Below are 144179 nucleotides of genomic sequence, written 5' to 3' on the forward strand. Positions count from 1 at the left end.
TACTGTAGAAAAACATGTAATAAGCAGAATGGAAAATGGAGGTCTCCACACAGTAAACAGGCACAGAGTGCTCGCTGGTTTTTATGACAGACGTAATACACACTGATGAAAAGAACAGAAAATAGATGTTAAAGTGTTAATTATTATCTCTGAGTAGTGGGACCAGGATAGACACTTTTGTCCCATTTTTCAGACTTATTATATTAAATACACATTATTTTTCATCTGAAAAAAGCATTTTTAGATGTCTAGTACCACACATTGAAAAAATTACACTAGTACTTACAGAAATAACTAGGAGACACGGCAGCAGCGTCACACAGTGTAGAATGGGCGATCCTGATTAACATCGTGCAGTTACATAAGGACCCACAAAGTGAGAGCACCTGCTGTCATAGGGCGTAGCCCCCTTCTATTTGTCAGTTGTGTCTTCAGGGCTGAGGCAGTTCTGAGCACAGCCAGTGTCAGTGCTGGTGTCTGGATGGATGCCACTGGAGGTGAGGGCACCTGCAAGCCGAGAGGAAGAACAGAAATCATCCTCTGCTTTTTCTGTCTTGTTACTTTGTTACTTTTGAAGAGAGGTGTAAATAAGATAAACTAAATCTTCCCTACTAAAATTTCAGTAATGAAACCGTTTTTAAAGTGTTCACAACTTATATTCTGCCTATAACTGTCTTTTCAACAAAGCATCATATTTCTTAAATGTTAATTAACTCAGTTAATTAACTACCTGTTGAAACCTATTAAAGAACATGAAATGCACTATGTAAAATCACCACGCCTGCAGTGACTGGCACAGCTGTCTTGATAGCAGTGCAGTCAGCCCCCACCATCCCGTGGCCCTGAGCTCCTGATGCTGCTAAGAGAGCACGCTGCCACCTCAGATGGAGAGAAACGGTGAAAGCGTTTTCTGAAATCTACAGCACTGACAAAACATAACTGACATATCCCAGGCTCCTTTGAGGCTGTCATTTTCTGTTTCTGGCCTACACCCGTCAATGAGCAGAACCACCCCATTCCCGAGCCATGGGACTCACGTGGGAAGCAGTTTTGGAGAAATTTCCAGGTATAGAATGTAACCAACTATACATAGAACTCTGAAAAAAGAAAAGATGCAATACTCTGATTTTGGAAGAAACTCAACATATTCTCCTAAGCCTTAGTAGCTGGAAAGGCTGGGCATCTCCTAAGCCACTTATTTATTTCACAGCCAGTGAGCATCTCCCACAAACCCTGTTTCCCTGTGTCTGCTGGGAGCCTCAGGCACACTGTTGCTGTCGATCTTAGAAGTCACAGGGCTGAGGCGCGTGTCTCACGCATGCAACTCTCACACAGGCTCGCCTCCTAGCCTCACTGTCTGAACTTGGCCCCATTTTCTCACCTGTTAATTTGGTATCTGTTCTTCTGTAAGCTTCCTGAAATGCTTTTTGGAACAAGTCAGAAGAATCAGTGGGTAGAGTAATGGACAGATGGACAGGTGAGAGTTGGGGAGACAGAGTGACTCCAAGAAAAGGGGAACAAAGAAAATTTCCTATGCAGAACCCTCTTCTAGTCAGGGAAGAAAACCACCACGGAGAAGTGTGAAGAGGCAGGTGGCTTAGGACTGTTTCCTGGATTCCATGAAAAGTCACACCAAGAGATGAGAGGGTAGAACTATAAATAATAAAAGAAAAAAGCATGCATGCTTGAAAAATATATCTACAATATGTACTTTCTAAAGAATAGATTCAAATCAGCACGGCCCAATAACACAATCCTTGGGTATTTACAGAAGTGAGAATCCCATCTCCAAACCACAAGGCATCCCTTCGGAGCACTAAGAGTCTACACGGGACGGTCATAAAGCTGTCACCGCAAAAGCGATGCTATCCTGCCCTTACGAGGAATGAGCAGCTGTGCTCGGGCTGCCGACGCGCGCCATTTACACCCCACAGCACCTCTACGGGAGAGGGCCGCCTAGCGAGCCCCATCTCTGCAGGACAGAAAACAAGTCCGGGAGAGGCTAAGCCGACCTAACAGTTCTCCATCTCACAGGACTGGTCACTCCAGAGCAGGACTCGAACTCGGACCCACGTTTGTAACCGCAGTACTACCGTGATTTGTGTGCTTTTTGTGTGTATAATACATTTGTTTCCGGCATGAAAGGATATTTAACAAATGTTCGGTTGTCTTGTCTATCTCATTAGCTCACAATCTTTATATTTTTGAATTGTACTCTTTTCCCCTGGAGAAAGGAACGGAAAGAGCGGGGGTCAGAATGAGATGGGGCTCCATTCTTTATCTGTTACCTCATCTCATCCAGTCCCCAACCAGGGAGAAGGAGCAAATGTTCTCTTCATCTTTAAAGAGAGAGCTCCACTGATGGTGACTTACTCAACTCCAAAACCAAGTCTGGGAGAAGGGCACAGACAGCAACCAGAGAAGTATCACCCGTAGGAAGGAGAAAAGAGCTCAGGGGAGGGCTCAGGGGGTCAGCCTGATTTAATTTCAATGGATAATATAATACCACAGACTAAAAATACATGCAGTGAATTTGCTATTTCTTGACATCTAGCAAGTTTTCATAGCCCGCATGAAACATTATCGTGAACTAGTTAAAGGAAGAGTACACACTCAGGGAAAATCAATGCCACAGGCAGGCTGAAACCCAGGCTGGAGGAAAGGAAGAGAAAAGGCATAGTTAAGAAGAGGGGAATGTCTGGGAAAAAGACATCATCACAAGGACTCTCCAGCATCATCCAGCTATCATATAATCATTCATTCAAGAGAGAGTTACTTAGGTCCTATTTTGTGCAAGATTTTACACAGGGCAAAGCAAGAGTGCAGCGTCCATGGTGGCAGCAAGTGGCGGGGCTATAATACAATTCTGATCCTGGTACCTTGCACACTTGTACTCAGTATAAAGGCAAAAAAATAAGGTAAAATAATACTATGTAAACTCTACGCATTGTTGAAAAAAATTAAAGAAGACCTAAATACCTGTACAGACACACCACGCACATTCCTGGATCACATGACAACGCTCTTGGGATGGCAGTGCTCCCCAGAGCGATCTGTATACTCAACGTGGTCTCGATCACAATCCCAGCGGGCTCCTCTGCAGTAACTGACTAGCTGCTGCTACTATTCATATGGGAATTCGAGGGACTCAGTAACCAAAACGTACTTGAAAAAAAGAAAAAAATGAGAGGACTTGTAATTCTCAATTTCAAACCTTACAACTGTATCTCCAGGTGAGATTAGAGGCCATTTTTAAGTTATTACTGGGTTTATCCTTATTTTCAAAATTTTCTACAATGAATATACCTGTTAGAATAAGAAAAATAAAAAGTAAGGTATCTTGTAAAACATGCACAGTGATTCATTCATTGGGAAAAAAATTATTTTAACTATAAAGAGGTAAATATCTAGTGAAAAAGGACTACTTAAAAACAAGTGTGCATTTACAATTTTCATAAATTGAAAACTGAAAAGCACAAAAACATCAAGTTTCTAGGGAGACTAGTGAAACATATTAATAGTTATTTTCAAAAATTCTAATTGAACAATGAAAACTCAAGAAAGGGAAAATTGTGATTGACACCCAAGGGCAAACACATGGAGAGCAAACGCCTAGAAATCACAGTTCCTTTAAATCTGCTTCTAACTCAATAGGAGAGGAAATTCCTCACTTAGGGGACAGTGGAATCCCATACATAAGACAGGATACACAGTACAAACTGCAGTAGTATCGGGAGTGAATTTCTTAGAATTCTAATGTTACAACATTGCTGAAAAACTATAAAAACACTGACAGACAGATTAAAACACACAGTCATATATATTATATAGAAACATATGAAGTCTGCTCCCATGTTGCATAGAAATACAAACATATTTGTTCATTTATAGGCACTGATTACTTTATCCCAGATAGAATATTTCAACTAAAATAAAAAATCAATAATACACTCCTCTTGTCAAATCTACTTGATAAGTTACTCTGCTATGTAACCATAATGTGTTTAAGATAGATCTAAAATTAGTGAAAAATCTTTGTATGGTTTCTTGAATTGTTCTCAAAATTCCAAGCTTAATTTTAAAATAGATCTGAGCAGTATTTCTATATTATCTTTTCCCTTGTGAAATGAACAACACAGTCTGTTGTCAAAATTCTGTCCTTACAATGATTCACGAGCACCGTTTCCTAACAAAACTGCTGAACAGCAAGGCACTATCCAGACACTGTGACCAAATAAATGAAACACAAGGAAGACAGTGACCCTATCCTGGAGGGCTTATAATCTGTGTCAACAGCGGGTTTTTATTTGATTGGTTTGATTGGGTAGCAAAATAAAATCAATCAAGTACTTTCTGCTTTTAGCATTCTGTAAGTCATGACTGTTTTTAGTGTCATGAGAAGGAAAGAATTAAGCATGACTTGATTAGGTCAACTAGCAACATTCATCACTGGAGAGTGAGTAATAAAGAAGTTAACTGATAGAAATGCTTCTGCCTACATGAGACCTAAAATAAATCTACACTGATATCCGAAAGGAAAATGAGGAGATGAGGTCCCCAATGAGAAAGCAAACTAACAAGGAATCAAAAAAGGAAAGACGTTTTCATTAACGATTCCAGGCAGTAGTGGAGCATGGTGGTGAGGATCACAGATGTTTGGGACAAACATGAGTGTCTGAACTCCCACAGCACTGGGTAGCTGTGAAACTGATATTTCAGAGAAATTTTCTGCATCTCAGTCTTCTATCCATACACTGGGGACAACAACCGCACCCATCTCCTAGAACGGTCCTACGAATTAAGTTATTTTATATATAAAATTTTAAATAAAATACCTCAGATTTTAAATAATACCACAAAAGCACAAGGAACAAAGAAAACAGAGATAAATTGGAGTTCATCAAAATTTAAAACTTTGCTTCAAAGGGCACTATCCAGAAAGTGGAAAAACAACACACAGGAGAAATTTTTTTCAAATCATTTATCTGATAAGGAATTTGTATCTATAAAAAAAAAAAGGACCTCCTACAACTCAACAATAAAAAGGCAACTCAATTAAAAGTTGAATAAAGTATCTGAAATGGTATTTTTCAAGGAAAATATACAAATGGCCAATAAGCACAAAGAAACGATGTTCAATATCTTTAGCTGTAAGGGAAATCAAGTCAAAATCACTAGGAGAAACCGCTTCACACTCACAACAATAGGTTATAATAAAAAAAAAGGGTAAAAAGCACTAATAAGGACACAGAGGAAGCGGAGCACGCAGCCCTTGCTGGTGAGGACGTAACACAGCGTGGCCACTTTGGAAAACAGCCTGGCAGGTCCTCAGAGAGTTGAACATTTGGTTTCTGAAATACCCAGCAACTCTGCTGTCTGGGCACAGACGTAAGAGAACTGAAAACAAATGTCCACATAAAAACTCCTACAGGAATATTCATGGCGACACTACTCATCACAGCCAAAAAGCAGAAACAACCCAATTGCCTATCACCTGATGAATGGGTAAACAGTGGGGCCCAGCCATACAGTGGAATATTATTCAGCAATAGCAAAGCATAGAGTACTGACCCAGGCCACAACGTGGACAAACTTTGATAACGTTACTCAGTGTGAAATAAGTCAGTCACAATAGACGGTTCCACTTACATGAAGTGACTCGATTTAAATGAAATGTCCAGCACAGGCAAATCCACAGAGAGAGAAGAGTGGCTCCTTGGGGCTGGGGGAGGATGGGGAAGATGGGAATGACTGCTTATGCATACGGGGCTTCCTCTTGGGGGAATGAAAATATTCTAAGATTAAATGGGATGCACAATTCTGGGCATAGAGTAAAAACGACTGTATATTTAAATGGGTGAATTGTATTAAAACTGGTAAGAAAAAAAGGACCTCGGGCCAGTACCTTCCCTAGTAAATGCAAATTGCTAACTTTTATTAGAGGAAGAAGAAACTGCCCTCAGCATGAAAGTAGGAGATCAGCAAATGTGAGTTAACCGAAATTGGACATGAGCATTTCACTTGAAACAGTTGCTGAGTGTACACGAAATATTCAGAAATAGGAAAATCTGTTTCACATCAGGAAGAAGCATTCTGCTTCAAATGCAGATCAAGGATTCGGCAAGCCCAGCTGCTACAAATGACCAGAGAAGAAACCTGGTTCTTAAAACAAGCACCAGAGCCAACAAGGAAATGGTAGTGAGGAAAGCAGGCGGCCGACTATCTGGAACAGTTTGCTACAAATAATTTCTCCACTGAAAATTTAAAAATAAAATGAAAGTGATAAAATGCTCTGTTGACCTCACGTGAATGGGCTTCCTTCGGTGCTCGACTGTTCTGTAACCCCGATTGAGAGACTCAGGAGAATCAGCATGTCTCCTGGGAGTCCGCAAAGGACTGCCCACCAGCACGCTGACCACCATCACATCTGCCAGGGTTGAATTGCAGAGAAGAGACCAACTTCTTAAAGGCACAGGAAATGTTGACAAGGGAAGAAAAAGCTGCAGTCAGTCCTGGGACAGAGGCCCTCTGAGCAGAGGCCAGAAGGCTGCAGGTGAACTGCAGTGGCCGTGGGACAGGAAGGGACCATGGGGAGCATATCTCAATTCTCTCCTCTCTCTCCATCGGGTAGGAGAGATAAACCTGCATCCTTCTCACCTGGAACTGTGGGTTGGCTGGCAGAAGTCTTACCGACATGGAATGATTATTCAAGTCTCTGTGGAAAAAGTCAATAAATCGAGAGGGAGTAGGGAGCCAACTCCACGAGCCTCTCAATTGCACCCTTATTTATTGTGTATAATCAAAGGAAAAATTCATTAACAGTTGTGTGATAGTAATAGGAACTTCGGGAAAGACAGTATGAAGCAGAGATTGTAGAATACACAATGAGTACAAAGGATTAGTGTATCTTTAGGGAAGTCATGGGGTGAGGGGAGCAAGATACATTTTCAGACATGTGAATTACAAAGCAGACCACCAGACCAGCCAGGTCCTTGTTCTGTGGATCATAGACTATCTAACAGCACACAAGCTCAGCGTTTATAGCTGAGGGCCTCGGTCCTTGCTTTGCAACCAGCAGAGTGCTATCTAAAAGCTCAACTATGCAAGCAAAGCATTGTCTCTGCTTTTTAAGGCAAGGAGACTGGAGTGAGGATGTACAGGCACTTGCTTGCAAAGCAGTTTTTAAGCATATATTTTTCTTCTTAAAGTTCACAGGAGGCTGGTGTGTGTTACAATTTGTTAAACCAATCATGGGGTCCCACATGGAACCATTATGGAGGACACCCTAGGATGACAAATCCTGCCTCTGGGTCTTTTCCTGCCATCTTCAGCCACTCTAGCAGGGTCTAGGCACATCCGTGAATAACGATCCTACAGAACTACCCACACTCTTAACTCCTGGTGCTTGAAACTTAATTTTAGCTCTACACAACTTACCGTAGAAAAGTTTCAGAAATAAAAGATATAATATTCCTTTTATATCTCATCATATTACTGATTTTTCTGATTGCTCTAAGTTGCTTCTACTTGGTAAAGCACATAATTCTGCAGGTGAATTCAGTAATTTCCATTGGGCATATCTAGCCATTTTGGGCTCTCTAACTTCTATTGGTCAAATACCGATACACTTAATTGATTTCTTTGTTTATCAATTTCAGCCGGGAGGAGAGGGAGTGTCACTCTTTTCCTCAGCCCACCCTCAACCCTTTTCTCATCAACTCAGGCCTCCTGAAAACAAAACAAAGGATTTGTTTCCCTTCTACTCTTTCCACAAAACCAACAGGAAACATCAGCCTGGAGAAAGAATTCAACACAAATGTTAAAACAAAAATCTATAAACCTGGAGCAACTCCATCTCCGAATCATGATACACAATGACATGAGAGTAAGTGTGTCAGGCACAAAGCAGGTGTGAGCCTGACCACCTCATTTCTATTCTTCAAAGGAAGGAAGGTTTTCATATTTTTTATTATCATACTTTGTCATTGTTTCTGATTATGCCAAAAAATAGTTTATGAAAGAATTATGCACTGCAATAACAGATTACTATTGTATCAATTATAGAAGGCATTCAGAGGGGATAGGAAAAGCCACCTCTGTAAAAAATGCAAAATTTCTTCCCCTGTTAAGAACACGTATACAAAATGCAACAGAGAATTCAAATTCTTGTGGAGAGGAGCAAAAGCCACAGAACCAAAGCAAAGTCAATAGAATGAGTTAATTCAGAATTCACTGGACAAACATGCTCAATGCATTCAAATAATTTTAAAGGCACACTGCAAACCATTCACTTAATGATCTGCAGGCTAGAGGAAGCATTTCCCGCTTTAACAGACAACAGAAATCAATAGGGTGCCCCAACAAACAAGGACCAAATAACAATCAGGTTTTTAACAGCTCTGATAAATCAGCATGTTCTAAAGATCAAAATCCAGAAATTTTAAACATTCATTCACACCACAATGAAACAAGCACTTAAAAAAAAAAAACAAAGGAACTAAGCACATAGATCATGTGCATAGATCAATGAGGACTTCATGTACCGCTGGAAGAACACGCTATAGCCTTTTACTTGAAAAATAAAACTACTTTTAATGATAACTGCTAAAACACATTTCATCATTCATGTTGCCTTGAAAAATCTGAGGCACTTGTATCTGATCAGAAATGCAATTCTGGGTAATAGTAGGTTACAATTCAGTGCCAGTTTGCTTTAGAAGAAAAGAGAAAAAAAAGCTACTGTTTCTCATATCCTGCACAAAGTGTGAAGTGCCTCCCTGCCTCTTTCTCCTCCCGTTTTCTGAGCTCATGCTCCCCAACCCTTCTGAAACAAGTATGAGAAACTCTTATTCCCACAAATATGCAAAATGACAAAAGAATATCAATTTATTTGTGTAAATATATGCCTATACCTTGAACTGTAGGAGAAAGGTATCAGAAGTCCATATGAAACTTATTTCTAGATTCCTGAAATCACACACACAAACGTTCACTCAGACACAGACACATACCCCCTGGATTACTGGGCACTTCACAAGTTTAGGAATTCCAACTTCTACAAGATAACTTTGTAGTTAGTTTAAAATACAAATCTGTCAGCTTTTGAAAGCCTTGATCATCTGCTAAACCATCCAAATATCAAAGAGATCCAGTTAGCTTTCTCTGTAGAATGTAATTTCACTTGATGGCAAAACAGACCCTAAGAAGTACTGGATCAAAGATTCGTGTTTATCACTACCTATGATCGTTTTTAAGCACATTAACAGATTCAGAAATGTATGTCTCAACAACATTTATTCTTATTGAAAAAGCATACGTGTTCAACTCTCTATACAGTGACTAGGTCCCATGATGGTGTTTAAGAGCTATTTTGTGTATTGAAATATTTATTTTCAAGTGCAGACAAGGAGGGTGTGTATTACTCAGTTGTAGAGCACCTGCTTAGCATGAACAATGTCCTGGATTCAGTCCCCAGTACCTCCAAAAAAATAAATAAAAATAAGTGCATATTTAAAAATAAGAATAAAGTTATATAAAAAAAGCAGACTAAAAAGCACTGCAATCTATGTGCTACAATTATACTAAAAAAAAAGTGTTTCTTTCAAATATTGACTATATGCCAATCACAGAGACAATCACAAATCACACCTGAACCATCACGTGTGATTCTCAACAACCCTAAGTAGACACGGATGAGAAACCCGGCACTGAGGATGAGGAGACGGAGCTCGGAAGATCCGGGGACTCTGACCGTCCTGCTCCCCGTGACACCACGTCAACCCAGGGCAAGCTCTGACAGACATGCTCTGAGGGGACACCCAGCTGCATGGAACCTTGGGGCATTGGGGAGTCCCAGAAAACACTAAAAATTGTTCAGTGAAAAACCAGCTCAAATATATTACACTTTGCCACATCCTTTAAAAAGGGAAAATGACTGAGACCTTTTTGATACCTCCGTGTCCTTTCTGCCATCATCAATTATTTGCCCTCTCAGGGTGACCAGTGATGAACTGGACCCCATATGAAATGCACTCAGATGGAAGAGCTTTTAAAGTTATTTTAAGAAGTTTGTAAGACCCTGTCAATGCCTCACACAGGTGGTCATCCATCACTTCTCACCTGAAATCACTCCTTTTCTGCTTTTTAAAATCCCTTCATCTAATCCAGGCTTTTCAACAGCAAAGAAGCACCTCAACCACAGACACTGGACAGCTTTTCACCAAACGGGCTCGAACAGCCCATTGGACTACCTGGAAACCCTTTTCTTCTATTAAAACCACTTCCAGGTACTTCATCATTTTCTGATTGGTGGACTTGGCCTCTGACTGGCCTACTCAGAGAGCTCCCAGCCTCACATGCGGGGGTGGGAGAGGACCCTGCTGTTGGGGGAAATCAGTGAGGAAGGCGGACATACTCCCGCCAGGTCTGCAAGGGTAGAAGTGCCACAACGTGCTCAGAAATTATACCGTCATCACCCCTGGGCTCCTATGGACTTGTTTCACATTAACCAAACTCATGACACACTGATGAAAGAAAACCAGAAACTTAACTTATTAATGTAACAGAAGACGTGAAACTATGAACCAGACTGAAATATCAGAGTTCAACCATGAGTACATTTTCTCAATGGCCTAATCACAGGGAGGCAGTCACATGGCAAGCATGGACAGAAACAGAGCAGGAAGGGTTTCTAGATTAACTCAATGGGCTAAATTTCTGTTATAAGAACTGATCTACTGCCTGGAAAACAAATAACGCCAATCACGATGCACTCTCTGTGGACAGTGGCCAAGACATGACTATGAGCATCTGTGTAACTCTCCTTTCCCTGTCCTTTCTGGGCTAACATATGCACAGAGGTACAAAGATTCAGGGATGCAGATAACTCTAAACACCCAAAGCCCATCTCTGGGAGCCTCAAACCAGTAAGCCAGGGTTTAAATACCAGCTCTGCCACTTACTATTTCTGTGATTTTGGCCAACTTACCCTCTGTGTGCCTCAATTTCCACACTGTGAAACTGGGATAACAATCAAACCTTCCTTACTCGCTTGTTGAGAAGATTGAAGGATTCATTTCTGTAAAACTCTCAGAAAAGAATATAGCACATTTTGGGTGTTCAACAAATGTCAACTTAATATCAAAGTGATTTACAAGTCTCCCTTCTAATCATCTTATGTGTTTCCTGGCTAGTCTAAGTCCCAAAGAAAATCCTTATTTCTCCTTTTATAAACTCTTGGGGAGGACCCTTCTCTTCCATCCCACCACCTGTTTAAACCGAGGGAGGGAATGCCTCCTAACCACTCCTCTGGGCCATGGAGAGTGCTTCTCCATTCACACCCCTGGCCCCTGGCCAACAGCTAGCCCTCCTCACACTAACAGAGTGAGGTGTGAGTCCAGGGAGACAAGCAGGGCATTTGAAACCCTTCCTTTCTCTCCAGTGTTGATCACCATTGGGAAGCACTTGGGATGCTCGGCTCCATGGCAGGACAGCCTTGTGCATGAACGGGCAGGTCCTCTCAAGAGAAGGCTCGCTGTGTCACAGAGCTACATGGGACAGGGTGAGTCTCTAATTCTGGGACACAGTATCATGACACGCATTTTCCCACAGCCCTGAAGTTCATGGAGAACGTGGCTTCATCAGTAACAAATAAGACATTTATCGCCTGCCTACTCTTTTGTGTCATCTCTCAGTTGGCTGCTGGAGACAACATGTGTATAAGTATTGGATCCCTTTAAGCCCCAAAATATATGAAGTAACAAAGAATTCTGTGGCTTAACGTTGGTTCAGGGCGACAGTGTAACAGTTCTGACTCTGCTGATGCTTAATTATGGGTATAGGAACTAAGGAACCTCCTCAAATATCTTTCAGCATAAAACCAGCTTTTCTTATTTTCCTGTTTCTTAGTAATTGCCAAAGACTCTCAAATGATGGCTTCACACAAAAAAGCAGCTAAAGTTTATGAGCCCTCTTGACATACCCACTGTGGTAAACACTTTACATAATTTCTAATTCTCACAATTCTACAAAGCAGATATGAATGTCCCCATCTCACAGACGAGGGAAAAACTCAGAGCAAACTGACTCAGGCTCACGTGGCTCAGTGGCAGCACGTGCACGCAAACCCAACTCAAAAATCTACACCCCTTCGTATATGTACCAAACCTCCTACCACCAATTAACACACAGCGGCGGAGTCAATACTCAGGAACTCAATACACTTTTCAGCTTTAAGGTGCTCCAGAGGCCGCTTCTAGCTGTTTTATAAAATCCCGGCTCACTGACTTCTAACACTGGAAGAAAAGACCGATTTTGCCATTGTTTGCACAGCAAGTCTGAAATGTTCACAGCGAGATGACAGAATAAGTCTAAGACATAAGCAGAATAATTTTTCCAGGTAGACAGACATAATGGACATTGTGCTATTCTGAAGCACTAAGCAACGGAATCAAAACAAAATAACATTTGTTAAGCCTTCTTTTGCAAAAGGAATATTAAGACTGTTAGAAGGTGCAACAGCGCCACCTATGGCTAAAATGACCTTCCAGGTTGCCGGGAAAGATGCAACACAAAAATTGCCTGTAGGATCAGAAAAGAGAATCAGATAACTAAAAGCTTATGTAGCACATACTGCACTTTGCTTCGGGGGAAGGGAAGGGTATTCAGTATTTAATCTGATATTGCTAATACTCCTGAATATAAACAAAAGACATAGGTTCATGGAAACTCATCTTAGAAGAGGAAAGAATCCAGTCCAGCCACTTCATTTTACAGGAGGGGAAACTGAGACATGGGTTCTGTCCTGCAATCGGCAGCAAAGCTCTCCCAGGCCTCATGTCTTGCACTGTAGCATAAACCAACAGATCTGTACTAGGCCTATATTCATAACAGTCACGTTTATATTTTTCCAACAGTAGGTTATCTAAGTATCTTGCAAAATAATTCTCAAAGAGCCAGGATATCATACAAGATTGATGAAATACAAAAATATTTATTTACATAATAAAACAGCATGAGCTTTATTCTATTAAAAAAGTGACTTGTTAAATCAATGTTTTGATATTTTAAACCTGTTAAGAGTGCAGGAAAAAAAATCAAAATTTTGCTTAATCACAAAAGAGAGAAGCTTATTCCCTGAAAATGATCAATGTGGATTTTACTAAACTTAATGAATCTGGTCAGAATCCCACGAATTTAAATGTCTGTGTGGATGGTTACACGGCAACATGAATTCTGAGTTGTAACAATAAATATTCTGTGTAAGTAATATTCAAGGTCGTCTGATTAAGGCAATTTAACTAGTCCCTGTCTCACTAGTATGATACAGATTTCATTAAAACTTCATACTACACTAAAAAAAAAAAATGAATCCTTGTTACTTTAAACCATATTCAAATATATCATATATATAAATATTATAAATATTAAATATGCATCAGAAATAAGCGACACTTTTTAGTATTCAGAGTTGATACTTCTAAAATATCTGTCATTCTGACAGCACATTTTTATTAAGCACCTCTTGGGTTCTTTGTATACAAGGCGTCTAACTCTCACAGTCAGACAAGTTAAACGATATTACTCAAATTTCACAAATGAGGAAATGTACTTAAGCCATGAAAACAACTTACATATTCACCATCAGGAAAGAAAAGAGTAAAGATTTTACTTATAATATTCACTGACAATCTTTTCTTCCATATTAAGACTACATAAAACCAATTCAGTCTTTGTAAGTATTTCTGTCAATAAGGGCCACTAGAGAAAAACAAGTAACATCATTAACAGTGGTCGGACTTTCAAAGCCCACTTCTCTTTGGCACTATAATTGCTTTTAATGTTTTGTTTTTTGTGCTAACAGACCACTAAATTAAAAAAATTAACTTTTTAAGTAATTACCTGAGAATTAAACATTTGTGAAAATGTACAATTTTAATTTGACACTCTGTCTCACATTCTCACTGGTGTCTCTCCTTTGAAGGCCTCATAAGGCTGAGATCACTAAAATCGGCCATTTATGGAGTCACAGCAGTTCGGGTAACCACTCAACGGGAGGCTGATTAGAGGAGCAATTAAGAATGCATCCTGTGCAGCCTGGGTTCCAGCACCGAGCTAGCCACCGCCAGCTGCGTGTGATTTGGGACAAGCTGCTCCATCTCTCAATCCCTCAGCTGCAAAAAAGGAGACACTGATACCTACCCTCAAACACCTGCTATGAAGTAAAACATGAGGAAAGCATTTTAGTGTTAGGTAGGTGTCCACTCAGAGCGAGTTTGGTCATTATGATGATGAGGATGGCTGTTAATAAATTAAGCTAGACCAAAAGGGAGAAATCACCTTAAAGGAGAAACATTTTAATTCAATCAGCATTTCCTTTTGGATGGATTGCAGAATGTTCTATTGATGTTTTTAATAAACCAAGTTTTGTCCATTAATTATAGATTTACAGGTTCATGGACAAGTCTCCAGAAAAAGAATTAGAGGCCTCTAACCTCTGAATACTAAGAAAGTAAATTAAAAAAAAATCATTTGGGAGATTATACCTCATTTGGGAGAGTATGTGCTTAGCATGCATGAGGCCCTCAGTTCAGTCCCCATAAACTCCATTTAAAAACTTTCTTTTTTAAGAAATGGAGAATTAAAGCAAAAAGATGGAGGAATACAGAATTTTTTAGAGACTCATCTCAGATTTAAGACGGGGAGAAAACATCCATTTCTCAGAGGAAATCTTCAGAACTATGTAAACAGGATCTGAGATGTCTAGTCTTCTAACATTATTCATGAATTCATATTACCAAGTCTTAAAACTACCTGATAACCCACAGAGGTGATACTGATCGTAACACCTGCCAACACGGATCGAGCTCCCGCTAGGACTGCTCTGTTCTGACATCTCTGCTCCTGAGGCCTGACCAGGCTGAGAGCACTAAATTCGGTCATTCATGAGCATCTCATGTAAGTCCTCCATGTGTGCTTCTAACTCTCCCCTCACCAGCCCCTCTGAGGGAAGCACTGTTATCATCATCCCCACCCGCAGATAAGGCCACTGAGGCACAGAGTCTAAACCCTTTCCAGGTCACATTGGCATTAAAGGACGTCTGTATTTCTGCTGTTTTGCTTTTGACAAAGTAATCTGAGATATCAATTCAAGGGAGACTGTTAAATAGTCAAGTCTGTCAGGTCTTCACCTCAAAGAGCAGATACTATAAATTCCTGATGTAGGATGAGGCTGCCGCCACAAACTGACTCAGCTTGAAATTAATATCCAAGATGAAGCAGCGGATTCACGTAAATATTCACGACTGTCAACTCCGCTCTCGGGTCTGGGCCCTTCACTGCCTGAACGGGGGTGAAATCCCCACCCGTGTCAGGGAAGGACGCGCAGCTCTTCCGGGACTCACCCAGGATTCACGGGCTGTTTCCCCCCACAGGCTGTCCTCAATGATTAAAAAGCTCTCAAGATTTTTACACCATGCAAAACTAAAAGACATTTCTGCAGATGGAGCACTTTCTCAGGCTTAAACCTTTTTTGCCTACACTCAGCAAGGGGCAAAAAAAAAAGAAACATGACTCTACAAAGTCTCTGACCCTCACCACTCACGGGAGTAGAACGGCCACAGCAGCAGATGAGTCTTCTCATTGCACGATGAGAACAAAATAAAGCCGCCCCAACCACAGGCACTCCCAGAGACAGAGCTCAGCAGTCTTCTGCACACTCACAGTTGTGCAGCCCTCACCACCATCTATTTCCTGAACACTTCATCACCCCAGAAGAAACCCCCTGTCACTATCAGTCATTCCCTAATCCCCCTCCACCCAGCCCCTTTCAACCATCACCTGCTCTCTGCCTCTGCATGTGCCTTTTCTGGGCATTTCAGATCACTGAAATCAACAATATGTGGCCGTTTGTGTCTGCTTCCTTTCACTTAAAATGCTGTTTTCAAGGCTTGTCCATTTTGAAGTGGTATCAGCATCTCTCTCTCTCTTTTTTTTTTTTTTTTTGAAAACGTTAAAGTTTATTAGAAGGTAGTAAGTACTATCAAAAAGAGTACGGTGGAGCATAAGTGATTGGGTTTCAAAGGGAAAAGTGCGGGTTGAACAGTCAGGGAGGAGTTCCCAGAACAGGTGGCCTTTTTCATTTTCCTCTTTATTTGTTTTTTCTTTTTTATTCACTCTTACATGTGAATAATGTTCCACTACATGGAGATACTACATTCTGTTCTTCCATTCAGCAGCTATTTATGAATGAAGTCCAGTAGAATGAGTGTAAGAAGTGACTACCATGGATGGCATTTAAGCAAAGGGCAAGACGTGCTTTCAAAAAACAAGCCAACAAACAGAGGCACAAGGAAATTCAGTGCGTTTCTGAGCAAAGAGCATGCTTGCTTCGGCAGGACTACCGTGCAGGGCTGGGGCGGATACTGGCAAGTATCACGGTGAAGGAGTCACCTGATAAGACTCCCCACTGCAAGCAGCTCAGCCAATTCTCCCTCACACTGTATTGTTAGAGCCATGTTTCTAGGTTACTCTTATTTCAAGTAATAGTAATTTAACTACACATCTGATCATCTGCCTCAGACCACATTACCTAGAAGCCACAGAAAATCATTCACTGACCGGAGCAGCTCCAGGACATAACGGTGATGGATCAGGGAGTCCAGCAGCATTCCAGCCTGCAGGCACAAACCCCACATGTGCCCTGGTGATGTCTGGAAAATAAAATGGATGGAAATATCTCATTGCTGGTACACGACATCTGCCCTCAAATTACCCCAAAATCATGCTGGCAAAGCACTACTCAAACTTTTCACTCCAAAAAAAAAAAAAAATGCTAAGAAGGCAAATTTAGGCCCTTCCATTAAAAGCCAGCAACCATCACTGCCAGTATCTGAGCTGGAATTCTCCTGACTTCAAAAACCACCGCGCAGTTACATTTCAAAAGTGAAAGTCATATATGTATTCCACGTAGATGATATTACAGTAAGATTTTTCTTTTCAAAATTTCCAGTTGCAACATTAGCACAAGAAAGTTTATGTTTCAGCTTTAAAAAAATCAATTATCCTCCACTTTCTTAATTTTGAACATATTATTATTTTATAAAGGGAGCTATGCTGCATATTATAAACCAACTGTTTGGTTTCTGCAAATAAGACCTTTATGACCTCACTATTTCAGAGCAAACTTTAATGATGTTTTGAGAGGTGGGGCCTGGGGCGCTCACAAACAGCTCTTTAAATACTGACAAGTATGTGCTCTTAAGTAATGCAAAGGCTCTAACTCCACACTAGCTCAGAAAGCAAAGAAACTGCACCAAAGACTTACTTTAACATTTTAATATATTCCTATTGTTTTGAATATTAAAGTTCTTAAAAGATATGATTTTTTTTGAGAAAGCCAACAGCTGTATTAAATTTCCTCTCACCAAGAAAGCAATCTTTATCAAGAATAAAAACCCCTATAGAAATCGAAATGACGGGACGTTTCTAGCTAAGTGAACATGCAGATCTGAACACAAACCTAAATCCTATCAGATCTCACTCGAACGAGCTCAACAAAGTCCTGGGCTACCCTGGAACTTAGCTCTTCTTTTCCAAAAGTTGGCTGAGCTAAGATCATCACACAAGGCAGGGAAGGAGAGAAGAGGAAAGTCCACCTGGCAGCCTCCATCTGTTTTCTTCCAGCCAAAAGTCGCCTCTAGGGTCGCCCTGCTAACAAGCCCTCCCCATAAGGAAATCCGGCATCCACACTGCCCCTGCCGTCCCCAAGCAGTCCCGACGCCTCTCTCCCAGCCTGTGAATGTTCTTCTAATGACACCCCCTGTTGGTGGCACCCTTCCCCTCTTCCCTGCTACACACACACACACACAGAGCCACAGCAGTCTTCCCAAATCACAAATTTGATTACATCACCCCCACTTCAAACCCTTCAGAGGCTCCCTGGTGGAATTCTAGCCCCACCCCAGACACTGCTTGCCCAGCCTCACCTCAGTACACAGGTCCCCAGTGACCTCAGGGGCCCCCTGACTTGCTCCTACTTCCCACTTGTCTCCAGGCTCATTTTGACTGTTTCCCAAGGAAGCCTTCCCTCCTTCCAACTACCACAATTTGTTCCTCTATTCCTAGAACATTCTAGGCTAAGTCAACTTCTGACAATGCTAAGCTCACAAGAAGCAAATACATTTTGCTTACTAATGTGGCTCCACCCTCTCTCCCCTAGACACACAGAAGTGCACGTGTTATGAATAAATGATTGACGGGGTGGGTCTCAAAGAGACAGATATACCTACTCTCACACGTCCCGACCCTTGTGTCTGTGGAATATCAGAAGAAAAACCAGAATTACCTTTCCTGAGGGTCACTTTCTGATGACACCCTTCACTGACTACTGTGTCAGTTCTAGTAAAACCCAAGCTCTTCCAAAGCCCTCCATCCCGGACTCTCTCCAGTGTCCTCACCAGCAGGGGCACCTTCCACCCTGGACCACACAGGGCACTCTCCCCGTTTCCCCAAGCCAAAAGCCTCCAGGCATCTGCCCGGGCTGCACCTGCCACCTGAGCCACATTCTTGACTACTTCTCCTGGCTGACACTCTGTCCTCACAAATGAATGTAGAGTCCATTTCTTCCAGGAAGTCCTCTCTGATAATGTCCTTTAGGTCTTGGTTGGGCTTCATCTATAGCAGCAGTACATGGTGACCAACTGGGTGTTTGCCCGCTCCTTTGAGACCACGAACTCTTGGGGGCCACGTGGGAAGGAGTGAGAGATTACAAGAGGGGTGCGGGAAGCAAAAAGCAAAAATCACAGCCCAAGTCCCAAATTCAAGGATACTTTCTCAGGAAAAATATAAACAATTTCACACGTGTGCAATTTGGCTACTGTTTTTGTGGCTTGTGGACAGCAAGAACTTGGTGTTCTAGTCCAAAACCCAGATTACATGCAAAGAAATGTATATATTCATATCCAAAGGAAACCAGAGCTGCTCAACAACAGTTTGCAGTTAGAATTGAAAGGAACTTTGATAAAGGCAATCTCTCTCTCTCTCTTCCTTCTTTTCTGGCATCATATAATTTTAGAAGTATTTGCGTGACCAAGAGATGGCTACAGCCCGTGATTCTTCACTGGAGTGTTTGGGGCTGAGGAAGATCAGATTACATTCACTGCGTAAATGCAATCACACCAACACACTGATAGGTGCCGTGGTGGTGGATATGATGTTCCAAAACAGGCAACACTATTCTGTAAGAGAACTCTAAATAGAAAGTAAGAAATGCAATGTTCTGTAGTCAATTTCATTTGCTATATGGGTCATTAATTGATAGTATATCTTGTCTAATGAAACCCAAAAATAAATTGTCAACGTCGATTTTCTTCATCTGACCATTTTATGCTAACTTTGGATATTAAACCCTCACTCCATAAGTAAAACTCAGGCCTACACTGCAGCACAGTTACATCCCGTGGAAGAAAGCCGATCAAGGGAGAACTGGAGAGTTTCCCTTCAGAAGCTGCTAAGTCTGGTTTTGCACCTGTACGTGATTTGCAACCACGTCATCGAGAATGGAGAATACCTAACAACTGTGGGGCGAAAAGCACTGCGGTGCTTCAGAAAAATCAAAGAACGCTGAGCTTTGTGAAACAGTCCTGAGGCACTTAAATCGTACTTTTTCTGAAAGGCTCCAAAACTGACCCAATTCATCATTCCAGGTTCAACAGGGAGGTACCGGAATTAGTAGAGAAAACATGCCCTTGAAGTCTGACAAGGCCTTGCTTGAATTCTGCTGCAGCATTTACTAGCCACTAAACGGACCAATTCCTTAACCCTCTGAGAAGGCTTCCCGATCTGCAAAAGGGGGCTGCCACCGCCCACCTGGGAGGCATGGATGTGAATTCAACACGCAAGTAGGGCGGCCGACTGGTACCTGACACGGGGCCTGGCTAGTTTCCCTCCACTGCCCTTCTCCCCCTTTAAACTTGCACTGTTCCCTCGGTAAGGATCAAGACCACGGAACAGAATGCCCGATTTTTCTGTGTATCCCCGGATACATGACTTACCCTTAGGAGGCCAGAAAAACTGCTTCCTCCCCAGTCACTATCAACGTTCTTAAGATTCTGGGTATTTTTAACTCTATTTTCCAGGGAGACTATTCCAGAACTTTCCAAGCACCATTCTCCAGGTTGGCTCCCCTCCCAGCACCCATCCTTTCTCACTTCAGATACTCTGTATGATTGCCTTCTGTTCATGGGAAAGCGAGTCCGGTAGGGTGGGGACTCCCAAGGACTCCCCCCTCCCTCACAGGTGAGTGTGACTACCTTCTGCCCACTCCTCACTCCAACTCCAGCTTCTAAGAAGTCTACCCTCCAGGACCCTGCAGACTCTGCATCTTCCCAAGACACACACGTGGCCACGACCCTCCCTTCAGATTTCTTCCTGGCTGGCCCTGCACACCCCCCGGCCCCTTAAAGATAAATGGCATTAGGCTGAAAATCGCAAATGCCGCTGACTGACACACCAAAGCTGCATGGTCTGGGCTTTCCTCCAACCCAGGCAGGGCCCTGCCCCCCCTCAGCCTCAGTCTGCAGCTCTCGAGATGATCTAATTCACATGCAAGGCTATGAACACCAGCTAAGAATGACGACTCCCAACGTGTATCTATAGTCCGGCTCCTTCACCTGAGCCACAATCTCATAGACACGAGTGCCTCTTTGAAGTCCTAACTTGGATGACAAATGGCATCTTAAAAATGCCTCATGTTCACCATTTACTCTGGAATTCGATTCCTGGCAGGTACCTCCCAGACTCCCCATTTTAGTAACAGCCCCAGCACCCAACTATGTGTTTGAGGTCACATTCAATTTCCAATGTTCCCTCCCCTAATCCCTGGCCTGGAATCAGTCCTATTATTTCCGTCGCTAAGCCCATCTCAAATGTGGTTCTACAGGGACCATGGCCGTAACCCCCCAAGTTCACAGCATGGTACACTGACTAACAGTCCTCCGTAGGGTGCTCCCTGGAGGGGGAGGCATCTCCTGCCACTGGTCACCTCAGAAGGCACTGTATTCTCACAAAGGAGGCCCAGGAGAAGGGACTCAAGGTTCTCCCGTGGTCTGAGCTTTGAAGGGCCCGAGGTCTGGGGGAGCTCCTAATTAGCAGACACACTTGCCAGTGAGCAGATGAGGATGGAGGAACCCAGGCAAGGCTGTTCTCACTCCAACCCCTGGGCTCTCGGGAGCCACGGGAAAGGCCTGTGTCCAGGGCACAGCCCGGCCATCACAGATCCCAGCCAGCATTAGCCAACACGGACAGCCTAGACTCCATCTAATTGTGACACTTACTTCTGTTCTGTTCCCCATCCAGAATGTGATGGACTCATTCAGATATTATGGCCTGTCTCAAGCGATACAAATTCAGTGATAAATGAAGTGTCCACATTTGGACCAGAGCATGAAAGGAGAAACAAGGCCTCATGTTCAGCATGATGGTGGTGGCCAAACCCTTCCACCGAGTGAGATGAACCATGATGGGGGTGAGAATCCAAGGTCCTAGGTCGGCCAAAACTTCTTCCTTCAAGGTTGGCTGGGGTGTTGCAGACTCCCTACCGCAAACTAACTACACGGCCGTCAGTGGTGGACATCAGCTGCAACAGACACGGAGTCAGCTATTTATGCCAACATGTGTTAAAAGTAAAGGCCGGGGCAGGGAGGCCTGCACGGCTGCTGAGGCAAAGCACAGACCCGGCTCTGAATGCCCACTGGCTGGAGAAGAGAGGAAGCTACGGTCCCCTTTAGCGGTCGCTGTGTCAACAAGATCCAGGTGAGCCAGCTACTTAGGAGAAGGCCATGTTTTCCTGATACTCAGAAAAACCAGCCTCGTAAAGGGAACACAAGAGTGGCATGGATTTTAGACCCCCCTAAGCCACTTTATGAAGGCAAAGTAAAGTAAATGGCACAGGGATGTTGAATGCAAAAAAAAAAAAAAATTAAATAAGTAAACGGTGACTGCTTCCTCCAACAGCGTCCCCTGCAGCTGCACACCCATGAGCCTGCCACTTTCTCACCAGTGACCGCTGGCCAGGAAGTGCCATCACGCACGTCACACAGTGACAGCCAGGAACCGCGTGAAGAGCACGTTTGTGTAAAAGCAGGAATCGAGCAAGATGCTGCAGAATTTGACTTTACAAGATTAAATACTCCATGAAAAGAATCCCTCAGCAGCCGCCTAAATCAATTCGCATCTCACTTCTTCAAAACAATCAAACAAATTGAATAAGGGCGCATTTGTCACCAAATATAAGGAGGACCAAACAGGTTCCTCAAAGCAAGGATTTTAACAGGTATCAAACACCAGTGGGTGATGTGCTAACAAAGCAAATATTCCAAAAAATTAGAAAATAAAAAATGACTAGGATAATACATGGATCAAGGTAACTGTTAAGTTTTTGCTCTTTAAAGCGATGGAGAGAGTACGGAGGGCAATCTGGATATTTCCAATGCAGGGTGTGCACAGCCCACATTTTCAGACGCAACAACATGCTCACTGGGCAGTACAAGAGAAAAAGAATAAAGAAAAAGGAAAAGAGGAACAAGAGAAAATTAGAAACACACAAGAACAAAAATGATTTTGACAGCATGTACAAGAATTTATGTGAGTGTGTGAGGCCCGGGATGCTGGGACGGTGAGACCCACACTCACCTCCTGCTCCAGGGAAGGCAGGGGCCTGAGGGGAGCGGCGCTGCTGGGGGACCCCAACGTGATCAGCGCCCCTAACCAAAACTCCACCTATATGCGTCTAGGCAGCTTTTGAGCTACAAATTGTGGTCGCATTTCAGGCTGGACAGTTTTACTCACTTCCACCAAGAGTAGCAGGAGAGAATTAGACTGTTCCTGTACCAAAGCATTGTTTAAAAAATTAATGACTGTGGAATAGTAAAAGCAAAAATTGAGTAAAAGTGACTGGAGGAGAATGTGGTTGACCCGAGCTCACTTGCCACGTTATCTCACTGACGTTAAGATGCTGGCTGAGCCCTTATGGTACCAAAACAGACAGACCCACCAGGAGGGAGGTTTAATGCGCTGCTGTATTTTGATGCCGGGAGCCATGCCTGGTACACGAGGTTCTGGGTAAACAATGGTGACAGTGTCAACCACTATGGGCAAAGCACACATCCAGCTACTCCGCCAAATCCCAAGGGCAGACTTCAAAAGGCAAAAACAAGTTGGCATTCTCTGGTGGGTCTGCAGAGTCAGAGCCAAGCAGTTGCTGAGCAAAAATGTCACCAGTGCCTCCTATGACAAAAGAGGAGGCACTGGCCTGGGGCTGGGGCAGGGCTCTAGGCTTCCACTGCTCACCAACCAATCTGTCCAGGGGGAGAACGTGGTCTCTGCGTATGTTGCACCTATGCACCTACCTTGACTGACGCCTGGGGGCTCAGCAGGAGGTGACATGTGAGGTGAACGGAGCCAGCCTCGGTGTAGCACAGTGCTGGCAGCTATGCCCTCAGCAGTGCCCAGGCTCCTAAACCTGACACCTCATCTCCAAGGAGCAGAAGGGGAGTGCGGGCATGAAGATCACAGGGCCCTGTGAGGACAAGTACAGGCCATGACATGCCTTGCCTCTTCCTTAAGCCATAGAGTTATGTCCGGGAGGAACAGAAAATTCATCCAGAGGCCGCTAGGCACCTCACACACGTGGGGGACTCGGGTCACCTCTGCCTATCACTCACAGGGCTGGTCTGGACATTCTTTTTATCAATTCTCTGGCATCTTCTCCTCCAACTTACCAACAACCAGAAAGTAGAATCTGATCTTAGTTAATTTCAAGAATCACAGAGCACCGCCTCCACAGTGGGCCCGGCAGCCGTGCCAGGTCCTCCGACCGTCACCTGTCAGACCGCCATGAGTTCTCTCCAGACTCAAGGCCTGAGGCCGTAGGCCGTGGGCACACAGCTTCCCTCACTCTCCCCAGCAAAGGGGGACCACCTCTCGGCAAAGGCATGTCACCCTCTTCTGCACGAAGGACAGCACTATAGATACACGGGGAAACAGAGCAGATGGTGGGGGGGGTAGGCAGCCCAGAAGAGCTCGTCTGTAATTCCGAGACAAAGTGGGGCCGTTGACTTAATCACAGGGACAAAGTGAGGATGAACATTTCCCTGTTCTTTCCCATACTCCGTGATACGCCTTTCCCTGCATAAGGAGTTCATTCGGAGGTCCCTGGCGGTGATTCTGATGTCCCAACATGGCATGCTGGCTGTCGGGCAGGAAGAGAGGGCCTGAGCCGAACAGGTGCTGGGCCTGGGAGGCAGGAGACACCGGCTCCAGCCCCAACTCAACCAGCGCCTCGTTCTGCCTCTCGGGATTCAGCATCTCATCTACAAGCAAAGGGATGAGACTATCTTAAGACAGGCTGCCCAACATAAATGAAATGAGAGCCATGTAAAGAAAGTTTCCCAGTTGCCACATTTAAAACGGTAAACAAAGAAACAAACCAACAAACAAAAAACAAATACTAGAAAATGATTTTAAGAACAAATCTTAACCTACTGTATGTAAAATACTATCATTTTGACATGTAATCAATATAGGAAGTGATAAGATAGTTTACATTCTTTTTACTAGACAAGTCTCAGCGTCTGATGTTCATTTGACCTACAGCAAATCTCAGCTCAGAGTAGCCTCCTCCCCAGCTCTCCTAGCATCAGTGGCTGTGGATACTCTATTGGACAGCAACTCCAGGGGTCCCACCAGGGTCCTGGCTGAAAAGCTGGAGTAAGTGCCCACAATAACCCTAAAAGGATCTCTCTGAAACAAAGGCAGATTCACTTTTAAATGTCTGTAAACCGGCGGGCTGCACCTCCCTCCACCCTTGGCTACAAGAGAGTCCTCTTCCTTGCTGATCCCTTTCTGGATGTAGGGAAGAAACCCGGCACACAGCCAGGGTGGACTGGCCTCCAGGTAAACTTACCTGCTTTCTGTGTCCAGTCCCATGATGTCCTCCTTCTCAAATGGGATGCAGAGAAGGAGGATCTTGTCCCCAGAATTGTCGGATGCACCGTCCAGCCACTTGGACTTGGGCAAGATGAAGAGTGACTCAGTGAAGTCGTCGATCCTCTTCTCCACCTCCCTGCAGTCCTCGTAAATTGAAGGCCACTTCGGTGCGCGGCTGCTCGGCCACCTCCCCATGCAGCAGAAAGTCAAAGAGCTGAGAGTCATAGAGCGTGGTGCCATACAGCTCCTCTGCACGTGGAGCTTTTCGAAGCCTTGGCCGAGAGGCAGTCAGTAATGATGACAAGGCCCAAGACCTTGCGGTGGGTCTGGAAGTCGCTCCACCCATTCTTGGGCGCATAGTGGTGACTGTAGTGGATACAGTTTGCCCACTGGGAGCTGCACGGACTGATCTGACTCACCAAGGTGATTCACTTATAGATGCAAAAGAAATTCTCCTCTGAGATGATCCCCACGTGTTCGACCACCACGGGGAAAGTCTGGTGGTCCTCAGCACACTGCACGTAGTCAGGGATGCTCATGTTGCAGGCCCTGACGTGAGGGGAGAGGAGATCGAAGTACATACTGTACTGTGGGCTGCAGGCCCATCTGGGTTGCGGTGACCTGGTGTGTACCAACCAGAAGGCAAGGGAAGCTCAAGTAAATCCGGGGGTACAGTTTGTCCTCAGAGTCTTCAAATGGCTACCGTAGCTCGGATCACATTACCCAGCTTTTGGTCTAGGCTTCCTGCCCTGCAGAGAAGGGTCATTTCTTGTTTTCTGTTTCCAAGCACCTACCAAGGCCCTGATGCAAAGTCACTGCTGAAAAATGCTGAATAAGGAAATGAACAAAGGAAGTGCTTTCCCCATCCTCCTTCAGCAGAATATAAAGAAAAGTACTACAGTGGGATCAAAAGATCTGGTTTTCTATCCAATTTATTTGAACTCCTAAGCTTCAGAATAATGGATAAGAAAACTTGCCTTGGGGAGGAGGGTACAGTTCAGTGGTAGAGCACGTGCTTAGCATGTACGATGTCCTGGGTTCAAACACCAGTACCTCATTTTAAAAAATGAAACAAATAAATAAACCTAATTACCCTCCTGAAAAAATATTTTTTAATTCAAAATTCAAAAAAAACCTTGCAATTGACACAACATTGTAAACTTGACTATACTTCAATTAAAAAAAAAATCTTTCTCTTACATGAATATATCTGGATTACAGAAGTTTGCAAATGTAAAATGCCTAGGGTACCACCTGCATAAAAAGAGGTGACTGTACAAATTTAGTATCGCTCCTTTATGAGCTATATTTCCTTTGGGGGGGTTATAACTTCTTAGAGCTAATTTTCTCAGATTAAAAAATATAAACATTACCTGATTCTCAGGACTGCTGAAGAATCAGATAACCCTATTAAAGCATCTGACCCACAGAGGTTACTCAATAATGTTTGTTGAATGAATGAATAAACCAGCAAAGTGAATGCTGCTCCCTGCCACAGACCATCATAATGGTACTGCCTGGAAATCCCAAGCCCACGTTCCACCCGTCTCGACACTAACAATGTGGGTGACCTGGTCAGGCCTGTGTGATTCTCTAAGCCCCAGTTTAATCGTGAATAAAATTAGGGCAATAAAACAAACCTCAAATTGTTAGTGAGTCAGTAATGAATTGTACCCCAAACTTGCAAGTTGGAACCATTAAGGAAAACTATACAAAGGGTCCATAGGCCCTCTCCATATTATCTCTTACAACTACATGGGAATCTACATTATATCTCAAAATAAAAAGTCTAATTTTTTAAAGAGGCTATTGAGGTTAAATGAGCTCACTGTCTCAAATAAGGAACACAAAGCACAAATAGGACAATGCCAGCACATGAGATACACTCAGTTAACATTCCCACTCAACCCATTGGTCCCTCCAACTTCAGAGCAAGAGGATGGGTCCTCGTGGCAAGAGGCCACTGCACCTGAAGCTAACAAAACTAATGGTGCCCACTTCCAAGAGCTCCTGTCATCACCCTTGTTCTAATTTTCTATTTGTAATTTTTTTCTTTTTATTAAATAGAAACTCCCAATTGCATAGCCTTCACCTGACTAGATATCATGATGGCAGCCCTTCAAAACCTGACCACAGAGATCACGATGGCAGCCCTTCTTGGTGAAACAATAAAATGAAAAGCCATTTCCACAAGACCTCTGTGTAAATCTACTAGGGAACTTAATCCTGGACTGAGGAAGAGGACTGGGGAGGAGGGGGCAATCAGGCGCACAGAAAACTATGGGCCACCTGTCCCACGATGGACTTTAGACTCAACCCTCACCCTACAGGAAATTCAAAATACACACCGACAGATTGCTATGGACAAGATTTTTTTTTTTTTAAACAAATCCCTGAATCCCTAGCAGGTCTTATTTCTACCGAAACACAAATGGATTATGTGTATAATGTTTCACAAAAGCCCTAAAATATTATCACGCCAACTTGACACATCAAGAAAAACTGAGGTAGAGAAGTTTATCACATTGTACATGATTAGAGAGAGGCCACGTCAGACACCGTATTTAAATCCAAGCCACTGCTCCAGTGCTCACACTAGAAAGTGTGACATACTGCACCTTTCCTGCCCTCTCCCTGCAATAAATCTCTGAAGAGTCTTTTCTGTGCCACCTGGAATCACAATCACATCAATTTTCCACAAAGTGCTATGTCACTCCTTGGAGGCTGTATCAAAATCTAAAGGGTTGGGATGGGAGGAGTGATTTGCATTTTCTGTTTCTCAAAGGAAACATGGCTTTAAAGGAAACTGAAAAGCACATATCTAGTCTAAGCCCTCATTGTGCAGAGAAAAAAATGGAGGCTCAGAAGAGATGAGGAAAGGTCCTTATTAATAAATATATCCTCAGCGCAGCACCAAGCCAGCCCTGGGCACTGCTGGGGGAGGATCTGGGAGACCCAGGAGAATGAGTGTTAGAAAAAGGAAAGAGAATAAGCATAAAAGGCCCTGTCTCTACACCACCATAACATGGAATTCCACCAAATTACCAAGTAAGGGTGCAGCCAATATTAAGGTGGGCTAAGCAGGTTATAGAAACCTGGAAGTCTCAACCATATTGGAAATTCCAACATTTACTATGTTTTTTTCCCAGTTCAAGCATCAACTCAGTGGGAACTCTGTACCAGGGACTACACGAGGCCTGGAGTTCTCCCAAATACAGACCTCTATTACCACGTGTACAAACCACATAAAGGCCACCAGAAGAAAAGCACCCACAGATGGAATTACTGAAACTGAAAGCAGCCAACCAGCATATATTACTAAGAAAAATGGTGCTCCTAGAAATGGACTCATGGACATAGAAAGCCAACTGTGGTTAGCAGGCAGGAAAGGGGGGATTAACAGATACACGTTAATAAATATAAAATAAATGACAAGGACCTACTATATAGCACAGGGAACTATATTCAATTTCTTGTAATGAGTTGTACTAAAAACAATCTAAAACATATTTATACACATATGCATATGTTCATAACTGAATCTCTGCTGTACACCTGAAACTAACATTGTAAATTGACTACACTTCAATAAAAATTAATTTAAAAAAATAAGTAAAAATAAAAGCAACGCCATTAAGAAAAAATAAAAGAACACTCTAATCCCCTTAGCTGTAGCTGCTGAAGAATTTTGGTTGCAAGCACCAAGTCCACTGGATCACTCCAGCACTGGCTGTCACTCTTTCTGACCATCAGAGAGTCACTTGGCTTCACTGAGGTTAATTTTCTCTTATGTGAAAGGCTACAGTTGCAACTAATGATGTATAGAATCTCATCATTCACAAGCCCAAAAATTAGTGAGGACTTCCCATGGGCCAGGCTCTGGAGAGATGAAAATATAGGGTCCCAGTTATATTCATGGGTAGAAGAAGTTTATGCCGTAAAGACAATAATTCTTCCTATTTTGATAGACAGATTCATTGCAATTCTGATTAGAATTCCTACCAGATTTTTCATGGAATGTAACAAGTTAATTTATGGTCAAGAATAGCCAAGAAACTTCTTTAGAACCACCACTGGGGAGGGGTGGATTGGTCATTCATTTCCACTGGTCTTTCTGATGTGATGAAAACGTTTAGGATAATAATTGTTGCACAACTGTAAATATGCTAAAAGCTGCTGAATTGTACCATTTAAATGGGTGGACTTCATGGTGTGTGAACAATATCACAATAAAGCTGTTATATGAAAAAATATTTCTTGACAATTATTTTTCCCTCTATACTACTTAGTCTGCCCCACAATTTAAGAAAAACAAAAAACCAAAACAAACCAAACTGTGCCAGGAGCTCTTTAGGACTGCAATGTCCCTGGGTCTCCAACGCCTCTGGTGGTGCTGTTCCTGTTAACACACCAAGCTGGGCTGGGCTAGTTAGGGAATGTAACTGTCTTTTTAAAATCGATGGTCACACGTTTCACCCTGGGAGAGGGAAGGAAGGAGGATGACACAGCCTTATGCCTTCAGCTCAATTTTAACTGAACCAAGCCCTGCTTTCAACACTGTAAACCCTCTCACTATAAAAACACATGACACCAACAAGCACCGCCATCATAACACCTGAAAGTGTTCAAGGTACTTACCTGGGGCAGAAACACTGAGGGAGGAGACAGAAGCTCGCTTGGCACTGAGGATCCCTTTTCCCGACTCCACCAGTAGCTGGGCTTTACAGCCGGAGGCTCTCAGCCCAGGGAGCAGCGCAGACGCCACTGAGCTGTTCCTCAGGGAGCGGGAAAGGAAGACCAGGGCAGCCCCGGAGTCACGGGGCAGGGAAATGGGTGGAAACGCGGGCTGCAGCCCCGCTCGGAGGCCATCCCCAGCCCCAGCCCCAGCTGCCCCGTCCGGGTCCGCAGACCCCGCCCGCCTGGGACGCAGCCCGCCCAGTTGTGGGGACGGGCCGGTGGCCGAGGAGAGGAAGCCCGGGAGGAGAGGACGCCAGCAGCGGACTGAGGGGAGCCCGGCTGGGTGAGAGGCGGCAGGTGCACACCTGGCCCCGGGAAGCTGTGGCACTGGGGCACTGGGGCAGGTGGCGCGGGCAGAGGGGTCTGGCCAGAGCAATTCAGCTGAACACAGGCTGACTCATGCCCTCGTGGTCTGTGACACGCGGACCGCCCTCCCGCAGCCACCTGACCCCTTTCCCGGGAGACCCCACATTGCACTTCCACAGCCAGAGGCACGGGCCCCTGGCAGGAGCTAAAGGCCTGCCGAGCGACAGAGCTGAGAAGCCTTTGGGGCTAATCCCCGGCTTGGAGATGGAGCTTCCAACCCGCGGTCCAGCTGACACCGACCGCCCATGCGCAGGAGGGCCAGCAATCCGCTCTGGGTTCTGCGAGAGAAGGTGGGGCAGTGAGGGAGGGAAAAGATGGGAGGGGGAGGAGAGGAGGGAAAAAGTGGAGGGAGACAGATGGACCGGAAGAGCAGAGAGAAGGGAGGGATCTGGAAAGGGTAAGGTCCTAGCGGGGATGGAGAGAAAAAGCTTTACCTCTGGTGGCACCCTGAAGAAGGCGGCAGTCCTGCCTCTGTACCCTTCTGTAACACTTCAAGGCCCGCAGCTCAAGTTTTACCTCCCTGATCCAGCCCTCCATCCGATGCTGCTGCAGAACCCCTACGGGTATCACACCTGTTGCCCCCAAGCAGAGCAGGGTTTTCTGTTGGTCTGGGAACCAAGCACCCGCAGGTGTTGTCGCTCAGAACTACCTTGGGAAGAGTACATATTCCCCTTTTACACGCTGGGAAACAGGCAGGCACGATCTTTGCCTTAGCTCCACTGTCCCAGGTGTTGGGCTGGCAGGGAGCGGGGTGGTTCAAGATCAGAGCCCCAGACAGAGCAGACTGCCTGAGTGTTGGTGCATAGTCCCCATCCGTCCTGGGTAAACCACACTCCACCCTAGTGGAACCATCAAGGGCTCACAGTAGTTCCCTGGGTGTGGGAGAGCTGTCCTCATGTGAAGGAAAAGCCCAGCTGGGCTAACAAGCTAAGTCACAAATCTAAGTGTGATAAGTGTCGGTTTACTGATCTAAATTCTGCTGGGCTAACTCGTAAATCTGAAGTTTAGTGTCAGTTTACTGGGCTAACAAGCTAAGTCGTAAATCGAAGCTCAACAAGTGTCTATTACAAGTTGACAAGCACCAGTGTGCTGATTCCTTCCTTTTTGTTGCTTGAGCCTTATTGGCTAATACACCCTTACTTGTAATTAACCCTTTAAAACTTCATGTGTATGTCTTGGAGGTGGGTGCTCAGAACTTCGGAGCAGAAGCCCCTCTGAGCCCGCCGGCATAATAAATCTGTGTACGCCAACACTCCGAGTGGTGATTGTTCCTTGGCTGGCCTGTTGTTTCCATAACACTCAGTTCCAGTGCCCAGCTTGCTAGGTATATAGGAGTGCTACCAAATCCAAATTCATTCTCTTCAGTGCAGGACAGGCCAATAAGTTGGGAGACCAGGTGTTGGGGCATGGAATAGCAAGTTTCTGTAGACCTAGATGGCAAACTAATGTCCTGGAAAACCATCTCCCCAAGTCAGAATTCAGGCTCCTTTCCTACGTGCTTGGTTGTTGCAATCTTCTTGGTGTAGGAATTCCTTCTTGTTAGAATCCTTTGTTCTTGCAGCTATCTGCCTGGGTCAAATCTCTGTAAACCTCTAACAAAACAAACGTTATTTTCTATTCTGCAATTTCTTATCTTTTTATGAATGAAAATGTGTTAAATATACTTAAAGATCAGAGCCTTCAGAATAGGTTCTCCTGTATATTTCAGGCTCTAAGCAACATTGTTTTACAAGCAAGATGAAGCCTAGGAGACAGAGCATAGGGTTAAAGTCAAAGGAAAAGATCTAATATGGAGTCAGACTTGTTCTGTTCTATTACCCAGGCAGAAGCCACTTGAGGATTTAAATCCCTTTAAGTTAAAAATAACTAAAACTTTAAAGGAATTTACATACATATGTGGGAATGTGCATAGCATATCTGGAAAATCACCCAAAGGATAGTAAACAGTGGCATCTCCAGGGAGGGCTGAAAGAAGAGAGGATGAGGGAAAACTTCTTTCAATTGTGTATTTTTGTGCTCTGTTTGAATTTTTTTTAACCATTTGCATGTATTTCTTTTTCAGTTAAAAAATGTGTAATGGATCAAAGGAGTAACTAGCTCTGCAAATACAGCAGCCATGGAATCACTGAGTCATCACTTTTGATTTAAGCCAGGAAGCATTTATTGACTCACCTATGTGCCCAGTGCTGTTTTAAGACTTCTTTTATTAATTATTATTATTATTATTATTATTATTATTATTATTATTATTATTATTATTATTAATATTATTCTTATTATTACTATTTTTATTATTACTATTTTTATTATTATTATTATTTTATGAATTAATAACAAGGTATCCCTCACCCCTGCCCATGGCTGGTGGAAAACCAACTGAGTTTTTATTGAGTTGTTTTCCAAGGAGTAGAGATGAGTTATAAACTGAACACATCTTAAGGCAAAACAGTCGGAGTGGTTTTCCAGCAGGCCAGACAGCTATGAAGGGTTTTCAATAGAGGCCCCCAGAGGCTGAGAGAGAAAGCCTCGAGGACCCTACAAAAAGCTGCCCAAACTGTCTTCTCCATGGCAATACTGAAATAGGAAAGAACAAATCTGACTCCATATTAGATCTGTTCCTTTGACTTTAAAAAAGCCAAGTTAATACTCTCCGGTCTTTTCATGGGTTATGATGTCACAGAGGAGATGGACAGGTCAACAAGGAACCACTCTGCCGTGATCACGGAGCCGGGGAGCGGGATGGGCGGCAACATGTGTGACGCAGTTGTAGCCGTGCCCGCGTTTCTAGGCAGGTACCCAAAGTCGCCTCGACAAGATGTCAAACACTTGTGCCCACGTCCTCATCACCTGACATGTATTAAAGAGAAATGGAAATGTATAAAAGGCCAATACCCTTGGTGGGTACACCGTCCAAAGAGCAAAGTCACAGTTTGACAACTGGCCATCTCGGTTCCCTGGGCTTCATTCTTGGAGAACCTTAAAAACCACTCCTCTGTCCTTAAGAAGTGCTGCATATTTGTCCTATGTTTGGCTCAGGGATGGAGCACGTTCAAGTGAACTTTAATGTCTGCACAGATTTGACTGTCTTTCTCCAGGTTCACTTGTCCATTCTAAAGAGACCTGAGCTAAGTCCATCCTCCGTAAGATCTATTCCCTCCAGTGACTGCTCATTGAGCCTGCAATTAAGAGCCAGCAGAACAAGAATGTCCTTAGCTAAAAAGTTCACCCACCCTTCACTGCTTTCTTAATCTCCTCTCCTGGCTAATTGCAACAGACTATCACCTCCCTCCACCAAGCTCCCCAACTATGTCAGTTTGTCTCCCCAAAGAGAAGGTAAGGTCCATAAAAGAGGAGACAACTCCATAGTCACGTCTGAATTCCTAGCATAAAGTAATGTTAAGAAATAGAACTATGATTATGGCTTCTTTCCTTTAAAATCTTTCTGGTTATTTGATTGAGACCTTGGAAGACAGGTGTTTGCATTCAAGTATCTTGATCCTCAAGACTCTGGAGGCCTTTTTCGGAATGGCTGCTCACTGATTCATTCAAACCACAGCTTCTCATTCCAGGAGTAGCTGTGATTCTCTGCCAGGAGTTTGTGGTTACTCTCATGCCAGAAGAGCTTTAAACTATATCCTTACTTTGGATTTGTTATTTTTCCCCTCTTCCAAAAAAATTGACTTTCCTTAATGTCTTACCTTGAGGAATTTTTTTTCATAATTAACCCTTTAGTAAACCATGCTTCTCGGGATGGGCTTGGCCTTACATATGATCAGTCATCCAACTCCCATTGTGAGAGGACTCGGGCTCACCTCCTACCCTCCAGTCAAGGCAACTGAAACTCAGTACAGGAGCCAACAGGCACCCCAGGGCTTCTAAGGCTCGCGTATCACCCAGAATCCCTGCTTTCTGGTTTGTCTTGGCTTCTGAGGATTTCCCCTCACTTTCTTCACAATTAGCTGTGCAGCTTGAAAGATGAAGAAGGAAGGTTTTATTTCTTAATCAGCATTTTAAGAAACTTGTGTAATGAAGGTTTTCACGAGTTTCTAGAACCCTCCGTTGCCGAGACAGAAAACACACTAGATATTTTCTAAGTTTAGCTATCATGTGTATTTTTTCTTTTCTTTTGTTTTCTTAACTGCAAATAGACATTTTTTAATTAAAAAAAATAAGGCCCCAAATAGGATAGAGACTTGAAGGGGCATACAAAATTAAAGGGCAAAGACAGAAAAATGATAAATACTCTACAAGGTTAATATAATACTTACACTATGGATCAGATCAGCAATTCTCAGTAACAGCTAATTGAAATATGTCCATGAGGTAAAACGTCTCTCCTGTCAGGAGATGGCTAACAGAAAATAGAATTAAAACAACAAACTAAAATTCTAAGTCTGGCGAGGTACAGAATTCTACCAGCTAAATGTGTCTTCTTCTGGAAAAGAGGGAGGCTCACCAGCTCTTTACTGTGGAGCCTGAGCCCAGGGGATGGCGGTGAAGTGAGCTCTGTAAGTACCCAATAGCAAACTTGTGATGAATAAAGAGATGTGAGCTTTGATGACAGAGATGATACTACTATTCACTTGTCCTGTAAAGTATGTCTTCACGTTCAGTGATCAATACCTCAGCGTCCTCAGGGATTAAGATTATAGGAAAATTCACAGCCCGGGCCCAGACCTCCTCTTTGAGCTCATGACAATGCACTTAGATATCTCAAAGGCAACTCGAGCTCCACCTGCAAAGAGCTGACTTCACGGTGCTCCTCCCATAGCCGTCCTACCCAGGGCCCCTGGTCGGGGGGCAAGGTCTCCCTTCCTCTCCCAGCTCAGGCCCATCACTCACAGATGTGACTGGACCCCACCTTCAGGGCCCAGATTTCCTCAGTCACCGAGTCCCACCACCCACACCTGAACTACCAGGTACTCACTGGCACTCACTCAGCACTGACTGTGTGCTGGGGACCACGCTGCACACTGTGAACACGTTATCTCACTGGATCACCACAGCAGTCCTGGGAGGTCGGTACATCACTTCTTCAATTGATTAGATAAATTGTTTACTTCCTTGAGTGCATCATCCAAAGTGACACAGCTACTCAGCCACAAAACTGGGACTGAAAACCACTTGAAAATTCTACACTCCTACACCTGGCAGCCACCCTAATCTGACTCATCACATCACCTCCTGCAGAGCCTTCTAAATGTTTCTAAGCATTCTACAAGACAAAAGTGATCTACGAGAGCACCCCACTCCCCTACTAAAAATCTGTCAATGACGGTCCACTGCCCTTAGGAGAAAGCCCCACTGGGCCTGAGCACAGCCCAATGGCCCGGCATCCACGTTCCCTGCGCGGCCTCGCCGCCTCACCCACCACACAGATCTACACGTGCCGTGTCCAGGACAGGGATGCTGACTCCGTACAACCCGGGGCTCGTCTCACTCAAACAATGATCACCTTCTTCAGTGTTCACCCTCTTCACTGCTGACGGTCAGAAAAATATTTTCTCAGGATGAATCAATATCTTTTTCCTTACAACTTCCTGTCATTGATAATGAGCTCCATCCAAAATACAGAAGACCTAATTCTCAGTCTCCTTATCTGTAAAGTGAGAATAACAAGGAAATATATGAAGTTTTAAGTGAAATAATATACATGTGAGGCTGAGGGACAATTCCCAACATACAGTAAGCACTCAATATGTGCTTACTTAATATTAATAGGAATATATTGCATTCCAGCAACATTAACTCAATGTTTTATGGCTTTGTCCAACAGACTACAGACAAACATTTGGACGAACACCTTTGAGCAGATCAGCCCAAGCGTGCTGGGAGAGGTAAGCACTGACTCCAGTTACAGCTGCAGCCAACCAGCACTACGGGGCTGGGGCAGTTTGCTCAAACTCTTACATGTTGCTTGAGAATTTAGTTGTCATTAATGAATAAAGACAGGTGTTCTTTAGTCAAAATTCCTGAAACATATATCTTCAAAGATTGATGCAAATTTGATTTCAAGTACAACACTCTCACTAGAAATTATTTGAAAATGATAGTCTTAGCTCCTCTGCACATCAAAAGGGCATGATCTTAATGTATCTGACTACACCAGAAGTGTTGTTTAAAGGAATTTAAGATGAAGCCATCCTAAATAAGCTCTCAGTATCATCTTCACAAAGCCCCACCCAAGGGTCTCATTTCTCACTTCCACATAGGTGTTCAGGTAGCTTAACCTGGGTCTTGGTTTCTTATAACACGGGGGTGGGAAGAGTTGTGGATAGATTTATGTAGCAAATATAAACCTAGAGTATTTGCTGTGTAGAAATCCTAGAAATAAACAAATTAATATATAGTCCTACCCTCAAGAAGCTCAGCCTTTCCATTTACAACAGCATTAAAAATAAAATGAGAGATAAATTTAACAAAAATTTACAAGATTTGTACATTGAATATTTTGATGTATCACCGAAATAATACTTAAAAGATCTACATATATGGAACACATCCCATGTTCATGGAATGGTAGACAATATTGTTAAAAATGTTAAGACTCCCCAAAGTGAGTTACAAATTCAGTGGAATCCTTATCAATATTCCAGCTGACTTCTTTGCAAAAATTGAAAAAGTGATCCCAAAATTCATATGGAAGTGCAAGGGGCCCAGGTCAGCCAAAACAATCTTGAAAAAGCAGAGCAAAGTTGGAGGACTCACTTTAAAGGGTACTAAAAAGCTATAGTACTAAGTCAGAATGGTACTGGCATAAGTTTGGATAAATAAATCTATGAGACATAATAAAAACCCAGGGGGAAAAACTTACATTTACAGTCAGTTTTCCACAAGGGTGTCAACAACACTCCATTGAAAGAATAGTCTATTCAACAAATGGTGCAGGGAGTGCTGAGTATCTGCAGGCAAAAGAATGAATCTGGAATCTGGACCCCCATATTTTAAATAAATAAAAATTAATTCAAAATTGATCACAGACAGAAACGTAAAAACTAAACCTATAAACTTTCTAAAAGAAGACACAGTATAAATCTTTGTGGTCCTAGGATAGGCTTTGGTTTCCTAGATACAATACGAAAAGCACAAGTGACAGAAGATAAAAGCAGATAAACTGGACTTCATCAAAGTTAAAACCTTTTTGTTACAAATTACATCATCAAGAAAGTGAAATGACAGGGGAAGGGGGTATATCAAGTGACAGAGTGCATGCTTAGCAAGAAAAATAAAATAAATCAATACATCTAATTACCTCCCCTGTAAAGAAATTGTTTTAATGCTTAAAAAAATAAAGTGAAAGGACAATCTGCAGAATAGGAGAAAAATTTTGCCAAGCATGTATCTAAGAAGAGACTAGTATTCAGGATATATAAAAAATGCTTACAACTGAACAATACAAAGAAAATCAACCCAATGTTTAAATTTGCCAAGGATTTAAATAAATACACAAATGGCCGATAAGCACATGAAAAGAAGCTCAGCATCACTAGCCAAATCAAAATCAAAATGAGTTCTCATTTTACACCCACTAGGACGGTTTTAATCAAAACATGGACAATAACAAGTGTCGTTGAGGAGGCAGAGATACCTCATTTGCGGCCAGTGGAAAGGGACAATGGTGCAGCTTCTTTGGAGAAGTCTGGTGTTTCCTCAAAAGGTTAGAGTTATATGGCTCAGCAATTCCACTCCTACATGTAGAGTCATCCCTCAGTATCCTCGGGGGGTTGGTTTCAGGAACCCCCCACCCTGGATACCATAATCCAAGGATGTTTGAGTCCCTTTACAATCAGCCATCTGGATCCATGAAGTGGAAACTACAGATATGGCGGGCCAACTGTACAGCCAACAGAATGAAAACATATTCTCACAAAAACTTGCACATCAATATTCATGGCAGTATCATTCAGAGTAGACAAAGGTTACAAACAATATCCATCCATCAATGAATGGATAAACAAAATTACCAAGAATAGGCCCACAAACTTTTGGTCATTGAATCTTTGACAAAGGAGGTGAGAACATACAATGGAGTAAAGACAGCCTCTTCAGCAAATGGTGTAGGGATAACTGGACAGCTGCATGTAAATGAATGAAGTTAGACTACTCCCTCACAGCATACACAAAAATAAATTCAAAATGGCTTAAAGACTTAAACATGTAGACAAGACACTATAAACCTCTTAGAAGAAAACATAGGCAAAATATCTGACATACATCTCAGCAATGTTCTCCTAGAGCAGTCTACTCAAGCAATAGAAATACAAGCAAAAATATACAAGTGGGATGTAATTAAACTTACAAGGTTTTGCACAGCAAAGGAAACAGTAAGCAAAACTAAAAGACAACCTATGGAATGGGAGAAAATAGTTGCAATAAATGAGACTGACAAGGGCTTAATTCCCAGAATATATAACACCTTTTACACTTGATAAGAAAGAAAAACAAACAATTCAATCCAAAAATGGGCAGAAGGCCTAAAGAAGCTTTTCTCCAATGAAGACATACAAATGGCCAATAGGCACATGAAAAAATGCTCAATATCATTATCAGAGAAATGCAAATCAAAACTGCAATCAAATATCACATCTCACCAGTCAGAATAGCCATCATTCAGAAGTTCACAAACAATAAATGCTGGAGAGGCTGTGGAGAATAGGGAACCCTCCTACACTGTGGTTGCAGTTTGGTGGAGCCATTGTGGAAAACAGTACAGAGGTTCCTCAAAAGACAAAACATTGACCTCCCATATGACCCAGCAATCCCACTCCTGGGCATATATCCAGAAGGAACCGTAATTCAAAAAGATACCTACACCCCAATATTCAGAGCAGCACTATTTACAATAGCAAGACATGGAAACAACCTAAATGTCCACTGACAGATGACTGGATAAAGAGGTTGTAGTATATTTGTACAATAGACTACTATTCAGCCATAAAAAAATAATAAAATAATGCCATTTGTAGAAACATGAATGGACGTGGAGAATGTCATTCTAAGTGAAGTAAGCCAGAAAGAGAAAGAAAAATACCATATGAGATCGCTCACATGTGGAATCTAAAAAAACAAACAAACAAAAAGATAAACTTATCTACAGAACAGAAACAGACACACAGACATAGAAACCAAACTATGGTTACCAGAGGGGAGAGGGTGTGGGAAGAAATAAATTGGTAGTTCAAGATTTGCAGATACTGAGTATGTATAGAGTAAACAGCAAGTTTATACTGTATAGCACAGGAGAATATATTTAATAACTTATAGTAACTTATGTTGAAAAAGAATATGAAAATGAATACATGTATGTTCCTATATAAATGAAATGTTGTGCTGTACACAAGAAACTGATGCAAAATTATAAACTGACGCAACATTATAAACTGACTAGAATTCAATGAAAATATTTTTAAATAGAGAAAAAACGAAAAAAAAAGAAAAAGGATATTATAAAACCAAAACAATAAAGTACTGACTGAGGCTACAACATGGATGAACCTTGAAAGTTTATACGAAAATAAGCCAGACACAAAAGGGCAAACAGTGCCCTTTTAGGTGAACTGTATCTAAGCCTTTATTGTACTATTCCAGTAAATTTTCTGGAAGTTTGAACTCTCAAAATCAAAATAAAATGTATTATTCATTAAAAACCTAAAATGATTCCTCACAGGAGGGCTTTAATTATTAAATGCAGAAATGCATGTAAAGCTCCTGGAACAACACTTTGCACGTCCACACACAGTCACTGCTGTCACTGCCACTCAGAGGGTGGTGCCAGCGCTGATGAGGGCTGCCTCCAATTGCTCCCCTGCAGACAGTAGTGAGGGCCTGGGCTCTGACAGGAAGGGTGACCGGGAACATGGGTTAGACAGAGCCACGCCCCAGACTTTGTATTACCCAACTTTCTTATACAAACTGCTCCATGTAACATAAACACGCTACAGGGATGTATCTTACGACACAGGGAATATAGCCAATGTTTTACAATAACTATAAATGGAGCATAACAATAAAAATTGTGCAACTATTGTACACCTGAAACTTATATCATATTGTAAATCAGCTATACTTTTATAAAATGTTAAAAAATAATTTTAAAATGTTATCACTTCAGTATTCAATTCGGTTTTTAAGTAACTAATAAACAGCTTAGAATGTATAAAACATTTAAGTGTGATAAGTTTGTTTACATATTTATTTACTTTCAGCCTCCTGCTAAAAGAGAAATTAAACAATTTTTAACACAGCTTAACAACCATAACAACAAAAAGACAAAAGTTAGAGTGAAAAGAAAATGGAGATTCAATACTTAAATGAAACCAGGGGGAAGTAAACTCATAAAAACGAATGCCATGAAGTCAGGGTAAGTGTTAAAGGCCGACTAGAAATTCAGCCGTAAGATTCTTGGCAGCTAAAGCAAAAAGTAAAAGATGATGGGGCGGGTGGTAGAGCTCAGTGGTAGAGCGTGTTCTTAGCGTGCACGGGGTCCCGGGTTCAACCGCCAGGGCCTCCTCTAACAGATAAATACACCTAATTACCTACCCCCCCAAAAGAGCCCCAATGAAAAGAAAAAGAGATATTTCTTTCCTAAGAAAACCTGATGTTAAATTTAGATTAAATACTTGAAAAAAAAAAGAAAGAAAAATAGAAAAAGATGAGTGACACAAGCGATAATGCCCGTGAGATAAATCTGCGGTGGCTGCTGGCACGTCCCCATGTCCCACGTGGGAAAATCTGAAACATCCTTCTCACCACTCAGAGTCATCCTCAGCCCACCCCACCCCTCTCCCTGTTAAATGCAGGAGCACAGGCAGGGCCCGGCCTTTGCTCTCTCTGTGTCAACACAGTGAGACAGGATGGAAGGGGCCAGAGCACAGCCATTCAATGCAGGCCACAGCAATTAACATCAAAATGGTGAAGGATTCAACCCCCAGTAGGCCTTGAGGCTCAGGATGAAGAGATTTTACTTCTAGCAGATCTTGAGCTTCATTATACACCCGTTGTAATAGTAACATGGTGAATAACACGCCCCAAGGCACCATGGCCATCCCAAGGCTAGCCACAAAAGGTCACAGTGTGGGAAATGGCCAACTCCCTGGGAATCCCAGCCCCTTGCCCTTAGGGTGCTCCTTCTAATTATTAGCATATAAAACAACCAAGCCCAAGAAAACCAGCAACACAGCGCCACCTCGCGGTCATCACTCTCTCTCCCTCTTCGGAGAAGGCCCACACTTTGTCTGTGGAGTGTGTAACTACTTTTAATATGAGCACCCAACCCCCACACCTCGTGGCATTTCTCCTGCCTTCCAATGTGTCTCTGTGAATAAATCTACCTTTACTCAACAGTGGCTTGCTCTTGAAATCTTTCCTGCATGAAGCCAAGGACCCACGTCTGGTGGGGCACATTCCAGGGGCTCAACCAAAGCCTGGGACACAGCCCTTCCCATGCCCCACTTATGTTTTCTTGTATCAACAGGACTGGAATGTGAAGGGAGTTCTGAGGCCCCAGCTAAGGGACAGAAGTAGCCCCCAGGACCAAAATGGCGGGCAGCCCCTCCCCCAGCAGGGGCCCTGAGGTCAGCCCGGTTCTCTGTGGTTCTCTGTTGTGCTGACTCCCCAGCCAGAGAGCGTTCTCCTAGGCCTGTCCCCACAAAACCCTTTTCTCCAAAATGCAAGCACATCATTTCACAGTCCTCTTATTCAACCAGGAAATTTTCAGCCCACTTTTTCCTTCCCTAGTAAAGAATCTATCTGTCCTCCCTCCCATCCCACCACTTCTTTCTTTCCGAGAACTCTGTACTCCCCATACACCATCCTGAACGCAGGTGCCTTGCTGGCTGGGACCGAGATGTTTCAGTCTCACACAGCCTGCATCCTTTCACTTTCCCCTTTCTACCTTAAAAAGCCTTTCCTGTGTCTCCCACCCCTCTGATTCTGAACTTCACAAAGTGCTGAGGTTGCATGCAGTCACTGTGTGCAAACCTCCCAGGTTTTGACTAGGTTTCCTTCACAAGATCTTCATTTAGGAGCTTCATCAAGAAGTTTAAAGAGTCTTTTCTTACATCGGAGTGGAGGAGCCTGCATAAAATTTAAATGGCCTTGAAGAGAGAGTTAACCAGGCACAGAGAGGTCATAGGTCTTAGTCAAAAGTGTCACGAGGCAAAATGTTCTTCGAAGGCTCAGAGTGGCTTCTGAACACGGAGTCGGGAGGGAGGAGGTGCCAGGCTGTGAGTGGGATGAGTGACACTGGGTACGCTACCCCAGCTGGGGAAGTATTGGATTTTGTTCTAGTTTTCCAAAGAATTTCTTACCACCTTTTCTCTTATTGTTACATACCATTTCCTACGGATTAAGAAAATCAATGTCAGTCATTTGGGCCACTTGGTAGAAGCTACACGATGCCATTCACAGGGCTGGGATGTAACAGCCACACCAGTCTAGGTTGAAAGACCAGTGGGGGTATTTCCAAGGTAATCACGGGCATGCAGCAAACTCCCCAGCTTCAATTACCTCATCTCAAAAGTGGGGCCAATAAAACTACCAAGCAAAGTGCGTGATGATTATGGCCGACATCTGTTTACTAGGTAAGTGCCCGTGACAGCTGACACTGGATTAAGAATGAATATGATCAACGAGGCACAGTCAGCCTGGTTACATGCACCCTGCCTTCATGCCTTGGTGCAGGAGCGGAGTTTGTTTAGCTGAAATGAACGCCCCCAGAGCAGCCCGGAAGGGAAAGCTCCCAGCTCTGCACGGCGAGGCGTGTTCCTTTCCTTCTCTGAGCTGATAACAGTTTACAGTCGTCTGTTTTTACATTTATCCCTTTAGTACCTGCCTCCCCTCCGGAGTTTTTGCTTAAGCAGAACAGGTCCAGGTTTGTGTTGCTGCCTGCCGGATATTCTGGGCTGGGAGACAGGCGACTCCACGTCTGGCTCTGGTGCTGAACGGAGAGGGCAGAAAGCCCAGGGGCCCATGCTGAACAGAGGCCCCTGCACCCAAAATTATGGTCTGACTTTGGGCAAATTACACCGTCTTCTTTACCCTAAGATTCCTCATCTGTTCATGAAAATAACTGCCCATGGCACGTAGAGTTTCAAGGATTAAAGGAAATCACCAAATTCACAACCTATTCAAGGGGCTACCAGTACGTCCTCAACAGGCACATGCTACCTTTACGGCTGTAACACACGCTAAGCGGGGCGGAAGGACACAGTGAACACTGCTAAGTGCCTGTTAAGTGTTTCATGTGTGTTATAATACTGTTTAAACTTACAACAAACCCAGGAAGAAACGAATATTATAATGCATATTTCACAGATTCACCAACAGTTTAATGGAGGTTACACTCTAGTCCAAGGTCCTTTGGTGAGGAAATGGCGATTTAAACCTGAATCTGAGCCCAGGCCTGGGCTACACCTCTCTCCAATCCACCTCACCACTTGCCTATGAAATCCACCTGTCCAATACACGTTTGCACAGGTCAGCTCTTAAATGCAAAGTGTGCCACCGTTTGTCAATGTTTGTTAATTACCATAAAGTGCTCTCAGAAACCGCTACAGAAAAGACAGGTTGACCCACATCCCTGCCAACAAAGAAGAGATATTCAGCCTTGCGTTCTCCTGTAATGTGCAGAAACCCTTCCCTACACCACCAAATTCAAATGTATGCTTCCTCCATGTTTATGTTTGCACACGGCTTATTAAAGTAGAAGGTACCTGCAGTAATTCCATCTCGTTTCCTTTGCAAGTTTCCAGATTATCCACAATCAGTCTGTGAATGAAAATACTACAATGTGAATTAAAATACTACAACCATGTCAGTAAACAAAGAATGCTGAAACCAAGTCATCAAGGCTGCCGCCACCCCCCAGTGCGGACAGACCTGAAGCCCAGCCTCTACAGCCACTCACAATGCTGCCCTCTGAACAGACTGAGAATAAGAAGACAGGATAATTGCCCTAGATAGCTAGGTGCTTGTCTAAAGAATGAATCCAGTGAGGTCAAATGATACATACAAAGGCACTAAATTCTTTAACTTGAGATGCCTGGATTTCTTTAGATAACAAGCAATCTTTTATTGTTCCAACTCCCTGGTCTTTGTTGTAAAGCTCCTATATAATCCTAGTTCCTCCCCTACTTCTTGGGAGCAGTCCCTCAGACAGATTTGAAGGCTGTCATCCCGCCTCGAGTCCTCCCGCCTAATAAAGTGTAAATCTAAACTTTCAGGCTACACATTTCTCTCAGTCTACAAGTCCCAGAATAGACACAACTCATCAATTCTGTAATGGAACACACTGGATCAGGAACCAAAAGCGTGTTCTAGTCCAGAAAAACTACGGGTCCCTCTTTCTTTCTGTCATTATACAATCCCACCAGAACTCATTAATTTGCTGTCTGCTCATCTGGCAACCAAACTCAGAGAAGAGTCAACTCAGCAGAGTGCTCTACTCGGGAGAACACCCCGCAGCAGCACTGCAGGCTACCTGCCCTCCCGCACGCTCTGCCGACCCCTAGTGTCCTCCGTGGAGACCAGGCCAACAGAGGTGTTCCCAACAGCTGCAAAGTCCCACAGATTAAATAAAAGCATTATATTTTCTACGATATGTTATATATATTACCATCTCTGAAAACAGCTTTGCCAGAAGCCCAAATTTTCCACATTAATCTGCATAGGCAATTCTGGCCCCCAAGGGAAAACAAGTCTTATGACGATGCTAAGGCCTCCAAAGTCCTCTCCAGGACCATCAACCAAACTGCCTGCAGGCCTGCAGCTGCAGGCGGCTAAATGTCTGTTTTTAAAGCAACCCCTTCCTGCCCTCGGGCGCTACAAAGTCCCTCTATGCCCTCCCATCTCAGGGTAAGAGCAGCCACTGCAGAAACTTGCAGGGCAGCACTGACAGGACTGGACACAGAGGATAAGAGCTAAACTAAGCCTTCTGATGACACGAGCTTGTCACTGTGTCATTTTACAGATGAAGGTATATATAGAGAGGTGGGGTAATCTTGCTCAAAGTCACACAGCTAATAAGTGGCAAAGTCTATAACTCAGCTCCACCCTCTGGCGTGACGCTCCAGCTGGGACACCCACAGGGTTCTCTCGTGCCTGCCTGACCAGTCCTTTACTGTCACTCATAACCCACCACAGTGTCTGACCCTAGCCTGACTTTTCAGCCTCTTCTCCCTCTAGTTTCTCAGGAACAAGGCTGCTCTGGCCACTGTGTGACTTCCGGCTCCCCAAACCCTCAGTGCTCAGGGTGGTCTTGCCTGTGCAACCAGCACCCTGCTCAGAGGCTCTTCCTCCCCTGCAGGAGGATGTTTCCACTCTCCGCAGGGACACCCCCTCAGGGAAGCGCTCTTCTCCCCCTCAGCACGGCAGGTGTCCCAGGCCACATCCCGAGCTGCCCAATTAGGACTGCCTGTGCCCAGGTCTGCTAGTCAGACCAGCAGCCTCAGAGCGAGGGATTATGCCCGGGTCTCCCTGCAAACCTACTGCCCGCCTCACAGCCCCCAGCCAGTAGGTCACCTGGAAGTCACAGCAAGTGCCCCACCCAATCCCGAAATCTCTTCATTTGCCAGCACCGCTGATGACTGGTCTCCAAAGTTTGGTCAGTTTCACACAAAACAGCAGCTTCCACTGAAGCTGAGGGTTTTCACTTCTGCTCCCCATCCTTAATGGAAACGTCAATGGAAACCAAAAGACCTTTTCTCAACCCTTTTCTGATGACACATTCCCATCCACAATACTCACATGCTCAAGAGCTTTGGGTCCACGTGATTTTGTTTCCCTTATGCTAAGTGGCTCAAAACACTGCAGGATTCTTTCTCTTTTGAGAGTATTTGTTTGTACTGAGTTTATTGACTTTAATCTCTTTTTGTCTCTCTCTTTAGTGTCCCTAGCAGTTGCCACTTCTTACTCCCTTCAGCAGCCTCCCTCCCATCATCTAGTCTAGGAAATCATCTGTGATGAGGGGCCCGGGGGCAGTAACAGAAGATGGAACAAAGGTACAGAGAGGCTACATAATTTGCCCGAGAAGATCAGCTTCAAGCCCCAAAACTGTGTGTCACGTCCCTCTGTTTAACACTTATGCTAAACTAGTTAACTTTTTATAGATTATGGTTATAAACAGATGAGGTATCAAAATACATAGAAGGACACACATCAACTCTAAGATGTTTATTAACTCCACTATTTTGTTTCTATTTATTTTATTTCTATTAAAAAATATTAGGAACCTCTGCAGTCAATATAACAAAATTTTAATGGGTGTTAAATCCAGAATATAGAGGCGTAAGTGTATCATTACTCATAAGTATTTGTATGCTCACAAGACAAAATGACTTGAACGTCTCTCTCCCCTCCCCCTACTCGCTACTGGCTCTCACCTGAGCTCCCAGACCACACATTTAACAGCCTTTCACTTTATCCACAGCTGAACTCATCAGGGTTCCCCCAAAGCTCCCTCTGCAGCTTTCCCTCCTCAGAGCACAGCAGGACCATCATTTACCTCATTAATCCACCCAGAAACCTGGGCCTTACTCCATCCTACCTTCACAGACATCATTCATCCTTTCCTTTTTACCATCTAAACATGCCTAAAATCTGTTCGTTTTTTCCCGGTGACTGTCCCACTGACTGTCCCACCGCTCAGGTAGAAGCCACCAACACTGCCCACCTGGACTCACGAGTCTCCCAAGTGGCCTTCCAGCTGCTCTCCCCTACTTGAGACAAATTAGATTTTGTCACTCCCGTTCTTTTATGACTCTTTTCAAACCTAGTGTTCTTAGAAGAAACTCCAAGTTCTTCACATGGTGAAGGTGTTTGCCATGAAACTGTCAGCTCAGGGAGGGCAGGACCCCCCTCCTCCTTGGCCCTCCTCTTTCCCTAAGCCCAGCCCTCTCCCTCGGCCCCGCCCTCTGGCACAGCGCTGGCTCAGGAGGACCTGCTGAGCTACACCAGCCTGTATTCTAACCCTGGTGTTCAATTCTTAGCAAATTGCTTCACTTATCCATACAAATCCAAGGTAGATTAGAAAGATTTTAGATGTTGAGCTAGACTATTGATCTGGGGATTTTGCACTAGCAACCTGCAAGTACATGTTCTAATGATTCTGTCTTCTTAAAACCACACCCAGATTTAAGTAGTATTTGTGGAATGTCTTCGGAGTAAAAGGGACTGTACTTTTACAGACTTTATGTTGTATAACATGAACAACCCGGACAGGGTCACAAATGGAACTGCCTCACAAGTGACAGAAGACAGGTGAGAGGCACAAAGCAACAGGTCGCAAAGACGGTAAGAGCAAATTTGTTTTGCCAACCCCCCCAAAAATGCCTGAAAGAACCAAAAATTCTGAATTTTGAAAGTAAAAGATTATCATATAGTGAAATAAAATAAATAATCCTCTTCATCAGGGTTTCAAGATCTGACTCCAGATTTTTTAGCAGGCCGTACTGAATCCTAGCACAGAAAAATCAGATGGACTAGTGGTGAGTAAGTTCCAGGAAAACTGCAGTAATTCCTCCACTTGTGTAAGGACATACACTCACCTGCCGAAGGTGAATGTAGACTGCATTCTGGAGAAATTCGGAAGCTTCCAGGCTCCGCTTCTGGATGCCGAGGACACGCACAGCTTGGAAGCATGCTTCTAACTCAGTCACCGGAATTCTTACACTGCAGGGGGAAAAGGAGGCCCTCAGTCGATAGCAGAGATGTTCCTGTCGTGTATCACAGGCCGTGCCTCAGGGACTCAGTGCCCTGCAGCAGCCCGGCCCCAGGCGAGGACCCACAGCGTGGCCCACCCAAGCAGGAGGTGCACTGTGCTTGAGAAAGCCCATCCCCGATGGGGGCAAGAGTGGCTGGTGGGGTTGAGTGAACATATAAATGCCCACAGAAATATGCCTGCATTCATTCAAGTGATACAAGCAACAGTAGCAGGCTATTTAACAAAATTTCAAATTTCAGTGGAAATTTTGCCATTCCTTTCCGCTTGTCCCCTGCACTCTGAAACAGGCTTAGGCTCTCTCACACCTGCAGCTCTGAAGCAATAGTTGTGAAGTCATTTTACTTTGCTGCAAGTGTCCTCGGTCCCCTTTTAACTGTGTCTGTCCTCTCTTAACACAGTCGGATATCTTCCTGGATCTCTACCTGAGTTCCTTTCTCCTCCTCCTCAGATCCTGAGATAAAGGACAAGTGAAGGCACATGACCAGAAAAGGCACTGTGGACTTGACTGAAATCCACAGTGACCCCCTAGGTGAGTGCTGCCCACCCCTTACATTCGATTTTCAAGGTTCTGCACAGGGTGACATCCAGCCCAGAGAGGTGGCCCAGGCCCATTGGAAGCTATGTGGTTGGGCACGGGGACAGGTGCAGGAGCTGGTTCCAAGGTCAGGCCCCTCCCCACCTCTGCTCCCCTCTCTCCCGAGGCCCCGCTGCCAAGCACTCAGGCTCCGTGATCTTATGTCCTTCTCTTCTACTCTACTCCAAACCCTTTTCCTTTTCCTTTTTTCCCTAATTATCCCCAGCTGGAGTGATTTTTCAATCGCAGTATCTGAAAAAATTTCCTGCAGCCGAAAATGAGGTCTCAAGAAGTCAAAGCACATATGCTACTTCCTGAAGAGTGCCGCTGGCTAGGGGGACCCTCACCAACACTCACGTGGCATCAGACATGTTTCAGGGTCGGCCACCCCCAACAAGAGTGTGCTGTGACCCCTATGCCCGCACAGCATCTCTGCTCACAAAAATATAGTTGGCCCACTTATCGGTTATTAAGAAGCAAAAATACAAAATTGCTCATGTTTCTTACTAAAATTATCTATGAAGCAGAAAAGGGAATTGTAATAGAAAAGAACAATTTTGACCCCATGTTAGGTCTGTTCCTTTGGCTTTAAACCTGTGCCCTGTTTTCTAGGCTCAGACTTCCTAGCTCTGCACCATTTGTAAAAGAAAGTTGCCTTTAGACTGAAATATCCAGGACAGCCTATTCTCCTGGCCGTGATCTTGAAGGATGCTAATTCATCTGCACTTATGTAGAGATGGCAAGTTGCAAAATAGAGAATAACCTTTGTTATTTTTTTTGGAGTTTTCACAGGGGCAACATGATTTGATCCGCATGGACAGCTGCAAGAACAGCGGATTCAAAGGACAAGCAATTCATACAGCAAGAAGTTTCCAACAACCAATCAAAACCCCGCCCCTTTTTAGTATAAAAGAAGACTCAATTCTGACTTGTGGAAGATGATTCTCCAGGACATCAGTCTGCCATCTTCTGGATCTGCCAGCTTTGCAAATAAAGTCACTATTCCTTGCTCCAACACCTCATCTCCCGGTTTATTGGCCTGTCATTTGGTGAGCAGAATGAGTTTGGACTCGGTAACAAAATGACTGCATTGGAGGTAGTATGTCTCCACTGTTTCCTCGTTTCCAATATGTAACATGCACATTACTTATGATCTAGTGCAAATAATTCATCAAAGACAACCACAAAAAGAAACTACTCACCCAGCTATCAACACTGAACACAAAACCTGTCAATTTTATATGCTGTTTAAGAACACAACCGAAAAACCTAACATAGGGAGTTGATTCCACGGAAATAAAATTATTTCTACTCCTTCAAAACTTTTTCTTTTCTTTTCTATTTTATTTTGTTTTGCTTATTGAAAAGAAAATAAAAGTCAGATAATTTTATTTCACGTATTTTTGTTATAGCTACATACTTTAAATACTACAGAGACTTAAATTGCAATAAAAAATTGTTCATATATTAGTATAAAGATATATACACAATCAATGGGGATTAGGAATGGAGTGGACATTTACTAAAAATCCACTGCAATCCAGTCTTTTACAAGCATATGCTGGAATATAAGCTCTATTATCCAGGGGTCCTCACCCACATTCTCACTGCTGAGTCCCTTAGTAATCAACTAATAAGGCACCAGCATAGAACCATGTGATCTGTATTTTAGGAATAAATGAAGGAATTGATTCATTCAATTCTAAAACAAAAACCCTAAAATAAATACTGAACTTATTTACAGACAAAGAAAATTGGTCCCTCACAAAGTAAAGTTACTTCCTCAAGGTCACAAAGCTAATAAATGGTAAAGGCAAGATTTGAACTAATCTGCCTGATTCTAAAAACTAAGGTGGAAATCCCATTAGATTGGGGAGGGTCCAGCTGGGCAGCCTATCACCCTATATTTGTTCAGATCTAGCCTTAGACAGCCTGAGACAGCACTCCATTCCTATGGAACTCGAGGGCAAACGATAACATTAAAGATTTTATATCCAGCAATTTCTTAAGTCTCATGTATATAAAGTGTCAGCAGGTCAGCAGAAAATCTCTGGGAACCATTAGTGGGTCCAGACCTTTTTGCTGATTAGAAACTCAATCTATCAGGACATAGTGACCTTCCCATGAGAGGCCACATGGACATAAACTAAAGGCAGCTGAACAATGAAAACTAGCAAGACCCTGGAACTCAAGCAAGAATTATCCCTGCCATCCCCCACCCAGTTGCCTCTTCATCCACGTGGACACGAAGACAGAAGACCCGGGTTCTTGTCCAAGTTACACTATCATGGATTCTCACCCATAAAAAGTTACAACTCTATGCTGTCATAAATCCTTTCCAACTCAAATATGATGGCACCAATATCTCAGCAGAATATCTATGTCTCCACTTCCCCTCTTCTAATAGGAGAATATTTCTATGGACACAAAGCAGAAATCCAATTTAAAAAACCATGCATGAAGCCAGGTGAATTTCTGCTTAAGAGACTTTCCTCTCACGCTCAGTGAATGAAAACTCAGAAAAAGTGGTCCTTCTCCTTCAGCAAACGGGAGGCATCCTGATTGTGTGTGTGTGTGTGTGTGTATAAATCAAATATAATCGTCTGGGATGTGTACAGATTTTTTTTAATGTCACTGTAATTTCATGGGGATGAGCCAACATTTAAAGTAATTTGAATCTAGTGTTCTCAGACAGTCTCAGTCTCTTTTGGTGGAGGAGGTGAAAGGGGAGAGTAAAGGAGGAAAGAGGTAAATGAAACAAAGAATTAAGAATACTGCTAGGGAAAGGCAAACGTTAATTTTGTTCCTCATTGCATCACAACAAATTAGGGACTGGCTTTCCCCCGATGTCTTATCGAGCACTGAGTTGCAGAAGAAGAGGCGACAACCCATTTCTCACTGAGATTGTGGCTGTACGTGGCATCTTATACACACAAATCATTTACACTGATCAAACACTCTAGCAGCAGGCCGTAATTCTCCTGTTTTGAGAGACAAGAAAACAGGAGTTCAAAGAGGATGTATAACTTGACAAAAGTCAGAGGACCAGTAAACTAAAGAGGATGAATTCAAACTCAGATCTGAATGCAGAGTCTGCTCTTCCCACTCCCAGGACTGGAAAATCCTTAACACACAGGCTCCCCAGCTCCCCTGCAGTGTTCCTGGCGCCAAGCATTTCCCATGGTAATGTTAGCCAGTTCTCACAGACACAGCGTTCTGTGCAGCCAATGACCTCCATCGGACCTTGATCATCTACCTGCCACGCCCAACAGGCTTCACCATACAGGCAGGAAAGCTGGCTTTCAAGTGCATACAAAGCCACCCCCGGTCTAACCTGGGCTCTTCTGCGGCTTCTCCAGCCTCAAGGCAGCCATGAAACTGCTCACAGTCTGTACATGAGCCACACTACCTCTCTCCATCTGTCTCCCCACCTATACTACTACTTAGCTATGACCATTTTGAGAATCTTGGAAACAAATTTTTAAAAACAGAAAAGAAAGGATTCTGGAACAAGTGCTTAATACTTACAATTTTAAATGACAAGTTACAAATTGAGTATTGACAAACCGAATCTTCCTTTCTAAATGTCAGTTTTAAGCATTTAAATATATAATAGCAAAAAATTCTCACAAAATTAACAAAAACATAAACAATAAACTGGAATAAATTCAAAAATAATGCCCATGTTCTAAATGGAGAAACTTCAGGACTATACTGAGTGTTAAAGTAAGAGGTATGAATGTAGAGACATAAACATATTGCATGGAGGAAAGCAGTTTTGTAAAGATGTAAGTTCTCCTAAGAATAATTCAAAACTTACTAAAAACTCCCATGAAAATTCCAATCTGATGTTTTTTAACTTGAACAAAATATTTTGGAACTCTTCAGGAATAATAAAGTCATAATACTAGACAAGAAAATTTGGGATGGAAGAAAAGAATCAAAAAAAATCAGACTGCCAGTGATTAAATAAATTTTTACAATATGTAAGATATGGTGCTGGAGTAAGGAAGGGAGATTGACAGAAAGGAACCATGAGTTCAAAAAGAGACTCTAGTGTATGTAAATATTTTGTACAGGTGGGATTTCAAATCAAAGAGAAAAGTATGAATTCAATAATTGTCCTGGGACAATCAGAATCACCTAGAAAGAATAAATTCTATTCCTGTCATAATGACCACAAGATAAATTGCACATAGTGATGTAAATATTAAAAAGTACTAATAACAGCAAATACAACCCTTTGCTCTTATTAACTCAACTTCTCCTCACTATAACAAGTACTATTACAATCACCACCTTAGAGATTAAAAAAACCTACAGAAGAGATTTATTCCATTATAAGGAAGTATTTCTAAGAATGTCAAAGATAAAACCCATAAGGAAGACATTTACTATCTTAAGAGTAGTTTGAGCCACAACAAGAATAAAAAACTTTCTGAACAAAATGAAAGGAAAGAAATGACAAGAAAAAGCTCTGTGATACATGTTGATGAAGTCACGAAGTAAATTTTCATAACATACAAAGAGCTGTCACAAAGCAACAAGAAGCTCCCTCACTTAAATGTTTGCAAAGGACAAAATGAATCATTCATTTTAAAAAATTCAAAAGGCTAATGAGTGAAAAAAGCTCAAAACTTCACTGGTCATCAAATGCAAACAAAAACAATGAAAAAGCACTTTTGCTTATCATATTGGCGAATATTTTTAAGATATTCTAGTTAGTGTCCATCTGTGTGAGAACAAATCATAAGCGACTTTTTCAGAGGATGACATATCAATGGATATGTAAACTCTGAAAAACGTACATACACACTGACTCAACTCCACTTCTAGGAATCGTTTCCTTTAGAAAAAAAACAATCAGTCCAAACAGATGTATCCATCAGGGCATTTACACAGCACTGTTTACAAAGGTGGGAAGAAAAACTGAAGTGAAATCATATCCAGCGATAGAGAATTGGTTACATAAGTAATTGCGCATTTTTTCATTCCCCAATGGAGAAGGAATTTCTAGAGTCACTTGAAAGGAGTCTGTGATGAATGTAAGTGTCACATCCAGGGACTAAATTTCCAGAAGCCTTAACTAAAGGAATATCCATACAAGATCACAGGAATGTCTGTACAAGAAGGATGCAAGTCAAACATTCTTTCTGACAGTGGAAAGTGGAGAAAACTTAACTGTCCACAATGAAGACAATGTTACGGTAATTCAAGGCGAGCTGTGGGCGCTGAGGGAGCCGGCGTTTCGCCGTGGTCCAGGGCCTTGTCCACAGCACTCTCCCACCAAATGTGTCCGTGGACAAGAGACGACACCCGCACATCAGGAGACCCCTCCAATCTATCTGAAAGGACCGGGTGAGTCTGGAGTGGGAGGACGTCTATGATATAACCCTGAGTGAATAAAGCGAGCTGCAGAAAAACATATAGTATGGTCTCATTTTTAAATAAATCATATATACACACACCTATACATTGATTTCTCATATGTGTATATATATGTATCTCATAGGCATAAAGGTCATGAAATATATATACCAAATTTTCCACAGCTTTTACTCTCAGGAAATAATGAGAAGGGAGTTAGGGGCCTTCCTGTACCACCACAGTTCTCTTTTCAGTATTTCAGTTAAGTATACTTGGAATTTAAAAGTTTATTTAAGTCCGAAGTAAAATGGACGATGCATTCCTTAAGACAGAATGCTACACTGGTCATTAAAAATCATGCCAGGGGAGATAGAATATTGTAGAAAAACATGTAATAAGCCGAATGGAAAATGGAGATCTCCGCACAGTAAACAGGGACAGAGTGCTCACTGGTTTTTATGACAGAGCTGATACACACTGACGAAAAGAACAGAAAATAAATGTTAAATTGTTAATTATTATCTCTGAGTAGCGGGACCAGGATAGACTATTTTGCCCCTTTTTTCAGACTTATTATATTAAATGCAAATTATTTTTCATCTGAAAAAAGCATTTTTAGGCGTGTAGTAACACGCATTGGGGAATAATACATGAATACTTACAGAAACAAGTAACTAGGAGACACCGCAGCAGCGCTACACAATGTAGAACGGGCGATCCTGATTAACATCGTGCAGTTACATAAGGACCCACAAAGTGAGAGCACCTGCTGTCATAGGGCGTAGCCCCCTTCTATTTGTCAGTTGTGTCTTCAGGGCTGAGGCAGTTCTGAGCACGGCCAGTGTCAGTGCTGGTGTCTGGATGGATGCTACTGGAGGTGAGGGCACCTGCAAGCGGAGAGGAAGAACAGAAACCATCCTCTGCCTTTTCTGTCTTGTTTCTTTGTTACTTTAAAAGAGAGGAATAAATAAGATAAACTGTGTATCTTCCCTACAGAAATTTCAGTAATGAAACCGTTTTTAAATTCTTCACAGCTTATATTCTGCCTATAACTGTCTTTTCAACAAAGCATCATATTTATTAAATGTGAATTGACTCAGTTAATTAACTCCCTGTTGAAACATTCTAGTAAAGAACATGAAATGCCGTATGTAAAAGAACCACACCTGCAGTGACTAGCACAGCTGTCTTGACGGCAGTGCATTCAGCCCGCACCATCCTGTGGTCCTGAGCTCCTGATGCTGGTAAGAGAGCACGCTGCCTCCTCAGATGGAGAGATACTGTGAAAGAGTTTGAACTCTACAGTACTGACAAAACATAACTGACAAATCCCAGGCTCCTTTGAGGCTGTCATTTTCTGTTTCTGGCCAACCCCCGTCAATGAGCAGAACCACCCCATTCCCGAGCCATGGGATTCATGTGGGAAGCAGTTTTGGAGAAATTTCCAGGTATAGAATGTAACAAACTATACATAGATCTCTGAAAAAAGAAAAGATGCAATATTCTGATTTTGGAAGAAACTCAAAATATTCTCCTAAGCCTTAGTAGCTGGAAAGGCTGGGCATCTCCTAAGCCACTTATTTATTTCGCAGCCAGTGAGCATCTCCCACAAACCCTGTTTCCCTGTGTCTGCTGGGAGCCTCAGGCACACTGTTGCTGTCAATCTTATAAGTCACAGGGCAGACGCGTGTCTCTCATGCCTGCAACCCTAACACAGGCTTGCCTCCTAGCCTCACTGTCTGAACTTGGCCCCAATTTCTCACCTGTTTATTTGGTATCTGTTCTTCTGTAAGCTGCCTGAAATGCTTTTTGGAACATGTCAGAAGATTCAGTGGGTAGATAAATGGACAGATGGACAGGTGAGAGATGGGCAGACAGACAGAGAGACTCCAAGAAAAGGGGAACAAAGAAAATTTCCTATGCAGAACCCTCTTCTAGTCAGGGAAGAAAACCACCACGGAGAAGTGTGAAGAGGCAGGTGGCTTAGGACTGTTTCCTGGATTCCATGAAAAGTCACACCAAGAGAGAGGGTAGAACTATAAATAATAAAAGAAAAAAGCATGCATGCTTGAAAAATATATCTACATTATGTACTTTCTAAAGAATAGATTCAAATCAGCACGGCCCAATAACACAATCCTTGGGTATTTACAGAAGTGAGAATCCCATCTCCAAACCACAAGGCATCCCTTCGGAGCACTAAGAGTCTACACGGGACGGTCATAAAGCTGTCACCGCAAAAGCGATGCTATCCTGCCCTTACGAGGAATGAGCAGCTGTGCTCGGGCTGCCCACGCGCCATTTACACCCCACAGCACCTCTAAGGGGGAGGGACGCCTAGCAAGCCCGTCTTTGCAGGACAGCAAACAAGTCCGGGAGAAGCTAAGCTGACCTAACATTTCTCCATCTCTCAGGACTGGTCACTCCAGAGCAGGACTCGAACTCGGACCCACGTGTGTAATCACGTTACAACCGTTCTTTGTGTGCTTTTTGTGTGTATAATACATTTGTTTCTGGCATGAAAGGATATTTAATAAATGATCGGTTGTCCTGTCTATCTCATTAGCTCACAATCAATGTTTATAGTGTTGAATTGTACTCTTTTTCCCTGGAGAAAGGAATGGAACGAGCGGGTGTTAGGATGAGGTGGGGCTCCATTCTTTATCTGGTACCTCATCTCATCCAAGTCCCCAACCAGGGAGAAGGAGCAAATGTTCTCTTCATCTTTTAAAGAGAGGGCTCCACTGATGGTGACTTAACTCCAAAACCAAGTCTGGGGAAAGGGCACATTCAGCAACCAGAGCAGTATCACCTGTAGGAAGGCGAAAACAGCTCACGGGAGGGCTCAGGGGGTCAGCCTGATTTAATTTCAATCGATAAAACAGTAACACACTCTAAAAATACTAGCATGCAATCGATTGGCTCTTTCTTGACATCTAGCAATTTTCCACAGCCCACATGTAAAATGATCGTGAACCAGTGAAAGGTAGTGTCTACAGACAAGAAAAATCAATGCCACAGGTAGACTGAAACCCAGGCTGGAGGAAAGGAAGAGAAAGGGCATAGTAAAGAATTGGGGAAAGGCTGGGGAAATAAAATCATCACAAGGACTCTCAAGCATCATCCAACAATCATACAATCATTCAAGAGAGAGAGAGAGTTACTGAGGTCCTATTTTGTGCAAGATTTTAGAGCGGGTGAAGCAAGAGCGCAGCGACCATTGTGGCAGCAAGTGGCGGGGCTCAAATACACTTCTGATTCTGGTACCTTGCACATTTGTCCTCAGTATAAAGGCAAAAAACAAAAAGTAAAATAAAACTCTGTAAACTCAAAGCATTGTTGAAAAAAAAATTAAAGAAGACCTAAATAACTGGACAGACACACCACGCATATTCCTGGATCAGAAGTCAGAGCTCTTGGAATGGCAGTGCTCCTCAAAGCGATCCGTATATTCAACATGGTCTCGATCACAATCCCAGCGGGCTCCTCTGCAGAAACTGACTAGCTGCTGCTACAATTCATATGGGAATTCAAGGGTCTCAGTAACCAAATCGTACTTGAAAAAGAAGAACAATTTAAGAGGACTTGTAATTCTCAATTTCAATCCTTACAACTGTATCTCCAGGTGAGATTAGAGGCCATTGTGAAGTTATTACTGTGTTTATCCTTATTTTCTAAATTCTCTACAATGAATATAAGTGTTACAATAAAAAGGATAAAAAGTAAGGTTTCTTTTAAAATATACACACCGATTCACTCATTGGGAAAAAATATTTTAACTATAAAGAGGTAAACAAATATCTAGTGAAAAAGGACTACTTAAAAACAAGAGTGTATTTACATTTTTCATTAATTGAAAACTGAAAAGCACAAACACATCAAGTTTCTAGGGAGACCGATGCAACAAATTAAGTTATTTTCAAAAATTCTAATTGAACAATGAAAACTCAAGAAAGGGAAAATTGTGATTGACATCCAAGTGCAAACACATGGAAAGCAAAGGCCTAGAAATCACAGTTCCTTTAACTCTGATACTAACACAATAGAAGAGGAAATTCCTCACTAAGGGGACAGTGGAATCCCATGCATAAGACAGCATACACAGTACAAACTGCACTAGAATCTGAGGTGATTTTCTTAGAAGAATTGCAAAGTTACAACATTGCTGAAAAACTATAAAAACACTGACAGACAGATTAAAACACACAGTCATATATATTATATAGAAACATATGAAGTCTACTCCCATGTTGCATAGAAACACAAACATATTTGTTCATTTATGGGCACTGAATATTTTATCCCAGCTAGAATATTTCAACTAAAACAAATAATCAATAATACACTCCTCTTGTCAAATCTACTTGATAAGTTACTCTGCTATGTAACCATAATTTGTCTAAGATAGATCTAAAATTAGTGAAAAAGATCTTTGTATGGTTTCTTGAACTCTTCTCAAATTTCTAAAATTAATTTTAAAATAGATCTGAGCAGTATTTCTATATTAACTTTTCCCCCGTGAAATGAACAACACAGTCTGTTGTCAAAATTCTGTCCTTAGAATGATTCACAAGCACCATATCCTAACAAAACTGCTGGACAGCAAGGCACTATCCAGACACTGTGACCAAACAAATGAAACACAAGGAAGACAGTGACCCTATTCTGGAGGGCTTACCGTATGTTTCAACACCAGGTATTTATTTGATTGGTTTGATTGGTTAGCAAAATAAAATCAATCAAGTACATTCTTCTTTAAGCATTCTGTAAGTCATGACTCTGTTGTTAGTGTCATGAGAAGGAAAGACTAAAGCAAGACTTCATTAGGTCAACTAGCAACAGCAATCACTGGGGAGTGAGTAATAAAGAAGTTAACTGATAGCAATGCTTCTGCCTACAAGAGACCTAAAATAAACCTACACTGATCTCTTTAAGGAAATGAGGAGATGAGGCCCCAATGAGAAAAACAAAAACTAACAAGAAATCAAAAAAGTAAATGCTTTTTCATTAACGGTTCCAGGAAGGAGTGGAGCATGGTGGTGAGGATCACAGATACTTGGGACAAACATGAGGGTCTGAATTCCAACAGCACTGTGTAGCTTTGACACTGATAAGTCAGTGAAATTTTCTGAATCTCAGTCTCCTATCCATAGACTGGGGACAACAACAGCACCCGTCTCCTAGAACGGTCCTAATAATTAAGTTATTTTATATATAAAAGGTTAAATAAAATACCTCAGATATTAAATATTACCACAAAAGCACAAGGAACAAAGAAAACAGAGATAAATTGGAGTTCATCAAAATTAAAAACTTTGCTTCAAATGACACCATACAGAAAGTGAAAAAACAACACACAGGAGAAAATTTTTTCAAATCATTTATCTGATAAGGAATTTGTATGTATAAAAAAAAAAAAAGGACCTCCTACAACTCAACAATAAAAAGGCAACTCAATTAAAAAATGAATAGAGGATCTGAAAAATATTTTTCAAGGAAAATATACAAATGGCCAATAAGCACAAAGAAACGATGTTCAATATCATTAGCTGTAAGGGAAATCAAGTCAAAACCACTAGGAGAAACCGCTTCACACTCACTACAATAGATTATAATCAATAAAAGAGTAACAAGCACTAATGAGGACACAGAAGATGCAGAGGTCGCAGCCGTTGCTGGTGAGGATGTAACACAGACTGGCCACTTTGGAAAAACGCCTGGCAGGTCCTTAGAGAGTTGAACATTTGGTTTCTGAATGACCAGGCAATTTTGCTTCCTGAGCACACACGTAAGAGAACTGAAAACAAATGTTCATATAAAAACTCCTACAGGAATATTCACGGCTCCATTACTCATCACAGCCAAAAAGCAGAAACAACACAAATGTCTATCACGTGATGAATGGGTAAACAGAGGGGCCCAGACATACAGAGGAATATTATTCAGCAATAGCAAGGCATAGAGTACTGACCCAGGCCACAACTTGGACAAATATCGAAAACGTTACTCAGTGTGAAAGAAGTCAGTCACAATAGATGGTTCCACTTACATGAAGTAACTAGATTTACATGAAATTTCCAGCACAGGCAAATCCACAGAGAGAGAAAAGTGGCTTTCTGAGGCTGTGGGAGGATGGGGAAGATGGGGATGTCTGCATATGCGTAAGGGGCTTCCTGTTGGGGGTATGAAAATTTTCTAAGATTGACTGGGATGAACAATTCTGGGCATAGAGTAAAAACTGCCGTACATTTTAATGGGTGAATTGTTATTAAAACTGGTAAGAAAAAAAGCACCTCCAGCCAGTTACCTTCCCATAGTAAATGCAAATTGCTAAATTTTATTACAGGAAGAAGAAACTGCCCTCAGCATGAAAGCAGGAGTTCAGCAAATGTGAGTTAACAGAAATTGGAAAAGAGCATTTAACTTGAAACAGTTGATGAGTGTACACAAATTATTAAGACATGACAAGGAAAATCAGTTTGACATCACGAAGAAGCATTCTGCTTCAAATGCAGATCAAGGATTCGGCAAGCCCACCTGCTACAAATGACCAGAGAAGTAACCTGGTTCTTTAAACAAGCGCCAGAGCCAAAAAGGAAATAATGGTGAGGAAAGCAGGCGGCCGAAAATCTGGAACAGTTTCCTACAAATACTTTCTCCACTGAAAATTCAAAAACAAAATTAAAGTGATGTGATGTTGTGTTGACCTCACGTGAATGGGCTTCCTCCGGTGCTCGACAGATTTGTAACCCCGAATGAGAGACTCAGGAGAATCATCATGGCTCCTGGGAGTCACCAAATGACTGCCCACCAGCTCGCTGACCACCATCACATCTGCCAGGGTTGAATTGCAGAGAAGAGACCAACTTCTGAAAGGCACAGGAAATATAGACAAGGGAAGAAAAGGCTGCAGTCAGTCCTGGGACAGAGGCCTTCTGAGCAGAGGCCAGAAGGCTGCAGGTGAACATGAGTGGCCCTGGGGCAGAAAGGGACCACAGGGGAGCAGACCTCAATTCTTTCCTCTCTCTCCCTCGGGTAGGAGAGATAAAGTCTGCATCCTTCTCACCTGGAACTGTGGATTCTGGCTGGCAAAAGTCTTACCAACATGGAATGAATTACTCAAGACTGTGGAAAAAGGAAAGAAAGCGAGAGGGATTAGGGAGCCAACTCCAAGAACCTCTCAAATGCTCCCATATTTATTGTGTATAATCAAAGGAAATAGTCTTTAACAGTTGTGTGATAGTAAGGAGGAACTTCGTGAAAGATGGGATGAGGCAGAGATTGTAGAATCCGCAATGAGTAAAAAGGCTTAGTTTACCTTTAGGGGAGACATGGGGAGAGGGGAACAAGATAAATTCTTTAGATATCTTCATTACAAAGCAGACCACCAGATCAGCCAGGTCCCTGTTTTGGGAATAATGTACTATCTAACAGCAAGCACGCCCAGCGTTTATAGCTGAGTGCCTGGGTCATTGCTGTGCAGAAATCTTCCACGCAGGTCCGCACAGGTAGAAGTGCCACAACGTGCTCAGAAATTATACCGTCATCACCCCTGGGCTCCCATGGACTGGTTTCAAATTAACCAAACTCATGAGAGACCGATGCAAGAAAACCAGAAATTTAATTTATTAATGTAACAGGAGATGTGAAACTACAAACCAGACTGAAATATCAGAGTTCAACCATGAGTACAGATTCTCCTCAACAGCCCAATCACAGGCAGGCAGTCACATGACAAGAGTGGACAGAAGCAGAGCAGGAAGGGTTTCTAGATTAACTCAATGGACTAAATTTCTGTTATACGAAAAGATCTGCTGCCCAGAAGACATTTAACGCCAATCACAGTGCACTGTCCGTGGACTGTGGCTGAGACAAGACTGTGAGCACCTGTGTATCTCTCCTTTCCGTGTCCTTTCTGGGCTAAGTGATGCACAGAGGTACAGAGATCCAGGGATGCAGATACCTCTAAACACCCAAAGCCCATCCCTGGGAGCCTGGAAACCAGACAGCCAGGGTTTAAATACCAGCTCTGTCACTTACTAGCTCTGTGACTTTGGCCAACTTACTTACTCTCTCCGTGCCTCAATTTCCACATTGTAAACCTGGGATAACTATCAAACCTTCCTTACTCACTTGTTGTGAAGATTGAAGGATTCATTTCTGTAAAACGCTCAGAAAAGAATGTAGCACATTTCTGGTGCTCAACAAATGTGAATTTAATAAGAAAGTGATTTACAAATCTCCCTTCTAATCATCTTCTGTGTTTCATGGCTAGTCTGAGTCCCAAAGGAAATCCTTATTTCCCCTCTTATAAACTCTTGGGGAGCACCCTTCTGTTGCATCCCACCACTTGTTTAAACTGAGGGAAGGGATGCCTCCTCCACAATCTGGTCCATGGAGAGTGTTTTTCCCTTCACACCCCTGACCTCTGGACAACGGCTAGCCCTCCTCACACTAACAGATTGAGGTGTGAGTCCGGATCGACAAGCAGGGCATATGAAACCTTTCCTTTCCCTCCAGTGTTGGCCACCATTGGGAAGCACCCGGGATGCTCAGCTCCATGGCAGGGCAGCCCTGTGCATGATGGGGCAGATCCTCTTAAGGGAAGGCTCACTGTGGCCCAGAGCTAACTGGGACTGCATGAGTCTCTAGTTCTGGGGCACAGTATCATGACACGCATTTTCCCACAGCCCTGAAGTTCATGGAGAACGTGGCTTCATCAGTAATACAGGAGACATTTATCGCCTGCCTGTTCTTCTGTGTCATCTCTCAGTTGGCTGCTGGAGAAAACATGTGTATAAGTATTGGGTCCCCTTAAGCCCCAATATATATGAAGTAACAAAAAATTCTGTGGCTTAACATTGGTTCAAGGCGACTGTGTAACTGTCCTGACCCTGCTGATGCTAAATTATGGGTATAGGAACTATGGAACCTCCTCAAATATCTTTCAGCATAAAACCAGCTTTTCTTATTTTCCTGTTTCTTAGTAACTGCCAAAGACTGTAAAATGATGGCTTCATACAAAACAGGAGCTAAACTTTATGAGCCCTTTGACATTCCCACTGTGCTAAACACTTTACATAATTTCTAATTCTCACAATTCTGCAAAGCAGATACGAGCGTCCCCATCTCACAGACGAGGGAATAACTCAGAGCAAACTGACTCAGGCTCACGTGGCTCAGTGGCAGCACGTGCACGCAAACCCAAGACAAAGAACTACACCCCTTCTTATATGTACAAAATCACCTCCCAACAATTGATACACAGCTGCTGGGTCAATACTCAGGGAACTCAGTACACTTTTCAGCTTTAAGGTGCTCCAGAGGCCGCTCTTAGCTGCTTTATAAAATTCCGGCTCACTGGTTGCTAACACTGGAAGAAAAGACCGATTTTGCCATTGTTTGCACAGCAAGTCTGAAATGTTCACAGCGAGATGACAGAATAAGTCTAAGACATAAGCAGAATAATTTTTCCAGGTAGACAGACATAATGGACATTGTGCTATTCTGAAGCACTAAGCAACGGAATCAAAACAAAATAACATTTGTTAAACCTTCTTTTGCAAAAGGAATATTAAGACTGTTAGAAGGTGCAACAGCACCACCTATGGCTAAAAACACCTTCCAGGTTGCTGGGAAAGATGCAACACAAAAATTGCCTGTTGGATCAGAAAGAAGAATCAGATAATTAAATCTTATGTAGCACATAGTGCACTTTGCTTCGGGGAAGGGAGGTGTATTCAGTATTTAATCTGACATTGCTAATACTCCTGAATATAAACAAAAGACACAGGCTCATGGAAACTTCTTAGTAGAGGAAAGAATCCAGTCCAGCCACTTCATTTTACAGGAGGGGAGACTGAGATCTGGGATCTGTCCTCCTGGCAATCAGCAGCAAATCTCTCCTAGGCCTCATGTCTTGCACTGTAGCAAAAACCAACAGATCTGTACTAGGCCTATATTCATAAAAGTCACGTCTGTATTTTTCCAACAGTAATTAATCTAGGTATCTTGCAAAATACTTCTCAAAGAGCCAGGAAAGCATACAAGTGTATTGAAATTCAAAAACATTTATTTGCACATTAAAACAGCATGAGCTTTATTCTATTAAAAAAAGTGACATGTCAAATCAATGTTTTGATATTTTAAAACCTATTAAGAGTGCAGAAAAATAAATCAAAATTTTCTTTAATCACAAAAGAGAGAAGCTTATTCCCTGAAAATGATCAATGTAGATTTTTCTAAACTTAATGGTTCTGGTCAGATTCCTACGAATTTAAATGTCTGAGTGGATGGTTACACGGCAACATGAATTCTGAGTTGTAACAACACACATTCTGTGTAAATAATATTCAAGGCCGTCTGCTTAAGGTGATTTAACTAGTCCCTGTCTCACTAGAATGATAAAGATTTCATTAAAACTTCATACTGCACACACACACACAAAACACTGAATCCTTGTTACTTTAAGCCATATTCATATATTCATAAATATGCATATTGAATATGCATCAGAAACAAGCCACCCTCTTTAGTATTCAGAGTTGATCCTTCTAAACTATCTGTCCTTGTGACAGCATATTTTTATAAGCAGCTCTTGGGTGCTTCATATACAAGGCGTCCACCTCTCACAGTCAAACAAGGTAAAGGGCATCACTCAAATTTCACAAATGAGGAAATGTACTTAAGCCATGAAAACAACTTACATATTCATCATCAGGAAAGAAAAGAGTAAAGATTTTACTTACAATATTCACTGACAAAACTTTCCTCCATACTAAGACTACATAGAACCAATTCAGTCTTTGTAAATTTTTCTGTCAATAAGCACCACTAGAGAAAAACAAGCAACATCATTAGAAATGGTTGGACTTTCAAAGCCCACTCCAATTTTGCACTATAATCATTTTTAATGTTTTGATTTTAGTGTTTACAGAGCACTAAAATAAAAAAATATAGTTTTTAACTCATTGCCTGAGAAAGCAACATTTGTGAAAATGTACAATTTTAATTTATGCCACTCTGTCTAACATTCTCACTGGTGTCTCTCCTTTGAAGGCTTCATGAAGCTGAGATCGCTAAAATCGTTCATTTATGGACTCACAGGAGTTCGGGAAACCACTCAACTTGGGGCTGATCAGAGGAGCCATTGAGAATGCATCCTGTGCAGCCTGGGTTCCAGCCCTGAGCCTGCCAGCGCCAGCTGCGTGAGATTTGGGACAAGCTGCCCCATCTCTCAACCGCTCAGCTGCAGAAAAGGAGACACTGATACCTACCCTTAAACACCTGCTATGAATTAAAACATGAGGAAAGCATTTTAGCCTTAGGTAAGTGTCCACTCAGAGCAAGCTTGGTCATTATGATGATGAGGATTACTTTTAATAAGTTAAGGCAGACCAAAAATTAGAAATCACCATAAAGGAGAAACATTTTATGTCAATGAGCATTTCCTTTTGAATGGATTGCAGAATGTTCCATTGATTTTTTTAATAAATCAAATTTTGTCCACTAATTATAGATTTACAGGTTCATGGACAAGTCTCCAGAAAAAGAATTAGAGGTCACTAACCTCTGCATACAAAGAAAGTAAAGTTTAAAAAAAATCAGGGGGGAGATTATACCTCAATTGAGAGAGTATGTGCTCAGCATGCATGCGGCCCTCAGTTCAGACACCAATAACTCCATTTAAAAACTTTTTTTTTCAGAAATGGAGAATTAACTCAAAAAGGTGGAGGAATGCAGAATTTTTTTTAGAGAATCAACTCAGATTTAAGATGGGGAAAAAAATATCCATTTCTCACAGGAAATCTTGAGAACTATGTAAACCGGATCTGAGTTGTCTAATCTTTTAACATTATTCATGAATTCATATTACCAAGTCTTAAAACTGCCTGATAACCCACAGGGGTGATCCTGATCATAACAGCTGCCAACACGGATCGAGCTCCGGCTACGAATGGTCTGTTCTGCCATCTCTGCCCCTGAGGCCTCACCAGGCTGGGAGCACTAAATTCGGTCATTCATGAGCATCACGTGTAAGTCCTCCCTTTCTACTTCTCACTCCCCCCTCACCAGACCCTCTGAGGGAAGCACTGTTATCATCTTCCCCAACCGAAGATAAGGCCACTGAGGCACAGAGACTAAACCTGCTCCAGGTCACATCGGCAATAAAGGACGTCTATAATTCTGCTGTTCTATTATTGAGAAAGGAATCTGACATATCAATTCAAGGGAGACTGTTAAATAATCAAGTCTGTCAGGTCTTCACCTCAAAGAGCAGATACTATAGATTCCTGACGTAGGATGAGGCTGCCGCCACATACTGACTCAGCTTGAAATTAATATCCAAGATGAAGCAGCGGATACATGTAAATATTCACGACTGTCAACTCCGCTCTCGGGTCTGGGCCCTTCACTGCCTGAACGGGGGTGAAATCCCCACCCGTGTCAGGGAGGGAAGCGCAGTTCTTCCGGGACTCACCCAGGATTCATGGGCTGTTTCCCCCCCACAGGCTGTCCTCAACTATTAAAAAGCTCTCAAGAATTTTACACCATGCAAAACTAAAAGACGTTTCTGCAGATGGAGCACTTTCTCAGGCTTAAACCTTTTTTGCCTACACTCAGCAAGTGGGAAAATAACACATGACTCTGCAAAGTCTCTGACCCTCACCACTCACAGGAGTAGAATGGCCTCAGCACAAGATGACTCTTCACGGATGAGAACAAAATAAACCCGCCCCCAACCACAGGCACTCCCAGAGACAGCGCTCAGCAGTCTTCTGCACACTCACGGTTGTGCAGCCCTCACCACCATCTATTTCCAGAACACTTCATCATCCCATAAGAACACCCCTGCCACTAGCAATCACTTCCCAACCCCCCTCCACCCAACCCCTTGCAACCATCACCTGCCCTCTGCCTCTGCATGTGCCTATTCTGGGCATTTCAGATCACTGAATTCAACAATATGTGGCCGTTTGTGTCTGGTTCCTTTCACTAAACGTGCTGTTATCAAGGCTCGTCCAGGTTGAAGTGGTATCAGCATCTCTCTTTTTTTTTTTGAAAGTGTTAAAGTTTATTAGAAGGTGGTAAGTACTATCAAAAAGAGTAGAGAGGAGCATAAGTGATTGGGTTTCAAAGGGAAAAGGGCTGGTTGAGCAGTCAGTGTGGACTTCCCAGAGCAGGTGGCCTTTTTCATATTCCCCTTTATTTATTTTTTCTTTTTTATTCACTTTTACGTCTGAATAATGTTCCACTACATGGAGATACTACATTCTGTTCATCCATTCAGCAGCTATGTATGGACGAGCTCCAGACGAATGAGTGTAAGAGGTGACTAGGCAGGGATGGCATTTAAGCAAAGGGCAAGATGTGCTTTCAAAAAAAAAAAAGCCAACAAACAGAGGCACAAGGAAATTCAGCGCGTTTCTGAGAAAGTGCATGCTTGCTTCACGATGACTGCCGCGCAGGGCTGGGGGGGGGAGTGACAGGAGACACAATGAGGGAGTCACCTGAGAATATTCCCCATGCAAGCAGCTCAGACAATTCTCCTCCCTCATCCTGTATTTTAGAGCCATTTTTGATAGGTTTTCTATTTCAAGTAACAGTACTTAGTTACACATCTGATCATCTGCATCAGATCACCTTACCTCTAAGACACAGAAAGTCATTCACTGACTGGAGCAGCTCCAAGACATAAAGGTGATGGACCAGGGAGTCTTGCAGCATCCCGGCCTGCAGGCACAAACCCCCACATGTTCCATGGTGATGTCCAGAAAGTAAAATGCATGGAAATATCTCACTGCTTGTGCACGATATCTGCCCCCAAATTGCCCCAAAATCATGCTGGCAAAGCACTACTGAGCCCTCTCACTCCAAAAAAAAAAAAAAAGAGAGAGAGAGAACAGAAAAGAATAAAGCTCAGAAGGCAAATTTAGGGTCTTCCATTGAAAACCAGCCACCATCACTGCCAGTAACTCAGCTGGAATTGTCCTGACTTCAAAAACCACTGCGCAGTTACATTGCAAACGTGATAGACATATATGTATTCCACGTAGATGATATTACAGTAGGATTTTTCTTTTCGAAATTTCCAGTTGCAACATTAACACAAGAAAGATTATGTTTCAGCTTTAAAAAAATCAATTATTTTCCACTTTCTTAATTTTGAACCTATTATTATTTTATAAAGGGTGCTATGCTGCAAATTATAAACCAACTATTTGGCTTCTGCCAACAAGACCTTTATGACTTCACTATTTCAGAGCAAGATTTAATGATGCTTTGAGAAGTGGGTCCTGGGGCGCTCACTAACAGCTCTTTAAATACTGACAAGGATGTGCTATTTAAGTAATGCAAAGGCTCTAACTCTACATTAACTCAGAAACCAAAGAAACTACACCAAAGCCTTACTTTATCAATTTTAAATTTTGCTATTCTTTTGAATATTAAATTTCTTAAAAGATAAGATTTTTTTTGAGAAACACAGCAGCTGTATTAAATTTCCTCTCACCAAGAAAGCAATCTTTATCAAGAAAAAATACCCCTATGGAAATCCAAAAGACGGGACGTTTCTAGCTAAGTGAACATGCAGATCTCAACACAAGACTAAATCCTATCAGATCTCTCTCGAACGAGCTCAAAAATATCCTGTGCTACCCTGAAACTTAGCTATTCTCTTCCAAATGTTGGCTGAGCTAAGATCATCACACAATGCAGGGAAGAAGAGAAAAGTCCACCTGGTTGCATCCGTTTTCTTCCAGCCACAAGGTGCCGCTAGGGGGTCCCCGTTAATAAGCTCTCCTCATGAGGAAATCCGGCATTCACACTGCCCCTGCCGTCCCCAAGCAGCCCCGACGCCCCTCTCCCACTGGTGGCCGCCCAGCCTGTCAATGGTCTTCTAATGACCCTCCCAGTTGGTGGCACTCTCCCCCTCTTCCCTGCTTCACACACACACACACACACACACACACACACACACACACACACACACGGAGCCAGGACAGCCTTCCCAAAGCACAAATTTGATTACATCACCCCCACTTCAAACCCTTCAGAGGCTCCCTGGTAGAGTTCTAGCCCCACCCCCGACGCTGCTCGCCCACCTTCACCACAGTACCCAGGTCCACAATGACCTCAGGCGCCCCCTGAACTGCTGCTACTCCCCACTTGCCTCCAGGCGCATTTTGACGGTTTGTCAAGGGAGCCTTCCTTCCCTCGAACCTCTACACTTTGGGTTAGGTGCCCCTGCTGTGTTCCCAGAACATTCTACGCTAAGACAACTTCTGACAATGCTAAACTCTCAAGAAGCAATACATTTTGCTTACTACTGTGAGTCCACCCTCTCTCCCCTGGACACTCAGAATTGCATGTGTTATGAATAAATGAATGAAGGGGTGGGTCTCAAAGGGACGGGCAGAGCTGCTCTCGCCCACCCCGACCCCTTCTTTCTGTAGAACATCAGAAGCAAAACCAGGAGTACCTCTCCTGAGGGTCACTTTCTGCTGACACCCTTCACTGCCTCTTCTGTGTCAATTCTAGTAAAAAACCAAGCTCCTCCTAAGCCCTCCATCCCTAGGCCCACTCCAGTGTCCTCCCAAGCAGGGGCACCCTCCACCCTGGACCACACAGTGCACTCTCCCCGAGTCCCCACCCCACAAGCCTCCAGGCCTCTACCCGGGCTGCTCCTGCAACCTGAGTCACCCTCTTGATTCCTTCTCCTGGCTGACTCTTACTCTGTCCTCATAACTGAATGTAGAGCCCATTTCTTCAAGGAAGCCCTCTCTGATGAAGTCCTTTAGCTCTTGGCTGGGCTCCCTCTACAGCAGGACTGCTTGGCGACCAACTGGTGTTTGTCCACCTGCTCCTCTGAGACCATGAACTCTTGGAGGCCACGTGGGAAAAAGGAGTGAGACGATAAGGGGGGTGGGAAGAGCAAAAAGCAAAATCACAGCCCAAGTCCCAGATTCAAGGATTCTGTCTCAGAAGAAAAGAATAAAATGTTTTATACGTATGTCATTTGGCTATGATTTTTGTGGCTCATGGAAAGCAAGAGGTTGGTGTTCTAGTCTAAGATCCAAGTTACATGCAAAGAAATGTACATATTCATATCCAAAGGAAACCAGAGCTGCTCAACAACAGTTTGCAGTTAAAATCAAAGGAAATTTGATAAGGCAATCTCTCTCGCTCTCTCTCTCTTTGTTTTTTTTTTTTTTGTATCATATAGTTGTAGAAGTATTTGTATAATTAAGTGATGGCTACAGCCTATGATTCTGCACTGGAGTGTTTGGGGCAGAGGAAGCCCAGATTACATGCACTGTGTAAATGCAATCACACCAACACACTGACAGGTGCCCTACTGGCTGAGCTGAAGTTCCAAAGCAGACAACATTACGATGCAAGACACCTCTCATTAGAAAGTAAGGAATGCAATGTTCTGTACTCAATTACTTACGTTATATGGGCCATTAAGCGATAGTGCATCTTGTCTAATGAAACCCCAAACTAAATAGTTAAAGTCGATTTTCTCCATCTGACCCTTATTTGCTAACTTTGGATATCAAACCCTCACTCCATACAGAAAGCTCAGACCTACGGTGCAGCAGGTTACATCCCGTGGAAGAAAGCCTATCAAGGGAGAACTGGAGAGTTTCCCTTCAGAAGCTGCTAAGTCTGGTTTTGCACCTGTACGTCATTTGCAACCACGTCATCGTCAAAAGAGTAAGACCTTACCTCTGTGGGGCGAAAAGCACTGCGGTGCTTCTGAACAATTAAAGAACACTGAGATTTGGGAAAGAGTCCTGAGGCACTTAAATCGTACTTTTTGTGAAAGGCTCCAATACTGACCCAATTCACCAATCCAGGTACAACATGGAGGTACCGGAATTAGTAGAGAGAACATGCCCTTGAAGTCTGACAAGGCCCTGCTTGAATCCTGCTACAGCATTTACTAGCCGCGAAATGGACCAATTCCTTAACCCCTCTGAGAAGGCTTCCCAATCTGCAAAAGGGGGCTGCCACCGCCCACCTGGGAGGCACGGATGTGAATGCAACACGCAAGTAGTGAGGCCGACTGCTACCTGACACGAGACCTGGCTAGTTTCCCTCCGCTGCCCTTCTCCCCCTTTAAACTTGCCCTGTTCCCCCTGGTAAGGGTCAAGCCCCGGACCAGACTGCCCGATTCTTCTGTGTATCCCCGGATACATGTCTTACCCTTAGGAGGCCAGAAAAAGAACTATCTCCTCCAACGTCACTATCAATGTTCTTAAGAGTCTGGGTTTTTTTAACTCTATTTTGCAGGGAGACAATTCCAGAACTGTCCAACCACCATTCTCCACTTTGGCTCTTTCTCACCTCAAATCTTCTGTCTGCTGGCCTTTTGTTCATGGGAAATAGAGTCCGCTAGGGTGGAGACTCATTAGGCCTCTGTCCCTCCCTCACAGGTGAGTGTGACTACATTCTCAACACTCCCCACTCCGACTCCATCTTCCGAGGAGGTTCCCCTCCTGGAACATGCAGCCTCTGCTTCATCCCCAGATGCGCACGCGTGGCCACAACCCTCCATTCAGATTTCTTCCTGGGTGGCCCTGCCCACCCCCAAGACCCTTAAGGATAAATGCCATTGCTCTGAAAATCCCAAACGCCACTGAGTGACACGCCAAAGCTGCATGGTCTGGGCTTTCCTCCAACCCAGGCACAGCCCTGACCCGCCTCAGCCTCAGTCTGCACCTCTCGAGATGAACTCATCCACCTGCACGGCTGTGAACACCAGCTAAGAATGACGACTCCCAACGTGTATCTCTAGTCCGGCTCCTTCACCTGAGCCCCAGGGCCATAGACCCGAGTGCCTCTTTGAAGTCCTAACTTGGATGACAAATGGAATCTTAAAAATGCCTCATGTCCACCATTTACTCTAGAGTTCGATTCCTGGCAGGTACCTCCCAGGCTCCCGATTTTAGTAACAGACCCAGAACCCACCTAGGTGTTTGAGGTCACATTCAATTTCCCCTGTTCCTCCCCCCGGCCCTGCCCTGGAATCAGTATTGTCATTTCTATTGCTAAGCCAATCTCAAGTCTGGTTCTGCAAGGACCACGGATGGAACCCCACAAGCTGACAGCAAGGTGCAGTGCGTCACAGTCCTCCGAAGAGAGCTCCCTGGAGGGGGAGGCATCTCCTGCCTCTGGTCACCTCAGAAGGCACTGGATTCTCACAAAGGAGGCCCAGGAGAAGGGACTCAAGGTTCTCCTGTGGTCTGAACTTTGAAGGGCCCGAGGTTTGGGGGAGTTCCTAGTTAGCAGACACACCTGCCAGTGAGCAGATGAGGATGGGGGAACCCAGGCAAGGCTGTTCTCACTCCGACCCCTGGGCTCTCGGGAGCCACGGGAAAGGCCTGTGAAGGGCACAGCCCAGCCTTCACAGATCCCAGCCTGCATTTGCCAACCCAGAGAGCCTAGACTCCTACTTGCGATTCTTGTGTTCTGTTCCCCCCCAGAATGTGATGGGCTCTTTCAGAATGTCTGGTCTGTCTCAAGCGAGACCAAGTCAGTGAAGGATGAAGTGTCCACAATTGGACCAGGGCATGAAAGGTAAAACAAGGTCTCATGGCCAGCATGACAGTGGTGGCCAAACCCTTCCCCCGGGTGAGATGAACCAGGGTGTGGGTGAGAATGCAAGGTCACTTCACAGCTGACTAGGGTGTTGGAGACTCACTACCGCAAACTAACGACACGGCCGTCAGTGGTGGACGTCAGCTGCAACAGACACGGAGTCAGCTATTTACTGCCATAATGGGTTAATAGTAAAGGCTGGTGCAGGGAGGACTGCATGGCTGCTGAGGCAAACCACAGACCCGGCTCTGAATGCCCACCGGCTGGAGCAGAGAGGAAGCTACAGTCCCCTTTAGCGGTCCCTGTGTCCACCAGATCCAAGTGAGCCAGCTACTTAGGAGAAGGCCATGTTGTTCTGATACTCAGAAAAACCAGCCTCGTAAAGGGAAAATAAGAGTGGCATGGAGTTTAGACCCGCTCCTGCCTCTCTATGAAGGCAAAGTAAATTAAATGGCACCGGGAAGGTGAATGAAAAAACAAAAAACAAAAAACCGGTGACTGCTTCTTCCAACAGCATCCCCTGCAGCTGCTCACCCCCGAGACTGCCACTTTCTCACCAGTGACCGCCGGCCAGGAAGCTCCGTCACGCACGTCACACAACGACAGCCCTGAACCGCGTGCCAAGCACGTTTGTCTAAAAGCCAGAATCAAGGAAGATGCTGCAGATTTTGACATTCCAAGTTTAAATACTCCTTGAAAAAAAATCCCTCAGCAGCCGCCTAAATCAATTCACATCTCACTTCTTCAAAACAATCAAATTTAATAAGGGCGCATTTGTCACCAAACATAAGGAGGACCAAACTGTTCCCCAAAGCAAGGATTTTAACAGGTATCAAACACCAGTGGGTGATGTGCTAACAAAGCAAAAATTCCAAAAATCTAGAAAATAAAAAGATGACTAGGATAATATATGGATCAAGGCAACTGTTAAGGTTTTTGCTTTTTAAAGCGATGGGGACAGCACGGAGGACAATCTCGCTATTTCCAATGCAGGGTGTGCACAGTCCACTTTTCAGACGCAACAACATGCTCACAGGGCGGTACAAGATAGAAAGGGAAATAGAAAAAGGAAAAGAGGAACAGCGAAAATTAGAAACACATGAGAACAAAAATAACTGAGAGCAATTACAAAAATTTAGGTGAGTTTGGTGAGGACAGGGACGAGGGGACGGTGAGACCCACCCTCACCTATTGTTCCAGGGAAGGCAGGGGCCTGAGGCGAGCGGCGCTGCCGGGGGACCCCAACGAGGTCAGCGCCCCAAACCTAAACTTCACCTAGATGCGTGTAAACAGCTTTTGAGCTACAAAATGTGGTCGCATTTCAAGCTGGACAATTTTACTCACTCCCACCAAGAGTAACAGGAGAGAATTAGGCTCTGTTCCTGCACCAAAGCATTGTTTAAAAAATTAATGACTGTGTAATAGTAAAAGAAACAATGGAGTAAAAGTGACTGGAGGAGAACTTACTTGACCCGAGCTCACTGGCCGCGTTATCTCACTGACGTTCAGAGGCTGGCTGAGCCCTTACGGTACCAAAACAGACAGACCCACCAGGAGGGAGGTTTAATGCGCTGCTGTATTTTGATGCCGGGAGCCATGCCTGGTACACGAGGTTCTGGGTAAACAATGGTGACAGTGTCAACCACTATGGGCTAAGCACACATCCAGCTACTCCGCCAAATCCCAAGGACAGACTTCAAAAGGCAAAAACAAGCTGGTATTCTCTGGTGGGTCTGCAGACTCAGAGCCAAGCAGTTGCTGAGCAAACATGTCACCAGTGCCTCCTGTGACAAAAGAGGAGGCACTGGTCAGGGGGCTGGGGCAGGGCTCCAGGCTTCCACTGCTCACCCACCATTATGTCCAGGGGGAGATATTGGTCCCTACTTACGTTGCACCGATGTACCGACATTGACTGACGCCTGGGGACTCAGCAGGAGGTGACAGGTGACGGGAATGGAGCCAGCCTGGGAGTGGCACGGTGCTGGCATCTGTGTCCTCAGCTTTGCCCAGGCCACTACATCTGCCAGCTCATCTACAAGAAGCAGAAGGGGAGAAAGCCGTGTAGATCACGGGGCCCTGTGTGGACAAGTACAGGTCATGGAGACGACAAGCCTCGCCCCTTCCTTAAGATATAGATGTATGTCCGGGGAGGAAGTGAAAATTCATCCAGAGCCCGCCAGGCACCACAAGCAGGTGGGACTCGTGTCCCCTGTGCCTGTCACTCAGAGGACTGGTCTGGACTATCTTTTTATCAATTCTCTGGCATCTTCTCCTCCAACTTACCAACAACCAGAAAGTAGAATCTGATTTTAGACTCACAGAGAATCGCAGAAACCCTCCTCCACATCAGGCCCGGCAGCTCGTGCCAGGCCCTCCGACCGTCACCTGTGGGACCGCCATGAGCCCTCTCAATACTCAAGGCCCGAGGCCGTAGGTCGGGGTGGCACAGATTCCCACACTCTCCCCAGCAAAGGGGGACCACCTCTCGGCAAAGGCATCTCACCTTCTTCTTCCCGAGGGACATCTCGATAGATACACAGGGAAACAGAGCAGAATGTGGGGGGGTAGGCAGCCCAGAAGAGCTCGTCTGCACTTCCAAGGCAAAGTGGGTCCGTTGACCTTATCACAGGGATAAAGTGAGGACGAATCTTTCCCTGCTGTGCCCCATGCTCCGTGACACGCCTTTCCCTGCGTAAGGAGCTCATTTGGAAGCCCCTGGCAGTGTTTCTGTTGTCCTAAATTGGCATGGTGGTTGTCAGGCAGGGAGAGAGCTCCTGAGCCGTGCAGGTGCTGGACCTGGGAGGCAGGAGACACTGGCTCCACCCCCAGCTCAACCAGCACCTCATTCTGCGTCTCAGGATTCAGCATGACATCTATAAGCAAAGGGATGAGACTGTCCCAGGACATGCTGTCCAACAGGAATGAAATGACAGCCATGTAAAGAAAGTTTCCCAGTTGCCACATTTAAAAATGTCACCCCCCCCAAAAAAACCCTAGAAACTGATTTAAAAACATATCTTACTTATTGTACAGTATGTAAAATACTATCATTTTGACATGTAATCAATAAAGAAAGAAACAAGATAGTTTACATTCTTTTTACTAGACAAGTCTCAGCGTCTGATGTGCATTTGACCTAGAGCACATCTCAGCTCAGAGCAGCCTCCTCCCCAGCTCTCCTAGCATCAGTGGCTTTGGCTACTCTATTGGACAGCAACTCCAGGGGTCACACCAGGGGAATTGGCTGAAAAGCGGGAGTAAGTGTCCATAATAACCCTAAAAGTATCTCTCTGAAACAAAGGCGGATTCACTTTTAAACGTCTGAAAACAGGCGGGTTTCACCTCCTTCACGCCTTGGCTACAAGACAGCCCTCCTCCTTGCTGATCCCTTTCTGGATGTAGGGAAGCAACCCTTCACACAGCCAGGGTGTCCGTGCATCCAGGTAGACTTTCCTGCTCTCTGTGTCCAATCCCACAAAGTCCTCCTTCTCAAACAGGATGTAGAGCAGGAGGATCTTGTCCCCAGTCTTGTCGGATGCACAGTCCAGCCACTTGGACTTGAGCATGATGAAGTGAGACTCAGTGAAGTCCTCGATCCTCTTCTCCACCACCCTGCAGTCCTCGTAAATTGAAGGCCACGTTGGTGCGCGGCTGCTCGGCAACCTCCCCATGCAGCACAAAGACAAAGAGCCGAGAGTCATAGAGCGTGGTGCCATACAGCTCCTCTGCACGTGGAGCTTCTCGAAGGTCTTGGCCAAGAGGCAGTCGGTAATGGTGACAAGGCCCACGACCTTGCGGTGGGTCTCGAAGTCTCTCCACCCATTCTCGGGCGCATAGTGGTGACTTTAGTGGATACAGAGTGCCCACTGCGAGCCGCAAGGGATGATCTGCCTCACCAAGGAGATTCGCTTATAGATGCAAAAGAAATTCTCCTCTGAGATGATCCCCACGGGTTGGACCACCACGGGGAGAGTCTGGTGGTCCTAAGCACACTGCACGTAGTCAGGGATGTTCATGTTGCAGGCCCTGACGAGAGGGAAGAGGAGACCGAGGTACATACTGTGCTGCAGGCTGCGGGCCTCACTGGGTTGCGGTGACCTGGTGTGTACCAGTCAGAAGGCAGGGGGAGCCCAAACAAAGCCGGGGGTACAGTTTGTCCTCAGCATCTGCACATGGCTACCGCAGGTCGGATCACATTACGCAGCTTTTGGTCTAGGCTTCCGACCTCTGCAGAAAGGGTCATTTCTTGTTTTCTGTTTCCAAGCACCTAGCCAGGCCCTGATGCAAAGTCAGTGCTCAAAACTGCTGAATAAAGGAATGAATAAAGGAACTGCTTCCACACCCCTCCGCAGGATATAATGCAAAGAAACACAGTAGGATCAAAAGACCTGGATTTCAACTCCAATTTATTTGAACTCCTAAGCTGCAGAATACTTGATAAGAAAACTTGCTTTGGGGAGGAGGGTTCAGTTCAGTGGTAGAGCACATGCTTAGCATGTATGAGGTCCTGGGTTGAATCCTCAGTACCTCATTTTAAAAAAAATGAAACAAATAAATAAACCTATTTACCCCCCTCAAAAAATATTTTTTGAATTCCAAATTCAAGAAAAAAAAAACACCTTGCAATTGACACAACATTGTAAACATGAGTATACTTCAATTAAAAAAAAATCCTTGCCTTACAAGAATATATCTGGATTATGGAAGTTTACAAATGTAAAATGCCTAGGGTCCCACCTGCATAAGAAGAAGGAACTGTACAAATTTACTATCCCTCATTTATGAGCTATATTTCCTTTGGGGGGTTTATAACCTCTCAGAGCTAATTTTCTCAGATTAAAAAAAAGAAGGAAACATTACCGGATTCTCCATACTGCTGAAGAATCAGATAAATCTATGATAGCATCTGACCCACAGGGTTTACTCAATAAATGCTTGTTGAATGAATGAATAATCAAGCAATGTGAATGCTGCTCCCTGCCACAGAGAATCATGATGATACTGCCAGGAAATCCCAAGCCCAAGTTTCACCATACTCTACACTAACCATGGGTGACCTGGGCAGGCCTGTGTGCTCCTCTAAACCCCAGTTTAATCATGAATAGAAATGAGGGCAATAACACAAACCTCAAAGGGTTAGTGTGTCATTACTGAATTGTATACCAACTTTGCAAGATGGAACCTTTAAAGAAATTTGGGCAAAAAGTCCGTAGGCCCTCTCCATATTATCTCTTACAACTACATGGGAATCTACATTATATCTCAAAATTAAAAAGTCTAATTTATTAAAGAGGCTATTGAGGTTAAATGAGCTCATTGTCTCAAATAAGGAACACACAGTACCAATCGGTCAATGCCCAGCCCATGAGATACACTCAGTAAACATTCCCACTGAGCCCACTGGTCCCTCCAACTTCAGAGCACGATGATGTGTCCTCATGGCCAGAGGCCCCTGCACCTGAAGCTAACAAAGCTAATGGTCCCCACTTTCAAGAGCCCCTGCCACCACCGTAGGCCTAATTTTGTACTTGTAAATTTTTTCTTTTTATTAAATAGAAAAACGTAATTGCATAGCCTTCAGGTCACCAAAACCTGACCACAGAGATCATGATGGCAGCCCTTCTTCATGAAACAATAAAATGAAAAGCCATTTCCACAAGATCTCTGTGTAAATCTACTAGGGAACCTCATCCTGGACTGAGAGGAAGAGGCCTGGGGAGGAGGGGGCCATCTGCGGCACACAGACCCATGGGCCACCTGTCCCACGATGGACTTTAGACCCAACCCTCACCCTCAAGGAACTTCAAAATAGACACAGACAGAGAGCTGTGGACAAGATTTTATTTTTTTTAAAAAAATCCCTGATTCTCCCGCAGGTTTTGTTTCTACCGAGAAACAAATATCTTATGTGTATAATGTTTCACAAAAGAGTTAAATTGTTATCACCCCAACTTGACGCATTAAGAAACTGAGGGAGAGAAGTTTATCACATTGTGCAAGATTAGAGAGAGGCAAAAAAAAAAAAAAAAAGATTAGAGAGAGGCCACGTCGGACACTGTATATAAGCCCAAGCCCCTGTTCCAGTGCTCACACTAGAAAGTGGGATATACTGCCCCTTTCCTGCCCTCTCCGTGCAGTAAATGTCTGAAGAGTCTTTTCTGTGCCACCTGGAATCACAATCACTTCAATTTTCCACAAAGAGCTATGTCACTCCTTGGAGGATGTGTCAAAATGTATATGTTGAATGGGAGGAGAGATTTGTATTTTCTGTTTCTCAAAGGAAACATGGCTTAAAAGAAACTGAAAAGCACTTTTCTAGTCTAAGTCTTCATTGTGCAGAGAAGGAAACGGAGGCTCAGAAGAGATGAGGAAAGGGCCTTATTAACAAATATTGCCTCAGCGCAGCACCAAGCCAGCCTTGTGCTCTGCTGGGGGAGGATCTGGAAGGCCCAGGAGAATGAGTCTTAGAAAACGGAAAGAGAAGAAGCATACAAGGCCCCGTCTCTACACCACCATACCATGAAGTTCCACCAAATTACACAGTATGGGTGCAGCCAATATTAAGGTGGGCTAAACCGGTTATAGAAACCTGGAAGTCTCAACCATAGTGGAAATTCCAACATTTACTATGTTTTTTTTCCCAGTTCAAGCATCAGCTCAGTGGGTGCTCTGTACCAGGCACTACACGAGGCCTGGAGTTCTCCCAAATACACAACTCTTATATCACGTGTGCAAAACACAAACAGGCGCACCAGAAGGAAAATGCCCACAGATAAGTTGGAATTACTGAAACTGAAAGCAGCCTACCAGCATATATTACTAGGAAAATCGATGCTGCTAGAAATAAACTCATGGACATAGAAAGCAAACTGTGGTTAGCAGGCAGGAAAAGGGGGGTTAACAGATACACATTAATAAATATAAAATAAATGACAAGGACCTACTATATAGCACAGGGAACTATATTCAATTTCTTGTAATGAGTTGTACTAAAAACAATCTAAAACATATGTAGATACATATGCATATGTTTATAACTGAATCTCTGCTGTACATCTGAAACTGACATTCTAAATTGACTACACTTCAATAAAAAATAATTTTAAAAAATAAGTAAAAATAAAAGCAACGCCATTTAGAAAAAATAAAAGAATACTCTGATCCCCTTAGCTGTAGGTGCTGGAGAATTCTGGTTACAAACACCAAGTCCACTGGATCACTCCAGCACTGGCTGTCACTATTTCTGACCATCAGAGAGTCACTTGGCTTCAGTGAGTTTATTTTCTCTTCTGTGAAAGGCTTCAGTTGCAACTAACGATGTATCTCATCATTCACAAACCCAACAATTAATGAGGACTTCCCATGGGCCAGGCTCTGGAAATATGAAAATATAGGGTCCGAGATATATTCATGGCTAGAAGAAATTTATGCCATAAAGACATTAATTCTTCTTGCTTTGATAGACAGATTCAATACAATTCTGTTTAGTTTTCCTACCAGATTTTTTATGGGTAACAAGATAATTTATGGTCAGGAACAGCCAAGAAACTTCTTTAGAACCAGCACTGGGAAGGTGTGGATAGGTCATTAATTTCCACTGGTCTTTCTGAAGTGATGAAAACGTTCTGGAATATTAATGGTTGCACCACTGTGAATATGCTAAAGCTGCTGAATTGTAGCATTTATGTGGGTGGACTTCATGGTGTGTGAACAATATCACAATAAAGATGTTAAATGAAAAAATATTTCTTGACAATTATTTTTCCCTCTATACAACTAGTCTGCCCCACAATTTAAGAAGAACAAAAAAACCAAAACAAACCAAATTTTGCCAGGAGCTCTTTTGGACTGCAATGTCCCTGAGTCTACAAAGCCTCTGGTGGTGCTGTTCCTGTTAACACACCCTAGCTGGATTGGGCTAGTTAGGGACTGTAACTATTTTTTTAACATCGACGGTCACACGTTTCACCCTGGGAGAGGGAAGGATGGAGGATGTCACAGCCTCATGCCTTCAGCTGATTTTTAACTGAACCAAGCCTTGCTTTCAACACTGTAATCCCTCTCACTATAAAAACAGTGACATCATCAAGCACCGCCATCATAACACGTGAAAGGGTTCAAGGTACTTACCTGGGGCAGAAACACTGAGGGAGGAGACGGAAGCTCGCTCAGCACTGACGCTCCATTTTCCCGACTCCACCAGGAGAAGCTGGGGTTTACAGCCGGAGGCACTCAGCCGGGGGAGCAGCGCAGACGCCACTGAGCTGGTCCCCAGGGGGCGGGAAAGGGAGAGGAGGGCAGCCCCGGGGTCGCGGGGCAGGGAAAGCGGGGGTGGGTACGCGGGCTGTAGCCCCGCTCGGAGGCCAGCCCCAGCCCCAGCCGCCCGCCCCCGTCCGGGTCCGCAGACCCCGCCCGCCCGGGACACAGCCCGCCCAGGGGCGGGGACGGGCCGGCGGCCGAGGAGAGGCAGCCCGGGAGGAGAGGACTCGCGGGTGGGAGAAGGGAAAGGGACGCCAGCCACGGACACAGGGGAGCCCGGCTGGGGCGAGAGGCGGCAGGTGCACACCTGACCCTGGACAGCTGTGGACGGGGCGCCGGGGCAGGAGCAAATGTCCTACCGGGCGAAAGAGCTGAGCAGCCTTTGGGGCCGATCCCCGGCTCGGAGCTGGAGCTTCCAACCCTCATTCCAGCTGGCAAAGACTGCGCATGCGCAGGAGGGCCAGCGATCCTCTCCGAGTTCTGTGAGAGAAGGTGGGGAAGCAAGGGACGGAGAAGATGGGAGGAGGACGGGAGAAGGGGAAAAGTGGAGGAAGAGACATGGACAGGAGGAACAGAGAGAAGGCAGGGATCTGGAGGGTGGAGGACAGTAGCAGAGATGGAGAGAAATAGTTTTAACTCTGGGGGCATCCTGAAGGAGGCAACAGTCCTGCCTCTGCACACTTCTCTAACCCTTTAAGGCCCGCAGCTCATATTTTACCTCCCTGGTCCAGCCCTCCACCCAAGGCCTCTGCAGAACCCCTATGGGGATCACACCCGTTGCTCCCAAGTGGAGCTGGGCTTCTCTTGCTCTGGGAACCAAGCACCCGCAGGTGTTGTCGCTCAGAACTACCTTGGAAAGAGTACATATTCCCCTTTTACATGCTGGGACACAGGCAGGCAAGATGTCTGCCTTACCTCCACTGTCCCAGGTGTTGTGTTGGCGGGGAGCGGGAGGTACAAGGTCAGATCCCAAAAGGAGCATACTGCCTGAGTTTTGGTGCTTAGTCCCCATCCTTCCTGGGTAAACCACTCCCCACCCTCGGGGAACCATCAAGGGCACACAGTATGTCCCTGGGTGTGGGATAGCTGCCCTCAATTCCAGTGCCCAGCTTGCTAGGAAGATAGGAGTGTTACTGAGTCCAAATTCATTCTCCTTAGTGCAGGACAGGCCAGTAAGTTGGGAGACCAGGTGTTGGGGCATGGAGTAGCAACTTTCTGTAGACCTAGATGGCAAACTAATGTCCTGGAAAACCATCTCCCCAAGTCAGAATTCAGGCTCCTTTCCTACGTGCTTGGTTGTTGCAATCTTCTTGGTGTAGGAATTCTTTGTTGTTAGAATCCTTTGTTCTTGCAGCTATCTGCCTGGGTCAGATCCCTGTAAACCTCAAACAAAACAAACGTTATTTTCTATTATGTAACTTGTTATCTTTATATGAATGGAAAAGTGTTAAATATCCTTAAAGGTCAGAGCATTCAAAATAGGCTCTCCTGTATATTTTAGGCTCTAGGCAACATTGTTTTACAAGCAAAATGAAGCCTAGGAGACAGAGCACAGGGTTACAGTCAAAGGAAAAGATCTAATATGGAGTCAGATTTGTTCTTTTCTATTACCAGGGCAGAAGACACGAGGTTTTAAATCCCTTTAAGTTAAAAATAAGTAATACTTTAAAGGAATTTACATACATAGGTCGGAATGTGCATAGCATATCTGCAAAACAAACAAAGGATTGTAAACAGTGGCATCTCCAGGGAGGGCTGAAAGAAGAGAGGATGAGGGAAAACTTCTTTCACTTGTGTATTTTTGTGCTCTGTTTGAAATTTTTTAACCACATGCATGTATTTCTTTTTCAGTTAAAAAAAATGTGTAATGGAGCAAAGGAGTAGCAAGCTCAGCAAATACAGCAGCCATGGAATCACTGAGCCATCAATTTTGATTTTAGCCAGGAAGCATTTATTGACTCTCTCCTATGTGCCCAGTGCTGTTTTAAAACTTCTTTTATTTTTTTTTTTATAAAATAATAAAGTGCTATTCCTCACCCCTGCCCATGGCTGGTGGAAAACCTACTGAGTTTTTATTGAGTTGTTTTCCAAGAAGTAGAGATCAGTTATAAACAGAACACATCTTCAGGGCAAAACAGGCGGAGTGGTTTTCCAGCAGGCTAGATAGCTATGAAGGGTTTTCAACAGAGGCACACAGAGGCTGAGAGAGAAAGCCTCCAGGACCCTACGAAAAGCTGCCCAAACTGCCTTCTCCATGGCACTACTGAAATAGGAAAGAAAAAATCTGACTCCATACTAGATCTGTTCCTTTGACTTTAACCCTGTGCCCTGTTTCCTAGGCTTAGTCTTGTTGGTTCTGCACCTTTTGTAAAACAATGTTGCCTAGAGCCTGAAATATACAGGAGAACCTGTTTTCAAGGCTCTGACTTTGAAGGATATTAACACTTTTCTATTCACATAAAGATAACAAGTTACAGAATAGAAAATAACATTTGTTTGTTGGAGGTTTACACGGATGTGACCCAGGTGAAGAGCTGCAAGAACAAAGGATTCTAACAACAAAGAATTCATACACCAAGTTTGCAACAACCAAGCATTCCCACTTCCCATTTTTAATAAAAGAAGAGCCTGAAATCTGACTTGGGGTGATGGTTCCTCAGGACATTATTCTACCATTTCTCAGCTGGCTTTCCAAATTAAAGTCGCTATTTCTTGCCCCAAAACCTGGTCTCCTGATTTATTGGCCTGTAATGCACGAGCAGAACAAGCCTGGACTCGGAAACACAGACATTGAAAGTACCCATTTGGTATATTAAATGACCTGCTTCTACTCATCTTCCTGACGTTTTATTCTCTTGAACACTCCTGCTATGTTTATGAAAAACCTGTCATGTGGACACATTTCCACCTCTAGCCACTACCCTTCCAGGTAAGAACTGATGCCAAGAAGGCAATGGAAGTTGCTAGAAGGTATTACCTGGACAAAATAGAGCAGAAGTGGGTTCTGGCTGATGTTCAGGAGCAGGCTGGAACACCTGACAAGATGTTATAAGTACGGATAGACAGCTGGGCACCAAAGGAGAAGCTTCTAAACTTCCATGAGGGACTTGTTGGATAGGAAGGAAAAGTCCCAGACTATAGCTAGGATCCCACCACGAGCTTCCTGGGTGAGTCTGGGCAAGTAATTTAAAATCTCTAGGCCCGTGCTGTCCAACATGGGAGCCACCAGCAACATGCAGGATTATGAAGTTATTCTGTAGCCAGACAGAATTATAAAAAGACATTTTATTGCAAAGGCCCAGCAGGTATAATACTTAAAAACGTTATTGGTTATCTTGACCTAACGAGTTATTTTTGTATGTGTAGGTTTCTGTGGTTTGTAAGGCCTGTGACTAATGATTCCGTTACAGTGATGTATTTTGAAATTATAAGTTACTAGACACAGTATCCTTATATCACAGTTGAAAAAACTGATCCACATAAGCAAGGTGATCTGACTTATTAGTTATGAGCAGGGGCTCTTGGGCCAGCCTGCCTGAGTATAAATTCTCACTCTGCCTCCAGGGGGTTCTGTGTGAATCTTGGACAAATTATTGTTGTTTTTGTTGTCGTTGTTATTATTTGTGCCTCTTTTTCCTTACCTTTTAAGTAGCGAGGAATATGTGGACTCTATCTCCTACTGTGTTGGCAGGATTAAATGAGTAAACGTCTGTGCTGCCCACTTCCCTGGGTTTCAGCATTCTCCAGGCAATCAGTGCCAAACTCAGAGGCATTCTCCACTGTCTTCGTCAGTCTGGGATGCTGTAACAAATTACCGCGTGTCGGGTGGCTTAAACAAACAGCATATTCCTTATGGTTTGGAGGCTGAGACTTTCAAGGTCAATGTATCCTTGAGAGGATTGCCAGCTCGAAGATGGCTGTCTTCCCAATATCTTTATATCCCAAAGAGCAGAGAGAAGCAAGCACTCTGGGGGCTTGTATAAGAACACTAATCCCATTCATGAGGGCTCTACTCTCATGACCTCATTTTATCCTACAAATCACCTCCCAAAGGCCCCGCCTCGCAATACCATCACCCTGGGAGATGGGGTTTCGACATACGGATTTTGAGGGGATGCAAACATTCAGTCCACACATCGGCTAAGTCTCCCCAACATGCAGTCATCAAACCTGTAGCTAATTTCAAAGTAATATTTATATCTCTCTGCCCATTTCCATTCCTACATCCACTATCACTGAAGCCCTGTTACATTTTATTCCTTATTTTTCTTGTGGAGATTTAATTGATTCCTCTAACTCCAATGCTCCCCTCGCTCCAGTCTGCTTAACAGCCCTGCCAGGTAAGTCTTCCTTAAAACACCTTCCCATTTCACCTGGTTGTTTTTTAGGTGTAAATGTCAGAATCCTCTCCACACCCCATCCTATACCTTTAATCCGTTACACTACGGCTCACTATGTTATTTTCCTTTTACCAATGTAAGAAATTTCCATAAGCTTAAGAGCTTAAACCAGCACAGATTTATCAGCTTATGGCTGTGGAGGTCAGAGATCCAACACAGTTCTCACTGTGCTAAATTCAAGGTAGCAGCAGGTTTCCTTCCTTCTAGAGGGTCTAGAAGAGAATGTTTCCTTGTTGTTGTTTTTTTTTTTTTTTTTCAGTTTCCAGAGGTCACCCACCTTCCTTAGCTTGTGCCCAACGACTTCCTCCATTTTCATGGTCAGCAGCCTTTCTGAACATTGCTCTATGGCTACACCTCCCTCTGATTTTAAACTCAGCTGGGAAATGTCCTCCATTTTAAGGACCCCTGTGAATACATTCGGCCCACATGGACAATCCAGGCTACTCACCCTATTGTCTCATCTCAGGATCCCCTTGTCCCATCCAATTCAGGCATTATGGATGTGGCTGCGACACTCACCTGTGTAACATTTCCTCTCATGAGCATTTTATGGTTCAAGGCACTTATGAATGACTTTTTGTTTTTCTTCCTTAGCCTTTCTGCATTCAGTATGTCTGGTGGATTATATGAATCCTTTTTATTTGTTCCCCTGCACTAATCTTTAATAATGTATCATGGGTTTAAAACGCTAACTGATAGACAATTTAGAAGACAGAAATCTTCTAAGATTTTTGTCCTAAAATATCTGTCATGCATTTTGCCATGTACAGTAACATGTCACAGGTGGCTACCCTGTGGCCGGGGAGGGACATGATTCTGCCATCACACTCCCCTCATTTTCAATGTGCTGATGTGCTGATCACCTATCCAAGGCTCTATGCTCCCCGCTTCACTCACTTCCTCCTCCTTTCCATTGACTACCCTGTTCCCATCACTTCCTTCATTCAGCACATCAGGATTTCATGACCACATTCTTCTCTAAATGGAAAGGGTATCTTGAATCTAATGTCTGACAACTCTTCTTACTGTATATGCACACACTGACCTTCACATAACCCCGTCCGGCTCTTTATTTTCCTAGAATCTCCCAGAGGAATCAGTTCCATGATGATGGTGATGATGATGATGATACTGACAATGATGACAGGGACCTCTCAAGGATTCTGATAAAGAGGGAATCAATAAAGGGAGGGAATCATTGCAAAATTGCCCCAGAGACAGGCTTAAATGTAAATAACTTCTATAGTGTTTAATGAAATTGACTAATATATAACTATTTTTAAAACTTTATATCACTGAATTTAAAATTTTAACGGGAATTCTCATTCACCAGTAACCAAGATTCAACTCTAGGACCAAAGTCTAAGGATTTTGATCTTCTAACAAATTGTCCACTAGCCTTTTAAACACGTGATCCTTTTAAAAACTTAGTGCTGGGCTGAAAATAAGCAGGATTCATATAATCTCACCAGACACAGTGAATGTGGAAAGACTAAGGAAGAAAAACAAAAAGCCATTCATAACGTCTTGAACTTCACGTTGCTCACAGGAGAAAATGTTAGCCAAGGTGAGTGTCACATCAACATGACGCCTGAGTGGGATGGGGAAGCTGATCTTCCTCATCAGACATTTATGCTGATTTGTTAGATGACAACACAGTTTCCTCATTGGATTTGCTTCTAACAAGTATGGAAGAATTTACGTTCTACCAAAAGGAGTCTAAACATTTTCCCCTGCTGTCAGGTCTCTGGACTGAATGTCCCCACAAGAAGGACATGAATATCCTTCATAGGGAATTCTTCCTGAGAAGCAACAGGATTTTCGAGGGCAGAACTTCAGGCCCCCCATGGAGGGCTGGAGGAGGGCTAGAGGGGGCACTGGAAAAACAGCAGGAGTGAGTTCAGATACTACCGCTCAGGTCGCCAAAGACAGCATTGCTATCTCTGAGGATATGACATTCTCCCAAAAGTTCCATGAGTGAAGGTACCTGTGAACACTAAGCAGGTTGTTAAGAAACAGCAGCACATAATTTGCGTCACAACTCAATTACAGTATGTTTTGATATTTGGAAAATAATTAGCCCATTGTCCTTTGAAACTGCAGCAGTAGCAATAGAAATAAAAAAGGCTGAGCCGTCTTGGAGACAACAATCAATAAACAATTCTAAATCTGCAGGATTCCTTGACGATATGCAAGCAATGAGCTAGATGTGTCTTGCAGATAGCTCTTACTGCAGGGCGCTGTCCTGCAAAGCATAGAACTAGTTTTCTCAGCAGACAGAGGGAACCAAGTCAAGATTCCAAATCTTCAGAGATTTACTATATGGCAGGAAAGATCACAAGTACATCCAGCCAAATATGAATAAATGTAATCAAATATTATCAAATGTGATTGGAGCACAGATGAAACAGAAATTCCTTTCACCTGGGATCTAGAGAGACTTCTTCAAAAAATGTGGCTTTGGAGATGGCCAAAGACATGGGTGGAATTTTGGCAGAACAGGATGTAAGGAATTTTAAAACTGATTCTAAATTTCATATAAAAATTCAAAGGATCCCAAATATCCAAAACAATTTTGAACAAGAAAAACACAGTTGGAAGACTTGCACTATCTGATTTTCAGCTTTTTTTTTTTTTTTAAACTACAGTAATCAGAAAGTATGGTGTTGGTGTAAAACAGGAAAATAGAATAATGGAGCAGAATAGAATGTTCAGAACTAAACCAACACTTATATAGACAATTGATTCTCAAAAAGGATGCAGTGGAGAAAGGATCTTTTCAACAAGTGGTGCTGGAAGAATTAGAGAGTGATATGCAAAAAAAAAATGAACTTTGATCCACACCTCACAAAATATACAAAAATTAACTCACAATGGATCATAGATCTTAATAGGAAATCTAAAACTACAAAACAGCTAGGAGAAAAAGCATAGGCTTAATCTTTATAACCTTGGGTTTGGCAAATATTTCTTTGCTATGACACCAAAAGTATAATCTATTTTAAAAAGAAACTGATAGAGTGAACTTTATCAAAATGAAGACTCTTAAAATTTGTTCTAAACACTGCTAAACAAATGAAAAGACAAGCCATAGACAGAAGCTATTTGCAGATCATATATCTGATAAAGGTCTCTCTTTGTATCTGATCCAGAATAAAGAGGTCTCAAAACTCAATAATAATGCAAACACCTGAATGAATGAATGAGACCAGAAAACACACTTCAGTAAAGATATCCAGATGGATAATAAGCATATGAAAAGATGCTGATTAAAGATGCCATTAGTCATTAGAGAAATGCTTTCAAAAACCACAGTGAGATACTAGTACACATACATACAAGAATGAATACGATTAGAAAGACCGACCTTACAAAGTGCTGGTAAGGAAGTAGAGCAAGCAGAGCTGATACACACCACAAGGAATTTACAATAGTACAACCATTTTGAAACAGTCTTTTACAGTTTCTTTAAAAAAGGTAAATACCTATCTACCATATAACCCAGATATTCCTCATCTGGTGCTTTAGAAAAGAAAAGCATATGTCCTTATAAAGACTTGTAACCAAATATTCACTGCAATTTTATTTATAATAGCTCAAGTTGTAAATAACCCATGCATCCATCAAGAAGTAAATGGAGAAACAAATGATGGTCTATCCAAACACTGCTCACAACAAACTATTCAGTAAAAACTCAGCACAAAACAATACTCTGCTATAAGACAAAAAAGCTATTAATACAGCAACACAGATGACTCTCAAAATAATTACACTGAATGAAAGAAGTCAGACAACATAGAGTAGATACTGCATGAATCCATTCATACAACGATGTTGAAAATGCAGACCAATATGTTGTGATGGAAAGCAGATCAATGGTTTCCAGGGGAAGAGATTGGGAGGGAGGGAGGGACAACAAATGGCAGGAGAGAAGCTTTGTGGGTGATGGGTATGTTCACTCTCTTGAATGTGGTCATGGTTTCTTGGGGATATACTTATGTCAAAACTTATTAGCTGTACACTTTATACGTGTGAAAATTACTTTGCCAAGTATACCTCAAAGCTGTTTTAAGAAAAAAGGCACTTCAGTCCTGATCCACTTCAGCGCCTGATTGGAGTGACATGATCAGTCCCTCACCCTGTTTGCCTAACAGGAAGGTAGAAAACCTCTCACGGAAAATAACATATGGATTTTTCATTTGCAATGTCTGCCTTGTAATAAAGAATTTCAAGACATGCAACATGTCAAGACTATATAACAGATAATATGAGAATAAGAAACATTAGACAAAGGATGCAAACCCCCAGGTGATGTAGGCATCAGAGTTACCAATAAAGGCTATGAAATACTTTTAATATATTCAAGAAAATAAGGAAATTATGGGAGAATAGATAACAGGGTAAAGACTTTCACCAGAGAAATATACTGGAATGTATTTTTAAGAGAAATCAAACAGATACTCTAGAACTGAAGCTTTCAGCTCTGGAAACAGGTAAACAGAGCTAATTAGGATCCCTTTTAAGTAAAACTTTCAGTAATACCGGGTAAAATACAACAACAAATGTAACACAGAGCTAACTATGGAAAGAGAAGTTCCCAGGTGACAATACAAAGAGGACACTTAAAGCCCAGAGTGGTAATCTTGTGAGCTGATGCCACCACACCCTGGAGGGAAGGGGTTTTAATCTGCACATAGAGATACAATGTCCATTTAGGAAAAACGGTCCATACCAGATGTAGAAGACTCTTCCTTTATATCTATATAGGCAGATACAGAGATGTAAAGTGGCAGCAGAGGTCACAGTGACACAGGGCCCTGGGCCAAGGAGTGTGAACACCTCTGCAAGCTGGGAAAGGTAGGAGGACGAATCCCTCCCTAGAGCCTCGGTGTGGAACATAGCCTTGGCCACACGTTGGTTTTAGCCCACTGACAATGACTTTGCACTTCTGCACAATAGAACAGTGAGACGATGAATGTGTATTGCTTTAAGCCACTGAGTCTGTGGTCCTTTGTTACAACAGCAAAAGGAAAGAAACTCAGGAACCAACATGAACATGAACCCCAAGCTGCCTGCTGTGCTGGCAGGAAGTTCTTTGTCTCTGATCCTGAGGGAGACTCCTGTCTTCTGGCAGCATCCACAAACTACCTCATGCTAACTTGACAGCTTGCAGATGGTTAAATCTTAACCCTGCACAGTTCTTGATATTTAGTTAATAAAAATGATGGTGTCATCATGGGTATTTTTCCATCTTTTAAATACCCTTCAGTCTTCTAATAAAGCTACCTCTAATTGAGAGACAGTGTAAATAGTTTTCAATCTTCATAATAAATAACTGTGGTTTTATTTGGTTATTTAAATTATGAATAATAATATTCACATTAGTAAAAGTTATTAAAATCAACATTGTTTAATGAAAATATCATTTCTTTTTGCATGAACATGTATTAACTACAATAAATGTTCCATGCTTTGTTCTACGATTTACTGTTAGAGCCTTAAAGAATAATATTTTCCTCAAAAGATATTATGGCAAAGGGATTTCTTTTGGTGGAACAGTTCCTACATCAAATCTGGTGCATGGCTCAGGCCACTGGGAACCTAGAGTTGATAGAAATTAGGAGGCATTATAAACACAAAATGATTTTTAAAGAATTAAACAACTGGATGTGTGAAACAAAGAATCCGAGAATATTCTAGTGAAATAAATGTATTTTTCAGCTTAAGCAAGACACTGGGTGAATAAATCTAAAATGAAAAAAACACCCAGAGATCAGCAGTGAGTCATGCATGCAGTGTGACTGATCAAAACCAAGTTGTTTCCAAACCAGTGTGCAGGCTTGATGCCTTCATGAATCAAGTCTGTGTGGCACCAGGCCATCTCGAATACATGTTGATGAGGTATTTATAAGCCCTTCACCATCCCAGCACAAAGCCCACACATGAGCCACAAGACCATCACCTACACATCTGCAAAAGACACAGCATGGTGAATAGCACTTTTCTTGTTCAGTAGCCGGTGGCAGGGCACTGTGAGCAGACAGAGATACAGGGACACAGAGACACAGAGGCACTTCCCCTCACTCAGCTGATAACCTTCCGTGCATTCCTGGGGACAGGATTGTCATAAAATGCACCATGGATTGATCCTCCTCCTAGGAAAGGAACGGTAGGTCTGTCCTCAGGTTGGAGCAAGGGTGGCCGGAGGATCTCAGAAGAGCTGTTTCAGCACAACAAATAGAATTTTCGGCCACCGTGACCACGAGAGACAGGTCTCCTGCCATCCCGGTAGGCACTTGGGCTCCTGACAAAAGCTGGGCTCAGTAAAGGCTTGAGTAGAAGGCACAGACCTGAGGGATGCCCCAGCAAGAGACAGGAGGTAGGGCCTGGTTTATACTGCTCTGGGTGTATCCCAGCCTCATCCGAATACGAAATCAGAAATTTGCAAAACAGCAGAGCTGGGATGGATCATCTACTCCAGACTCCTCACATTACAGTTTAAAGGGTGGCAGCCCTGGGAGGCAAAACAACGTGCTAAAGGCAGAACGTGGAAGAGGCAGCGCGAGATAAAATGCACCGTGCCAACCCCTGTTCAAGGATGCTGACACTGAGTGTGGGGCCAAGGTTTCCAACGAGGAGAATGAGACAGTGTAAATACTTTGTTCCCCCCAAAACCCCAAATATTTTTTAATGGCACAAAACTCACCTTAACTAGCTCTCTTCTGAGGGCGCTCTCTTCTGCTTCTTCGTCTTTCTGTCTGTCTCCATTTCTCTCTCTCAGAGAAAAACACATACAATTTTGTGAAACGGGACTTCCTGCCATACAAAGACAAAATTCATATCTTCAAAAAGACACCTGACAAAGCACGTTTCTCAACTCAAGTCTTTGTGTGGGGTCTGGGCAACTGGCTTATTTTCTAGAACATTCGGTGGTTCGAAAATCAGATCATCTTCCCCAAAGGAAGAGTTCTGGTCCGTGTTGATGAAGTTGGGGATGTCACATTTCATGGGCAAGTTCGGCTCCTCCTCTGGCCATCCGCTGCATCTGATGGCTTCCTGGAGCCGAACATCACTGTCAAGGGCTATGGTGGGGATACTAGCTTTGGCCTTGTCGAAGTGGCCCACTTCATTGACGTAGCAGTGAAAGATGGACCTAGATTCGTCATTGACCTGCCAGAGAACATCTGGGGCACCAGCGGTCTCCCAAAGTCTGACACAAATCTGTTCAGTCTGAATCTGTTCTCGGGAGACTCTGCATTGCTATAAAGAAAACCAAAATAAAATATCGCTCACACTCTAGCTCGGTGACCTGAAGAATCATAGTTTTTGCCATCTACTGAGAGCAAACCCCTGCAGAGAGCATGCTGACAAGCACTGGAAGTGAAAGACATCACTTCTGAACACATACAATTACACCCAAGGTAAAAGTCTCAAGTGAGGACCCTTGGACAATCCTGAAAAGACATCGCTCCCTGAGAATCCTCAATATTGGTGTCTCGCACACCAGTGTTTCTCAGTGGGACAATCAGATCATCTTCATCAGATTTAGTTAAAGTGCTTCTTAAAATGCAGAATTCTGGTGTGCACACCCTCAGAGTCTCAGAGGTAAGGACGGGTAGTCTGTATTTTCATAGCCACCAAGATCACTAAACATGCTCAGGTTTAGCACAGCGGTCTACATCGGGTCACCTGAGCATCGACAATGCTGTCTCATGTGGTGGGGTGGCCATGTGTGTCAGGGTGCTGTCCTACCCACGTGACTCCCCTGATTCTCAAAACTCACAGTGCAGCCCCATTGGGCAAGAAATACCACCATTTCACAATGCATACTCAAGGAGCCCGACTGACAGATACAATCAGTGATAGGAGAGGGGACAAAACTCAGCTTCCTGATACCTTCTTTCACTTACTGTGGGACAAATGATCAATTCAATGGTAATAAATTAGTGAATGAGTGAATAAGATGACTCGTTAGTCCCACGAATGCCTGGAAGAGCGAGCCTGGGCACACTGAGAACCGTAACAGCCCATCTACTTAATTGCCATCCTCCCCAGATCTATGTAAAGGTTACTACCACGCAGGCAGTGTCTCCTGAAGGGCAAGAATCATGTCTGAACACACTCTCAAATCCAGAACAGAACCTGACAACAATTAGGCTCTGGAGTCTGTGTTTAGCGAGTGTGGAATCTCAGTGATTTCAGCTCTTAGACCTTGCCTTCCCATCCCACCCCTCATGATATGGCCCCTAAGACTAGTTCTTTCAGGGCTGGGGCCACGGAAACCATTTACAGGACTGGAAGAATCTGATCATATAAACCATCCCCCAGATTATCATCAAATGTCACCTGCATTTCAGGGATCAGTAATTCCAGAAGCTTTGCAGTTCAGGCAGGTGAGGGATTTTTATATCAGCTCTGTCTTCTACTGTGACTGCCTGGGTGACATCCGACAAGGAATTCTCAAAAGCCTGAGCTTTTCCTTTCAGGAATAATCTAATTAACAAATCTCGCTGACCACTCAACCAATGTGATGTGAAGATCAATGATTTACACAGGAGTACAACATTCACTAGGTCGTGGATTTAGAATCAGAGAAAAATCATTTGAGAAAGATTGACAGAATTTAGCTTTAATGCAAATTTAAGTATTCTTACCTTTCAGTAAATCATCTTCCCCTACTTATCACTTCACCCAAGTTTAAAAGATATTTGAGAACAGGGATGAGTGTGCCAGCAATCTGTGACCCAATAACCTAAAATGTCACCTAGGAAAAAGAGGGGAGTAACACATTTTTAAAAAGCATGGTGAGGATGGCGGGGCCATCCCCCAACTCCAGACTAAGAAGCTCTAAGTAATAGATTTCCTGCCTGCCTGGGGCATCAGCTGATGTGAAAACCCACCCAGAAACCTCACTGTCCAGCAACTCTTCCGTAACACAGGCTACACTTCCTCAGAATTAAGAATTGGGTCAAGTAACCCCTTTGCTGAAGAATAAAGACAAAGGAGAACAAGAGGTTTCTGCCCCTCCCCAGGGGAGAGCCCAGACCTTGGGCTGCATGCACTGCGCCCACCTCCCAGGAGAAGAATTAACTGGAGAAGGGCGTTCTGCGAAACTGGGGCAGCAAAGTTTGAGATGGGAACAAATTGACCAGCTGGCCAGGGACAGCCCCCTTCGTCGCTGCCTTGGCAGCTGCCTCCGCCCCCTCAGCACATCCTGCCCACCTCCAGTGGCTAAGCTGTCAGGGAAACTGTGCTTTGGGACCTGGGGCAAAAGAGGCTGCCCCCAGGCCAAGCTGCGGAAGAGATGGGAGCTAAACCACCAGCTCCCAAGCGGCAGGCTCCATACCCCAGCCAACACCCCGCCGCCCCCTCACCCTACTGCAACCCCGGGGCAATATGACCCGGAGAAACGTGACCTGGGAACGAGGGTCGGCCACGTCATGCCTCCAGAGAGATGGGAGCTTATCCTTCACCTCGCCAGGGGCAGCCACTCTCTCCTCTCCAACACCTGATCTCACCGCGCCCACCTCCCAGGAGCAACCTGACCGGGTGTGGGGTGTCAGGCGAATCTTGCGCGGGAGAGGCCATCCCCAGGCCAGGTCAGTGGAGAGGAGAAGAAGTGGCCCCATTAGGACAGGCAGCCGGACCTCGCAGCTGCCTCTGCCCTTCGACCGCATCGCGCCCTTCTCCCAGGGGCAAGCTGACCTGGAGACGGGCATCCGGCTTCTTGGGCAGCAGAGGATGCCCCCAGGATTGGCAGCGTGGAAGAGGAGAGCAAATTGACAGGCTCAGCGCTGCAGGTCTTCTACCCCCGCCGTCGCCACCCCCGCACCTTAAAGGCACCGCCCAGGGCACCCCTCCCCCAGCAGGTTGAATGGGACAGGTGTGTCTGGTGATCTGGGGGAGGAGAGGCCACTCCCACACCAGGCAATCGGGGAGACGGGAGCCAATCCACCAGCTCCCCAAGGCAGCCACCTACCCCTGAAGCAGCCACCTCTCTTGCCCCCTGACCTCACGGTGGCCTCCTCTAGGGAGCAGGCTGACCTGGAGATGGACGTCCGGCGAACTTGGGACAACAGAGACAGCCCTCAGGGCAAACCATGGGGGGAAATGGGAGCAAATGGACCGGCTCCATGGGAAAACCTGCCGCTGCTGCCACCACCCCCAACGTACCACGCCCGCCTCCCGGGGTCAGGCCGACTAGGATACACGTGTCCCGTAACCCAGGGCAACAGAGACCGCCCCTAGGACAAGCCGCGGGGAAGATGGGAGCAAATGGCCCGCTCCCCCGCTGCAGGCCCCCGACCCCCGCCACCCGTGTACCCTGACTACCCTGCCTCCCGCCCCCAGCAGGCAAAGTGGGACAGGGGTGTCCGGGGACCTGGCGCAGCAGAGGCCGCCTGCAGGCCACGCGGCACAGACATGGGAGCTAATACACAAGCTCCCCCGGGGCAGCCTCCCTATCCCCGCAGCCACCACCTTACCAGCCCCCTGACTGCACCGCACCCATCTCCCAGGTGCAACCTCACCTGGAGTCGGACCGCAGGCAAATCTCTGGCGGCAGAGGTCGCCCTCAGGCCAGGCCGCGCGGGACAGAAGAAATGGAGCAGCTCCCTGGAACGGACCCCCTCCCCCTGCAGCCGCCGCCGCCGCCTCCCAGGGGCAAGCTCACCTGGAGACCGGCGTCCCGCCTCTACGGCAGCAGAAGCTGCCACTGGCTCCGCCGCGGGGGAGAGCTGAGCGAACTGACCGGCTTCCGCGCGGCAGCCCCCCTAACCCCGTGGGCCCCGCACATTAATGGCACCGTCCCCACTCAGCAAGCTGAGCGGGACAGGCGTGTACGGTGACCAGGGGCAGCAGAGGCCGCTCCCAGGCCCGGCAGCCGGGAGAAGGCAGCTATTCCAACAGTTCGCCAGAGGCAGCCGCGCTCCGCCCCCCTGTCGCTGCCGCTGCCCCCTGACCTAACCGCCCCACCTCCCAGGAGCAAGCTTACCTGGAGTCCAACATCTGGCGAATCTCCAGCGGCCAAGGCCCCCCTAGGCCAGGCTCCAGGGAAGAGAAGAAATCGACCGGCTTGCCCGGGCAGCCTCCCACGCACCGCCGCCTCCGCCGCCCCAAACGATTGGACTAGCCTCCCGGGGTCAGGCTGACTGCGAGGATGTGCACTTGCCTTCTAATCCTGGCCACGTGCCTGAGCACCTCCCTGCATCCCTACACTCCCCGCACCTCTGCACCCCTGCCACTATCTGCACTTCTGCACTGCCTGCACTTCTGCACCCCTGCACCCCCGCATCCCCTGAACTGCCTGCGCCCTCCACAGCCCCTGCACCCCTGTCACCAGTTACACTTTTGCACTGCCTACACTCCTGCACCTCTGCATGTCCCACACACCACCTCTTGGGCCTGTGGCAGAGTCTCTGCTGTTAGACCAATGCACAGGAACTCACATCTTTGCCAGTATATGATGCATCAGTGGACGTCTGGGGTTGGCTGCAGGAAGGTACATGTTCCCGGTCACTAGCCTGGGCCACTAGGGTGATCTCTCTGAGGTCACCAAGGGCGGGCTCAGAGATGCTGTTTTCCGGGAAGAGAGGAGTTGAAACAGGTCTTGAGGGCAGAGCTGTGCTCAACAGGCCGTCCACGCTTCATGTTTTACACAGGGCTTCGGAGAAGTGAAATGGATCCAGCCAAGTAAGACCGGCCTGCTGTACGCCCACCTCAGTCCTGGGCTCTGAGTCAGACCGACTGGCTCCCACACTCACGGCCCAGTTTTGGTACCTGAATGGTCCCTTTGAGGCATCCCATCAGTTCTCAGGAAGAAGTCTGGCTGCTTCCACCCCATGGCCCTCCCTCCTGTGCTGGCCTCAGGAAGTTTCCTTATTTGGGGAAGAAGGCAGCCCACCCCCTACCCCACCCCTCACCATGCTCTCACCCAGGCTGCAGCTCTCGCTGCCCATCAGAGTCTGGAAAGCCATCCCTCTTCAGTTATGTCCCTTCTGAGATGGACTTGCTTCCACTCAATTCTAGGCGAGGATGCACCATGGAATGCACTGGGTAAGAGAACCAAAATAAATAATTTCTTCTGTGAGGTTTTCTGTTTATCTACTGGGATGGGCTGTGTGTAGTTTGCTACAGCTATTGGTATGAGAGGCTAAAACAGCCTGTGTGTCCTTGTTTTCATCTCCCCACTGTCTTTGGGTTTTCCCTTGACACTCCTGAGACATTTACTTCTTTTAGTTTTATTCCTGTTATTACACAGGGGCCCTACTGACATGGAGGTAAGGTGTTGGGGGAGCAGGACAGAGCAGGGCATCTGTAGTCCTGTGATTAGTTCTCATTGAGCCTATGCCCTGAGCTGTGACCTCCACAAGTGTGTCTCTTTCCCCCCACCCCAATTTGGGTGAGACAGAAGGGATTTCCCTTCTCCCAGGTTGGTTAGGCTCTGGTAAAATAATTTCTCATTAAAAAAACAAACAAACAAAAAACAACTTCCCCAAATGAAACAGAATGTTTTGGGTATATTTCAATAGAGTTATTTTCTCCTTTCCAGGCAGGAAGCATGAGGAGTTATCCTCTGAGGCCTTCATTCTGAGAACAGGACACGGTCCTGGAGGTAAAATGCATGAAAAAGAGCAGGGGGCCCCTCTGACTGGCCCCCTGGAGTTGTCACACTCGGACTTCCCCACGCTGAGATTTCCACTGGCCTCAGGGACCTGTTAAATCTGCCTGCCCTGGGGGTTGTTACAAAAGCGGGTTCTGCCCTGGGAGCTGTGACTCGCCAAGCCTGCCTGGCTGCCTCTCTGTGTTGGGAGCAGATTTTCCCCTCATTTTTCTGGGATCTAAGAAGTACAGTGGGATTGCAGCTCCCTCAGCTCTGGTGTTGTTTTCAGGACAGAAGGAGAAATTTCTGAGCTCCACACGAGCTGGAACAAAGGCTGGAATCCTCCCCTCCTCTGCCTCCGTGCAATAAGTTTCTGTGGTTCTAGCCGAGTTTCTGAAGATGTGGATTTAAACACACACATCCCAGCCCCTACAGGAGCACACAGTCCCATAAATCCCCCCAGTTTCCACTGGTAACTACTGAGCTGATGGGGACACGGGTTTCGGGTCCACAGAGGCCTGACTGCACTACTTGCTCCGTGGCCTATTAACGTGGTTGCTCTGGGTCTTGTCTGAAGTGGCTTGCTTACCGCACCTGGTACATGGGAAACACAAAATAAGTTCTAGAAACTTCACTTTTTCTCCCTCCAGGGCCTTCAAACATAGAAAGTATTAAGTGAACTCAGACGGCCTAGTCACCGCAATGAGGTCCGTCCAGCCTGGCTCTCCTGAGTGATGGGCACTGACTTGCACCTTAACTCGGAATAGTAGGGGAACCGCCTTCTTCTAACTGGGCCTCTCCCCACACCGGGCACGCCCTCAGCTGAGACGGTGTCAACTCCCCCATTGAGGTGTGTGCTGGTGGCTTCAGTGTGACCTGGCCCTGCCGGGATATGAACCTGCAGTGAGTGAGGTGGAGGGTCGGGTGGAGAGGGGTCCCTTCTGGGGTGGCAGGGGGCCCGGTAGCACCCAGCCCGGCCTGGTGCCTGGGGCTCCCTAACACCTCCTACAGCTCCTGGGTTGGCTCCGGTCCTGGCCAATCCATACACCCTCCCAGCATCTTCTCATTAAGTCCCTTTTTGCTTTTATCAGCGAGAGGTGGCTTCTGTTGCTTGTTCAGTGAAACAGTACATAGGGAAACCAGACTATTTCTAACATCAGTAAAATACCAACCTCAGTTATCTCGCCGGGCAGACCGTGCAGCACAAAGGCCTGCACAGGGCTGTGCGAACGGCTTACGTGAAGGGTCCTCATCATCTGTCTTCAGAGATGCAGAAGCTGGTGGTTCAGGTAAAACCTCAGGGAGGGATTGAGGAATCCAAAGCTGGTTGGTTTCAAAGGCTAACTGGTCAGACCAGACCCCTGAGCTGTGGTCAGAAGCCTAGCTCAACATCACTCAGACTCAGCACCATAAGTGCCAGGTGGGGGTGGTGGTGTTCCCTTTGCAGGCTCTCATTGGGGATTCACTGTAGTCCCTTAAATGCAGCAGAGATTCCAGCCCCCTTAGCCCCCACTCTGCGTGTTCCATGACACAAATCCCGGGAGTGTTTAATTTTCATCTTTGTTTAGGAGGATGAAGGAGGGGCAAGAGGAGACATAAATTCATACTGACTGACACAAGGTCACAGCCAGTACCTCCTCCTTGGAGAGATATGTGCTCCCAAAGTGGTGGCTGGGGGGCTGGGCGGAGACCCTCCACTGGTCCCAGAGGGACTCCCTCATCTGGCCACAACTGATGGGTTGGACAACAGATCCAGAGGGAGACAGAGCATCTTTCCTGGGAATTTGGAACTGACACACAGAAATCAAGTTCACTCATCTGGGGATTGGCGAGGGGCGGTGGTTGGAAGTCAAATGAAACCAGAGCATGAGAGAAAGTTAGAAGTGAAAGAGAGAGAGACAGAGAGACTGAGCTTGTGAGAGCAAATAGTCAGAAAGAAGGAAAACAATCAGGGGACAGAGGAATTCCAGCTCTTGACTGTCTAGTCTGTCCTAGCCCATCAACGACCCCGCGGGATGGTTAATAAAATTCCAGTTTTGCAGATAAGGATAAAGGCTGAAAGAGGTGGGGGCTGGGTTTGGGTGCACAGTTAATTCAAGTGCCGCTGGACCCCTCATTTCCCATTGCCTGAAGGCACTGTAATCCTCACTGGGACCCCTGCGGTCCCCTGACAGCCCAGCACCCTGATCAAATGGCCCCTGCGGGAGTGGGAACCCCTCTGAGCGTGAAGAGTTCCCTGAACCGAGATGCCATGCATCAGCAGGCTCCTGCACACCCCAGGTTAACATCTCCCCAGCTGTGCAGTCTCCCGACCCACTTCCCTCCCTGCCAGGCACCCCTTCCTTACCACCGAGTGTACTGCAGGAATTCAGACACAGGGATGCCCAAAGCAACACGAGCCCACCGGCTATACAAACAGCAGACTCCCAGCCCCACCTGGGTTCCGAGGGGACAGTAGGCGTCCTCAGCTTCCATGTGTCTAAGACAATCTTCTTCAGCTGGAGGTTATAGAGAAAAATAAAAGGTCCAAAACATAGTTCAGTGAGGAATTCCTCCAAGGACCTGACTCCAGAGACTACAACCAGGGGTCCCTACCCCCCGGACTTGGGGTGAAGGTGGATTATTGATCAGCACAACCTCCGGTGGCCCAGCTCCTCAACTTGGCTGCCCAGAGTGGGCTGGGGGAATGGGTAAAGCCAGGGCACTCAGGAAGAGCACAGAGGACCTGATCTCCCCTCTCCGCACTTGTAAACCCTTCCTCAAATCTCAAGGCATCTGACAGAGAGCAGCCACCACAATAAGGAGATGCTCCCATTTCTTCACTCACTCCAGTCTGTTCACTTACGTGCTGAGCATCCACTGGGTCCCAGGACATGACACATAGGATGGCCGATGGGACAGGCTTGGTCCTTCCCCCTGGACCCTGTTCAATCTGATGGAAGAATGATCACTCATAAAGAGTTTTTCAAAATTATACAGAGACCAAAGACAAACTGCAGAGTGAACCAAATTTAAAAATATATATGAAGATCCCCCAGTCTCCCCGCCTAAGGTTAATAGCATAAAGCAAAAAGATGTTGCCTTTGATCACCAAGGAAGTTGTCACCCCCTCTCAGGTGGAAAGGACAGTTATTCTTTGAGCAGGACACAGAAGTGCTCCATCGGATTGGACCAGGGCATCTACAGTCATTCAGCAAATGTGTATAAGCTCCTACTACGTACGGGAATCTCCTAACTAGACCAATTCACAAGGTTCTCGGGCTTTATCAGTCAACAAAATAGACATGACTCCCCATCACTGGGGGCTCAGAGTTTTAGTAGAGGAAACAGGCAGCATGTTGGGGGTAGTAAGAGCTTGGAAAAATTAAAAAAAAAAAAAGAGTGATATGAGCAAACTCCGGTGATGGCGGTGGGGTGGGAGGCAGGCAGGAGGGAATAAGGCAATCCTGGCAGATCTCACGGAGTAATGAACTTGAAGCAGAATAGATCCGGAGGAAGAAGGAAGAGCCGGAGTCAGAGGCCCCCTGAGTGAGGGGGAGAGTGTGGGCAGAGAGGCAGAGCACGCCGGGTCCTGAGGCCTTTGTGATGACTTTGGCTCCTAATGAAATGATGACCCGTTTAGTGAGTTTTGAGGGGAGGGGTGATATAGTCCAACTTAAGCTTTTGTGTTTGTGTTTTTTTGTGGGAGGTAATTTATTTATTTTAATGAAGGTGCTGGGGATTGAACCCAGGATCTCTTTTTTTTTTTAACATTTTTTATTGATTTATAATCATTTTTGAACCCAGGATCTCTTGCATGCTAAGCATGCGCCCTACCACTGAACTAAACCCACCCCATCAATGTATGTTTTGCAGGCTCCCTCTGACTCTGTGTGGATGAGAGATTGTAGGAAAGCAAAGATGGAAACAGGAGGCTATTGGTGTCCAGGAAGGGCTGAAGGTGGCTCTTAGGAGGGCGGGGAGCAGGGAGCAGGTGGTTAATGAAGACAGAATACCCAGAATTTTCTAACAAGCTGGATTTGCTGTCTGTGTGTGTAAGAGAAAGACAGAAAGAACATTGTTCCAACATCTGGACCTGGACAATGGGAGGGATGTCCTCTCCATCCACAAGGGATGGGACAAGGTGGGGCTGAGCAGGTGGAAAGGGGCTGGTATCAGCTCAGTTCTTCAATGTCATGGTTAAGGTGTGTATTACATATTGCCACAGAAATGCCTAATAGGTAGAGGAGTCTGTTTTCTTTTTCTTTTTAACATTTAAAAAATATAATTTAAATGTATTAATTGTATTATGTGAATGATTTGGGAAGTTTGTTTCATGCCAAGGTATATGTTATATATAGCCAAATGGAAAATATATCAGAAAGGGGAGAAATGAGGGCTTTCACATAAACTGACTGTCCATAACGTAGGTAAAATTTCAATAAAACCAGTGTTCAGTGAAAAAACCTCATCTTGGTGTTACATAAAAATAAATGAAAAAGGACTATGTTAATGTATCATTATTTCATGTTACATAATAGCCCCAAACAAACACACTGTTTAACTATGAGGCTTGTAGAAATGCTATTCGCTTTTTCCACATAAATACAGAAATGCAGAAAGGTTCTAAGTTAGAATAAGCATCTTAGTGGAAATAATACAGATTTGAGCATTTTACATGATATATATATTTACTGATACAAAATTTGGAAAAGTAATTACATAGTAGAACATATGTATGAATGTGAAAGCAAGATTAATGAAAGAAAAAGAATGTGAGTCTCAGGGATAAAGGTCCAGATGGAAAGGGCAAATCAGGGAGTTTTGGAGAAATCGAGAAATTGATGGCATGCCACTTTCCAAGGCTGGGTTGCTTCCACCAAAGGAATAGCAGAGAGAGAGATGAGAGGCCCAGGAGCCAACCCTGGGGCACACCCACAGTGTATGTTTGGGAAAAAGAGGAGACATTGGCAAAGGACCAGCCAGTAGACCAAAAGCAGAAAACAGACTGAGCGATGGGCTGGAGTTTAAGTGAAGCAGGAACACGGGGGAGGAGGGATGGAAGAGCTGGGTCAAATGCTGCCGAGGGTCTACTCATGATGAGGACTGAAAATTGACCACTATATTTAGCAACGTGTGGTCACTGATGGCCTTGACAGAGCAGTTTCCATAGAGCGAGGGATCAGGGGAAGAGCCAGAGTGGGTGTAAAAGGGGATGGCTCAAGAGAAGATGCAGACAGTGAGTTTAAACAACTCCTTAAATATTTGCTGCAAAGACACAGGGTGGCAATTGGTGGGGGTGAATTAGGGTCAAGGAGTGCTGTTTGTTTCTTTTAAGAAGATGGACGTTTATATACTGATGGGAGCCAACTAGCAGGAGAACAAAATAGATGAGGTAGTGAAAGAGAGGATGGTTTTGGGAGTGACAACCCAGAGAAGATGGGAGGGATGGGGCCCTGGGGACTTTTCGAGGAATTGGCTTTCGATGTTACCTGTAATAAGAGGTGGGGCACCGAGAGTGAGGTCACAGACAACACTAGGTGAGCGGATGTGCTGGGAGTTGCTTGTGAAACTTCTCTTCTGTTGGCTTGTTTGCTTGTTCAAAGTAGAAAAGTAACCTTATCAGCTGAGGGATGAGGAGGAAGAAAGAGTTACTGGAGCCATGAGAAGAAGATAAGAAAGAGCCTTCCAGGGAGAATGGGACAGTGAAAAGAGCAGGGGGAGATGGGGGAGTGCGCTCCCAGAAAGTTACATTTTCTCTTTGACGTCCCCAAATGTGTGATGTGTGATTACCCTTCCTGCTGTCTACGAAATAAAAATTAAGTATGGTTCAGAGGAAATGCTATTTCATTCTAAGAGGCTACCTGTTTCTCAGGAATGGCCATCTTAAACTGCAAATATTACAAAAAATGTTGAAAAGATGAACCTGTGTACCTAAAATCCCCTATTTTCTATTAATCTGGTTACTATTTAATTCCCCTATCAATAACTCATAACCAATACTGCCATGATGGAGGTACACTGATGCTTAAAAGGAAATGAGATCTGTATCCTTTTCCTAAATTCCATGGCTTCCTTAATATACAGTTCCCCTTGGAATTTAGGAATGTCTGGTATAAGAAGTGAGAAACAGTTTGAGAAAATCCCGGCTCAGAATTACACAGCACAACCGCATCTCAGAAGTATATACAGCCGTAAAGAATTTTAGAAGCAAAACTCCGTAACTACTCTTAAAGACTTTTGCAAACCTGGGCCTGCCCAGATGTTTCCAAACTGGAAAGGGACTCCAATCACTTGCCTGGTACCGGACCAGAGGCTGACCAGCCTTTTCTGTAAAAGCGAGAGAGTAAATATTTTCAGTTTTGCAGATCATTTTGTTGTAACCATGCAGGTCTGCAATAAGAAAGCTAAGAGCACTGGGAGACAGGAAACAAATGGGCATGCCCACACCCTCCCTTCCACTCAGGGCAGCTTCTCTGTGGTGGGCAGTTTTGCCACAATAACTTGTTTCTTTGTTTCCATTGGTTTCTTTTTTTCCACCTTACTGCTCAAGCTCAGAAATTCAGGTGGTCCTGGTCCTTCAGCATCCATGCAGAGAGAAGGCTGAGTGGGGTTGGGAACCCCACCTGATGGAGAAGAGAGATTGCTGGGAGGGACACTACGGCGGCCACCATGACACGAGACAATCACACCTTCTGGGGTGAAAGGGAATGAAGACAAGGGAGGGACAGAGCAGTGGGACCCCTAGGTCGCCTGCCAGGCTTTCTCTCCCTCCACAGCCACCCTGGGTGCCTGGGGGGTGTTGGGATTCAGCTACGGTGATTAGGCTGAAGGGACTCAATATAAAGGACCATCCAGCTCCTCACTAGGTTCCAAACGCAGCCCCTCAAAGTCCACCCTCTGAGTTTCTGGAACTCAGCTGGAAGAATAAATGAGCAGGCCAGATCCAGAGCCCAAGCCAAACACGACGGTAGTCACGTGGGGTTGTAACCCCATGCTCAGTGGTAGGGGACGCCTTGCAAATCTGCAGAAATCCCTGTTCCACCTCATTCCTGGGGGAAACCCCAGATCTCCTTCTGCTCTGTCTGTTCTTCTCTTGATGCTATTGTCCTGGATGGATGCAGAGTCTTTGAACCTGGCCCTCCAAACGTACATAAGCAGCCTGTTCGATAAAACAAATTATGCACTTTTTCACATTTGCCAGTTTTTTGATTCCAGAAATTTTGCGGGACTCATTCTCACAGTCTCCTGTGCCCCCACCACTTGGTGGCCCTCTGCTCATGGAAACACCATTTCCCACAACTGCACCCTGCCTCCCAGCTGGTCAGAGGGGAAAGTCCCACAAAGACACAGGTGTTTGTGAGGATCCTGTCCCCAAGCAGAAAGCCTACTCCTGGAGCCACGGACAGGGATCTGGCCTCCTGAGCCGCTCAGCTCTAATTCAAAGCCTAAACTGGGGGCCCCGAATATTGCTGAATGACTTTCTGAGTCACCTGGACTGGAGGGGCCTGATTTTTCTTTCCAGGAATGGATGTAGTGCAGCCTCCATTTTCAGGGCTGATATTGACGATGGATCTAGTTCCCCCCACTGCACCGCAGGAAGGAGAGGCCCTTCCATCCCACAGCTTGGAAACCCAGCCCAGGTAAGTTCTGAAGCAGTGTATTGCTGCCAGGTCCAGTATCCCTGCAGAGTGGCCTCTGTCCCTGAATGAGCCCCTTACCTGGGCCTTTTCTGCCCCGACACAACCACACCCCAGTCTGTGCCAGAGATCTGGGGCTCTGTGTGTCCAGGGCACACAGTTGGGACCTGAGCCAGGTGTCCACTGGGCCTCAAGGGGGAGAGGTCTGCCTCTGCATCAGGGGAAGGTGATCTCTCATGGCTGGCAGGACGCTCTCAATATGGACCTCCAGGCGCCCAGGGAGCAGTTTCCCTGCAGGTGTTAGAAGCCATCATCAGGAGGGCAGGCCCCTCTTTGTGCAGACCATCCCGCAGTGCTGGGCCCACGTGCTGACCACAGAAACCTACATGTCCCCAGGTTACCCCAGGCAACCTCACAAATTCGTCACTTGGTGACCTGGGTACCACGGGATCATTGGCCATCCCATGAGGGTGGTCCTTGAAGGCATGGACTCCAGGTGCTCCCGTTAAGAAATCCCCCTGGGTTTCTGTGGTCACAGAGCCCACACCAGAAGATTCTAGTCCTGCAGTGACCACCACAGCAGTCACCTCCCCTGTGCATGTCCAGGAACAAATGACAGCAATTTATTGCCAGGAATCGTGATGAACAAGGGGGTGGGATTCCATACTAGTTTTAGGATCCTGGTAACTCACTCTGCACCCCAAAAAGCATCCATGAGAAATGTGTTTATTGGGATATCTGTGCCCCTAGAAGAGCTGTTCCTCAGGGCTCCTGGGACCCTCCAGCCCCTCTCAAGGTTCTCAGAGCTTGGGTCTAAATTTCTATCTCCCTCCTTTGGTGTACAGCCACCTGTGTCTCGTGATCACAGGTCACTTTATTGCATGACTTGGCATGTTCTTAGTTCTCGTCCTCCACCCCTGCACTAGACTCCCACGATGTTCCCACTGACCCTTGGCTCCCTGGGTGGGTCAGGGGGCCCTAAGTCTGCACCCTTCACTCTCCTCCTCTACCCCCAACTCTGAGGCCACCCCTAGGTGGACTGGAAGGTGTTTGTAAATGAGTCTTACACAAGGACATGACTGGACAAAGCAGGGCTCCACCCCCGGAAAGCACACCTGCTCCCTTCTCTGATGAGGACCCCACAGCCCCACATTGCCTCCAGGAGTCTACTCAGCACACAGTTCCCCAGTTCTGGGCAAGGCGTCTCCCTGGAATCCTTGCTTCCAGGCAGAGTCTCTCTGTCCTTCTGAGTTTAGAGTTGTTCCCATGTTCCTGAGCACCAAGGTGCCCAGCACAGACCCTTCACTGACCTGGAGAGACAAGGAAGATATGTGGCCACAGGTATCACAGGACACACCTGCTGGGACCCCAGGCCAAAGGGCCATCCTTCTGCCTTCTCAGGTGTGGATCCCGTGGTACCTTTTTGCAGGGGGCCCAAATGGGGAGTGGGGCCCAAAGCAGTTCATGGGGCTCTCTGGGCAGGGAAGACTTGGGCCAGGCAGCCTTGCCTGGTTTCCCTCCTGGGGCACTCTGAAAACTCCTGCTCCTCTGGCTGTGGCTGGAGGCCCCCAAACTTCAGGGCGGGGCCCTTTCTCTCAGCCTCCACTGCCTCCAAAGCCACGCTGGAGCTGGCATGGGGAAAGAGCTTTCTTGCCCTCTTGTGGCCAAGCTGCCAGAGGTGGATGCTGCGGGGAACTGGAAAGAGTTAGCAGTTGCTCAGATGTGAGTGGTTAGGCAATTTGACACCCTGTCAACTAGCCTTAAACATTGGAAAGAGGGCTTTCCCGGGAAAGCTGGAAGTTACTTTCAGTAATTTGTTTAAAGATTTCTTTTTTTTTCCCTTAAGGACTCATAAAACCTCTCCCAGGTCATTCCTGGTATGGACCATTATCCAGGGATCAATCGGGAAATGCAGGAGGAGAGGGGTGGGGGTAGGGGAGAGGGTAGGGGAGATCAGAGCCCACAGAGAGGAGATGCCCCTCCTAGGAGCCACAAACTGGGCAGTGGCTGCTGGCATCCAGCTCTCCTGTTCTCAGGCCCATTTCATCTGTGGGGTGTTTCCAAAAGAAACAATGGTGGAAGGGCCATGGAGGACCCCTAGACCTCCCAGAATAGACAGGGGGAGCAGAGTCACCATGCTGGCCCAGAGCTTGGAGACAGACCTGCAGTGGAGACCACAGGTCTTCTGAGAAGCCAGTTTTGAAATAAAGGCAGTATGCGCTGGAATACCCATTTCGAGCAATTGCTTCATCATAGACATGTAATTTACATAGTTCTTCTCACCACGAAACTGTTCCCAACACGCTACATGAATGACGGCTTCAACACACATTCATTTCTGAGATGTGAACAAGTGTAGAGCCGCTCTTTCGTCCAGCATAATGGGCATGGTTACACCTAGGAAAGCTTACCAAGATTTCTCAGCAACAGCCAATTTCGAAATAAAGGCAGTGTGCGCAGGAAAAGCCGGTTGGAGTGAGGGCTTCCCCATACACATGTAAGTTTTATAGTTCCCCTCACCATGAAAAGCTGTTCCCAACATGCTACATGCATGAAGGTTTTGACACACATTCAGTTCTAAGAAGTTAGCATGTGGAGAGCCGCTCTTTCATTCAGCATAAAAGGCCTGGTTACACCCAGGAAGATTTACTCAGATGTCTCAGCTGGTTCCTTCACCCAGATTCAAAATAAAGGCCGTTTTTGCTGGGAAAGCCTGTTGGAGCGTGTTCAGAGCTGTTTCGGGCTCTGTCCCAGCTGGAGGGTGCAAACCCCAACCTCCAGAATGAGGGACCAGGACCCCACCGGCCAGGTGGTGTTGCCTTTGCTGGGGAACAGTGATCTTTGGGTTAGATATTTTGCAGCTCTCTCTAAAACCTGTTTTGACTTAAGTTTGCATCCTAGTCACCAGTTTCAGGGCAACAGAAAAAGCATATCCTACATCCCTTTGCACTGAAATCTTCCCAAAAGAGCAAATATTTGCCCATGAAAATACCAGCTGCTCTTCTAAGGCCCCCTAAATACCCAGCAGTGTGGCCGGTGCACTCTTGATCAGGAACAGGATGAGAGGGACCAGCGGTCTTCCAGCAGGCTTGGCCTGATGTGGCAGCTGCGCTGTGGGTCCGTGGTGGGAGGGCCATGCAGGGAATCCTGTTTGAGGGGCCTCTGTGCACGTCTGCATTATGCTCTGAGGTTTCATACAAAGCTCCAGGCATCCTAACTGGTCAGATACAGCCCCCACCCTCGGGCTGGAACCACCAGGACCTCAGTACCTGTAACAGGGACGGTGCCCGGTGTGGGGAGAGGTCATGGGACACTCCGGGGGCAGGGGTAGTGGTGCTGGGGAAGGCAGGGGGTGCAGTGAATGGTGGAGGGAGCAGGGTCCCTTGCTTGGGGGTGAGAGTTCTTGGGGAGACCACAGAGCATGGCACACACAATCCCCACCCCATACCCCAAATTCCTAGCCCCGCCAACACAGGGGCTTTTCTGAACACTCTCACCGTGGCTAGCCTGTAAGACTGCACCTAACCCGGCATCTGGCACCCCTGCCCTATCTCCCCTCTTAGGACAGATCCCGTCTCCTTGGAAACTGCCCAGCAGCGTGAATTCAAGGCCGGCAGCGGGCCTGGAGGATCTGCACTTCAGGTGCCCTACCTGGCCAGCCGTTTGTGCCTTGGCTCAGTCCTCTATCTTGCCCAACGGCAGCCTGGGTCCACGTCCGGTGCAAGGGGAGGCCGCGGAGCCCAGGCTGAGCCACACACACGGACAGGTGAGGGTGCCCCCGCCCCGCTGCCCCACCGCCCCGCAGCCCCGCCCACTGGTGGCAGCACCGCCCCAGCATCCGGCCGGCGCCAGCTGCAGGTGAGGACGTCTGCTCGGCACCGCCCGCCCCGGCCCCGCCCAGCTGCCCCATAAGCCTCCCCCCAGCCCCCGTCCTGGCCGAGCCTTGGCTCCCATTGGCTCCGCAATTTCTGCCCTCTCACGTCTAGCCTCAGGAGGACACAGACGCAAGCGCTAGAGGAGGGCCCCGCGGCGTTGCCATGGCTATATGCGCCGCGCTCTGCGCGGGCCGGTGTGAGCTTCTGGGGCGGGCAGCGGGCTCCGGAAGTGTGCAGCTACCCGGGACCATGGCGGTGCTTGCTGCTGGGGCTGGCGGCTTGCTCGCCTGGGCGACTAGTTCTTGCCTGGTCAGTCGGAGGCCGACATCCTGTCTGGGGCGGCGTCCCACAGACGGTAAACGTACGGCCGCGCCGTTGGCGGGGCCAGTGGACATGGACCGGGGTGGGATCCGGGTTGGTGTGGCTGCCGGGGAGGCGCTGTGGTGCCAGGGAGCGGGTTGGGGCGGGGAGGACAGGGCTGGGGCACAGCCTCGGGCTTTCCTCCCCCTCGGGCACTGGGGCTGGGACCGCGAGTCCGGGTAGCCCTGCTTGGCCGCGGCCTCCCAGAACCCCCGGGAAGGGCAGGCGGAGGACCTGACTTTTATGAAGCGGGGCCTTATCCGGGTTTTGAAGAGCCCCAGAATCAGATGTTTGAATGGGGTGGTTTATCAGCCTTGTTTATCTGCAGGGAAATTTCAGTTCCATCCAGATGTTGGCTCCTTCGGTAAAACTCAGGAATAAGACAAGGGTCATTGTCGATTAGCAGTTATCTAGGGCTTGACTCAAAATAGACTGTGCGGGGTGTAGGGATGGTAGATGGGCCTTCCCTCTCAAAGTTGGCAGTCTTCTGGGATTAGAGGCCCCAGTTGAGGATTACATCTTCATCTGCGGTAATGGAGGTTGTGGGAACATTAACACAGAGAAGGGAGGAGTGTGGCTGCGATAACTCATTAAAGAAGCCAGGACCCTTGCCTGGCTCTTGTGTAGGAGAGTCTCGCCTAGGGTAGGGCAGCAGTTATCAAAGTGTGTCTGAGGCCCCTGAGATGCAAGACTATTTTCATAGAAACGCCGGTATGTCACCTGCCTTTTGCACACTCTTGCACTCCCGAGTTTCCTGTGGGGGTTTCCAGGGAAAACCTGGTCTGTGATATCACAAAACAGGGAATTTAGAGGCAGATAGAATTCAGAACTCACCAGTCCAAAAGAGTTTTGCAGAAATTAAAATCACTGCTCTTCTTCTCATTAATGATTTTTGTTTAGAAAAATATACTTATTTTTTGCTTGAGTATTAATGGTAACATGTAGTAGGTTGTTATTATTTTTAAGTGAAATCATAAGCATTTTTTAAAGTTCTTATTTAAGTTCTAACACAGGAACTATTGATAGATTTAACCCACATAAACAGCAGCCTTTTGGAGTCCTCAGTAATTAAGAGTGTACAGGGGTCTGTAGGCCAAGAAGCTTGAGAGCCCCTGGAGAATGTGTGCTCAGGTACTAGTCAGGTACTTAGCGTTGTTAGACAGATGCCAAGATGTCTTCTGCATGTGCTCCCGGACTCGAAGTAATTGGCCACATGGAGACGGGTGGGCAGTGCCTCCACTATACAAACCAGAAGCTGCTGAATGTGTCTGGATTGTAGGCCATGGGCTGTGCAGGGATTCCCGTTGTATCTGTTCTATCTAAGCCGGGATTCCTGTGCAGAGGCTTGGCCCTGAAGACCCGCTCTCCTTTGCTCCCTGCCAGGTACCTTCTATGTGACGTCAACCCTCCAGAGGGCTTCAGCCTCCATAGGAGCGTCTGTATCCACATCGCCTTCCTCCTGAAGACCCTGCTGAAAATGGAGGAATCGGTGCTGGTGATACCCCCTTGGGGCCGCCTCTACCATTGGCAGAGCCTGGACATCCACCAGGTCCGGATTCCCTGGTCTGACTTTTTTGATCTATCAAGTCTCAACAGAATCATCCCTGACACTGAGTACCAACCGTTCATTGCAGGGGAGATGGTGATCGTTTAACTGGGGCCAGACGGTTGTTGTTCTGGTTCTGATGTGAACATCAGGCCATCTTGCTTCGGGCTTATCGGTCTGCTAAGGGGTCCTGCTCATGTTTCCCGCACTGCAGGTGAATTTGGTCTTTCCATAGTTTTTCTCAGGAAATAGATCTGAAGTGTATGAGATATGTGTTCCCTCCGCTCTGAAAATCCTGGCCTCCTGGTGAGATGGAGCGGTGACAAGAAGGCCACTGCCACACAGGCCTTGTCTAAGGAGGACTCGCTCCCTGGGCAGTAAGGGCCATTCTTACCTGAAGGAAAACACGATGTGTGTGTAGCATGGGCCACGTGCTGGGGAAGGTATGTAACCTCTCATTCAGTATAATTTGGTCCTGCTCAAGCTTCCCATTTTACTTTCCGTAAGAGGTAAGAGTTGAAGATTTTCTTTGAATAAAGGTATTTAGAACTTATCTTTTTCTTTAATTGAAATGTGGTTGATTTACAATGTTTTGTTAGTTTCAGATATACAGCTGTTTTGTTAGTTTCAAGTATACAGCATAGTGATTCAGTTGTACATATACATAGTCTATTCTTTTTCAGGTTCTTTTCCATTAAAGGTTGCAAGATACTGAATATTTTCCCCTGTGTTCTGCAGTGAATCTTTGTTGTTTGTCTATTTTACATATAGTAGTTTGTAATTGTTAATCCCAAACTCCTGTTAGTTTTCTAAGTCTGTGAGTGTGTTTTTGTTTTGTAAATAAGTTCATTTGTATCATTTTTAAAAATTCCACATACAAGTGATATCATATGATACTTGTCTTTCTCTGAGTTATTTCACTTTAGTGTGATAATCTCCAGGTCCATCCATGTTGATGTAAATGTCATTATTTCCTTCTTTGTTATGACTGAGTAATATTCTTCTATATCTAAATTCTACATCTTTATCCAATCATCTGTCTGTGGGTGTTTAGTTTGTTTCTATGTCTTGGCCATTGTAAGCAATGCTGCTGTGAACATTGGGGTGCAGGTATATTTTGGAATTAAGGCTCCCTCTGGATATATGCCCAGGAATGGGATTGCTGGATCAAATGATAAGTCTTTTTTTAGTCTTTTGAGGACTCACCATACTGTTTTCCACAGTGGCTGCACCAAACTACATTCCCACCAACAATGTAGGAGGGTTCCCTTTTCTCCACAGCCTCTCCAGCATTTGTGGTTTGTGGATGTTTGAATGGTGGCCATTCTGACTAGTGTGAGATGATAACTTATTGTAGTTTTGATTTGCATTTCTCTGATAATTAGCAATATTGAACCTTTTTTTCATATTCCTATTGGCCATTTGTATATCTTCATTGGAGAATTGCTTGTTTAGTTGTTCTGCCCATTTTTGGACTGGGTTGTTTATTTTTTTTTCTTATTAAGTTGTATGAACTATTTATATAGTCTAGAATTTAAGCCATGTTCAGGCTCATCTTTTGCAAAAATTTTCTCCCATTCCATAGGTTGTCTTTTTGTTTTGCTTATGGTTTCTGTTGCTGTGAAAAAGCTGATAAGTGTAATTAGGTCCCATTTGTTTATTTTGTATTTTATTTCTGTTGCTTGGGTGTATTGCCCTAGGAAAACATTGGTGAGATATATATCAAATAATATTTTGCCTATGTTTTCTTCTGAGAGATTTATAGCGTCTTGTCTAATGTTTAAGTCTTTAAGCAATTTTGAGCTTGTTTCTTTTTTTTTTTTTTTTGCGACTCTATTGTATGCTTTCGATTTGTGGTTATCTATTTTTTCAAGTATATCAACTCATTACTATATCTATTTCCTTTAGACTGACAATCACGTAGGCTCCAACACATCCTAAGAATAATGAGAAAAAAAAAAGAAAGAAAGAGAAAAAAATCTATCTTTTCATGCTACCGTCTCCCATTATCACCTTTTTGTATTTTGATGTACTTTTTCTTTTTTCCATCTTCATGTTTATTGTCTTGTAACTCGTTATTGCATTTCCAACTATGGTTTCCCGTTTGTATAGCATCCTGCTTTCTTTCTGTTTAGAATAGAAACTTTTAATGTCTCGGTTTGGTTCAATAATGCTGAATTATCTCCCCACTCCCCTCCCCCCCTGCATCTCTGAATCCTCAGTGCAGGGAAGCCAAACCATCCTTGCCTTCATCGGTTCTGGGAAAGCAATCTTCATAGTGGGAAAGAAAACATTGAAAAATAATATTCTGTGTGTTGCTTTCTACCCTTGCCCAGAGAGTGAGAATCACCTCTGAAGGCGGAGGAAGAAAGTTGGAGGTGCGGGGCACAAAGTCTTTTGTCCTTTTGCTACTGAAAAAATGATTGCTTTTGTAATTAATGATGATGCCCTTTAAATTGGTGAGATCGAGATTCTACAGCTCCAGCGCCTGTGAATAACCAGCCGGGAGAAAGCTCTCCAGGGCCCCTGCAGTGGGAAAGGCAGCCCCTCTGAGCACCTGTTGTTCTGTATTCTTCCTGACTCCACATGGGTTTGCTACGCACCGCACCGTGCAGGACGATGCAGTTACCCGAGGTGGAGGACAGGGAGACCCCTGCTGGGTGGAGAGCCACAGGAGCCCACATTTGAAGGACAAAGTGAAGAGTAGTGGGGCGGGCATAGGAGGAGAGGATGGTTGAGACCCAGGATGGTGTCCTGGAGTCCAGCAGGCGAGGCTGGCGGGGCAGATGGGGCCCTGGGGCATGGGCAGTCCTTGAGGGATCTGAAGCAAAGATATGAACCAAGAGACTGGATTCGTGTGGGCGTACAGCGCCCCCTGGATGCCGCGGGGCAGTGCAGCAAGCCCAGGAGGAGCGGGCAGTTCCCCAGAGTTGGGTTGACAGGTCACAACCAATTCACTGGGGACCGAGAGGTACCGAGATTTTGTTAACTTTTTGTCCCTCTTCCTGGAAAAAAGCTGCTTCCTGTTGAATAGCCTGTGTCATTAGTGAGAATTAAAGACATGAAGCAACATTTCCTCAAAAGTCATCCATTGTGTAGTTGTTAATAAGGGTCAAATGCAGACTTGAATAGACTAAATCAAACATTCATCATCGGATTTTAAAATCCTTTAAAATAAAAATTCTTGCTGTCTTTGTTCTTCATTTCAGGGTTCACTTGGTGATAATAATAGTAAACAAAGCAACAGCAAACCCTTACAGAACTCTGTCCTGCTGTTCCAGGAACTCTGTGTTCACGACAACCCAATGAGGTGGCACTTTACAGGAAGGACAGTCATTAATCACACAGCTAGTAAATGGCAGACCTGGGACTTGAACCCAAGCTGTCTGGCCCCAGAGCCCCCTCTCAGGCCTTTCACTGCAGCTCATCACTTGGCATGCCCGACACAGGCCAGCATTAAGGAGCAGCGTGACCTTGGCCAAGGCTGCTTCACTGCTTGGTCTCTGTTTCCTCATCTGTAGAATGGGGGTGTGGGCAGTGAATTCTGTGAGCTCAGTGGTCACTTCCTCCAGCTCTGCTATTCTACTGCTTTAAGTTAATTTATTAAGTATCTGAGCCTCTGAATGGGCCACACTGGAGCTTTGCTAGGACCTGGGTTACGGAGAAAAGTAAGATCAGCCTGCTTCTCCAAGGAGCCTGTCTCCCTCCACGGGAAACAGCTGCAAGGCCCAGGTTCCCTCGCTGGTGGACGGGGGCTGGGCAGGAAAGTCTGATAGAAGATGGAGGCGGAGCCCCTCCGAGAACAGTGTTGGCCACACAGCTCTCAAGAACGGGAGCGTCTGTCCAGGCTGCTGAGAGGGGTGTCCTCGTGAGACCAGCAGCCCCCCCAAATTAAGCCCTCAGGACAAAGATCCAGCCAGCCCTGCAGTGTCACCATAGAGCCAGTCCATCCTCATCACTGTGCCCCTGTGCTAATTTGTCCTGGGGCCTCTCTTTCCCCTACACCCAGAAGACTCTTCTCCCTCTGTTTTCTGAGTGTCCCCTCACTTCACCCGTGGTCCTTGCTTCCTGGCCCACCATCTCTGGAGTTGACACTTTGCCCCCTCACACCCCCCGTTTGATAAGGAGCCTGGGTTTGCCTCCTTGTGCTCACTTTCCCCTTTCAGATGATTGCTCCTACTCTCCTGGGAGCACCTGGAAAACCCAGATCCTTTCCTAGCAGTGCCTGCCACCCTGGCCTCCCTGCTCATCTGCCTCAGTCAGGAGCACCTGGACCACCAGCTCTGTATTGCCTCGCCTCCTACCATCAAGACGTCAAAGTTCATTCTCCCTCCACCACCCAGTATGTTCATTTAGGGTCTTCTTCACCGTCAGCCTGAGCCAGCCACCCCCCATTCACCCTACCTACGGGCTCATACCCGGGTGTGTCTCCACCCCAGGTCTAGCCTCTCTCTTTTAAGTGCCCACCTCTAGCCATCCAGCTGCTTCTCCACCAGCCTCGTTGGCCCTCATTCACCCTCACTAAGGCCTCATGCACTGACTCCTCTGCTTTCCTGCCTGTCCACATTCCTCTTACTTCCACTACCCCACCTTCCAGCTCTTCATCCACAGTCAGCACTCTCTTTATGACAAACAAAACCCCCTTGAGCCTTGACCTTTTCAGTTCCTCACCAGGCCGACTTCCATCTCGGTTCACCCAGCTCTATTTGTTCTGAGCCTGCAGGCAGCAGGCTCTCCCAGCACAGGTTTCTAAGACTACAAATCAATGCCCACCGTGTTGCCACTGCCAGGCAATCCTCCAGGATTTCTCTAGTGAGCACATTTCCCCACTTATCACTCAGTGGTGTCAACATTCTCTGCTCTCTGCACACCTCTAAGCTTCCCTCTGTCTCTTCCCTGACTCCCAGCAGATGGTCTTCCCTCCTGCTTCAGAGAGAATGACATGTCACTGGAAAGGAACTCGCTCACCTGCAGCAAATCTTCTCACCTCATCTTTTATCTGTCCCTCTCCCACCTGGACTCTAGCTGTAGTTCTTAATTCAGTGAGTTTAGTTGACATATATATACACAGTTAAAAGCATAGCACACTATCGCCTACCTTCTAGGGCTTATGTTTCAATTTAACATAGAGTGTGTGATTCATCCACTTCGCTGCATGTACCTACAGTTCATTTGTTTTAACTGATCTTAAGTGTTGTGTGTGTGAAAGTAACACAAGGCAAGGGTAAGCCAGGATTCAGGATGCTGGTTACTTCCTGTGAGAAGAGGCCAAGTGCAGGTTAGGACACAGTATGTCACTGTCAATAGTCCTGTTCTGATGCTGGGTGATAGGTTCACAACTGTTTCTTATAATATTAATTTTAATACATAAATACTTCTCAAAGGCACCTAAGGTGAGATTGTGTCATGAACCAAGGCATACAATGTGTAATATTACATCATTATTGTTATGTAATCTTGTTATAAAATATATTAATCATAATCCTACATTGTTATGTATTATATATTATATAGATGCATGAATTATATATTATGTATATAAATACCTACATACGTATTATATACTATCTGATAATAAATAAACAGAACATATTATGGTAGTATATCTACTATTATGTATTATTTAATAAATAATAACATACTGTATCCTGTTATATGACATGGCACCTAATCTTTAATCAAATAAAAATATGCCACTATATGTAATGGTAATTAATAAAATTAAATGAAAAAGCCCGCAGCTTTTAACGCCAACACCGCTTCAGCTGTCACTATCTTTTTTCTTCCCTTTCATGGCCGAGGTCCTCACAGTGCTATCTGTTCCCCCTTTCATCTCCTTGTCCTGAGCCTTCCTCTTCCTCCCATCCCATGCTGCCTTCTGCCCCGTGGCCCCTCTAGTCACCAGCGGCCTCCGGGGCACTGATTTTCGGAGATGGTCTCAGGCCCCTGCTCACCTGCCTGTCCGCTGCCCCTGCCACCGCTGGTGGGGGTGGGGTTGGGGTCAGAATGCACCTCTTGTCCTGGAAGAGAACACAGCACAGACTGTGACCAGCAGCAGGTGTGGCCGGGAACTGCAGGACTGGGGGGAGAGCCAGACTGTCTGCATCCAGACCGGGGGCTCTTGGAGTGTGAAGAAGCCCAGTCCTCACTGTCCCTGAAGTGAGGAAAACACCCTCAGGTGAGTTAAAGTGCTTAAGACCTAGGTCTGTTGTCTGGAAAAGACAAACGGGTCCCTAAGGGGAGGGTAGTTGATGTTCCAGTCCCCACCAAGGCCCTAAGGGCTGGCGGGGAACCAGGCTGGATGCTCCACTGGACCCAGTGCCCCCACGGGGCTGGGGCCTTCGGGAACAAGCAGAAAGCCCTCAGTCTCTGGGGGGAACGGGGCAGTGTGGGAGCATCCCTGCAGCGAGTCAAGTGACGTCAGGGCTTGTGGGATCCTTTTTTATGGCCACACCGAGCCTCAGCAGAAGCCATGGCAAGAGTGGATTCCTGTCTCTCCAGGTGCCATCTTGTCTGAGTTCCAGGATTCAGACCCGATCCCCTGGGGTGCTAGGACATTTATACACAGAGGCGGCTCGAGGAGGCCTCAAGAGGGTGGTAATGGCCTTCCTGCCAACACGATTACACAAAGATCAATCAATCGATGGGAAGTAAATAAGAACCATGGTCACATCTGGACCCCAAGCTTAGACGTGGTATATGGGTGACATTTATCGACAATCCAGCGAGGTTCTGGTCAGAGCTAGAGGCCAGGGCAGCAAGATGGGAGTGGCACTAAGGAGCATTGTGGTGCAGAGGCTAGACTGAGGGTCTGCAGGCTCCTCCCAGGAGGAGCCTCAGAGTTTTGGAGGTGGCTAACTTGCCTGATTCGTGTCACCAGCAAGTGATGCCACGTGCTGAAAATCAGCTATAATCCTGAGCCGGGTCAGCCCTGGGTGATGTGATAAAAGCTCCTACAAGAGGGAGCACCAGGCGGATAGTGAACCAACCAACAGGCTGATGCGTTTCTGGCCTGTGTTTATCGTGCTTTCATAGCCAAGAATGAGGAGAGAGTTGAATGGCTCACCATGAAGATTTTAACAACTTAAGAGGTTTCCGTGTCTCACTGCATTTCAGTGTCACCCGGAGGAATTCAGGAGGTGTTTAGACCCAGTGGAGACTAACGGCATCTTGGTTCCTCAACCTGGCAAACCTACCAGCCCTCTATGGCCAGACCTTGTCAAGTGCCTTCCCTTGTAACAAAACCTTTCCACCCACGATTGTGGTATGCTTTTATTTTTTTTAATTAATGGGAATGAAGATACCTTACAGCCTCCTCAGACCTTTCCTTGGGGCTTCTGCCCTTAGACCCCGGCAAGGGGGCCCTCTGACCTGGGTCCTGCACTACAGAGGGTCCCTCTGGCCCTGACACTTCCTCTGGCCATGCCCTCCATGGGGTGGAGTCAGCAGGGCCAAGGGGACATGGTCATTGGCTCCGCCCTGTGCTCTAGAAACCCAGACCACAAATGCCCTGTCTCAGCAGCCCCTGACCCATTTCTAGTGCCTGCATCAGCTCTCCCCAGAGTTCAGATTCCTAGGACTCACAGAGAGGCCAAAGCATAGCTGTTTGCATGGAGGGTATGAGCAGAGCCCGGACATGAGGTCTGTGTGTCCCCCTGTGCACATCCAAGGCCCCTTGTGGCAAGGGATGGACCCAGCATTGGGAAGAAAACGGTCAGGCTAGTGATCAGAGACTGGGAATCAGCTCTCCCCACACGCTCACTTTCTTTGCCGGACTCCCCTGTGTCTGGGAATTCTAAATTTGAACCTGGCCTTCCCCCTTATAATGAATGTATATTTGTAAAGGCAGGAGATTAGACCCTACTGCACTTAACATGTTTACATGTATAGGATGTGAGCTCCCAGGTATGCTCTGGCCCTGCACTTCCAAAGGTCCAGAGCAGTTATGTTGGCTCTACTGAGACTGTAAGTGGTAAAGACCATCTCCAGAGAGGAGGGGTTCCTGCTTCACGCTCCAAAGTCAGGATCTTCTGAGTGGATAAAACAATGGACACTGTGACCCTCAATTGTAAATTGATTTAGAATAACGCCAAAGTGTGTAAGACGTGTGTGTACGCATGCACGCACCTGGGGACGTGTGTGGTACATGACTGTGTGTGTGTGTGTGCATGCGCATGCCTGGGGATGTATATGGTTCTGTATGTTATGTATGTGTGTGCGCCTGAGAGCGTGTGTGGTTGTGTGTATGTTATGAGTGTGTGTGTGTTACATGACTCCATGTGTGTGTGCCCGTGGGGATGTATGTGGAGCAGAGCCAGTGTGTCTGCACGTGTGTTTGTGTGTACGTGCATGTATTAGTTTTAATAGTAGAAGCTGTCCTTTAGAATTATGAAGTAGTAAAAATTGTATGATGTCCTTGGCTGTATAATTCAAAATTAAAATAATCTTCAATCACCAGAAATTTAGTCCCCCTCAGATTCTGATTTTTTTTCCATATTGATTATGTCTTCATTTCACTGATGAGGAAACTGTAGCTTAGAGATGTTAACTGACTCAACCAAGGACATGGAGCTAGCGAGCCCAGGACCAGGACGCAGTCCAAGCCACGTTGTTCCAGAGGCCTGGAGCCCTGCTCACGATCATGCGTGGCCTCTTGGCGGGGGAACAGATTCTGATGGGCTGTGGCCAGCGTGCAGGCTGCCCAAGCCGGGGATTCGGGAAGCTGGGCGGAGAGTACCAGACAGCAGACAAGAGTGAAGGGCTGCTCAGAAGTCAGATAGGTTCCTAGGTCTTGGATGAGGAAGGATGCTCACTGATAATCCTTGATCCCTTTGCTGGTGGCTAAAAGGGACCAAGGCCTATGAGAGCACTTCTGGGAGCTGCCTGCCAAAACCTGGAAAAGGACTGCTCAGGACTGGCTCTGCAGTAGGAGCAGAGGAAGGAAATGCCGCCTCTTGGTGGACATTATTGGTGATGGCAGTAGGAGGCCTAGCAGCCTTGGCATAGAGGTGGCAGGACAAGGTCCTAGTGGATGATCGTTTTCAAGTGTCTTAAAAATCATTGCTTCATATATTTTATCCATTTTGTGGTTTATTGTAGGGTGGTAATTATGGTCAGTGTTACTCCATATTACCTGGATTAATTAATTTTTTTATTGTTAATTTTCTCTTCAGTGATTTGGAAGCTATATTACCTCTTAATGAAAATTCTCTCTAAATTTTTAAAAATCATCTCTAAGTTCGTAACTTTATATGCAATTGGACCAGTATTCCTATAAGAGTCTCAAAAATGAAATAATCTATTAGATCCTGTTCCTCAATAATGAAAAATTTAGCATATTTTACCTCTCTGCTCTTCCAAACTGTGTGTGTGTGTGTGTGTGTGTGTGTGTGCGTGTGTGTGTTTGTGTGCTCCAGTTACTTTTTAGACAGTTGCTTTAAGTTTGTTACATTAACAAAGAAAATATAGGTATAAACATCTTGGATTTCATTGCTCACTAACACTATTTAATTCCATGTGTTTCCCACTTTTGAGTTATTTACTTATCGGGATTTCCCAATCAACTGGACACAAGATTGACTAATTTTTTTCAAGCGGTTGACTTGGAAAACTTTCATATCTATATGCAGATTTATGTTCTCCTCATCAACAACTCTCAGTGTGTTGTTCATAGCCCAAACCTTATTTTAAATTAAGGCATTGTCTTTCATCACCAAAAAAAAAAAAAAAAAAAAAAAAATTCTTAATTTAAGGTGCTGTCTTTTTATGGCTGGCTAGTCTTGTATGCTGAATGGATATTAATAGAGATTTCCTTAACCTTCCTCCTTCTTTTTGCCATAACTCGAATTCATTGAGAAGCATGTTTTTACCATTTATCACATGGGCTTCCACTTTGACTTCCGCCTTAAACCATCACCCCACTCTTTTTCTCCATGCTTATTCCTGAAAAAGTGAGCTCTCTATCTGTTTAAAGGTGGTTCCAGTTAAAGATGTGTGACTCCCTGTCCAAAGGTCCAAAGGAAGAGAAAAGGAAAGATTCCTGTTTCTGGTGGTTACATTTTGTCAGCTTAGAGATCTAGTTATCCGTGTGGCTGCGGTGGAATCTGCAATATCTTGGCACAGAGTTTCCTTTTTCTGGCTTACTAGGGGAGCCGCATTAGCTGGGGTCAAGGCGCTGTGGCCGTTGTCAGGATCCCGGGGCTGAGGCAGCCCCTCTCCCTCCTTGTTATTTTGATCTTGCAAACTGGGTCCCAGCTATGTGAACCCTGGACCTGGCGGCCAGGATCGCCCCCCATGCACCGTGTCCCCAGTTCCTCGGCGTCCCTCACTGCTATCAGCTAGTTCCAGTAAGAGTACGAGATGGCTTCCGCTGCGGTCCTTCCTCCTTCCTCTCCAGGCAGGCCCTCCTTTCCCACTAGTTGGCCCTAAGCCTTCTCTCCTGCGCTACATAAGCTGACGGAATTCCTCAGGGTTTCCAGCAGGTAGATGGCGCTCTTCTATGTTTGGACCCCTTCAGTGCTTGCAGTGGAAATTTAGGAGGTGGGAAGGAGGAGCTTGGGGGTTCTCCTGATCTAGGGGCTCCCTATCCAGCAGATTCAACTAACTGTGGATTGAAAATACTCGGGAAAAAACACAAAGTTTCAAAAAGCAACACTTGAATTTTCCATACACTGGCAACTACTTACATAGCATTCATGTTTTATTAGATACCAGAAGTAACCTAGAGATAATTTAAAGTACACAGGAGGACACAGCAAAAGAGAAAGTGACAACAAATATACGTGTATATTCATGTATAACTGAAAACTTCTGCTGTATACTGGAATTTGATACAATGTTGTAAAATGACTATATCTCAATAAAAAAAGTTTGTATATATATTGAAAAAGTAGATGGGAGGATGTACATGAGTCCCATGCAAGTCCTATGTCATTTTATACAAGAGGTGTCAACATCCATGGATGTTGACGTCTGGGGGGAGTCCTGGAACAAGTGCCCCATGGTTACCAAGGAATGACTGGAGGCCCAGGCTCCTTATCCCAGCCTGTCAGGTCCCCATGTGGTCTGAATCCTACCTGTACCACACTTCCCTTGTCACTCTCCTCCAGCCCTGGCAGACTGCACTCTGATTTTTGAACAGGCCACACTCACTGTGTTTCATATCTGGCCCCTAGAAATACACGTTACTTTCTGAGAATGGCTCTGCTTTCACAAAATGGGCTGCATTGTTACTAGAGAAGACATTGTGGATGTTCCTTTAAAAACTGAAAATGGACTTAACTCATGATCCAGCCTTCCCACACCTGGACATATGTCAGAAGAAAACTCTAATTCAAAAAGTCACATGCACCTCAATGCTCACAGCAGCACTATTTATTATAGCCAGGACATGGCAACAACACAAATGTCCATCAGCAGCTGACTGGATAAAGCAGTAGTAGTATACTTATACAATGGAATACTACTCAGCCATGAAAAAACAAAACAATGTCATTTGCAGTAACATAGATGGACGCAGAGATAGTCATTCTAAGTGAAGTAAGCCAGAAAAAGAGAAAAATGCCATATGATTTCACTTATATGTGGAATCTAAAAAAAGACACAAATGAATTTAACTACAAAAGAGAAACAGACCCACAGACATAGAGAAACAAACTTACGGTTCCCAGGGAGAGAAGGGGATGGGAAGGGATAAATATGGGGATTCAAAAAGTGCCCGTCTTGGGGAGTGATGGAAATGTTAGCTATCTTGATCGTGGTGATGGTTTTCTGGGTGTAGACATTTATCAAATTCATCAAATAGAACATGTGAAATATGTGTATTTTACTGTACAGGAATCATACGACAATAAACGTGCCTGTAAAAAAACAAGAAAAGATTGGCGGCATTTTGTCCTACTTTTTTATGTGTCTTTAGTGAGTCGGTCTTCAAGTTTCTGGTCTGCCATATTTTCTGAACCAGAAGTGCCCTGCTTCCCTTTCCTTTGTTAAACTGTCAGTGGGTGGCATTTATTCCCGTGGCTTCAACTGCTCTCTGTCCACTGATTAACTGTCAAATCTTTTCCAGCATGGGCATCTCAGTTCAGTCCCAGAAATATACGTATAATTGACAACTAGACATTCCCATTTTATTAGCCCATAAAAATCTCAAGCACTGTATGTTTGGATTTACACTCGCTCAGACCTAGGTTTACTTTTTCAAACAACGGCATCACTATCCCTTCTGTTTTCCGTGCCAAACATCTGGGAGTTTTCCTTTACTTTTCCACTCCCTCACCCCCGTCAGTACTACAATTCTATTCCTTAATGTCCCCCAACTAAATCCCTGCTCCTCGCTCCCCACTGCATTAATTCCCACCCCTTGCTAGTCTGCCCAGTTCTGTTCTTTAGAGTGAACAATCCACTTTGCTCACTTTTAATGACAAATTTGTGTCACTCTCCTCCTTAAAACCCCAAAGAATTCCCCGCTGCGTATGTGAGGAAGTCCCCGCTCTCTGATTTAACGTCACACCTTCTCATAACCTAGTTGCTGCTTTTTTACAGCCTCAGCTTCCGTTAGTTCCTCACAGCCTCTAGCCTCACTGACCTTCCTTCCCTAATTGCAAAGTGCTGTTAGACACGACAAGACCTCTGCACGAGACACGCAAGCTGCTGAGAATCCCGTCCCCACCACGCACTCTCCTGGTCTACAGATTTGCTGGAATCCTTCAGATGTCAGTGCAGAAAGCATTTCCTCTCTGACACCTTCCCTACCTTCTAGAACCCTGCCCCAGGCAGTGCAAAAGCCCCTCTGAACATACAGTAAACATGATGCCAAGTGAATCTTAACACATTGTTTTGAAAACCTATTTAAATTTGTCTCTTCCATGACACACTGTGATCTCCTTGAGGGATGGGGGCTGTTTGGTATTTGTCTAGACAGCTAATGTCTGGCACAGACCCCGGGCCATCGGAAATAGTCTGCTGACTCATCAAGAATTGTCGTCTTTGCGATGTAAGAAAGACTACATGATGTCTGATCTTACACCATCCGGCAAGGGTCAAAATAATTTCACATAGAACTACACAGGAAAAATATGTGTATACTTTTCCTCTTTGTGAGCCCAAGATCATAGGCAGCCTGGAACGGAGGTGTCACTCTAAGCTGTCTGTCCCCTAGGCTGTCACGTCCAGCTTCAACATATTTTTTAGAAGTTGTAGGGATACGTGTACATCACCCCATCTTAGAACAAACGGTGCTTCAGCCTGACCAACTTTAATGTCCATATAAAAATCAGAAATCTTCCAAACTGAAGCCTGAAGAAACATTTCACTTCTCTCCTTCCAGTCTGTCTGCCATCTGCATCCCACATCCCCACTGCTCACCTGCGTCAGACCACCTTCTATCTAGAAACATTTTAGGTGGGACACTTGGATGAGAACTAATTACAGCAGTCATGAAAATGGTCCCATGAACGTACGCTCTGCACAACAAGGATGTTTTGACCGGAGGCCTCAGCCGTGACCTTCAGGGTCTGTTCACATGTTCTGCCTGGCTTCCCTACAGATGTTCTGCAGAAAATCAAGCCTGCAGTTAAAGTCATAGAAGTCCCAAGAAATCCAGAAAAATAGAGTGAGATTCATTTCCTTGGGAATATTTTTGAAAACCATCCACTAATAGGAAGAAGAGCTTTAAGAGGGTCATTTCAGATCAGATGATGTCCAACTGCAGGTGGGTCAGTTTTGTCATTGTTGCTCGCTAGTTGGCTTTCTGCTGCTTCTAACATGCCGCTGTTTAGAGAAGTGGCCTGAGTAGGCCCTCAGAGCATAAAGGTGAGCTGGGCCTGGAAACAGCCAAGCTCCTCTGCTGTGTAGTGACCCGCTGAGAAGGAAAGGATGGCCCAGGGCTTCCTCTGACTCTCTCCCTCAGTTATAAACTCTATGAAGGGAAAATGAAACAAAAAATCTTAATTCAATATGGTATTGTCAAAGTATAAAAATAATTGTCTTTGGAGGGGATGGTATAGTTGAAGGGGTAGAGTACATGCTGGGTTCAATTCGCAGTACCTCAATGTAAAAATATAATAAGAAAAAGTCTTTACAATAAAAGAAAAATAACAAATAAGAAAAGAGATCTCAAAGAACCCAAGTTTAAAAAGAAAAAAATGTCTTTTAAAAATAGTAGTCAGCTCGGTCTTTTGCTAGATTAGGAGTTTGGGATTAACAGATACACACTACTATGTATAAAATAAATAACCAACACCCAGGTCCTTAATAACCTAGTTCAACCTGAATCCTTTCTCTTTTTTCCCCTAAGCAACCCGTGGAAGCATCTGAAATTCTCATCTTATAAAAGAATTCATTTAAAGGCGTTTTGAAAGTTACTGGTTAAAAGTTATTTGTGGTTCCATGAATATAGGTCTAGTAAGAATGACAGACAATAAACCACTAAGCAAATTAATATATGACGTACTGCCAGGTTCTAATAATTGCCAGAAAGAAACATAAAGCATATTAGGAGAGAAAATGATTGAATAGGAAATATGTGCGTGCTATTTTAAATAATGTGGTCAGGTAAGTCCTCTCTGAGGGTAAAATAATTTGAACAAAGTCCTGAATGAAGCAAAAGAATAAGCCACATAGGTAACAGACAAGAAAAGCCTCCCAGGCCGGGAGAAGTGTAAGTACGAGACTTGGAGTTACAAACACAGCTCTCCTGGTGGGGACCATCTGGGCGTTGAAGATGGGCTGGAGCAGAACGGTGAGAACTGAGGCTGCAGAGATGGGTGAGGGACCGGATCACACAGGGCCTTGGTAGGGACTCTGGATATCCTTCTGAATACAATGGAAAATTACGAGATTATTTTGAAAAGCAGAACAGCTTGATCCGATTCATAATTTAATAAGACCGTTGTGGGTAATATTTGTGGAATAAGCAATGGAAGCAGGGCAAGGTAAGCTGATGGGAAGCCAATGGTAAGAGTGCTGCTGACCTGGAGAGAGACACCGAGGTTGGGCTGGGATGATGGCGGGAGACGGGCTGAAAGGGGGACACGATTTGACAGTAATGGTAAAAGGCCTTAATGCTCGAGTTGGACACAGACACAGAGTGGTTCAGGGTGATGGTTATGTGATATTTGGGGCTGAGCCACAGTTTTTGTGCAGAGACCTGAAAGGAGAATAAAGTGGGGACGTTGACATCGGTAAGAAGGGTTGGTGGGTGTTTAATTCCCCCTAGAGCCGCGTCTCTGTTTCTCTGTAGATGAAGTCAGCAGAGCAGGGATGGGTGTTCCTAATTCTGCAGTGAATTGCGTGTCCTTCTCATCGACAAATTCGAGAGGCCGACCTGCCCATCCAATTGCAACACCTTGAATCTGCTTCTTTCTATCCAGGAGGAGATTTCCAACTAAGATGCCACTCAAAAATTCCCATGCCCACAGTTAGAGCTGTGTGCCTTTGGAATGATGTCAGAGATGCCTCCACAGAGGCTTGGTGTGCTCTCTCTCCCTCAGAGCACACAGTTCCCTTCAGTCCGGTGGGTCTCAGCAGAGAAGATTTCACAAGTAGCCCCTCTCAGGCCCTGGGGACCAACCTCATGCTTGGCAGAGCTCTGAAAATGAGCACGAGTTCCGGGCAAAGGGCCTTCTCCAGGGCGCCATCTGGCAGATTACATGAAGACAGTGTACAAAAGAGTGGGATGGTTGATGGTATAAATGGATTTTACTTTTTGCTCTGAATCTGATTCTGTCCTTCCATTTTATTAAGGAAGAGTTCTTAGGCCAGACATGATTCTCTTTTTTCTTTCTATTTGATCATCCAAGAGGTTTAGATAGGGTATTTGTTTTAGGGTAAGAATCTTTAAAAAAAAAAAACAAACAACTATGCAAATTGTATCTTGTTAGGTATTTGGACAAGTAAATTCTCCCAGCAGTATTGAACCCCCTTGTACCTCCAGGGGTTCTCCAAAGGTTTACATGTTCCAAATCTGACCCAAAACCAATGAGCCTTTTTGTTTTAAGCACTTCACCATGGACAAAAGATGTCACTAAAGAAGGTGAGAAAAGAGCAGGTCCCCATCATCCAGAGTCCCTCCCAAAGGGCACACAGAAGTAAGGAGGAGATGAACGAGACAAACGGTTTATTTATACACAAGCAGGAGCCAACCAGAAAAGTAAGTACCATGTTAAATGGTGAAAGTTAAAGGCTTTTTTATCAACCTAACTTAATAGGGCAAAGGGAGAGGAGAGAATTGGCTTCCATGACAGGTTTTCTTCTACATCTATTGAATCTCAGGTGTCTTCAGCTTAAAGTGCTTTTGTATTAACCATGGGTTCCATCTGACTTTCCATTCCTCGAACTTTGTTTTCTTTTTCAACATTCACTCATGTATTCTGAGCCCCTGGATTTACCACATGAATTTTAGGTTGATTGTCTATTCCTGCAAAACACCACCTGGGATTTGGGTAGGCATTCTTTGAATCCTTAGATCTATTCGTGGACTATTGTCATCTAAGTAGAATGAAGCCATCTGCTCCATGAATATGGGATTATTCTCTGTGAATGTAGGTCTTAGTTTCTCTCAACAGAATCTCTAATCTATTGTAGTATTAAGTGTCCAAGTCTGGTACTTCTTCCTCACCTCTTTGGATGCTGATTCAGAAGAGACACGACCTCCTGGAGAACCTCTGCTGCCACGGAGCTGACATGGAACTGCATCCTGAGAAGACTTTAAATTCTTTTAAAAATAGGATTAATGTACTTTAATTACTAGATGAGTAATGAATGGGTCACATTAAGATAGGATTTTAATCCTTTTAGAATTAGTAGAGTAATATAGACACAGTACAAAAAATTGAAATATTGCCTAAAAGAGAAGAGATTTGTAATTCCCACCCACAGAGGTGACTATCATGAATGATTTGGTTCTTATGTCTCAGTCTCTGTGTCTCTCAGTATGTCTTTCTCCATCTCTGTCTCTCGCACACTCACAATCAGATCAGTTTACATCTATACTGATTTCACACATATGTGGTCATGCAGATGGGACCCTGGGTGCAGACAGTGGGTCTGCATACTTCCACCCTGAGGCCTCCCTTGACATTGGGTTGAGACCAGACACCCACTTTTCCAACTGCACAGCATTCATTCATCCACATGAACCAGAAAAAATGGACCCCATACACTCTTCATCAACATTAGTATTGCTTTAATTCAGACTGTTTCAACCAGTGCTGTGATGATCACCCTTGAAAAGGCATCTTTGAATAGGTGTGTAAGGATTTTAGTGGGATGAACTGTAAGGATCAGAACTTCTGGGGAAGAGCTGCATCTGTGGCCCTTTGATGCGTCCTGCACCCTGTTCTCCTGAAGAGGAGTGTCCCTTCTCTCTTCCCTCCAGGGGATCTGCTGGAGCCTCTGCCTGCTTACATTGTCACCAGGGCTGGTTGTCACCTGACTAAAGACCCGCCAGTGTGATGGTGACCGGTGCTCTCTCTGCAGTTTCCTTCTGCCTGTGTTCTCACCTGAGAGGTCAAGCATCTCTAACACACACTGGCCACCTGCATTGCCTCTCATTGGAACTGCCCATGTCTGTTCTGTTTCTGTTTAGAACACTGCGTTTCGAAAGGATTTTGGACTACAGGGATGGGAATCCTTTCTCCAACCTTGGGTTATGAGGAATGCTTTTTTCAGGTTGTGGTCTCACTTTCAAGCAGTTTTTCTGGGCTTTTGCTAATTTTTTTGATTGGTTTTGTTTTTGCCACAGGAAGAGCTAAGCATCTCCCTTATGTCTTCTGGCTGTGGTGTCACAGGGGGAACAGCAGTGTCTACCCTGAGATTATGCACAGAGTTACTAAAAGGGCTTCATTTTGTACATCACATCTTTAATCCCCCTGGATATCCCCTTAAAATGATAAAAATGCTGTTTCAAGTGAAAACAAAAAAAAATCCCCAGCCCCAGCTAAAAACAAGTGGGCAGGGACAAAAGAAAACTTTTTTAAAGTTTCATTGACAGGGAACACCAAGGAGAGTTAAAGACACTCAGAGAGAAAGAGGACTTGGTGTTGTCAGGAGCTGGGTGAGGAGGGAGGGGAGTGCGCGCTCTGGATCCAAGGTTTCACTTTGAGGAAAGAAATAGTATGAAACTAGATGGTAGTGATGGTCGCACAACATTGTGAATGCCTCTAATGCTCCTCAGTTGCACAATTTAAAAGGGGAAAAGTCTATATTTTATTAATGAAACTCCAAAAAGAAAAATAAACCTTGCCATAAATGAAGTGAAACAAACAAAGGAAACTAAAGAAAACCAAACAAAAACATCTCCAGGGGAAGGGAAGTCAAGTTTGGGAGGGGGAGGGGAATGATAGTGGGAATTTGGAGAACATTTTGGAGAAGAAGGTGTGGGTGGGTGCAGAGGGGGCTCTACCCCAGTTGGTGGTGATGCCTGAACTGTTTCTCCATTGTCCAGCAGTCCAGCTGCAGATGCAGGTTCAGGAGGAATTGCAGGAGCGGCAGGAGGGAACTCGCGGTCTCCTGCTGGATCCAGATCATCCTTTTTTTGGTCTCTGACATCTTCCCCTGCCCCTGCCTCCTCTGTAACTATTGGATGTGGAGAGAGATTTAAGTCTTGTGGAAGAGCTCATGCTGTGTGAGAGGAAAAATTTACCCACCTGCCTCCCTTTCCATGTGCCTCTTCAAGGACAGAAAACTTCCCAGAGCTTTCCAGACAGCTCCCACCCAGAAAGTGCCCACAGGATGTGTTCTGTGACTGAATTTTTCCAGACAGGTGGTCTGAGGCCATTCTTTTCTCTGGTCCCAACAGTAGCTTCTGGGTACACCTCCTTGTGTGGCCCAGCCCTCGCCCCTCCCTCACCTACACACACGCATCAGCCCTGCCTTCCTGAACTTCGGGCTCTGTTTTGGGGGCTCCTGGTCCTCCACCTGACTTGCAGCGAGGTGGGCACTGTGCTCCATGTCAGAGCAGGGTGTGCTGAGCAACCCGTCATCCACGGGCAGGTACCAGGGGAGAGCCCTGGGTGATCTCTGGGTCAGAGGCGTGCCCCACTGATTTGTGGGCCACGGTGGAGGGGACCCTGCCATATCCAGACCCACCTGGATCCTGCGCTGGCCCTCAGAAGAGCGGCACATCAGCCCTTCACTTGGGGGAGGGGGCGTTGGTTTTCTTATTCATCAGCTGCTGTTCAATATGTGGTATCTAGCTCTGCAATGACAGTGACCAGCAGCTGACCCGGCCTGGAAGCCTCAGAGCCCTGCCCGGCCAGGAACACTCCTGCTTCTGTCCACTCGACCCTCTGCTGCCAGATCAGACCGAGACCTTGTTCAGCTCAGACACCCGGGAGGGAAAAGACATACCCAGAATGCATGGGCTCCACCTTGGGCAGCAGGACCCTTCCCTGGCTCTCCACATCCCAGCCAGCCAGCTTTGCCCTGGGCTGTGGATGTGACCGGCCCACCAGGCCTCTGAACTGCTCTTGCTTTGGGCAGAAACGCATCCCCAAATTGACTGCTCCACCTCCACCAGCCAGGACGGGGCCGTCGGGATACCTGGGTGGGATCAGAGTGGTGGCCTGGCCTGGGCGGGCCTGCCCTGGGCCTCCCTGTGTTACCTTTGGGTCTCTCTGGCCAAAAGTCCAGAGGCGCCTTGGGTGAGACATGACCCAGCGCTGGCAGCGTTGGTTAAGCCCCTCGCTGCGGGCTTTCCGGGGTCTGTGGCCTCGGGATATTGGGATGCAGCAGAACGTGACTCTGTCTCCAATCAAGTGAGCTGAGTAGGGACTTCTCTACAGAGTGGGTGCCTGGTGACTTTAGTTCCAAGTTCTGTTGGGCTCTATTGCTGGGGAAATGAGATCACTTCCTGGGGTCCACTTACCCAAGCTTCCTCCTGACACATAGCTCCCCAAGGACCTTTCTGGGCTGCCGATCTATCATTTCTCACTCCATGCCATGTCCACACACAGTGACACCAACTCAGCCCCCCTCATAGCCCTGGGGAGGCGTGGATGCAGCCAGTGCTGCAGCTCTGAAGATACAGCTGGGTTCAGACATGGCTCCCCCAACTCAACAGTTCTATCACCATGGAAAAGCCACATGCCTCTCAGGGTCTCCCCAATCTCCCGTCAGCACAGTGGGGACCATTCTGGCCCCTGCTTCCTAGAGAAGCCATCCTGTCTCTAGACCTAGAAACACCTACTGCATCTGTCACCCCCATGGGCTGGCATCACAGGGAGCTCGTGCACAGACTTAGCAAAGGAATGACCCCACAGAGGGATGGCGGAGCGCAGAGAAGATGCCACACAGGCCTGGGTCTGCCCTGAGGTCTGGAGAAAGTCACTTTCCTTATTGCTTGCTTCCCAGCTCCCAGTCGTGCGACTAAATTTAAATACAACTCTGACGTCGTCAGCTCTGGCAAACAACCTCCTAGGTCTTTCTGTCATGTTGACATACAGGCCCAGTGTCTGATCTCGGCCTCTGTGGTGGACTGCCCCAGAATGTCTTCATACTTTTTGCCTTCAGTTCCCACGCCCTTTTGTGATCCCCACACCCTCCCCTGGAGGATGGATGGACTTTGAGACCAGGTTCTGACATGCAGACTGACTTGTGAAAATGTGCGTGAGTTCCACTCCTTCCCAGCTCGAGTTTTCCTTCTCTCTGTCTCTGTCTCTCAGTGCCTCTCTCTCTGTCTTTTCTCTCTGTTTCTCTGTCTCCCCTGCTTCTCTGTGTTTCAGTCTGTCTGTCTCTTTTCCGGTATGTATGTGTGTATATATTTATGTGTATATGTGTGTATTTATGTGTGTGTATTGTTCGGGCCCAGGGCAGGTCACTTCTGAAAATCCCTTGATGACATATTGATTATTTTGAATTCATGTTACTAAAGAAAAATTATCTTTGAAAATTGTGCAAGCACTTTGGTGGAATCTTCTCTAAGGACCAGCACTGCTAGGGAAGTGATGTTCCTGTGGCACTTTGGTGTATCCTGTACCTTGTTCTGCCGGAGAGGAGCGTCCATTTGCTCTTCCCTCCAGGGGAACTCCTGGGGCCTCTGCCTGCTCACGTTGTCACCAGGGCTGGTTGTCACCGGGCTAAAGACCTGCCAGTGTGATGGTGGCCAATGCTATCTCTGCAGTCTGTCCATCTGCCTATGTCCTCACCTTACAGGTCGAGCATCTCTAGCACACACTGGCCACCTGCACTGCCTCTCGTTGGAACTGCCTGTGTGTGTTTTGTTTCTTTTCAGAACACTGGGCTTCAAGAGGTTTTTGCACCAAAGCGATGTGAAGCTTTTCTCCGACCTTGGGTCATGAGGAAAGCTTTTTCCAGGCTGTGGTTTTTCTTTCCAGCTGTCTTTCTTGGCCTTTGTTTTCTGCTTTAGTTTGGTTTTATTTTGCCACAAGAAGAGCTAAGCATCTCCCTTCTGGCTCTGGTTTCACACTTAGAACAGCAGTGCCTACCACGAGATTATGCACAGAGTTACCAAAAGGGCTTCATTTGGTACGTCTCATCTTTAATCCATCTGGATTTCCCTCTCAAAATACAAAAATGCTAATTCACGTGAAAACAAACAAACAAAAAATTCACCCGTCCCTACTTAAGATATGAGGGCAGCGAGAAAAAAAAGCCACCTTTTATATGATTTCATTGATAGGGAACATCCAGGATAGGTTAAGACAGAGAGAGAAAGGGGATTAGTGCTTCTCATTGGCTGGGGGTGGTAGGATGTGGGGTGCGCTTTGTATACAAGCTTTTAGTTTGAGGAAGGCAATTGTCTAAACCAGTGGTGTTGGTCTCACAACATTTTTAATGCACTTAATGCTCCTTAAAATTGCACAATTTAAAATGGGAAAAGGCTAAACTTTATTCTTGTAAACTTAAAACAAAAATAGAATATACTATAATAGAAAAGAAAAATATCTGACTCCACAGAAGATCTGTCCTTTTGGCTTTAACCCTGTGCCCTATTTTCTAGGCTTAATCTTACTAGCTCTGCACCTTTTGTAAAACAGTGTTGCCTTTAGCCTGAAATATACAGGAAAGCCTATTTTCAAGTCTTTGGTCTTTAAGGATATTAACACTTTTGCACTTATATAAAGACAGCAAGTTGCAGAATAGAAAATAACTTTTGCTTTGTTAGAGGTTTTACAGAGGCCCTATGACCTGGTCTACGTTGACAGCTGCAGACCAAGATAATGGCAGACTAATATCTTGGAGAACCATCTTCCCCAAGTCAGACTTCAGGCTCCTTTTCTAGTAAATAGGGGAGGGGCTGTGGTTGGTTGTTGCAAACTTCTTGGTGTCGGATTTCTTTGTCCTTTGAATCCTTTGCAGCTGTCCACGTGAATCAGATCACCGTGTTCCTGTAACACCTGCAACAAAACAAACTTTTTCTATTCTGCAACTTGTTATCTTTATAAGAGTGCAAAAGTGTTAATATCCTTAAAGGTCAGATTTTGAGAATAGGATCTTCTGTTTATTTCAGCCTAAAGGTAACATTGTTTTACAAAAGTTGCAGAGCTAGCAAGACTAAGCCTAGAAAACACGGCAGAGGGTTAAAGGAAAGGAAAAGATCCAATATGGAGTCAGATTTGTTCTTCTCTATTACAGTGCCTTTGGGTGAGAGCTAAGAGGATGAGTCCTGGGTGGGTCCTCTACAGTCCCAGGCTGCAGTTCAGGCAGGGTCCCTGCCAGATTCACCATGACTTTGGACCTGATCTCCCGCAGAGAAAGTGACAATTATTGGATTAAAATTACCTGTCAAAATCCCTTCAATTGCCTGTAAACTATACCACAGCAGGGGATGTCTCATTGGCCAGTTAACTGCCAGTCTCCCCTGATGCAAGGGACCAGCGTCACGGCGGGATCCATGGTGGCCTGGACAGTGCACATTCCTACTTTTCTCTCCAGCCTTGGCTTCCTAAAATTGATGCTTTGAAAGCTCCCGTCCCTCTTCCCTCTGGCCTGGTGTGAATGAACAAGATACCTGCACCCACCTGGGCTGAGGCCAGGCCACGCACACAGCCCCATGCACACAGCCCACCATCTGCTGTCTACCCCTGGGCTCAAGTGCACCCTCTGAACTCCCCCACCCCAAAGGTCCGCGTGCCTCCGCCCTAGGGGTCCAGATCACCATCAGGACCATCAACGACCCAAGGCCCACAGGCCATTGGCTGGCAGCCTGGGATCACCCTGACCCATCGGGTCAGATGAGACACAGGGTGCGGGGATCAGGGTGCCAGGGCGGGAATTGGAACCTCTTTCAGCCCAGCCTGCCTCACCCTGTAGCCTCAGACACTAACTATGAAGGTGCACACTAGGCTGGATCCCCCGCTGGTGGCAGTAGTCATCATTACTGGAGCTCAGATTTCCACACCCCAACCACAGGGTTAGAGGTGAGGGAGTGAGCTTAGGGTAGGGGTGCACTCAGAGTGAAGGGGATCCCATGGTGAGGGGGTATAGGTTGAGGAGTGTGGGGCCGCTCAGATTGGAACTGACCTGGCTGAGAGGTGAGGAGTATAGTTTCAGGATTTTGGGGGTCCTTTGGTGAGGCATGAGTGTGTAGGGGCCATAGGTTAGGACCAAGCAGGACGGAGTGTCAGAGCACAGACCTCGGTGTGAGGAGAAGAAGCCCTGTCTTTAAGGTCTGGTGGGAGACTGGGCCTGGCCAGGGGTGGGAGGGTAGTAACAGGGAGGGGAAGGTGAGCAGGGGAAGTGGGGCTGGTGGGGTGTGGCCTGGCCCAGGGAAGTCGTGGTTCTAGTTCAGTGCCAGGACCCAGTCGGTGGCGGGGTGAAGGCTCTGGGGATGGAGACCCGGCGGGACGAGCAGGAGGGGCACCACCTGGCTCCTCCCGGCCCCAGTGGCCAGGTCTGGTAAAGCAGGAGACCCACCCGAGCAGTTTGCGCTGCAGGAGGGAGGAGGAGGAGGGGCGCGCACGCGCTGACGGACAGATGCGCGGACGCCGGAACCCGCCCAGAACGAGTGGAAGCTGGCGGCAGCCGGTTGCTCCTGGACCAGCTCCTGGAAGAGGAACACGGCCTGGGGTCTGGGCCGCCGCTTGCCCTTGGTTTGGCTGCCGCTCCCGGGCAGTTAAGGGGGCGCTGGTGGGGGCGTGCTGCTCGAAGCCGGCGGGTGACGCCTGGGCTGTGCGACTGAGGAGGCGCACAGGGAGGGGTGCGGAGGTGAGGTCACGGCCGCGCATCCGGTTAGGACCCTGAGGCGGTTCCCAGCCGCCGCTGTGGTTAGTGGTAACCCCGCTATTAGTAGTTCCTGAACCCCGCGTTTTTGCCGCCGCTTATACCCGGGTTTAGGAGAGCAGGTACTGCCCCGGGAGGTGGGAGGGCACCGGACGGCTCCGAAGCATCTCTGACTGGCCCTCAGACCATGACCTGCTCCCGGGAGGCGGGTGCGGTGCGGTCGCGGGGCCTCGGATGCAATGGGGTCTGCCCCATGAGAGCCCCTGGATTTGCTCCCATCTTCCCCGCGGCCTGACCTTGGGGGCGGCCTCTAAATCCCCAGGTTCTTGTGACTCAGGTTACAGGTCAGGCTGCCCCTGGGAGGTGGGCGCAGTGTGATCAGTGTGCTGGGATGGCTGCAGCAACAGCGGGAAATGGTCGCAAACCCCGCGCTTTCACAGGGCAGCCCCAGTCCCGCCATCGCAGCCGCCGCCATTCCCTGACAGCACAGCACCTGCCTTCCAGGAGCAGGCTGGCCTGTAACCTGAGTTCCACGAATCTGGGGCAGCAGAGGCCAATCTCAGGCCATGCGCTGGGGAGTTTGAAGCCAATCCACGGGCTCTCATGGGCAGACCCCATAACCCGCCACTGCCTTCGACCACACCGCGCCCTCCTTCCAGAAGCAGGCTGACCTGCGGACCGTGCCTGGAGCAGCAAAAGCCGAGCCCTGGACAGGCCGTGGGAGAGAAGGGGGCAAGTCGACCAGCCTGCCAGGTCGCTGCCCATCTCCCTGCCGCTGCCCCAGGTTCGTGGATCACTTGTTTTCAAGTCAGTGGGTTCCTGAGAGGCAGGAGCGGTGCAGTAAGGAGGCGGGGTCTGCGGGGAGGGGTGCTGCCCCAAGGGGATCAGGTGGACTTGCTCCCATCTCCCCCAGGGCCAGATCTGTGGACGGCCTCTGCTGCCCCATGTTCACAGGACGCATGTCATGTCAGTCTGTCCCTGGGAGGAGTGCTCAGTGCCCTCGGGGCAGCCTCAGTGGCTGACAATGATTTTGGAAGTGGGCTCTAGCCCAGCATAACTAACTCTCCTTTCTTCTCTTGCTTCCTCAGTTGGTGGCTGTATAGGCTTTTTCATTATAGGTTATTGCTGGATAATGAACATAGGTTTCTCTGCTATACAGAAGAAACTTTATTTAAAATCTATTTTTATATATAGTGGCTAACATTTGTAAATCTCAAACTCCCAAATATATCCCTTGCCATCCCCTTTCCCTGGTAACCTTAAGATTGTTGACTAAGTCTGCAAGTCTGTTTCTGTTTTGTAGATGAGTTCACAGTGTCTTTTTCTCTATTTTTTTAGATTGCACATATGAGTGATATCATTTGGTATTTTTCTGTTTCTGGCTGCTTTCACTTAGAATGACGATCTCTAGCTCCACCCATGTTGCTTCAAATGGTTTTATTTTGTCCTATTCATGGTAGAGTAATATTCCAGTCTATAAATATGCCACAACTTCTTTATCCAGTCATCTGTTGCTACATTTAGCTTGCCTCCATGTCTCGGCTACTGTATACAGTGATGCTATGAACACTGGGGTGCAGGTATCTTTTCACATTGGAGTTCTTTCCAGTTATATACACAGATGTGGGATTTCTGGGTCATAGGGTAAGTATACTTTTAGTTTTTTGAGGGATTTCCATGCTTTCCATAATGACTACACCAAACTGGATTCCCACCAGCAGTGTAAGAGGGTACCCTTCCCTCTACAGCCTCTCTAGCATTTATCATTCATGAACTTCTGAGCGATGGCCATTCTGACTGGTGTGAGCTGATATCTCATTGTAGTTTTGATATGAATCTCTCTGTTTGTTAGTGATATCGAGCATTTTTTCATGTGCCTATTGGCCATTTGTGTCTTCATTGGAGAAATGCTTGTTTAGGTCTTCTGCCTATGTTTGGATTGAGTTGTTTGTTTTTTTGTTTTTAAGTTGTATGAGCTGTTTATATATTCTGAAAATTAAGGCTTTTTTGTTAGTCGTATCATTTGCAAATATTTTCTCCCATTCGTAGGTTGTTGTTTCCTTTTGTTTTACTTATGGTTGCCTATGCTGTGAAGAAATTTATGAGTTTAATTACGTCCCTTTTGTTTTTTTCTCTTATTTCCATTGCCTGGGTAGATTGCCCTAGGAGAACGTTGCTAAGATTTATGTCAGATAATGTTTTGCGTATGTTTTCTTTTAGGAGATTTATCATGTCTTGTCCATCTGCATCTTAAGCCTGTACTCTAGATCTGTGCTTCAGTTTTGAATTTTGAGCTTCTTAGAGAACACCTACTCTTAGCTCATATGTCAGATTCAACATGTCTAAAGCTGATTTCATAATCATTTTTCTTGCAGCGTATCCATTTATTCAGTGGCATAATCATTCTTCTAGTCTTGAATACCCAAAGGCTTGGAATGGTCTTTGATTTATATTTCTCTCACAACCCTCCACATATTCTTGGCTTCTGGAACTGTATGTTTTTGGTTTCAAATGTCTATTCTGATTGCTGATACTCTGATGAAGAGCGTTCATCCCTGATACAAGAATTTTTCCTTCTGCTGAATTCTTGGATATTCTCTCCCCTCCTTTCAGTCAACCTTCAGTTTTGACCCTCCAACATCTAGAGTCAAGTCAAAGACTTACCATAACCAGATCTCAGCCAGGTAGTCTCGACCCTTAATCACTTTGGCCTTACCTTATTTGTTCCAATCATTATGTGACTTAGCCTCCTAGGGTAACCTGTGCCTTATTAAAATCCAGGAGTCACCAGTCTTTTCCTATCCAGTCCTCAGTTAAAACAGCTTAGAATTGCCCTGAGAACTAGTTGGACCCCCATCCCCTTCATTGATTCTTCCCTATTTACCCAAATACTTCTAGCTCCTCTTTGTATTTCTGCACTGTTCATGATCGGTAGCCTGTAATCTAGTCTTTGAGTACTGACTTGGTACCATTGCCGGTTGGTTTCCAATGTGTCTCCTCACTTAGCTGGTAACTGGAGAAGACTCCCTTGTTCAGCCTCCTTTATACCTTCACCCTGCTTAGCATCGGGCAATAGCAGGCATCCAGGCAGTGCTAACCTACTTTATTCGCAGGGGTGGTGGTTTGGAGTATAGCTAATAACTATTAATTCAGTGTTGCAATTAAAAAAGAAAGCCAAGAAAATCCATAAAACTTTATCTCCATGTTCAGTTTAGCGCTTTACCTCAACAGTTTTCTTAACTCTGTGTTTACATTCACATAGTGTTCAGTGCTTTTACTGTTCCCTGAGGCAAGCAGGTGAGTTGTCATTATGTTTGACTTTCACGTTACATTTCATATTGGATATATTTGTGCAATGACAAAACCTTCTTTTATAAGTAAACAGCTGGAAGCCCAGAGAGACTAACAGCCTAAACCAGGGTCACCTGTTTAGTGTTTGGCACAGGCCAGGACCGCGGTTCACATCTTCCAGCTGCTCCTCTTCCAGTGCCTTTTCATTCCAGTGCTGGGAAATGTAGCCCCATCAGCCAAACGGCCAAGTCTCATTGCTGCCCCTTTACCTGCCAGTGATGGCAGTGCTACAAAACGTGGCAAAGGAAAGGTCAGAAATAGGAGTGATAAAAGACATGGAAGTGCTGGAAATGGATCCTCAGCCTCTTCCTCCCTATTTGAGCACCTCACAAGTGTCCCTCTCTGACACTGCTGTTCATTGATTATAACACAGTCTTTAAAATCAGACTGATGTTTTGTAGGACATGCTTTTATCCTGGTCCCTTTCCTGCTAGTAGTCACCGTCATGGGCAGAAAGTGCCTGACTGTGCTCTGTTTGTCACTTAGGTGGGAGGGGAAGTGGGAGACAAAGCGGGTTGAACTGAAGCCGAGCTTTTTACAGCTCTGTTGTTCTAGGACCAGAGCAGTTCCACTCCTGCTTTCATCACCTCTCCACCTCTGAGTCCCAGCCACCCACTCCTGCCTGCTTCCCCACATGCCACGTCCTGGGGGAGGACAGTGTGGTTGGCAATGCCCCCTCCACCCTCCGCCTTCCGCCCTGGGAGGTGCAGGAGTCTGCTTCAACTTTTGAGCTGTTTTGGTAGTTGGGCTTTTCCAGCCTTTCTAGGCATCTGCTTTCCAGCTCTGGGAAATTGGAGATGTAACTTAACCATACAAGTTCTATACTAATGTATTCAGTGGCATTAATGTGATGTTGTCTTTAAGGTGTTCTGGGACTGGATAGGAGGTTTTTAACACAGGATGCTTCACATCCAATTCTAAAGGCCTACAGGATGCAGGTGTAATTCAAGTTCTTACATGGCTGTAAGGCAGACATGGACATTATTTTATAATATGACCATATGTTCATAGATTACGGTTAGTCCGCCGGCTCTGTATCTAATAAAAGTTTAAATTCCAAACGCTTGAAGAAAATTTGTGGACCATGTCTTTTTGCCTGTAACTAGTTGCAAAAACTGAAATCAAGACTCTACCACAAGCCAGTGTTTCCCAGTAGAGAAACCCTCTACTTTTACAACCTCTAAGTAATTCAGTGGTTCTTTGGGTGAGATGAGGGATGCCAGAGTATTTTGTTGGGACACTAGAGTGGCATGTCAAGTATTCTGGGACTGGTTACAGTTGAATCTCTGCTTCCTATATCCTGGACTGATTACAGAGTCAATGTTAGTGCGTTAACCAGCTTCTGAATGCAAGGGTAGCTAGGAAGACAACAGAGAAAATAGAAGGATATAAAGTAATGGAGAGACTTCAGAGCAGTACAAATGTTGACTTTGACACCACCAGCTGCTGACGTGAACTTGGCAGGAATTTGTGAGAAATGGTGGGTGTCACTGCAAGAAGGAGAGTCCTGCAGATTTTGGGGTGAACAGGCAAAGGGGAGAGCAGATATGGTGACCACTCGGGGGCTGATTATTTGTGTCCTGAATGTGAAAATGTCTGGTCTCCTGTTCAATTTTGCAGCCACAACTTCACGTGACTCAGGGCATTATTTCCACCAGATACCATAAAAACATAAACAACCTCTGTTTCCCAAATTGTTTGTTCTCGATCTGAGATGATTGTCCTGTGGTGGGAGGTAAGTGGGCGGTGGGTCCTATTACATCACTCCCTTTCACTAAAAGTCTACCTCGCTGCTTTTCACCCTACTGCTAGGGGTGCTGCCATTCTGTTACACCTAGACCTATAAGACAGGCTTACCTGAATCCTCACGTGAAGAGGGATAGTTATGTGCAGTTTTAAATAATTGCTTGGGTCATGTGGTCCTTTGTTCCCTCCATTGGAAATCACTATTCCAGAGCAAATAGTATGAATCTATATAAACTATATTGTTTGTAAGATGTCTTCGGAAGTTTTGCAGTAGGTTTAAATATTTGCTTGGTGATGGCCTCTTGATTGTTTGAAGGAGGCAACCCTCACTAGGGGCTTTGTTGGCTCCCTTAGATTTCCCTTACTGGCAGTAGAGTGTTCGTAGGCAGAGTTAGAAAGTTAACTGGGCTGAGAAGCCGAATTTGCCCGCAGCTGGGAATTGGTAGAAGAGTCAGTTATGGAAGGAAGGATTTAGGATTATCTGGTAGCAGAGTTGTGGGATCCAAGCCCTGGGAAACCTCAGCTTTTGTAGAGTATATTCTGTAACAATAGGCTATTGGATAACTTTAACACTTGTTATGGGATGTAGAGTTGGGGAAAGACTTAAAAGTGAAAGAACCTTAAAAAAAATCTCCAAATATTTTAAAGAAAACAGTACTCAGAATGAGAGCTTTCCTGGAAAAGACTAGTTCTTCACTTCACAGGGGAAGCAGGGAGAAAGTGTAACTGCACTTACGGTAACTTAAAAGGTAAACCTTACCCTCCCACTTAGCTGTTTCCTGGTGTAAGTTCATATTCCACATCTGTAGTTTTAGACATGATGTGTCATTTTCTGGTACTCCATTCTGCTTCTGAGTGAGAGACTGACGCAAAGTCACATAGCAATTGAAAAATTGCACAAAAGTCTTTATTGTTAAAAATGTAGATATGTGGCAGAGTGCTGCATTTGCAAATGACTTTCAGTACAGAGAACACTTAAAAGAATGCGGTGTTATTTCTTTTTTTATTCCTTTAAGCCTTTGAATAGAAGGTTTTCTTTGCAGAGTTTCTGGAGTACATCAGAACAAGCAGGAACTAAAAATAGCTTTAAGAAAGCACCAGTATAGATGTTGTTTATAGTATGGTATCTGTCTTAAAGTTAACTCTTTAAAGCAGGAAGTTGTAACTCTCAATTTCTTAAGCAAATAAAAAACATTCTTGACTCTTAATGACATACTTTGTGGGGTGAAGCCGCTTTTGCTTCCATTCTGAGCATTGAAAGGCCTTCAAGGATAATTCTACCAGTCCTCAATATTTTATTTTCCTTCTGTTGTGAACTTGTTATTAAACTTGAAGGAGATATAAATATCATTAACTTGCTACATATGTAGATATTTAGTGTTACATAGTCAGAAAATTTGTGTACATCACACGTATGTACATAATTCCCCAGGTTCCAACTGTGTTCCTGATAAAAGAATGGTGGGAAATGGCATTATGGGGATATGTCTTACAGTACACAGTGTTTCCCCTGTTCCCTCTACCAGATCTGGATATTCTTTCATCTTTCGGCTTCTAGAATTTCTACCTCTTTTTCTTAAGACAGGTGTAACTCATCCCCCTGCTCACACAAATATGCGTACACACACACACACACACACACACACACACAATGTGCCATAGGGAGTAGCGTGCACCATCCCATTCTCTGACTACAGCTCTGATCCCACACACTGGAGGCAGTGTCTTGCACGAATTCATTTGTAAGTTCCTTTTTAAAACTCGGGTGGTCGGGAAATAGGACTGATATCCTCACCTAGTAGGCAAGCCCTCAAGGATAACTTCTATGGTTAATGCCAGGGTATCTTAATGTTTGAGTACCTGGGTTTCATGTCTTCCTGTACCACCTGTGTGACCCATGATTCCCACAGTTCTGTCTCCCGTTAGACTTTTTCTCTCAAACTCTGGACTCTTATAATATTCTGCTGATTTGGCATCTTCACTTGGAACTCTGATATCTTAAAACCAACATGTGTAAAAACTGAGCTCTTTGTCCTCCTACCCCCCAAACTGGTTCTTTATGCAGCCTCCCCCATTCAGTTAGTGGAAACTTAATCCTTCCAGCTGCTTGGGTCAAAAATCTTGGAGTTATTCTGACTTTCACTGACATACCACATGAATTCTGTCAATAGATCTGGTTTGACACTGCCTTTAAAACATATCCAGAGCCCAGCCACTTCTCACCATGGCTCCTGCTTCCACTGCTGCTTCCCTGCCCTGAGCCACTGTCCTCTCCTCCTGCATAGCCCTTCTCAGTAGCTTCCCACCTTTCATCTCTGACCCGTTTGCACTATTCTCACCCCGCAGTCAAGTGAGCCTTGAAAACCTAAGTTAGATTGTGTCGTCCTTCTGCAGTGCCTCCCCATTTCACTCCGGGTAAAAGCCACAGTCCTTACAATGTCCTCCAAGGCCATACAGGATCTGCACTGACCCTTCTCCGCAGCTCCAGCCGTGCCCCCATTCTGGAACATGCGAGGTCACGCTGGCCTTGGTGATGGTTATTCCGTCCTCCTGGGACTTCTCACCTCCTAGTCTTAATTCTAACCTCAGTTCACAGTGTGCCCTGCTCTGGTATTTAATACAACATCACCCTCATCCTATACCCTCAACTCTCTTTACTTTGCCCTTTTTACTTTTTTCCATGGTTCCTCTTTCCTAGCATGCCACCTCCTCTGCTGCTCTGTTGTGTGTATTGTCATCTCCACCCCCCACCCCAGCTAGACTCCAACCAAGCTCCGTGAGGACAGGACTTTTGTTTTGTTTATTGATCTATTCCAAGTGCCTAGAGTAGTCCTGGGTACATTGTAGGCCGTCAAAAATTATTTGCTGAATAAATTAAAAGGCTATTTTAAAAATGAATCATCCTTTCATTAACAGGTGAGGAAAGGAAGCTGCATGAAGGAAAATGGTGCAGTAAATAATGATATTTGCCTGTTGTACTATGTATGATATATATATATGTGTTTTAGTCTTAATTTGGTATCTCAGTTTCTTAATTTAATAGCTGTATTAAGGTGTAATTTACAGGCCATACAATTCACATATTATAATTGTACAAGTCAGCCATTTTAACTATTTCTAGAGTTGTGCAACTGTGTCCTCATAAAGTCCCCTTGTGTCCTTCCTTATGCAGTTCGCCCTCCCCTCAGTGGCACCCTGATTTTATTTGTTTTTGTTTTTTTGGCAATCACATCTGAAAAGAATAAATTACACAGCAGTACTAATATAGCTTTGCACTTTTAGAAATGACACACTTAAATATGAAATCAGGAGTCATTGCTGAATGTAGGCAGCAGTATCAGACATCGGTGAGAAGAATGGACTTGAGTGTCAGACTGGCTGCGATATTACCCAGCTCCACCATTTACCAAGTTACCCAAATTATTTTCTGTCTCAAGCTCTATGTCTGTTATATGGGTGTAATAATAGCAGCTTACAGAATTGTGAGGATTAAGCAAACAGGGAAACAAAATTTAGTATAGTGGCCAGCTTATGTTATTACATAAGAAATAGCCTTGCAGGTAGAGAGCAAAATTCAAATCAGTTTCTAAAGTATGTGTAAAATATGATCCAGTTCCTGCCTGGTTTGTAAACACGTATGCCTACTGCAGAATATAAAAGCAGGCTAATTTCCAACAGAAAAGATCATTTCTCAGCATTTCTTTCAAAGGTAGTTGCAAAATAATTTTTACTAAATTTTCTGTGCCCATCTCTGACAGAGCTTTGACACCAGGGAAGTAATTATCTACATTTTTGTTAAAATGATGCTGACCATCAGGAAGTGTTCCGAATTATATTTTAGCCTTTATGTTGGGAAATATTGTGAAACTTCTTCTAAATTAATGGG

The 144179-nt window shown here is 45.1% G+C and overlaps 5 long non-coding RNA genes across 6 annotated transcripts; all 5 read right to left on the reverse strand.

Annotated features, from left to right (window-relative positions):
- Positions 1-337: 337 nt before the first annotated feature.
- LOC135320990 (uncharacterized) lies at positions 338-25527 on the reverse strand. Its single transcript, XR_010380336.1, has 4 exons — positions 24962-25527; positions 2980-3165; positions 1038-1097; positions 338-507 (listed from the first exon to the last, which is right to left on the reverse strand). It is a non-coding gene; the product is annotated as an uncharacterized LOC135320990 (long non-coding RNA).
- An 8646-nt stretch (positions 25528-34173) lies between these two features.
- On the reverse strand, positions 34174-37158 carry LOC135321001 (uncharacterized). Its single transcript, XR_010380353.1, has 2 exons — positions 36902-37158; positions 34174-35686 (listed from the first exon to the last, which is right to left on the reverse strand). It is a non-coding gene; the product is annotated as an uncharacterized LOC135321001 (long non-coding RNA).
- A 9835-nt stretch (positions 37159-46993) lies between these two features.
- On the reverse strand, positions 46994-86225 carry LOC135320989 (uncharacterized). The gene is made up of 6 exons (XR_010380335.1): positions 86058-86225; positions 84254-84413; positions 80484-81202; positions 74242-74385; positions 73821-74137; positions 46994-47754 (listed from the first exon to the last, which is right to left on the reverse strand). It is a non-coding gene; the product is annotated as an uncharacterized LOC135320989 (long non-coding RNA).
- Positions 86226-90624: 4399 nt separating this feature from the next.
- LOC135320988 (uncharacterized) lies at positions 90625-95276 on the reverse strand. 2 transcript variants are annotated; one of them, XR_010380334.1, is made up of 5 exons: positions 94992-95276; positions 94718-94738; positions 93667-93776; positions 91719-91828; positions 90625-91232 (listed from the first exon to the last, which is right to left on the reverse strand). It is a non-coding gene; the product is annotated as an uncharacterized LOC135320988 (long non-coding RNA). The 2 variants fall into 2 exon arrangements; XR_010380333.1 differs by having other exon boundaries at positions 91719-92272.
- Positions 95277-95605: 329 nt separating this feature from the next.
- LOC135320995 (uncharacterized) lies at positions 95606-108999 on the reverse strand. Its single transcript, XR_010380348.1, has 10 exons — positions 108884-108999; positions 105314-105523; positions 103841-104754; positions 103085-103218; positions 100459-100545; positions 99961-100111; positions 98786-98909; positions 96945-97062; positions 96460-96674; positions 95606-96058 (listed from the first exon to the last, which is right to left on the reverse strand). It is a non-coding gene; the product is annotated as an uncharacterized LOC135320995 (long non-coding RNA).
- Positions 109000-144179: the final 35180 nt, after the last annotated feature.

This window comes from Camelus dromedarius, unplaced genomic scaffold (assembly GCF_036321535.1).
Source record: "Camelus dromedarius isolate mCamDro1 unplaced genomic scaffold, mCamDro1.pat HAP1_SCAFFOLD_200, whole genome shotgun sequence".
Lineage (NCBI taxonomy): Eukaryota > Metazoa > Chordata > Mammalia > Artiodactyla > Camelidae > Camelus > Camelus dromedarius.